Source organism: Anabrus simplex, chromosome 1, assembly GCF_040414725.1.
Source record: "Anabrus simplex isolate iqAnaSimp1 chromosome 1, ASM4041472v1, whole genome shotgun sequence".
NCBI classification, from domain to species: Eukaryota; Metazoa; Arthropoda; class Insecta; order Orthoptera; family Tettigoniidae; genus Anabrus; species Anabrus simplex.
This window is the reverse complement of record NC_090265.1, coordinates 326,419,062-326,522,284: the sequence shown is the minus strand read 5'-3', so window position 1 is coordinate 326,522,284 and position 103,223 is coordinate 326,419,062. Positions and strand designations below refer to the sequence as shown.

Below are 103,223 nucleotides of genomic sequence, written 5' to 3'. Positions count from 1 at the left end.
CATTATTCGAACTTGAGACGGGGAAAGATGTGCTTTGCTACATATGCAATCACCATTACACACAAGTGGAACGTGTAATCTAAAATGCCCGAGTTTGCTCCCATTCTTTTGATACGGGTGATGGGCAACGCTCTCGAGACCGATTCTCGGGTGCTGTGAGCTGTGCGACATCCCAGAAACTACGAGCGTAAGCTTCATAGTATATCATCTGCAGTTTTCATATGGAAATGCGTGTAACGATAAATTTTGTCAGAAGCCTAGGAAAGCACTGCATGTTCAACTATGAGCTCAATACCATTAATGAAGGTAAAAACAGAATGTCAGTATCTTAAGTTGTTCACAAGTTATTTCAGGTGGACTTCTTAGCTGAATAACCCGTATAATTTGTTAACAACTGTAGATAGGATGTACATCTGCCTGGATAACTCACAATCATTGTTGATAGGGTAGCTTCTTGTGTTGCAGACTGGACCGGAGGTATTCTGTGACAGTTCTTCTTCGTTTATATCAATGTTATAATAAATTCGATCTAACTCCATACATTCAATATATTTACTGTTTAAACTCAATAACAACATGTAATCGTGATAGATTACAGACTTGGTCAACAACAATTCACTTCTTCTTATTCTTGGAGAAAGTTATGGACTCTCTATTACTTGCACAACTTTTAGTGATACCTGGGCTCCCTAGTGCTGAGCAATGTGCTGGATCATCCCAGAAGTATTTCTGCCGACATACTTTACTTCTTTTGAACAACCAACACAGCGGGCTGTGCTGTGCGACATCTCTTCAAAATAACCAATATCCACGACTTACGTGGCTCATCAGTTGTGGCGTACAACTAGGCAGTTACACATTGCACCGTCACATATCGAAGTACCTAATTATGACGCAAATACTCTTGACAATGTAAAGAATTATTTCCTTTGTCACCAAAATATCGGTAAACGCAAACAGTGGTCATATGATATTGAATGTGGGGTCTAATAACGATGTATACCTAGCTGTCGAAAGAATTATTGGAGCAAACTCAAGCCTTTTAGATTACACATTCCACTAATGCGTAATGGTGGTTGCGTATGCAGCCAGACGCATCTTGCCTTGTCTCGAGTTTGAATAATGCACGCCTCTAGTATCTAGGTACGTGTACCTACAGTAGCCGTCAGTTTCTGTACTTAGCCTATTCATTCGTGTACCAGCATGCATATCCTTTATAATTATGTTACACTGCGTCAAAATAGACCTCGGATGGAAATGAACGCCCTTGTCTCTTGTCGACCCACATTTACGGAATGGTGATGGCTATTCGCATACTTGGCACAAACAGCATTCACCTCCAACTACCCGTAAGCCCAATATAAATGGTCCATTATTTTTCAGCTAACTCATTCCTGGTTGCCAGCGTTTTGCCTCCATGTGCTAGGTTGGGCTCATCAGTTGGTGCCTAGCACACCTAACAAGACGCATGGCTAGTTCATACCGTGGAGGCGACTGTGTAGGCTACTTGGAGCCACCGGCAGTGCCAATGCAGTATGAAACACACTGTCTCATTACCAATAACTGATGCCTGCTTGACCATCAGATGATATAGATGTTGATTCCCATAGGGGATCTGAAATATTTGTCCCAAATGAGTAAATGGTATTATAAATTATAATATAATAAAATATAATAATATAATTATAAATAATGATATTATAAATTACTCATTCGGGACAAATATTTCAGATTCTGTATGGGAATCAACATCTATATTACCTGTAAGCCTACGACACGCTGCTCGCCACACAATTAGTGATGGGACATTTGATTCATTTTACTGAACATTAGTCACCGCTCCTACTGCATCTGTGTAGTATGTACTGGTAAAGCCCCATTCACAATGCAAACGTAACGGAACGTAACGTAAACTTAAAATTAGTGTTAACTTAGAAGTTTGCGGCCAAGTTATCTAATGAAACCATTCACAATGCGCTGATGTAAACTTAACTGTGAGTCCGTAAAATTAAGAGACTGCAAACTCCAAGCCCTTGCAGTTAATTTTACGTTAAGTTTAAGAACCAACCAATCAGAGCAGATGTAAACATTGTATTTTGTGTGTGATACGAGTTCTTTCGACGAAACACTTGTAATTCTCTTTCAAAATAATATTTGTGTGTATGTATGATAAAAGGAAAAAGAATTACAAAGATGCTGTACCGAAAGAGAATACGTGGAAATAAATATGCTGTAGCAATGAAATCTGACGGTAAATGGTGGGAGACAAGCGCGCAGCACTGGCGACCGGGCGAGTGACAATCCCTGTCATAAATAAAACCAGATAAAACAGTGTCCCTGTATATTTCTTAACATTATGACAGACTATTAGTTTACGAAAACAATATCTACCAAACATCTCATTGGGGTATGATAGATAGGGGCACAGATGTCAGTAAAGGAGACCTTACATTTCTTTTTATTAGATAGGGGAAGCAAATCGTAAGAAAGGCAAACAGTTCAGGTTTCATCCGCATGTACAAAACGAACTGATGAGGGTCCATTTCTTACAATAGATTACCAAAATTGCCCTGATGAATTCCGCTATCACGTTGTTTGATTCCATCGAGGTATTGAAATCTAAAACTGTGAGATAGTCCAAAACCTGACTTTCGTGCTAAATAACATGGCAGTGTTTTGATTGGCTGCTGTGTACTCTGTACGTTAATGTTACGTTCCTCCATTATGAATACCACAAATTTTACATTAATTTTACGGTTACGTTACGTTAAGTTTATGGTTACATTTGCATTGTGAAAGGGGCCTAAGACAGCAGCAACAGCATTCAGTGCTTGCAGCTGCCATCTGATCTTCATACTATGAACTCCTTTCTTAGAAAAAAATGCTAGTCACTTTAATACATCGAAGGTTTCCGGCAACGCAGGATGGGAAAGGTCTAGGATTCGGAAGGTAGCCTTAATTAAGGTACAGTCCCAGCATTTCCTGGTGTGAAAATGGGGAAACTACGGAAAACCATATTAACGACTGCCGACGGTGGGATTCTAACCCACCATCCCCCGAATGCAAGCGCATAGCTACGCGATACTAACCGCACGTCCAACTCGCTCAGTCATTTTTGAAAAAAATGTATTTTTCTATCAGCTGAGGATTTTTTTAAATCGTCATATTTTGTATAGGCTACCCGAGATGTACAGTAGCCCGCTGGTTTTCTGATTCAACATACTGTTGGTTAAGTTATTGCATCAGTCGGCTCACTTACTCTCCACATATGATTGAAGTCTTGTGCAACGGCGTGACATATGAACTGAGAGAATACTAAGCCGTTCTTCCCCATGTAAAACAGGTACTCATGAGTGGTCATGAGCATGACTCATAGTCATAGGGCAGGCTAGAGTCGAGTTTAATTATCAAACATCAACTACGTTATAATACTAAGATTCATTAAACTAATAAATAATATAACCTAATAGCCTACCTACTTACTAGCTACTTCAGAATTATGTTTTGACTACCTTTTTAACACTGCAAGTAAATTCATCTATTATTTAAACCTCCCTGTAAGCAGAAGATGGTGAATGCAAGTGGGTATTATTTTCAAATGAGCTGAGCTCAAGAGTCCATTATAGCATACGATTCTTTCAGTGTACCATGGCTCTGTATGTATTGCTTCAGAGGAAGTTCGGCTCCCCGCCAATGTCCAGTGTACCGATAATGAACTGTGTGTGTGTGTCTTGCTGATCTGCGACTGCGTACGATTGTTTCGGTGTGCCATGGCTCACTGTATGTCTCGCTGCAGTGGAAGCTCGGCTCTCTGCCAGTGTCCAGTGTGCCGATAAGGAGCCGTGTGTTATTTTGTGTCTCAATGAGCCGTGCTCATTCACGGTTCTTTCGATGTGCCACGATTCACTGTCTCGCTGCAGCGGAAGCTCGGCTTCCAGTCATCGTCCAGTGAGTGCGCCACTCAGCACTGTCCGCTGGGAGAAAGCTGAATCGTGTGCCATGAGCTTGCAGTTCCTGTGAATCCATTTACTCCGACACTTGAATGAATCAATACACTGCTCGAATCGTGCATTCAGTAGCTAACACTACACACAATGCGGGGACAATGCTCTCGAGATCCCTCTAAATTTCTTGCGAGGAATAGTGCCTGCGCTAGTCTCGAGAAATTTCGAGATCTCACCTCAGACTGGCAATCGCTAGCTCATAGTTGAACACGCAGTATTTTTCTAGGCTTTTGACAAAATTTATCGGCACACACGTTTCCATGTGAGAATGCTGACGGTATGCTATGAAACTTAAGCTCGTAGTTACCGGGACTTTGCACAGATCGCAACACTGGAGAATCAGTCTCGGGAGCATTGTCCATCACTACCCTATCAAAGGAATTGGAGCACACTCTAGCATTTTAGATGATACGTTCCACTCAAGCGCAATGGTGGTTGCATATGCAGCAAGGCACATCCTGCCCCATCTCACGTTCAAATAATGCACGCCTCTAGTATCCAGGTAGGTGTACATCCTATCTACAGCTATTCATAAATTATAGTGTTATTCGGCTAAGATGTCCACCTCAAATAATTCTTCAGCCATATAAGATACCGACATTCTGTTTTCACTTTCGTTAATGACACGAACAGGTTCATCATACAGATCACAGCACAGGAGAATCTGTCTCAATTGAGGGCATTAATTTTATATAGTTTATATAGTGCATTAGTTTTATATATTACTTTTATATAGAAGATTATGCAGGAGGTTTTTTTTTTCTTTCTGGCACTTTAACCTGAGGTGCTGCACAACTGAACTGGAGAAATGCTCTTTGTTCCCGAGTGACAGGGACAGAGTGCACGGATAGGCAGCACAAGGCATCATTAGCGGCATGCACATGGAAGGATTGTTTAGTTCACGAGTGAAGTTTTTAAGTACACATTACGATCAGTGGCGAAGCGTGAACTAAGTAAGTGGGTAAACAGAGATTTCTTTTATTTAAACTGTTTTAATCATATTATTATATGGAATTTTGTTTTCGACACATACATCTGTATTCAGTATTATATTAACGACTCTGAAAATAAGACTAAATAGGCCGCGGGAGTTGTCAAATAACAACATACTTTTAGAACAAAAATAGCAATATATTTCATTGTTATGTAGATTTAATAAGAGAAATAAGAAATAAATAGTTGTTTGTACAAGTCACCTTAAACAATATTCTTGTAAATGATTTTAATCCGCCTGTCCTTCATTTCGGCAAATATATCTATTACTCTCGTCTTGAAGTCAGGCGTCTTGCTAAGATTCCACAGAAATTTCTTCTCTATAGCTAGAGTTCCCAAGTTAGACAGTCTCTGGTTGGTCATCCAATTCCTTAAATACGTTTTCATTTGAATGCACTCGTAGCACGTTCACTAGAAACTGACTTAACGGAATATACAACATCAAGTTAAGCAAATTTTTCCGTATGTGTACTCTGGAGTACCTTATTAAGACTGGAAGCGAATAGTTATTGGGGTTATAATACCGCAAGAACCTCTTTTTCAATTATTTAATTTTTAACGCAACAAACATTGGCGGGCAAGAAAATGCACGTACTTTAAGGGTTTTGATGCTGTCATTCATTTATTAGGTGTAAGTTTACTATACTTCGTATTTAAATATTATTAATTTATTTTTAGACATGTCTTATAATAAGGTAAATTAATAACATTAAAAGCATGTCTAAGATGGTAGCCAATAAGAGCACCTTTCTTCTTCTTCTTCTTCTTTTATGACCACATAGGATCACTTTAGTCAGTCCGTCGTTCAGGTCTCTTTGAAGGGATTGTTCGGGCTTTGCGGTCCTCCCAGTACTTCTTCAGACGCTCCGATCTTCGTGCCCTTTCCTCAGTTGAAAATGTGCGTGTTGTTGGTTTGTTTTGTGTAAGGGTAAAGCGGAGGTTTGTATTCTTGAGTTTTGTATTCAATTTTATCTTATTTTTGGTGTCTTCTGTTGTAAGGCCTATTTCCTTCAGATCCTCTCTTACTTCTCTGATCCATTTACATCCTGTTGTGGTATTTTTTGAGACGAGATTGTGTTGTACTAGTTGTTTCAGAAGTCTCGAGTCCTGCATCCTCATGATATGTCCAAAGAATCCCAGTCTCCTCTTACGCATAGTATCTGTAATGGGTTCTAGCTCTTTGTACACGACTTTGTTAGGTATTAACCGCCACTGTCCATCTTTCTGATATTTTTTGTTGATACAGGTTCTTCCAATCCTCCTTTCAATTTTCTGAAGTCTGTCAGTCTTTGATTGTTTATTCAGGTAAAAGAGTGTTTCTGCTGCATATGTAGCTTCCGGTTTTATAACTGTGTTGTAGTGTTTTATTTTTGTATTTATTGATAGACATTTCTTTTTGTAGATATCCCATGTTAATTTTTGTGCTTTAGCTAATCTATTTGTTCTTACTTGGATTGAGATTTTTTCATTTAAGTTATGTGTTATTACTTCTCCAAGATATTTAAACTGAGTTACTATTTTGATTTTATTACCATTTATGGTGACTTCTTTTAGCTGTGTTGGTTTTTGGGGCATAATTTCTGTTTTTTCAAATGATATTTTGAGGCCAATTTTATTTGCAATGTTTTGAAGTTCTGATATCTGGGTTTTTGCTTCTTTTATGTCCACTGCTAGTAATGCTAAATCGTCAGCAAAACCCAGGCAATTTGTTTTGATTTTTCGGCCAATCTTTATTTTGGGGGGACATTTTCTAAACCATTCCCTCATTACCATTTCTAGAGCACAGTTAAATAATAGTGGTGAGAGCCCATCTCCCTGCCGTAGTCCAGTTTTAATTTCAAATGTCTCTGATGTTTCACCCCTAAACTTCACTTTTGACTTGGTATTGGTGAGAGTCAATTTTATCATGTTTATTAATTTGGGGTGTAGTCCAAGGTGTCTTAAAATTTTAAACAGAGATTCTCTATGGATGCAATCATAAGCTTTCTTGAAATCTACAAATGTTATCACCATATCTCTGTTTCTTCTCCTGTTATAGTCCTTTATAAGAGAGATCCAAATACTAGCCAATGAGAGCAGGAAGAGACGCTGGTAAGTCTGTCTACTGGGCGGAGACATCTCGCTATAGGAAAGTCTTAGTTCCACAGTCAGCACCTTCAGATAGCATTAGTGTTGCTCTATCTGAAAGCTTTGAAAATCAACGGGAAAATACACAGAATGGACAGCGTCTACTTTCGCCTATGTGCTTTGTGTAACTAATGCAAGCCTTAACATTGCCGAAGCGAGACGAAAATAAGTAAAGTGGGGAATAGTAATGTCACGAATCTGGAAATATTTAATGTTCTAAAAAGTAATTGAATTAACTAGACAATATTTCTTTCACAAAATGTTAAGGGTACACGCTGTCTACCCTGTCTCCCTTGACGCTTCGCCCCCGATTATGATTTCATCTTCAAGACCCCATGTGGCAATTATGAGCAACGAAAATCTTTTTTTTTCAATGTAAATTATATTAACTACATCGTAGAAAATTTATTCAGAAATGAATTAATTTACACATTCCATTTCCATCAACTATCTTGTTTATTGTATCAACCTACTACTGCAACAATCAATGTAATCAATCATTTTCTTGATCATGCTAATCTTACAATTTAGAATTTTAACTTGTCACAATATTAAGCAGAAAGAACAAGTCACTTAACTAATTCCATTCATTTCATATCCGCGTGTATGAACTCTGAGAAGAATGCAATGCCTCCAGTGTACAAGCCCGTTATGTTTCTAAACTTAATATTAGAAGATATATAAAGGCTACCCTAATGGGTGAAATATGGAACGAGCCCACTCAATATCGAAGAATAATACACATTACTAGTGCGAGTTGTATTCATGTGCTCAAACTGCATTTGCCATCAGTATGGCAGCATACAGTACTTAACTGATTTCTAGTAAAGATGTTTGTTAAGAAATTTTACAATAGGACTGGCCACAAATTTCTATGTTGTGGGGAACTTTGAAACAGAAAATTTACCAGAACAATCCCTGTACTCTTGAAGCTTTGGAGAATTAAATCTGAACACAGACGCATGAAAGTTCAGGAGGCAGAGATTAGTGTGTTCCATGCTGCTACAGCTTACCAGAAAGTCCAATAGGTTATGGGCAATCTCTTCCTCTGATATCCTCTGCGCAGAGCATTAACTTTTTGTTGTCTCCCTGTAGAGCCAGGGCAAATCTCCTTAGGAAGGATAAAACAAAGCAATCCAATTACTGTTGTGTTCTTTGGTAGGTCATCTTGAAACCAGGGGAGGTACGTTACTTTCTATACATAGGACAGGAAGTTGTTGGACATGTGAAGAGGGGACAAATATTCTTATAGAACAGGATTGTATTATCACAACTATGGAAGTTCAATTTTATTGCAAGAAGATTTATTATTCAACTTTCTATACAATGCAAGCAATGCAATTTTTTACCTCCAAAATATCTATTGAGATCAGTTTGTTTTGTAAAACATAGGAGGGGCAACTTGTTGCAGACATTTCAAGAGGGGGAAAAAAAAAAAAAAAATCGCAGAATATTTAGTAATCGCAATTACAAAAGTTTCATTTCATTGTATCAAAATTCATTACAGTACTCTTTACACAATGCAAGCCAAATACAATCTTGTATGTGGAGGAAGCAATATCTACTGCGAGATAGCCCTTTGTCTCCTTCCTGCCTGAATTCGAGCAGGAGCCCCAGTCTCTGTCACAGTAATTTCACGTTCTTCTGGTGGTGGCAATGGCTGTAACAAAGTTGCAATTACAATGACAGTGAGACAAATTTTTATATATATATTCGTTAAGTCCTGATAATATAAATATAACTGCACTACTTCACAAAAATTTTGTAATTATCTCACAAGACCATTTTGCTTGAATTCCTGACAGCACCTGTTCTGGCTAAATGGCATGATGCCTGGCTGGAATTTTTTTTTATTTTTTTATTTTTTTAAAAATTTTTTGCTGCAAGATTAGAGTCCCAGGAGTATTGAACTTTGAGAAGTAATAATAAAGTGCAGAAAAATTTACAATATACAAAAGAATAAACCGACAACTCGTTAATTTGTAATCTGAATATCAATCACATTATATATATATATATATATATATATATATATATATATATATTGAAAAATTGGAACGAGAGGAACATTTAAAGGGAACTAAAGGAAGTAGAAAGTGCAAGGAGCATGGCCAGTCAGTGCAGGAAAAAGTGGCCATTAGTGAATCCCAGACAGACAAGGTATACAGTGAACCAAATTTGACTTGGTCTGAAGTAGTGGAGAAGAACAAGCATAACTGGAGTCATACATATCAAGATGTAAATGTGGTTAGGTCTATGTTAAGATGAAAACTTGTGGGAAGAGGGAACAAAACAAAAGAACAGGCATTCAGCAAATCTTGCTTACTTTCTGCCCTTGCAGAGATGGTCTCTCAATGGCCTCTTCCAGTTTTCAGCCCCTGATGAGGTTATAGATGCTTCTGGCAATGGGTACTATGAGGGATGGAGGAAAAAAAAAAAAAATGATAAATGGAAGAAGGAAGTTGTGGGCTTGGGCTTCTTTGTGTGTTAAAAGAACTTCTGTACTGGTGTAGGAATGTGACTAAACATGCATTTATGTGAGAAACTAAATCCATGTAAGAGATATGGCTGGTGATAGGAAGGGAAAAGATCAGAATACAGAATTAGAAGGAACAAGGTTGATTATACACAACCAATTCACTGTTTAATGGATTTGCAAAACTAATTTCCCACAAATATATAGGAAAGAGTATTTTAAGTCTAATGTTAATTTTAAGAATACTGTACAGAATATTGACGTTTACCTTCTTTGGAGCCTCAATAATGAGAATGCCATCAGAGGAGAGATTAGATGTTATTGCATCCTTATCAACAGTTCGTGGGAGATAATAGCGACGCTCAAATTCACGAGCAATCTGGCCATGTTCGTCAGGTCTCTCTTCATGCTTTCCTTGTACCACTACATTGTTGCCAACAAGTTTAACATGGATCTCCTCTGGTTTAAACTGCTCCACATCTAAATAGATCTGAAAATAAAACAAAGGATGTCAGAAATTGTTCTGAATAGGACTACCAAATTTATTTTGAGCTATTGTGCACTTACTTTAAAAGTATCTTTGTTATTTTCAACACGGGAGAAACCACTCTGCCTAGCACTTTGTCTGCGCCAGGGTCTGACATACCGCTGGCGACGTGGCAATACTTGTGAAGACTGCAGAAGATCATCTTCGAAGACACCTAATCCAAAGTTCTGGTTGAACAAGGAACTTGAACGTTCATTGAGGAATTCCAGACTGTCAAATATATTCATCACATAAGGGAGAAGAGACATCTGTGAAGAAAATTCACATTATTTAATCAAATACAAGGAAGATAAAATGGTCATTCAGCAGTATTAACTCCATTGGTATTAAAAAGAAAATCCAGAGACCTTGGCTATTCAATACTGTGAACATTTATTAAATAATAGTCTGTCTACCACACATAAACAGGTTTTGTCCACATTAAGACAAGCTTCTTCCCTGGGTTATTTAATAAATCTGAATGCTATATTTTACAATTTTTATAGCTGGGATAGTGGAGCCTAATTTAATGGAATGATTTTATTAATTCAGTTATATATTTTCAAAAGTTTAAAACATGATTACCATTTGCCTTTCAATGCCGACATTGAATTATTAATTCATTTAATAAAAACTATATAAAAAAAGAATCGTTTCCTTAAGAAGCTGTTGATGAAAGCAAAGCATGAACAATACAATGTCATGAAAAAGATTCACTATAATCAAACAAACTTTTACGAAAATATTGACAATGGATGAATGACCATCTAACTGCATTTATTGTCATTGCACAGGTGGCAGATTTCTCTAGTAACACCAAACCCCATGGCACTACAGCCCTTGGTCTATCAAGCAACTGCTGCTCAGCCCAAAGGCCTGCAGATTACGAGGTGTTGTATGGTTAGTACAACCAATCCTGTCGGCTGTTAGTCTTTGCTTTCTAGACCGGGGCCGCTATCTCAGTCAGATAGCTCTTCAATTCTAATCATGTAGGCTGAGTGGACCTCGAACCAGCTCTCAGGTCCAGGTAAAATTTCATGACCTGACCGGGAATTTAACTTGGAACCTCCAGGTAAGAGGCAGGCACGCTACCCCTACACCACAGGGCCGGCCTAATAATACCAATACTAACAATGATTAGTCATTAATCAGTTGTTGAACGATTTGAAACAAGTTTGAAGTCTACGAGATCTCTCCTATAATTTAACATTTGCCCTGATTTTGTTCTCCAATTCTAATCATCTTGGTTTTATGATTTTTCCTTCTTGGGAAAAGAAAAACTCCACTGAAGGTGATCTATTTACTGTCTACCTAAACTACACTCCAACAGTTTTAAGCATTTGAGCACCTGACTTTCCTCCACGAGAACGAAGTGGCATGTTCTGAGAAATCTGGATGGCGTGGAATGGCGACAGACTTAAGGTATGCGTTTTAGAAGTAGGAAGGACTGTATGAAGATAAATTTGGAATTCAAGAGGACAAATATTCTGCTATAGCAAGGAGAGTCAGGGACCGGAATAATTTACGAAGGGAGATGTTTATAAGTTGCCAACGTTTTTGAAGTTGTTTAGACTAGGGAAGTAACCAACAGGGAATCTCCCACTGCCCTAAATGCAGACCAGTGGTGATGGAGTCTTAGACCAAGCCTAAACCTGTATTACAAAATGTATAAATAACTGGTTAGTGTCAGAAGGGAGTACAGGGTGCAATGATCAACAACCTGCCATTTTAGTTTTGATAGAGATCAAGGCTATTTGATATTTTGAAATACATTTTAATGAATTTAGGTATATATTCACAAAAGGGACTTTTTAAAATTTTATACACGCATTTCAACAATACAACACATTTTAAAGGCAACTGTGCATGTAACTCAATTACTGAAGAACAATATGCGACTCGTTGCAGGTAAAAGGACCTCACGTCTGGAATGGAAACTTTTTAGCAGAGCCAAAATAAAGTGGGGTGTAAAAATAGCATTTCTGCGTTTTCTCTTGTCCTACCTGTAAGTCTTTAATATAAAGAAGTTACACAGCTGTTTGAAGTCTTCATGAAAACAGTTTCCTTAATAGCAACAAATAATCTTTCCAGTTTTCGAAGGATTGATATATCAGATATCGCTGAGATAAGCTAATGTCAAAGTAAAACACTGCCATAGCTTTCACATTTTCATCTTCCATGTTGCAACACAAGTCTTCGGTATTCTGTCATACGGCTTGTCTAGATCTGCGAAACAAACATAACTGCGTTTCCTTACAGCCCTTTTCAAATACTGGGTGCATATTGAAAAATCCAATCTTGATAGCCCCTTTGTGGTTTAAAAACCATGATTTTCATCGAAATTACTCAACTACTGATTGCACTCTTCCGAAATGTCAGCGAGCACCTTGCCTGGTATACTGATCAAGGAAATGCCTCTAGTTGTTGTAATTGTCTCGTTTCCTTGTTTATACACAGGTGCAACTGCTTTTTTTTTGTAATCAGAAAGTACCTTACTGAACTTTCTATGCTAAACTTGTAAGTCATTCTATTTCACCATTCGAGGTCTAATTTAACCTATTCCTGCTGCTGTATGACAATGGAGTTAATTTACCAATCCTTTCTACTACATCAAGCACGATTTCAGCAACACCATTGTCCTTCTCCCCACAAGCTTGGTTGTTCGCAATGTCACCAGGAAGGTTTCCTTTTACATCGAGATTTTCAAAATATTCTTTTGACCTGTCCAGCGATTCCCTGGGATTTATTAAGAGTTCACCCGAGTCATCCAAAACTATTTATCCCCCCCCTTCCTCTCGACCCTTTGCACGATTATTACCATCCAGAAAGGTTTTCCGTCTGAGCTAGCCTTTGTAGGATCCAACAATTATTTGTTTCTCCTCTGTTTTTTTGATCTACATGCAATTCCCGTGTGCATTAGTTTTTGTTTGAAGACATTTCCGATATGCCATCCTTTTAAGTTGGCAAGTTAACCTCATTTCATTCCACCAAGATGTTTGTTTTTCCTCCCAACTGAACACAATTGCTCCCAGAAATTCCTTTGCCTTTTTAACTGTAGAATCCCTATATGCCACTATTTTCTTTCTATATTCCGAACCTGCTCATCGTCTCCGACAAATAATATCCATGTACTTTTGTCCAATTTCCTCGTCTGAAGGTTTTTGCCCTTCCTTGTCTGCTTAGAGGTACTTAGTTCACCACTTGTCTCCTCCAGTCCCATATCCCAACTCTTGCATTGAAGTCACTATACCATGCTGAAAATAATCTATTGTCGCGGCCACGAAATTAGGCGGGTCAGAGAAATTACGCTGTCGCCAAGGTTATGTAGCAACTGGCGAAGAAATGTCTAACTAAACACATCATTTCGGAGCGGAGGCAAGTTGTTCTCTCTCAAGCTCCTGATGTTACTTCATACGATGTTTCGAGACAAATTATACTACAAGCTTCAGAAAAGACTGCCGATTCCAGTAGTATAACTATTTTCCATATAAACTATTTTAAATAATTATGAAAAATAAAATCTTGAACGAGTAAGTTTAAATCCGTAGAATAATTTATTGAAAATTTCAATAAGCGGCCAAGTTTTTATTTCTTCAGCCAATAAAATCTTGTCTGCAAGAAAAAAAAAATTCGCCTGACTTATATTTTTTATCTGAAACATATTTCCGCGAGTCTTGTAATTTTCCTGGAAAATGTCCCAGAAAGCAATCATGTAAATGTCGCTAGCCGAGGCAGTTCGGGCTGCGCGCACCAGGACAGGCTGCAGAACCCCGTAAATACTTGCGGATTACATATTAATCCGTACCAGTTTTATTACATTATAAATATTTAAATACTGTATATTGTACCGAGTAATATAGGAAAAGAACTACTTTAAAGAATAGGTTTACATTAATTTACAATGAAGTAAGAATCGGTTTCTGGCTTCAAGGCAGTCTTAGTCACTGTCATCACTCATCTCACTATCTGTCGAGTCGTCTTTTACACTGATGATGAATGGCTCCTTTCTTTCGTCCCTTACTATCTCCTTGGCCCAATCGTTTGTTTGAACATCTTCCGCGCGATTGAAGCACTTTTCCCAATCTGCAGCAGTCACACGGTCGATGGCTTCTGACGCGAGTTTTTCTACGACCTTTATTTTTAATGTCTTGTTCCTCTGCCACTTCTCTTGACTTGAGCCCAAATCAATTCACATTCACTATCCATCTTTAAATGCACCTACGATGCGAGCTCAACAGCTGCTTGACAGGGAATGACTCGGGTAAGGTGGCCTGGATCGGATGGGCTTCAGTTTGACAGCACTGCACGATGAGCGTTTCCAATCCGTGCCCGGGGGTAAGCGACTCTCGACCATCTGTCGCTTTGCCGTTCCTTTTTCCTCACCCGCCTAATTTGGTGGCCGCGACAATAGTTACAGCACTGGTGTAGCCAGGAGGGGTGGGGGGGTGGCAGGGCCCCACCAAAAGATCTGAAACTAGAGCGAGGATCAGCCGTTGTTTTACGTACTGTACGAACAAATTAAGAACTTACACGGAAATGTTGATGTAGCGACAACGGATTTCCAAGCAAGGCTCAGTAGGGCCATACATAATTTTCCATACCTGTACTGCTCGAAAGAGCTTGAATGGAAGGAAAGTACTTAGCATTGTGATGTGCAGGGATATTCCTGTGTAGAAGTCCCAGTATTTGGAATATACCCACGCATTGACAAGTGTCAAAAGATATGAAGGGCAACTAGCAAGAGATTAGCCTGTAGGGCGCCGTGTCGTGACCGAGAGAATGGGGGCCAACAGTTGCAAGCTTACAACATTGTGCCATCCTTTGTTTAAACTCTGTTCCTGGAAACAATGTCACGTGGTCACAATTGTCAGGTTGTACTGTGCTTGAGAGATGTGCTGTACTTAACTTGCAGTGTTGGGAAGACCGATGGGATTGTGAGCTGCACGTTAGTTCATTTTGTGCCATATTAGTGACATCTGAGGATAGACCATTTTGTCATAAAGAAGGCAAAACTATGTACATCCTTGGTAAGTTATGAGGAGTATTGTATTCTAACAGGAGCATTAGCATGTAGTAGCAAGATATGATCGTGGATGTGTGCGCAAGTTCTGTAGGTAGGCCTGTGTTTTGTCAGATGCCTAGGGATTGGAACTGTAAATAGCATGATTAAAAGTGTGGATAACCATTTTGTAACTCGCGGGCATAACCGCTCAGGTCCAATGGTTCTATGTTCTCATCGAGACGGCTGAGGTTTAGATCGCACTCGATGCATGCAAAAATTTTTGAAACTGGAAGGCGATGTTCTGGAGTCTACTTAAAACCATAGATCTCGTTGCTAATGATTACAAGATTTAAAATCCCCATGAGCCCTAAGCTTTCTTTTGGCATTTGAAGGTGCTGAAATATGTCAGCCTCGTGTCGGTAAATGTACTGGCACGTAAAATAACTTCTGCGGGACAAAATTTCAGCATGTTGGCGTCTCCCAAAAATCTTAAAAGAGTAGTTAGTGGGACGTAAAGTAAACCTTATTACTACATTCTTTGGGCTTACCTCGTACCTTAAATAGTGGATTCAGTGGCGTACACAGTGGGTGTGGTATAAATCCAGGCCAGTAGCGTGGATAAGACTACCTCGAGAGAGGGATGTGAAAAGGAAGCTGGTCCTGCCGAGTGTGGTGACGAACCTTCAGTAAACAGTGGTGGTTTCGATTGTTACGATGGATATATCAATCAAAATCACAGCTGCTGTACCGTTAACAAAAGCGGCTGCATTATCGATACTGATCACAAAATGAATAAAATTGTTCTTTTGTGAGGAAATAGTCTTCATTAGTGTTCTTAACACGTTGGCTGCCAGAGTGGTACATTGTACCGCCGAGCGAGTGTCTCATGTTGCCATGGCGGTACAAAGTACTGCTGACAGGTGTTGCTATACGACTTTCCCTGCCGGGCCAGCGAACCGCTGAGGTGTTTAATTCGCTGTGGTAGCGTACTGATATGGCCTCCGAGAAAATCCTGGCATGTTTAGTTTCCAAAATATAGTCTTATTTTTTATTAATGCAACCTCTATTGACAATATGCATTTGTCCAATCAGTTCAGCCATGCTTTTAGGTGTGCTGGGTTAGCTAACTTGCAAGCAAGATTTTGGAGATCGTGGGTTTGAATCCTACTATCGGGAAACCTGGTTATGGTTTCCTGCAATTTCCCATTTTCATCCCAAGCTCATGGTTACCTAATCAATAGGCCACACTGATTCGTTGTGAATTGTTTCACCCATACCCGAGCCGATTTCTATGGTTATTTCAATAAATATAGCGTAAATACGAGAGAATTTGCAGTTTCTAAATTGAAAACATTCATTGACAATGTCCGGCTCCATGGCTAAATGGTTAGTGTGCTGGCGTTTCGTCACATTGGTCCCAGGTTCGATTCCTGGCAGGGTCAGGAATTTAAACCATAATTGGTTAATTCCCCTGGCATGGGGACTGGGTGTATGCGTCGCCTACATCACCATTTCACCCTCATCACGACGCGCAGGTCACCTACGGGTGTCAAATCAAAAGACCTGCACCTGGCGAGCCAAAGTCCTCGGACACATCCCGAGCACTAAAAGCCATACGCCATTCCATTGACAACATAGCAACATTTTATATTCCCATTGAGCATTGGTAAGGAGTAAACAGGAAATATATTCTAAATTTAATTTGGTGAAGAGTGTTGTGTTGCAAAACTTAATAGATCAGCTTGACACGGACACTACTTACCAGAATTCTCATATGGAAGGGCTAGCGTCGTTATCTTCCGAGTTCGAGAAGAAAATGGTTTGATTTTTATAATTAACCTCTCCGTTCACTGGCAAAATAACTTAGAAATATCTTGCAAGTGTTTCACACATACCCTACTGTAAAACAATGAGTGCCTTGCGATTTTAGTCCTAAGCACTAATAAAGAAATTGTGGCACGCTCTTATCTAGCTTCTAGTACTGCTAGATTGTACCGCTATGGCCACCTAGGCAAAACCATGCAGTGAACTTTTCTGTGGGGCCACAGCGGTATCTCGGGGTGCTGGGAACTTATCGTATTTCGTACGTACATTGAACACTTTAGTGAAATACCATTTCGAATTTTGCTTTACTGCTTATTTACTAAATGCATAGAAAAAAAAAAATGCATCTGGCAAGTGGGATATTTGCTATGTGCCCTGGCAGTCAACATGTTAAAAAGGAACCACTTTGGTCTATGCTTTGGTGATTTTATTCCAGGAACTACAGCATCTGTTTAAGAGAAGCTTCTCCACCCTGAAGAGGCTGAAGACATTTGAGGAGGAAAAAATTGAAACTGCGTATGGCTTCTAGTGCCGGGAATGTCCAAGGACAAGTTCGGCTTGCCAGATGCAGGTCTTGATTTGCGACCTGCGCGTCGTGATGAGGATGAAATGAAGACGCACATCCAGCCCCTGTGCCAACGAAATTAATTATGGTTAAAATTCCCGACCCTGCCGGGAATCTAACTTGGGACCCCTGTGACCGAAGGCCAGCATGCTAACCATTTAGCCATGGAGCCGGACTTGAGGAGTAAAACCGGTGAGGAAAGGCTGACTGCTCTTCCACTCATGGCAGTACATAGAGAAATTAAAATGCGGCTATTGGTGATCAAAATCTGGATATCGATGAGGTTGTGAAACGTTATGGACATAGTCTTCGAACACTATCTCTTTCTTAGAGACACTGCTTGTTTGTAAACAATGTACTGATATACAGGGTGTAAGGGTAGGAGTATAAATTTCTTGTAGCAGTCAAGAAACATGGTACAAACCAATATACCATCGTATTTTTGTAACCTGCAAAATTTATTTTCGGGAACAAAGGGACAGTTTTGGGAGTAGGCAAATGGCTTGATCACGATAGTAAACAGGTTCAGTGTCCCCTCACTACCTGCGCTCCCCCCCTCTGTTGTGTAACACGTAATTGCAAGACAAAAAGATGGCTGGATGTAGTGCCCAAGTGAGAAAGTCATTAGGCGGGGGCAGGGCGGATAATCAAACTTGAAATTACATACCTGATAAAAGAGTACCCGGAAGCTGCAATATTGACACTCAACCATTGATCATGCGCAAGTAATTAGAGGATAAAATATAAAAACTGCACAGATGTATATTAACGTCACAAAACTAACTTTATACTACCATATTCTGTATCCAAGGCTTGCGAGTGAAAGTAATAGGACGAGGTAAACCCTAACTAGCATACGTTGCTACATTTTTCTTAACCAAGTAAGAAAATATCTATACCCATACCCCTTACATCATATATATAGGGTGCGTTTCTTCGCCGCATTCTTCGTATAAAATGTTACTTCTTTATAGCTTATCACATGACCATTATTACAATAAAATTATTGTATGTATTCTAGACCAGAATATTGCACCTTTACTCAAAGTATTCTCGCATTCATTTCACCTGCATTCCAAGTATACGAAAGGCTGTAGTTATGCTGGGGGGAGACTGTCCAAAGAGTCCCGACACCCGAAGATTTTTAACAAATATACTTTTACTAAGCCTGTATATTAATAGTTTCTGCAATCTGTACGAATCCACCACTCTTACCAAGAACCAAGGACACATTTCCTTATAAGGTATTCCATACCACAGAAACTCTGAAAAAGTCTGGACACCCACCAAAATAAAATTCTGGATGAAGACCTACCGTAATGCTCCCTCCTCCGAAGTGAAATCCTGGCTATGCTACAGAGTTACAGTACTGTACTGTACTCTACTCATGAAGCCCACGCATAAATAAAAATAAAATGCGTTTTTAAGACTTACACGATTTTAAGTTTTGTCAAGCATCTTCATTTAATACTAACCATACAGAAGTATAATATAACAACTTTTGCATTTGCGTAATGTTATTCAAATAGAAAACCAATTTCTGTTGCGAATTATTCTTCAAGTTTGACCATCACAAAATAATTGTTCCAAAGATGTGCATAAGGTATGGATGCTTGTTGCTCGTTTAGAAGAAACTTCGGTAAGGAGGAGGTTAAAATTTCATATAAAAGAGTTATCTGTACATAACTCAAAATTTAAAAAGAATTCCATTTCTATACCGGTTGAATCCACAGTAACGATGATTGATTTTTAAAAAATTTTCCATACTGTGTTCAAGTCTTACACGCATCACGAGAAAACGGCTGAAGAGAATTTAATGAAAAACTGGTACATGAAGTCCAAGTCGTTACAATCTAGGCCATATGTACTCTTATCCACGTTGAATGAAACTACAGTTTAGGGGGGGAGACCTATGATTTAATTCTCTAATATTGATGTTAATAGTCCTATTGAAAAATAACAAGTAACCAAAGTTACGTAATGCCGGTATTAAATTTGTGATTATTTCTGTCCTATATATTTTACTGTACTGGCTATGATGACAGATTCAAGAATTTGGATTTCTATTGCCAGTCCATATCAGCGCCGAGTCACGAGAAAAATGGGTAAACCGATAGATTTTAATGAAAATAGGTATGTTAAGTGAAGGAAATAAGGAACTACAGTCTACGCTATAAATAGTTTTATAAGACGCCCTAATAAAACAGAGTCTGAAGAAAAATGTGAAGGCCCACAATACTGAAAACTCGAAATTGATCAACAATAACATTATATTGACCATTGTCATGAGCTTTATGGTTTCTGCTGCCACTCATTCCCGATGGATGGCATTACTGCTGCGTAATGAGTACAGTGGTACCGAGTATAACAGCCTGCCTGAATATTAGCGGGGAGCAGCTGGGAAGTTACACAACTGTTCTTTAGCACGCTATTCCTCCGGTTCATAAGTTTTCCGATACTATAACACACTGGTTCATCATAGCATTCCAGGTATTCGTTCCCTACTCTGAGGCACTGATTAGAATGAGCAGTGTGCACATTTAATGGCAGAGGAGTGTTCACGGCTGTGTGGCCTGGTCATTCTAGCACTGGAACTTTGGACTGTTCGATTGGCATAGTAGTACTGTTTGTTAAAAGTGAGAAAATACGCAGTTTTTCATTTGATCGAGTACTTTATATGATAAAAACCAATTACTCTTAATCCCTACATTCCCAACGACGTCACTGTAATGACGTATGTTGACTTCAGTTGGGAAAACCCGCAAAGACGGTCTTTCCGAGAATTCCGTAGCAAAGCACAGGTATGGTAGGTACATCAGGTAGTACCTCATAAATCATGTACAGGTACTCTATAAATGTAGATTATATGTATGCTGTTATGCAGCCAATGTAGGCCTACTGTAGTACCCGATTACATCTACACATTCTGTTTGCGCCTACTTAAATAAGCAAGCTATACTGCTGTCTATTAATATTGTTTAAAATCAATCTCACGCCCACACTCCAAGAAAGTGCAACACTTATGTTAAACATGCCGAAAATTACCGTTATTTTTGGCATGTGTGTATTTTATAGCAAGTTTAGATCTACATAAAATTTGCGAGTGTAATGTACTGTAATGTTAGAATATGTAGGCTACCGATAACCCGCAAAATAACCAACTACTGTATGTACAGTTCGTTAAGTTACTACTGCTATTTTATAGGATTAAAAAAAACACCCCACCATTTCTTAAATTTCGGAATCCAAGTATACTGATAAATGTACTACAAACTGGACAAAAATTGGAATTTTTAGTTTTGTAATTAATCGAAATTTGTACCGGTATTTCAACACTTGAAACAGGGCAATAGACAGTTTTACCAGTGGCGTATGCTGCTATCAAGACGTGGGCTACCACCAAACTTTAGGTTACTCCTTTTTGATAGTTGGTTTAGTGAACGTCCCTGCCACTGCCAATACTCAAGACCTGATCAGTGGAAATGGTAGCTGCTTCAGGTTTGACAAATTAAAGTTCGGCTTCACGGCCAAAGGGGGCAGAAAGTTTGCGTTGGGTCCGATAGTCTCGGTTCAATTCTCAGAATCAACTTCCTCGTACTCTTAATTCCCCTTGCTTCGGAACTGGGTGTTTATATGTTCATTGAGCGATGATGAAGACTTTCTAGAGGCTATGTACCACATCATATCATCAAATGAACATGTGGAACTTTACAGCGTTACAAGCGGTCGTATATGTCGTTCACTGGTTTATTACCCTTCTCGGTAGATCAGTGGTGGTGTCTGACCCATGATCATGGGTTCGATTCTAAACAAAAGAGAGTACTAAACTTTAAAAATAACATTTTATTTTAGCAGATTTATGCATAAAAAGAAAACGGTATTACTCCTATAACAGCAGACATTGCAGCGTCTTGCTACAAGGATATAGAAGTAGATGGGAGTGAAATACCAGCACTTATGCTTATAATTAAGAAGTATGAGGCGAGGAAGTAAATGTGATAACTAATAAATAATAACTAAGGAATGCACAGTTGCTCCCGCCCCCCTCCCCCCGCTCCCTTCCCACCCTGGGAAACACGAGCGACGTTTTTCCTCATGGCTTTCAAGTTTTTTTTTTTTTTTTTTTTTTTTTTTTTTTTTTTTAAATTGAACAATGTGTTAGATGCTTACATTGCAGTGTGTTATATAATTTCCATCGTCTCATTTGATGTCTAGGCTTCACCGATTGCCTTGGTAGCACTCAGTATAGTATACGCCACTGAGTTTTACTCCTTTATACGAGGCTAATGAAGAGCCAAGAAAAATATTTTTAGGAAGGAATAGTACTGAAGTTTAAAGAATGATTACTAAAAAGATAGAGCAAGATGTTTTTATAATTTTTTGAAAACAATTAGTCCGTATACCTTGCAAAAAAACACAAACCCGTCATATTCTAAGTTTGCACAGTCTCCAACAGGTTAAATTCAGTTACCGTATCTTATTTCGTAGATGTCCGATTTCATTACAGTTTAATGATTTGAATTTAATTTTCAAAAAACTCATGTGCGCGGTTTAAATTGAAGTTCATTTCGAAGAAGAGCTTAAACCCCCATGACAACAGACCCCCCCACCCCCATCTCATTTCGGTATGGCCACAGCGAAAGCTAATTCATAAGATTTCCAATTTTTGTAGCATTAACGCTAAGATTTATCCCTATCAGGTTTCATGGCTACACGGAAACATTTTGCTATTATAGCCTACGTATTATGGAACACTTAAAGCAAAGGTTTGGTTATAGTTCAATATTGCGTAAATCTATAACCAGAATTACTGTATATTATTAACAGCGTCACAAGTCAATAAGAGTCCACGTCTACGCCGTACTTACTTTCGAATTCAAATGAATACTCTTCCACTCGCACAATTGCTCACTGATGTCTCGACGAGTTCGACTACACCACCCTCAATGTTCGGCCGTTTGGTTTACAATAGTATTCTGGGAAGGAATGGTCGTATTTATATAACCCTCCCCTATTTCGTTGCATTTCTGGAACATTTTTCATTTCGTTCCCCTCCTGCGTCAGTTTTCATTCATCTTAGATTGTTCTAGAAGGCAGCAAAGGAGAGGAATATGCTCTTGCCGCATTATGTAGTGCGAGACTTTATAGCTTGAGAGAGGTAGTGAAATTGTGGCATTGTGCATGTTTGAAACTTTAAAAAAAAAAAGAGCTTTCTACCGGGTTTTGCTGTGTTCTTCCGATTCCGCTGGGTCTATAAAGGTGTGGTGTATTGCGATTATCAGCATTGGCAAACGTTGTGCAACAGATCGTAACTTCCGACCCATTAGCAGGACGTTTCTTTTAGTGACATTTGGAAATGTTTTTTCACGCTAGATAAATGCTCTAGAGCAGACGAATAGGTTTTGAATTAACAGAATCGTAGGTTCATTGGATTTTTTTAAAACTGTAAGAGGCGCAATTAAAGGTGCTATATTAGTTTAGGCGCCCATTGACGTGATTGTACCAAGGAGTATGTGAATTGTACCACGTACCGGATATTTATTATATATAGCAGTAACGCGTACCGTTATTTAAAAAAAAAAAAAATCGAAGAGTAACGTACTATAGAAAGCCAACTGAGTTATGAGACAGAAAGTGTTGGACCAATAAGAACATTAAGTAGGTATCATGGGGAAACTTCACATGATGAGCACTTATTCTCTTCGATAATGAGGTAGTACCAGTAGAAAGCAAACGTAGTATTTAGGTTTTGGTACCGGTACTTAGAATGTTGAAAAAAATGAGGTACTGTACCATAAAAACTTTCCATGATGAGGTTTTGTCAACTTTTTATTTAAATATCAAGTGTTTGAGCATGAAAATAAATACCCTACTACTTCTTATGATCTTCATTGCTTCTCTGATGATGATGCTTATTGTTTAAACGGTCCTAACATCTAGGTCATTGGCTCCTGCTTCTCTGGACACTAAAATAGTATATGAATTTTTACCTAGCAAGTATTTCATAAAGATTATGATAGACTAAAGGATATAATTGACTTAATGGGGGCAAGCGGAATGGCACGTTTTTACGGTTAGGCCAAAGAGAATAAGTTAGGCCCTACGGGTGACGAGTGTTCGATCCCACCGTCGGCTGTCCTGAGTGGTTTCCCATTTTTACTCCAGGCAAATTCCAGGATAGTTCAAATTCAATCTTCTTACCCCATTTAATTCATTTTCATTTAATCTTCACAAGCTCCTCAACTGAAGTTGGCGGCAGGAAGGGCATCGTGCCGTAAAAGCATGCATAAAATTTCAATTCGTCTCGTCCCCGGCCTCGTTTCAGAAAACGGGACTGAGGGGTTGTCCTATAGGATGGGAGAGTTTGTATTTTTGTGGTGAAGATTGTAATAACGGAATTTGATTTTAAGGTTACTGCAGTAGCCTATATCTTGACGAAATTAAAATCATACTACTGTATTTATTGTATCCTCATTCATCTGTTTGTTGGCCGAATAATTTGTAAGTAAATGAAGACAACAGTTATAACACCAAAGAAGAGTACCTACCAATAAAAGCAAATATTAAATTTATTTTATTTTGGTCTTAGGCTTTGTAATTTTTATGTTGGAAGGAATCTAATTTGAACCATTAAAACTTGTTTCTGGTCTTGTATATTTTTGTGCTTTACTTTTAGTATCAAAACTGCAAAACATTTAATATTTTATTTCCAAAAAACTTGGCCAGTGCAAGATTTTTGTTAATCCTCAAACACGCGCGTATTGGGTGGAATTCCACCTCAGGTCATTTTATTTCCTAGTGAAATGTATAAATAACTTTCCTGTGCTCTCTCCGCTCTTGTACCTTTCTGGCTGGATCCCCGCAGAAAGTCATTCTTACATAATCTATCTTAAAATCTCCAATTAATACAGTAATGCATATTTTACAATACAATGATATGTGGGGTGGAAAGCAGCCTCACGTGTGTGTCTGCGTCCTAAGATCTGGCGCGTGTGCTTGAGGGTTAAAGTAAATACAGGTTCAAACACCCCTTCCACCAACCACCAATGGTATTATTAAATGTTGATACAGTACCATTGTAGTTTCCATATTTTTCACTTAATGCTGATGTAGAGTATATTAACACTGTCCTTGTCTATTTTAAGCGAGTTTTCTACTTCGCTGTTCATGTTCGTATTGCAGATGTATTACTGTCCTGTTCTGAGAGGTGGACATCATGGATATTACAACAGGAGCAAATTGCAACCTCTCTTTCATCAGCCCCTTGATCATGGACTCTCAGGTGATTATTTTCGACCATCGTGCTCAACATTGTTGCCCCACTCTACAATGTATCACAGACCTTGGAGACACCACACCATTCATCACAGTGTCATCTCAGAAAAAAATGGTTTCATTGTAAGTCTTCTGTGTATGGTAATATGAAGATAATTTTTCTCTATTACTTTTGGTGTTATTTCACAACTCCTGTACAGTGTTCAAGGGTGTAAAGGTGTATTGTTAAGTACAGTTTTAAAGTATAAGCAATGTGTTTTGGTGTTACAATAATTTTAAACTTTTTTTTTTTGTGTGTGATCATAATTGAATTGATAGTAATTGTAACTGTATTACTTCAAAGCTAACAGAGGTCTCTGAGTGATGATCTACATGTATGGATATTACCTAAATGAAAGAGAAAACTTGAGTCGGAACAAATTCTGTGGAGTTCAATCTTTCTATGAATGTCTCAACTAGAATCAGAAACATGGTTAGTCATTGAAAGTAAGATTGACAGTAGAGCGAATGCGATGTATTGTAGCCTACTGTATTTCTGTAACAGAAGGTGTGATATTTCTTGGACGTCATAAATAACAACTTCCAGTGCACTGGCCATCTTGCAGTTTTATCAACTTCTATTTGTACTACATGTCCGAATATTGTAGTAGACTTTTGCACATGTGTGGACAGTATGTGCCACGGCCAAAGAAAAAAGCCTCTTAAAGAGAGTGTCTACTGTAAGGGGCCACTGTTCTCATGACAGATTGGTCTGGATGTGTAAAGATAGGCTGTGAAGCATAATATAGTTTCCTTTACAGGTTGCTTTTAGGTTTTATTATGGGTGGATTGGTAGGTAACTGAATGTACAGTATTTGTCTTGATTGCTGGGAATGACTTCATATCTGCTTATCTCGGCCAATGGAAATGTTTTATCTTGGCCAGTGGAAATGTTAGTGGCTGCTTGAGCAATGGAGAATGGTGTATGCTACATTTAATTAGGTTATAAAAGTACTTCTGGGGGCTGGGAGGTGGATCCCTGGCTCTCGTAGTGAACACATATCTCATCTATAAGGTATTCCACGTAAGTTTTGCATCACTTCTACTCCATTAGAATGTTATAGAACGTAGTAAAATTGTTTTTTTTCTTATATCTGAATTGGAAACACTATTCAAGCTAAGGATGGTGGCTGACAGTCTGATAATGTCTCCTCCTATAAGTTTGGTTAATGTTCTGCTTTTGTTGTCGGCCAACATTCTGTACTATAGCGGATAACATGAGTCGTGATGGCAAGTGATGCCTGTTGTAATTTACCACTTCATCAAGCACAACAAGGATACAGTGTGTTCATTGATATAAAAAAAAAACACACAGTAGGATAAACATAATGACAGGTTAGTTTCAGAAGAGAAATAAAAAGTAAACAGAAAAAATTGTCATGTATTTCTTATCAATACTTATGATATTCAACAGAGTTATACATGTTGTTTAATCATTATCCACACTTTGTCAATGTTCCTCGGCAAAAGAATTTTGGAGATTTTAATTCAATTTTTTAATGTCTTGGAACCCAAATTTAGCTTTAGTTAATGATTAATCAGCATGTGCAATTCTGTCAAACATTGTATGCAGTTTGTACATCCAGATAGTGAAGAGGCATCAAGTCTGCTAGTCAGTCCTGTTTAAACTATAAATATGCTTTCTGTGTTGTCTGAATTCATATTTTATTCTTAAACAACCTTTAAACAAGAAACTTATCTTGTATCTCATCTCTCCTCTGGAACTGCCTCCTTCTCAGATGTCACTTAAATTTGAAGTGAATGTTAAACAGGGTGATTTATATGAACTACTGTACGCGCACTTTTTAGTGATAGATTTTTGTACGGGGTTGAGGAGTAAGGAGGGAGCACTGCCGGTTCCGGTAATGCTGCCAACTGAATGGAAATGAAATCTGAATTGAATCTATAATATGATCTATCGATATGAATTTTCTAAACCTTTATTATCTTACGCCAACAACTGTCACACACACACAATATATAATACTATAGCATTTCTCAATGCGAAACGTGTTCCTAGCATGAATTCTATAGTTTGGCTTTGCTGTGTAAACAACAGTACAAGTACGTAAAGTGTATGCCAGATGTCGCACAGCGATCGTAAGCGTTTCTTAGTTTGTGTTTCTAAGGTTGCCAATACGAATCTCGAAGATAACTGAAGTCGACCGATTCAGCACTAGGGTGTAAATCTATTGCTAAAAAGTGTGCAGATAGTAGGTGGTTTTCAAAACAACTATTTCTGCCTGATAGGAAGATGCAGCTGCTTTCTAAATGTGAAGAAGCTCTGGGAGTTTTGCTTATCAACATTTGCCAACAATATGCAAGTTACTCTTTATTTGGCATCAGTTGTTATCAGACTTTGATTTGTTCCTGGCTTGCTTGTTGTTTTACTGTACATTCCTTCAAGATGCAGAACATATTGCCTCAGCGCATGTTTTTACTGATAAGTTACCGGATTATGAAGTCCATCCTAACCATGTAAAGGGCGTTCAGGAGATAGTATGTTCCTGGCTACTGAGCTTCCGTAACTTGGAGGGTCAGACAGTTCAGTGGATAATCTACCCCACCTGCGTCCAAGTTGGAGTGAATATAATCCCGGTAGCATCTCGGGGGGGGGGGAAGGGCAATATTCTATTTATTCATCGTAGGTTCCGAGAAAGATCTCCTTCCAGTCCTCTAAGTATCACTCAATAAATAATTCTTTTCGGTGGACATCTCCATTCGACATTCAATATCAATGAATATGTGACCTTAACTCTACATATCCTATCTTATGTAAATAATAAATCCAACTTATCATACTAATTTATTAGCATGCTGATCTGAAGAAAAGTTAAATTCTGATAATCTCGAGAACAGAACAATGTACTTCTAGACTAAGTAAAAAAAATCATTTCTGGCGATCAACTGTGATACCATCTTTCTTATTTACATTATTTTTCTCTGGCAATGACTCATATTTGAAATCGGATTTTCTTTAGGATATAAACTTACCAATCCAATACGGAACATCATGACATTGAATTATATGCCATCTTGTAGCATCTAAATCGCAATTCGACTCCTCTGTCGGGAAAAATTAAGTTTAACGTTATGAATAAGATGCCCTACTGAAAATATAATTCATGTAGTTTGGTTAGTTTTCATCTAACTTCATATTTGACCATCCTGACATTCCTACACAAAACCTCCACTTTATTATATGGGAATTGTCATAATTGGAGCCCTATCATGTCCATTTTTATTATCTCATATATATATATATATATATAGTGTTTGGGTCTTTACTAGTGACTTTGTTTTAATTGTGAGATTTGAGCTATTTGAAAAGTTTCCTTCATATGGCCAAAATTTTGTGCTATACGTCCAAAAATGTCATTAGAAATGACATATTCCTATATTTCTCCTATATATTCAAATTAATCTGAGGTTAGCAAATATAAACAAGCTAAATCTATACATTAATCAACTAGTATAGTAAACGAATGTATGTGCCAAACAGTTATAGTATCAATCAATTATAGTCTAACCTCATTTCATATTCTGCCGTGCCATTCATTTGAATTAGTTCAATATCTCAATCTACAGATCGTTTGGGAAAGAAAGACCCTAAATACGTCGATTACTCTTATTATATATCCTTACATTCTCACCATTATGCATGCCGAGTCTAACAACTACTCATATGTCACTATGTGTTTCAAATTGACATAAAATCAGCTGGTCTCTTGCTAATACACTCTTCTCAAAATGAGCGTAACCCTATAATAGTTATCCAATTCGATCCTCTATATATATATCATACAACTTCTTACATATAACCTCTCGAAATATAAACACTTAAATCTCGATATTTCCACTAATACACAATTCAAATCTCTCTTCTTAGCCATCATTTTTCTCATTTCATTATTCTTCCTTATAACATCTCATTTATTACGATAATCTCCCTCGACGATATTACTTCTGCAATATTCACATAATTCAGGTAGGATTCATCTCTTTAATTCTTATAGGCGTGGCCATGTTTGTCAATATAATTGCCTCCTAGAGCTCATCTACGTCTTATATAACATGCATTCTTTCCGATGTTTTCCGAATCATAACTGAATAGCCTTCCCAAGTAGATTGGTATCATGTATCGATATGTAATATAGTCGCTAAAAGCATCAACATAACCATATCACTTCACATGTCAATATACATATCAATTAAAATAAATAATATTTGTGGTTTTTATGACCAAGATCTGCTATTGATGGTTAGAATTTGGCACATTGAATAAATCTGACTGAGAATTTTGTTGAAAGAAAATATTTCTGGTGATCAACTGTGATACCATCTTTCTTATTTACATTATTTTTCTCTGGCAATGACTCATATTTGAAATTGGATTTTCTTTAGGATATAAACTTACCAATCCAATACGGAACATCATGACATAAGTTTCTTGTTTAAAGGTATTTATATCAGGGGCTGGATGAGAAGGTCCTATTCTTCTAGATGGCTTATAGTGTGTCCACCCATGAGACTTACAAGCATGGTCTTTAGGACACCAATGTCTGTATCAGTGGTAGTATAAAGTAATGTTATTCAGAAGTTAATGGCGCTGTTTTGTTCAATGTGTACCTGTGGAAACCAGTTGTAATCTTGATTTACACCGTGACTTGTAATAGGAAAATATATTTGACAAACTTGAAATTGGCTGAGGGAGACATAGACGAAATAGAACTGTGGAACACACTGCCCAGTAGATGTTTGTAGGCTGTCAGTATGGATCAAATGTGTATACCCAGAATAGATGTCTGGAAAAAGAAAAGAAAGGAAGAGAATCAAATTGTTGTCCATGAAGGGGGGGGGGGGGGGGGGGGGGGCACGCTGGGGGTTTCAAATTTTTCGCTTAGCATAAGAACGCAGTCGTATATCTTTATCCAAAGCAATAACGTTTAAACGTTTCCTGAAAGTCCTCATATTTAACCCCCTCCACCCCCCCAAATCAAGATGGCAGCACAATCTGCCAGACAAGAGAGAAAATAGAAATTTTGCAAAATTATAGCTTTTAGCCTGTAACCAAGAGAGAAATTTCAGTGTGTTCAATTTTTAACATTTTATCCCCCAAAAATATTGAAATATGGAGGCAATTATGACGGTGCAGACCTCAGTTTCTAGGTACAGTGAAACCTCGGAATGCGAGTAACTTGGTCTAAGAGTGTTTTGCAAGATGAGCAAACATTTTAAATAACTTGCAACTTGATAAGCGAGTGAGGTTCCGCAATACGAGCGTCACGTGTGCCTAGGTTCCCCCCCCCTCCGTGCCTTTGTTGAATGGATGGAGGAGGTCTTTGGTCCTGTGGTGAAGAAATACCTTTCAGAAAATAATCTGCCGCTCAAAGTCTTGCTGTTTATGTACAATGCTCCAGCTCATCCTCCAGGCCTTAAAGCCTTGAGGACGACTTACTGGAGGAATTCAAGTTCGTTAAGGTTAAGTTCCTTCCTCCCAACACTACTTCACTACTCCAGCCTATGGATCAGCAAGTCATTTCGATCTTCAAGAAGCTATACACCAATGCACTATTTCAGCGATGCTTCAAAGTGACCAAAGGAGCAAACCTTACCCTCCGAGAGTTTGGGAGAAATCATTTCCCCATCGTGAACTGCCTGAAGATCATCAATAAAGCCTGGGATGGAGTCACAAAGAGAACTCTCACTTCCGCTTGTGGAAAGCTGTGGCCTGACTGTGTTCTTGGACGTTACTTTGAGGGGATTGTTGGTGAAAATGAGCCACCGATTGTTGAAGAAATTGTGTCCTTAGGGAAGACTATGGGGTTGGAGGTGAACGACGTGGACAATCGAGAGCTGGTGGAAGAACATAGCCAGGAACTGTCCACCACCGAACTGATGGACTTGCGTCACAAACAACAGGAGGAGGTTATGGTGGAGATCTCGCGCGGGGAAGAGGAGGAGGAAAAGTCAGTGGAATCTCTCACTTCAACTGAGATTCGGGAGAAGTGCAAAATGTGGGAAACGGTGCAAAATTTTGTAGAAAAACACCACCCGAATAAGGCAGTAGCAGTATGAGCGACGAATCAATTTAATGACAATGCAGTGTCACATTTTCTTGAAATCCTAAAAAAAGAGGCAAAAGCAACAGTCATTGGACAGGTTCCTCGTTAAAGTTGCTCGAAAAGGAAGTAATTCCAGAAGAGCCAGCAGATAGCAGTGATTCCGTTAGTGAAATTCGTGTTACACAGTAACTCTTCTCATGTAATCTCTTGTCTCCCTCACATCAACAACACCTACGATAGGTAAAGTGCAGTTTAATTTGTTATAAGTTATATTTTGTTTCAGAAATGGTATGCGAATAAATATTTTGTGCTGTGGACGAATCATCTGCGTTTCAATTGTTTCTTATGGGAAAACTTGCTTTGATATAAGAGTGCTTTGGATTACAAGCATGTTTCCGGAACGAATTATGCTCGCAATCCAAGGTTCCACTGTATTTGGTTGTTAATGGGTAAGTTGTATCACAAAACGGATGGCAGAATCTCCATTCAGTTTGGAATGACCTTCAGCTTTAGTTCTATGGCCTTCCGTCATATCTCTATCTGTTATATTTTAATTTGCCTGTATTTCTTTTTGCTAATTGCTTTACATCGCACTGACATGGACAGACAGGTCTTATGGCAACGATGGGACAGGAAAGGCCTAGGAATGGGAAGGAAGCAGCCGTGGCCTTAATTAAGGTACAGCCTCAGCATTTGCCTGGTGTAAAAATGGGAGACCACGGAAAACCATCTTCAGGGCTGCCGACAATGGGGTTCGAACCCACTATCTCCCGGATGCAAGCTCACAGTTGCGCGCTCCTAACTGCACGGCCAACTCGCCTGGTGCCTGTATTTCTTGATTGTATGTACATTTTGTACTTTTTAGATGTACATTTCATAGTTTGACACACTTAGGGTGGCGTGCACCAACCAAGAGTGAGTTCTACTTCCGTAGTAAAGTACTCTTGAAGTCAGCATTCGGTGACTTCCATACAAGAGTAAATTACTTCCAAAGAATTTTAGTCCCTTCAGATACTCCTGGACTAAATTACTACAAGAGTAAAATGTTGAAGAGCACCATCTTGTAGCATATTACTAAAGAAGTAAATAATGCACGAATATAGGTTAGAATTTACTCTCGCGTCGTGCATGGAGTAACCTAAGTTTGTTGACTAATGATATCGTGCCGTGTATGAGGGGGGAAAACGTTTCAAACGTGTTTATGGGTTACTTAGATTATATTGACGATCTCGGCGCAGACAACGATGGGAAATGTAATAGTGCGTAGGCCTACAGTGCATGAAAGGCGAGAGCTGTGTAAAGTGCATACAGAGAGTTTCAGGAATGTTTTTGGTCTTTGGAGGAAGGAATCCTTTACTTTCCTTCTAAATCTACTTGGAGATCACTTACAGCTGAATTCCTGTCTTAATTTTGTTGTATCTCTCAAATTACAGTTGCTGTGTGCCCTACGAGTGTTTCGTACCGGAACATTTCAGTACAGTTGCCGGTGATCTAATTAACATTTACCGCACAACTGCTGGCCTTATCTTTCATTGCGTGGTTAAAGCCCTAGTTGAGGCTAAGAGGGAGGTACGCCTGCAAATGATGATTGTTCCAAAAATAAAAGGATAGGCCTATTCTTCATGTTGGCAGGTTTCCACACATCGTGGGTGCAATTGACTGTGACGGCACGCATATTCCCATTTTTTGCCCTCTCGGTGACAACGGTAAACTTTTCAGAAATCGGAAGAGGTATTTTTTTTTTTCAATTTGCTGTACGTCGCACCGGCACAGATAGGTCGTATTGCAATGATAGGGTAGGAAGGGCCTAGGGATTAAGACCTAGGGATTGGGAAGCGGCCGTGGCCTTAAGGTACAGCCCCAGCATTTGCCTGGTGTGAAAATGGGAAACCACGGAAAACCATCTTCAGGGCTGCCGACAGTAGGGTTCGAACCTACTATCTCCCGAATACTGGATACTGGCCGCACTTAAGCGACTGCAGCTGTCGAGCTCGGTCTTCAACTCTCCGACATTACTTCGGGAGTAAATAACTCCCGTAGCAATTTACTTCTGTACTATGGACTTCTTTTGTAAACGCTACTTCCGTAGTAATTTACTCCAAGATGGTGCACGCCACCCTTATAGTAGAGATAGGATCATCAAATTTGGCACAACATTGGACCGCCCAGTTACAATGTGTGTGCCAAATGCTATGTTACTAGCTGTCACGTAAGTATTGGAAAATTAATACAGTGTGAAAACTGTACCCAAATTACACCCTAATCAATGTTTCTAACTCAGTCTAATCCATAAATAGATGAGATAGGTGAAAGTCGTAGGATTAACAGTGTAGATCGTTAAAAGAGGAGTCTTATGGTGCAATCCGTTTGTCCATATGACGTATCTTTAAACAGCATTTAATCTGTAAATTAAGTTCTGCAGTATTGTAAATGTGCATATACTTTCGTATATCGATGTATGTATATGTTCATTGAAGTCGATTTGTAGCGATCTAGAAAGGAGTTGTCTGCCATTTTAAATAATCATTTACAAATCGATTGCGACTCAGTAGGACAATAGGAGGGGTGTCTGAAATTGTAATAAATTTTCCCCACATCGACTTTGACTGGCAGTGTGACTCGGGACCTTCTCCAACTTTTGTGTATCTGGCATTAGTAAGGAGAGCCTACCATTTTAATGAATAATTCTCTTCTCATTTTGACGCATGCAGTTTTGTTCAGAACTCCTCTACCCAATTGTATCTGGCAGTAGGTAAGTGTGCCTGCCATTATGAACAAATTTACTCATCTAAATTGTGACTGGCATTAAGTAAAGTGGCCTGCTATTGTAATTGAAACTTGAGTGCGACTGGCATAAGGAAAAGGGGCCTTTCATCATAATAACAGCACAACTCAATTTGGACTGGCAGTAGGGAAGGTTCCTGCTATTACAATGAAAACTCGACTGGAATATGTCTGCAAGTAGAAAAGGGGCCTGCCATTGTAATAAAATCTCCCCAAATCGATTGTGACTGGCAGTAGGTAAGGGGACCTGCCATTATAACAAACTTCCCAAGTCTTATAAATGGCAGAAGACAAGCGAGCCTGCCGTTATCACAACTCTGCAACTCGCACATTACATTGGAAACAATGTATGGGGACCTCCCCATACTGTTTCTCGTATAACGCTAAGTACAGGCAATTTTTAAAAATCTTATTCACTGCATGTACAGAAATTTATTTCGATATCTGCATACAATGTAGAATATCGTAGCGAAGTATGGGTACAATTGTTAGTGTCAAATAAAATGTTAGTTTTCAGAAATTGATTATAATTAGGCTTAAAATATTGTTCTAAATGAATGAAACCATTTGAGAATATTGAGCAGAGTACCTTTCTCTGCGACCTTTAAGATGTCCATATTTCTGTTGGAGGGTTTGGAGAGAGCAAGGTAATGCCAGACAAGTCCTGCACGCACTGCCTGTTTCAGCGCATCCCAGGCACGTTCAATGGGATTCACATGTGAAGACACTGCAGGCCGGTCCATCCAGTGGATGTGGGCCTCCCTTAGGAAGAGATTCACAAGACTGGAACAGTTGTTAAGGTTTTTAAATATTGGAATCTGTGTTCTAATGTGAATGTGTAGCTGAAGATGTCCTTGAAATACAGACAAAACATGTTCTATGTTTGCATAAGTGCATATTCCTTTTTCTAACTGTGCAAATATGCAATACAGTATTGAAAAGGTCGAGCGCGCTCGAAAAATGTTATAACATCAATAAACAAAGCACATTGAAGTTAGACACTTCAAAACACATGAAAAATTCTTGAATGGTGAATTGGAACTGAAACACGTCGATGGGAAGAATGAACCAGCTGACTTGTTGAGGAAGCCCCTTGAATGTGTTTGATTTATTCTACTTCGTGAGAAGATTTTAATGCAGAAAAATATACCAGTGTTAACTGGCAGTGTTGCCATCTAACAGTGGCAAGAAGAAACATTTAACGTAGTCTTGTATTCATCCTCTTTAAAAAAAAATAAAATAAAAGAAAATGGTAATTCAGTTAGCATTTGAGATTTATTATTTGAATGTAACAAAAGTTTTCTAATGTAAATTAGTATTTTATTGTTCAATGAAGACTTCATATCCAGTGCAACAAAATATCAGAATAATAACGTTGGCATCAAAGAGAAGAAATGTGTGCAGAAAATTGGTTTTGAAAAGACTTTCATCCCTCAATTAGTCACGCCCGGTCTTACGAAATATACACTTCTTATTTTTTCACCAAACAAAAAATGCATACATGATTAGTACAATTGATAGCAATGACTAAATGTACTTAGACGTTGTGTTCATGTGCGCTCATGCATGCTTGTATGCATGCATACCCTTTTCTTGACCTGACACATATTGCTTTGATTACATATCTGGTTCCCATGGTTGGATCTTATATTCACATCAGCAGGCCCCATGCAGTAGGGGTAGCATGCGTGCCTCTCACGTGGAGGCCCAGGGTTTGATTCCTGACCAGTTCTGGTATATTTACCTGGATCTGAGGGCTGGTTCAAGGTCCAATCAGCCTATGTAATTGCAATTGAGGAGCTATAGGATGGTGAGATGGCAGCCCAGTCTTGAAAGCAAAGAATAACGGTTGAGAGGACTTGTCACGCTGACCACATGACACCTTGCAACCTTCAGACTGAGAAGTGGTCATTTGGTAGGCGTAGGCCATCAGGAGTGTTGGATTATATTCCTTATTTTTTTTTATAATATAAAAGGACTATCGTATTCCTCTGTCAAAAGTGCACATTTAAAAAAATGTATCCTCCTTGCAAATGTACTTTCATCAGTTCATTCTGCTGCTAGGTTCAGGAACTGCATCTTCCAGGTGCACCTGTGGCTTTGATGATTTTTGGCTGTCAGAAATGCTGTCAAGCGGGCAGACTTGGTTACCAAGTGAAGCTTTCGACTGTAGCTCTAGAATTAGAACATTAGGCAGTACTGTACGAAACTTACGTCGAGATGTTATGAAAAAGTGTAAAAACACTAAAAAACAGAATCGCACTCCATTTTTGCAATGGTAACAGCAGTAAATTTGGCAGCTGCGTCTAGTCATAAATGGAAGTCTTGACCATGTTACTGAAGTACTGCAGTATACACACACCTTTGCTATGATATAAAACTTCCATGGTTTAAACTCTGCACGAGTAAAAAAGGGATAGTACAATCTATAATGATAAAAGGATTTGTGTGGGTGCATGCGATGCCCAGCCAAATCTATGGCACGCGGTGATCAGAAATTTTTAATATAGGTGTATTCCTAGACGATCTCTCAACTGTTCTAAAACATCCTCTATTTCCACGCTCGATAACACGCACTTCCGTGTAGACTCCATCTCCACTCACGACATTGTAGAGTTTCAATAATTTTCTTTCTTTCGTTTTGGACTGAGTGACTCAGTCTGGTATTTGGAGGTGCTCAAATGTGTTGGCCTCGTGTCAGATTTATTTGCTTGTAACAACTCCTGTGGGACAAAATTCCAGCAGTTCGGCATCTCCGAAAACCATCAGTGGGGCGTAAAGCGAGTAACATTAATTTATTCTGAGGAAGCCTGTTTAGTTATTTTTATTGGAGTAAATTAGAATCAATATACAAATTAACTTTTGTTATATAGGTTGTAGTGAATTCAGGAAATAATTATTGTTCTAAGCATGTCCTTGTGCTTGACTTAGTAGATAGCTTTGGATTGAGTAATTGTTAATACCTTTGCCCTTTAGGTATGTTCACTCATATTTATTCCAAAGTGATTGTTATTTTATAAATATCCTTTTACATTTTCTTAAGTTAGGTGGGATTGTGTTCCTACATTGTTTAAATTTATCTTCTTGCCATAATTTTGAAATTCTTTAAATTTTAGAGGGTAGCGTGCACCATCTTGTAGTAAATTACTCCAGAAGTAGCGTTACTACAGAAGTAAATTACTACGGGAGTTATTTACTCTGGAAGTAATGTCGGGAGAGTTGAAGTACAATGTACTCTTTTAGTTACTACTATAGAAGTAGCGTTTGTTACTCATGGAGTGTAGTGTTTGTGTGTTTTTCTTAAAGAAATCTAAGTAGACAAGGTTATGTGTGATAGGAACCGGTAGGAGGGGGGGGGGGGGGTGGCGGCGGAGGTAAGTGAAAAAGATATATGCTTGTTAGGCCACTAGAGATAATGAAGATCTTTGCAAAGGATATAGTGTAAGAAACACGACATAAAGATGCTGGATAAGAAATTCATGGAAAGCTGTGACAGAAGAATTCACTGCTTCGAGTGATGGAAAACACAGTGAAGAGCAAGTTAAAAATTCTGTGGAAGAACTTAAAAGCAAACGCTAAAAAAAGGTAGAAAGTCATGGACGTGCAGGTTTAAAACTGATGGTATTGTCTTCATACAGATTGCCTATATCCACAGCAAAATTGTTTCCTCATTTTCACACCAGGCAAATGCTGGGTCTGTACCTTAAGGCTACGGCCGCTTCCTTCCCACTCCTAGGCCTATCCTACCCTATCGTCGCCATAAGACCTATCTGTGTCGGTGCAACATTAAGCAAATTGTAAAAATATATATATGATGTAGATGTTGATTCCCATAGGGAATCGGAAACAATTGTTCCGAATGAGTAAATTTATAATACCAATATAAATGGTCCGTTATTGGACATTATAATTTTTCCAGCTAACTCATTCCTGGTTGCCAGCGTTTCGCCCCCGTGTGCTAGGCTGGGCTCATTAGTTGGTACCTAGCACACCTACCAAGACGCTGGATAGTGCATACCGTGGAGGCCACTGCGTAGGCTAATTGTAGCCACCGGCAGTGCCAATGCACTATGAGAGACATTGTCTCATTATCAAAAATTGATGCCTGCTTGGCCATCAGATGATGTAGATGTTGATTCCCATAGGGAATCAGAAATAATTGTTCTGAATGAGTAAATTTATAATACCAATATAAATGGTCCGTTATTGGACATTATAATTTTTCCAGCTAACTCATTCCTGGTTGCCAGCGTTTTGCCCCCGTGTGCTAGGCTGGGCTCATCAGTAGATACCTAGCACACCTACCAAGACGCTGGATAGTGCATACCGTGGAGGCCACTGCGTAGGCTAATTGTAGCCACCGGCAGTGCCAATGCACTATGAGAGACATTGTCTCATTATCAAAAATTGATGCCTGCTTGGCCATCAGATGATGTAGATGTTGATTCCCATAGGGAATCAGAAATAATTGTTCTGAATGAGTAAATTTATAATACCACTTGGCCATCAGATGATGTAGATGTTGATTCCCATAGGGAATCAGAAATAATTGTTCTGAATGAGTAAATTTATAATACCAATATAAATGGTCCGTTATTGGACATTATAATTTTTCCAGCTAACTCATTCCTGGTTGCCAGCGTTTTGCCCCCGTGTGCTAGGCTGGGCTCATCAGTAGATACCTAGCACACCTACCAAGATGCTGGATAGTGCATACCGTGGAGGCCACTGCGTAGGCTAATTGTAGCCACCGGCAGTGCCAATGCACTATGAGAGACATTGTCTCATTATCAAAAATTGATGCCTGCTTGGCCATCAGATGATGTAGATGTTGATTCCCATAGGGAATCAGAAATAATTGTTCCGAATGAGTAAATTTATAATACCAATATAAATGGTCCGTTATTGGACATTATAAATTTTCCAGCTAACTCATTCCTGGTTGGCAGCGTTTTGCCCCCGTGTGCTAGGCTGGGCTCATCAGTAGATACCTAGCACACCTACCAAGACGCTGGATAGTGCATACCGTGGAGGCTACTGCGTAGGCTAATTGTATCCACCGGCAGTGCCAATGCACTATGAGAGACATTGTCTCATTATCAAAAATTGATGCCTGCTTGGCCATCAGATGATGTAGATGTTGATTCCCATAGGGAATCAGAAATAATTGTTCCAAATGAGTTTATAATACCAATATAAATGGTCCGTTATTGGATATTATAAATTTTCCAGCTAACTCATTCCTGGTTGCCAGCGTTTCGCCCCCGTGTGCTAGGCTGGGTTCATCAGTTGGTACCTAGCACACCTACCAAGACGCTGGGTAGTGCATACCGTGGAGGCCACTGCGTAGGCTAATTGTAGCCACCGGCAGTGCCAATGCACTATGAGAGACATTGTCTCATTATCAAAAATTGATGCCTGCTTGGCCATCAGATGATGTAGATGTTGATTCCATAGGGAATCAGAAATAATTGTTCCGAATGAGTAAATTTATAATACCAATATAAATGGTACGTTATTGGACACAACATCTACATCATCTGATGGCCAAGCAGGCATCAATTTTTGTTAATGAGACAATGTCTCTCATAGTGCATTGGCACTGCCGGTGGCTACAATTAGCCTACGCAGTGGCCTCCACGGTATGCACTATCCAGCGTCTTGGTAGGTGTGCTAGGTACCAACTGATGAGCCCAGCCTAGCACACGGGGGCGAAACGCAGGCAACCAGGAATGAGTTAGCTGGAAAATTTATAATGTCCAATAACGGACCATTTATATTGGTATTATAAATTTACTCATTCGGAACAATTATTTCTGATTCCCTATGGAATCAACATCTACATCATCTGATGGCCAAGCAGGCATCAATTTTCGATAATGAGACAATGTCTCTCATAGTGCATTGGCACTGCCGGTGGCTGCAATTAGCCTACGCAGTGGCCTCCACAGTATGCACTATTCAGCGTCTTGGTAGGTGTGCTAGGTACCAACTGATGAGCCCAGCCTAGCACACGGGGGCGAAACGCAGGCAACCAGGAATGAGTTAGCTGGAAAATTTATAATGTCCAATAACGGACCATTTATATTGGTATTATAAAATATATATAAAAAATACCCCTTCCGTTTTCTGAAAAGTTCACCGTTGTTACCGGGGGTAGGGCAAAAATGGAAATATGCGTGCAGTCAATTGCACCCACAATGTGTGGTAACCTGCCAACATTTAGAACTACTAATACAAACCAATCCATATTCTTTAACCATAATAAAGTTAATTACGGCAAAAATCGTTATTTGGGATGGGGAGTATATAGACCAAAGTGTTCACAGTGTGATTATTCGTATGTTGGATAGACTGGAAGGAGCTTTATGACAAGATATATGGAAGATGTTAACGCAGAAAAACATAAGAAATACTCAGCGATGAGTTTACATATGAGGGAGACTGGCCACCGATCTTAATCTATAGAGAAAGATCTAACAATAATTAGGAATATAGGAAAAGGGAGAATAATAAACGAGCTATAGAGCATCCAAAGTTAAGAAAAGACTACAGGCCTTATGGGCCTGCTGCCTTCCACTGTTGCCATACTCGCTCACTCACCGCAGCTTAGACACTGCTTGTGAAATACAGTGATGACATAAAATGATACATTGCTTGGTACAGCTGTTGCAAGAAGAATAATGATAATAATATAAATGCCAGATTATCTCCAGCCATTAATGAAATTAGTCATGAAATTTCATTTTGCCATAATGTTTCTAAGGATAACAGCCCCCTGACTGTATCATTCGAAATAGAGTAGGAGTTTGAACATGTAGGGATGTGAACTAAATAATAATAATACGCGTGTCCTGAAACCAAAATTATTGTCTTGTTTTCTATATCTGAGAAAGTTTCATGATCGTTATTGCTTTAAGGGAGTGCAGTGCTGAGTCTATTAGTCCCCAGAAACATTCCACTATTAAGGCAAATACTGTGTGGTTACAACACAGGAAGCTGACGGCGAGATATCTCTATCTTGCTGCTGTATCCTTCAGCTCACTTAAGATCAATTTACTCGTGACAACAGATGCAAGGGCTTTATGGTTATCACAAAATGCAATAACTTAAATATTCTTCTGCAACATAAAATCCAGAATGCTGAATGACCTATTCGTATGATTTCTTAAAATCAGGTAGTTCGGGGTTGGTGTTTACGGAGGTGAGGAATGTGTTCAGAGTTAGCGGTTCATCTCTAAAATAGAATTTATGAACAATGCGCTGTATTCCACTTCTGACAAAATCATTGTATTTAATGAGTCTGGAATTACTGCGAATCAACTTTTTTCTTTCCCGCTTCTTGCTGGGACGCTGGAGTGGCCCTTCGCTGGCTTTCCTTATTTTGAAGACGGAAGACCTCGAAACTCCTAAAAATTTTGCGGCTTCATCTACTACCCAGCTTACACTCTGTCCTGGATGTTTTGTTTTTAAATGTGAAAATGTATTAAGCTTCATTTGCCGTTCCTTTCTCCTGACAACTTCGCTTCTCCATTTGACATCAAATATGTTTGTAGGAAGTCCGCCTAGTCAATACTATTTATTATTTACCTTTCACCTTAACATCTAGTACATGTTTCGAGAATATTTATGCATTATCTTCCTCAGCTAGTGGATTAAAACTCAGTATACATGTTTCACATGTTCAGCCATAATTTAAATGTATCATTCGCTGATTGGTTACATAAAGTAGTAAACAGACAAAAACAATACACGATACACACAACCAAAAACAATTCAATACACGAAAAACGAAACACAATATATTTATAACAAAACACTATGCCCGCCAGAAAGACGATCACTTCAATCTGCCGAATATCTCCCTTACGTAAGCAATCACTGTAATGAATGACACGCAAAACCGGAAACGTGCCGCGCTGACCTCACCCATGATGATTCGCAGTAGTTAAGCTGAGTTATTACACATTTTGACTATACACACTTCTGCACTACACGCTGAAATGTGGTGCGCGATGCGACAAGCATGGCCGGCTGTTCTGTGTACTGAACCGCATATACAGTATTTAAAAGGATAAACTCAGATATCAAAATGATTCTATGTCTTCTTCAGTATTGTATGGCACAACCAATGCTTGTTTCATAAGAAAAATGATACATTTTGATAGGAATTCATTATAATTCTCATATACATGTAGAACTAAAGTGGGTAACACCAATAGAAGAAAAAGCCCATACGACCTGTAGTCTTTTCTTAAAGCTGGATGTTCTATAGAAAGTATATATATTTAGATCAGACGTCTAATGAAGATCAGAATCTTAATGATGTCACGAACATTAAAGGTATATTACATGAGCTAACACCTAGATTATTAGAAACGGTTAGTTTAGATAAAGACAGGATCCCTAATATATTTCATTCTTTACACTCTAAGGCTCCTACCATCTCCCCGAGTAGTAGGCCCGCTTCCATCAAACTCGATAACTCCGCCCCTTCGCCAGCCTCAACACAGTTAGCTCCACCCATCCCCTACTTCACTCCACGCTCCTCCCCCCCCTCCCGGTGTTCACTACCGCTTCTGCCGCACAGATACATAGAAACGATCAACAGAAGAGTGATTGCTGATGCAATGGAAGGTCGTGCATAACTGTTCAGAACAAACACGCAAGTCCTCTCTCTAATATTGTCAAATAGAAGACCTCTTTTTGTTTTACTACATTTTTAAAAACTTTCTTTCCTTCTCCTTACAGAGAACGGCTAGTCCAGTAGACCATAAAATGCCCTTGGCAGGGTGCCCTACACACAAATATCCCTGCATGATGTTTCACATTTCTCATGATCGTATTTCGAGGCTTCAGTTTCCACATTATTCCTTTGAGTGTCTAACTACCTTCAAAATTTAATGACATAAACTGTAACCTTGACAACGTCTTTTGACACATATTTTTCAGTGTTTGTGATATTGCTTGTTAATATGTATATACATACTATTGCCTTGGAGAAATAGCTGACAATTTAATGAACCATTTTATTAGAACTTCAAATTTTATACAAGATGATGATCTAGTTTTAATCTCAGACTACATTATTTTAGAATGACCATTGACATATCATGATTTTATCAAATATAATCCATTTCACAATAAGAATGTATGAACCGATATTTTAGATAAGGTTACAAGACTAATTTTCTAGCTTCTTTTTTTAGTACCTAAGTGTAATATTTTAAGATGCCCTTAAATAGGGTGAAACATGTCCTGAAAGTAGTAAATGATTATATGTAACCACATATAAGTGGGCAAAAAGTATTGAATAGGTGGATTAATAAATACTTTCATTTGATTTTAAGTTATAAGTGGTATGTTCCAAGCTGTCAGTGGAGAGATGGTGTGGAATGACATCAGTAGACAAATAAGTTTGAGTGGTGTCTTTAAAAGTAGGAAAGATCACAATATGAAGATAAAGTTGGAATTCAAGAGGACAAATATTCATTTATAGGAAGGGGAGTTAGGGATTGGAATAACTTACTGAGGGAGATGTTCAATAAATTTCCAATTTCTTTGCAATCATTTAAGAAAAGGCTAGGAAAACAGATAGGGAATCTGCCACCTGGGCGACTGCCCTAAATGCAGATCAGTAGTGATTGATAGTGATTGATTGATAATCATATTCTGTTGATTTTCTGTGCATACTAAAATCAAGAAAGTGAGAAAATTTTTTTCCTTTTGCATGGTATGTGGGTGTGATATTAATATTGCACATGGTGGAAGAAAGGATTTAAGTGACGAGTTCGTTTTTGGCATTCAGACTCGAACATAGTGAATGATCTCCAGGATACAGATAAATCCCTTTTCTTTTCACCAGTGAGAAACTATTTTTGTACTGCCTGTGACATCATCAGCAAGTTTCCACTCAAGGATGATGTATTAAAGTATGCTCAAGTTGCTAGGTTAGACAAAATTGGAGATGCACAGTTTTCTTCCATTTTTTTTTCTTTTTTCCTTTCTTGGAAAAGTTTCCTATCATGTTATGCAAGGAAGAGAATGAATAAGCTTCAGAGGCAGTTCACAGCTCTTTCGGTAGATGACACTTCGGTTGCAAATCAAGATGCTGCAAGTGATTCCAGTTGGGCACAAATATCAAGAGTTTGCCAAATTTCTAGAGTAATGCTCGCTTCTCACCATACCCCATAGCAATGCAGAATGTGAACGTGTTTTCAGCCTTGTGAAGAAAAATAGAACAGAGTTCAGATCATTCATGTCCAATGAATTTCTGTAGTCTATTTTTATTTTATTTTGTTCTGGTCCCTGTTATGTCAAAACATTTTCTCAAGACCTTTTGCAGGAAGCTAAAAAGGCCACAACTATGACTTTAAAATCAAACCACCGGGCGAGTTGGCCGTGCGCATAGAGGCGCGCGGCTGTGAGCTTGCATCCGGGAGATAGTAGGTTCGAATGCCACTATCGGCAGCCCTGAAGATGGTTTTCCGTGGTTTCCCATTTTCACACCAGGCAAATGCTGGGGCTGTACCTTAATTAAGGCCACGGCCGCTTCCTTCCAACTCCTAGGCCTTTCCTATCCCATCGTCGCCATAAGACCTATCTGTGTCGGTGCGACGTAAAGCCCCTAGCAAAAAAAAAAATCAAACTAGCATGTGATTTGCAGTGTGTATTATATAATTTCTTGCCTGTATTACGTTAAACAAGTGTTACTGTGTTCAGGCTTTTTTCAGTTATCGCATATCTGCTTAATTTGTCAAGGAAGTCCTGTCATGTATGCTCCAAACTAATATTCACCATGCCTGCTGCTGTTTAACATGGATTTTTTCTTGATTGTTATGTTCATCTACAAATTATTGGCCTATGATATAAGTAGATATGATTTCATTGAAGTATCCAGTTTAAAGCATGAATTATTGTATTTTGTAGCTCAGAAGTATTATTTTCGTCAAGCCAGGGTATAAATGATAAAGATGTTGATTCCCGTAGGGAACTAGAGAAATTTGTTCCGAATGAGTAAATTAATACCAATATAGTTGGTCCGTTTATTGGACACTATAAATTTTGTAGCTAACTCATTCCTGGTTGCCAGCATTTCGTCCCAGTGTGCTAAGTCGGGCTCATCAGTTGGTAAATAGCACACCTACCAAGACGCGTTTTGGGCGAATCTATGGTGTGATTCAATAGTGAATCAACACAAGTGAGATCGGGGTAAGTTGCAGGAACTCTGTAGCGAAAAGATGCTATACTGTTGTCCATCTAGTAGCATTGTATGGAACAGAGTGCTGGTGTATGACCATAGCTGTGGAGCATTGTCTCCACGATATGCAGATGTGTATGGTTTGCTGAACAGTAGGCACCTCTCTCCTGGACCACATATGGATTGACCTTCTCAGACAGAAAGTAGTTTGATATGGCTGTTATCGATGAGAAAATTCATGAAAGATTGGATACGATAATGCAACAACGTCTTGTACATTTGGTAGATGTGAATGTCTTGAAAGCTATGTAAAAATGAGCACAGTGGCTATCACAGTTCTAAAGAGTGGACGTTGCATCTACAGAACGATGTCAGGAAGAAGAAAGATGTTGTTGTTGTTTACTCACTTTGTATAAATGTGACTTTGATTTTGATACCATTGATAAGATATTGAGAAGATATCATTATTGCATTTTGCCTTTGTTTTTAATGGTCCTTAGGACTGAAATTGTACAGCAACGTGAAATAAGACTAATCTATATTATCATGGAGCAAAATTAAATATTTTTGTTGCTTTAAAGACATGTACATTCCATGTTTCAGGTACATTTAGATGTTCAGCAGTTCAAGCCAAACGAAATTGTTGTGAAAGTGATGAATAGATGCGTGGTGGTTGAGGCACAGCATGAACAACGGGAAGACGAACATGGTTTGGTTTCTCGTCACTTCAGACGTCGTTTCAGCATTCCAGATGATGTAGATCCTCATATGGTGATGGCAACTCTGTCATCAGATGGAATTCTTAGTATTGGAGCTCCAAAAAAAGTGAAGAAGGTAGGTTTTAACAAAGAAAGAGAATATTAAAGATTAGAGATATTGAATTATAGTTCACGATACAGGAATATAATTGAGAAAATATAAGTAGGAAGTTATATTCACTTCTAAGAAGGAACTGATAGGCATTAAAAAAAATACTGTAAAGTAATGCAAAATGTGTACTGAATGAAAACGGACATTCCAAGTACACGGAATTAGGAAGAGAGGTACCTATTATTTAGACTGAATTCCTTGGTCTTTCATTGTGCTGAAAAGTGGTTCCACAGTATAAAAATCACGAGTACATAGAGAAGTAAGCATAAAAGAGGAAACTGTCTGACAGTCAAACAGTTCGTTAATGCTTGTTTATTAATGTTACGGGGATACCCGTGGAGCAGAAAGAGGTTAAAGGTGCCGGGGTGAATGGGTCTATCTACAGTATCAAGAATTGAATTAAAATTGTAAAAGGTTATATTTTTCTTTTAGAACTTCAAAGTTAACAATGTTTCACTGAGTGAACACCATAATATAGCGGGTACAATGACAAACTAGAAACAAGACAAGAAAGATCCAAATTTTAGTGATTTTTACAAATCCTGGGCTTCAAGCCCCTCGCTTCACAATTTCTGAGCTCCCAGCTCAAATTTACAAAGCGCACAAATTTATTCAAGGGCAGAAGTCCCCTAATTCATGGAGCACTTGCTCCCCAAATACAATTTCTAGCCTTCTAGAGGCACTCTTTACAATTACAAAATTTGAAAATGAGTTAACAGGCTCTCGGTTCCATACTGCCTACTCAAGGCAACATTACATCAATCTCGGGTCTCTCAAACCACCATTTACAAATGGAACTTATTTTTTCAGGGGTATTAAATACCCAACCTACTGGGCCTTCGTGGAATAAGAATAACAGGTTAAATTAATGGCCCAAACACAAAATGAATGGAGGCGCCCTTGCACTCCTAGATATGAACACAAAAAAAAAACCTAAGGGGCTCTAGGCCGATGAAACAGGGGCTATTCCCAAACTACTGAGGTGACTCTTATAGAAATTACTTTAACATGTTACAGGCAGAAAACTGCTACAAAACTGAAGTCACCTCAAACCAAGATGAAGGGTAGCTCGAGAGGGTGCATCACTCTCTATCGCCGATTTACAGTTACAGATTTTATGAAAATTTTACATTAGCCGGCAGATGATTTACATTTTCGAAAAGTAGGTTACATAGTTAAAGATTCGGACCTTTCCCTCGGATTAAACTGTGGAGGTCGCAAGAAAGAATAAAGTTATGTGGCCATTACCTTGAAGATGTTCTAGCTGCCGACGGAAGAGGTCCCCCGCCTCCTGCTTAACACACACACTCAGATAGATATTGATCAGTTGGCCAAGAAAAGTGAAAATCCACAGTTTATAAACCCTCAGGGAAGGTTCGAGATCATTCAAGTCTAAACTAGCCATACCCTTTCAATTTTATTGGATGAATTCAAAGTAAGTCAGAATCGAACAAGAAGCCTGTGATAGGTTGAAAATTAATTACAGAAATTAGGGATTGGCTAGATTCAAAACTGGTGGAAAGAAAAAGGAAATATTGCCAACCCAAAAATAAATGAACATCAATCAGTTACAAAAACCTAGAAATACAAAACTTCTTTAAATTATAGTTCTTTCACTGTGCACCAGAGGGCATGATCATACATTTTTTGTGGTGTCATCTGTAGAAAATTGTCCAAACTTCTTGATGTAGAGCAAACAAGACAAGGAGAAATTCAGTCACAATAACAAAATTACTCAATATTTTAGTGGTGACATCTTCTGATTAAAGTTCTAAGCTCCTGTTTTAGTTTCGACTATGTTCGATAGAGGATTTCAATAAGACACTTATTTTGAATGCGCAGCGTTGAGGTGTATCTCCCGGTACAATTAACATTGATCTTTTAATAAGTTGAGTAACCTTAACTTGGTTGTCGTACAGTTTTCTGAAACTGTTTATTGGAATTCAGGAAAGAATAAGTATCTTGCGGTCATTTAAATGAAATCGGACACCATTGTAATACTATATTTCCTTGCATATTAGACTCCCTTCCCTTTTCCCCGCTTTTATAGCCGCAAAAGATTGGGTGGGGGAGTGTCCCAGATGCAATAGCCTCTCATTTTGTCCAGTGACTTTGGGTGTAAAGAATTATAAATTGTACATGAATGTATTCTACACTATTCTTTAACAAATTTGTGATTGTATTCTGGTTCTTACTGGCTACCATAGGTCGAAGGCAGCCTTTCTAAATTAAAAAAAATAAAGACAACACAACTTAGATGAGATGGGGGTAAGTTGCAGGAACTCTGTAGCCAAAATGTCAACCTATCTGAAATCTAAGACCTGCTGTACTGTTGTCCATCTAGTAGCATTGTATGGAACAGAGTGCTGGTGTATGACCAAATTTGTTGTAATGATATTTTCTGTCCCTTGAAAATTCCTGTGTTAAACTGTGTATTATCCTTCAGTTACAGCAAGAATCCTATCACTGATACATTTGTTATTACGAGCAATTAAGTGTGGGTTCGTTTTTTCCATTATAGATATTTATGTACTCCAGCGATTATACTGAATGCGAATGATTGTCTTCGGTATAGTTTTCATGGTATTTGCACTAGTGAGCTCTCTCGTCGACATTCAAACTTGAAGGGTATGTCGGAGTCGATCAGTAATACTCGTTGAGTGGTGATCTGTAAACCCAGTTTGTAAATGAAAGAATATAAATGCATAAAAAATGTGCCTAATAGCACTTAACACTTCAGAAATAGAGGTTGAAATAAACGACCGCTTAATTTAAAGTTATTTACTGTATTAAAATTAAGAACGTGATATACCTCAAAATATGGCGCAGACTGGATGACTCATTTTAGAGGTTAGTTTATTCAGTAAAACCTTGTTTTGACGTTTCTGCAGGGGACAAGGAAAGTAATGTGTTATGCGAGAAAACGTATGATTGAATACACGAATCAGAACTATCCCATAGGGATATGTAAATACTTGATATGTTTTTTTCCAAGATGCTTGTATTTGTATGTTGTATATGTAGGGATATAGTGAAAGATACAGGCTATCTACCGTTTCTAAAGATGAGAGTATTAAAAGCCGTGAAAAGAACAAATACAAAAATCTTTCCCGCTAGTGCTTATTAAGTACTGGTAACTACATTGTATTAGGTGTGTAAAACACCAGACAACAAATATAAAAACATTTGCACTGGGGTCCATAAAAGTACCAGCGCATTACATAGGTGGTTTGAAAAGTTCTCGGAATGTACTAGAATTAAGTATCTTACCTCGGTGGAACTGCTTTTATTTTTCAACATAGTCTCCCTGTAGACTAATGCATTTGGTCCAGCGATGTTCCAATGCCTTGATCCCATCTCGAAAATGAGATTCCTCCAGGCCTGCAAAATACCTCTCCAATTCGGCTGTCAGTTCTTCCCTTGTAGAAAATCTCTGTCCACCGAGGAAAATTTTCAGCTTGGGGAATAGATGAAAGTCTGATGGTGCCAAATCAGGTGAATAAGGTGGATATGGCAACAATTTGTACCCCAGTTCATGAAGTTTGGCCATGCAATAACACTTGCATGCGGCGGAGCGTTGTCCTGATGAAAGATGACCTTTTTCCTTGCCAAACCAGGCCTTGTTTCGCGTATCTTTTCCTGTAGTTGGTCTAGGTGGTTTGCATAGTATTGCCCCGTAATTGTTTGGCCAGTAGGAAGATAATCTATCAGCAGAATGCCTTTTGCATCCCAGAAAACTGAGGCCATGACCTTTCCGGCCGAACGCACTGCCTTTGCTTTCTTTGGTGGTGGTGAATCAGCATGTTTCCACTGCTTTGACTGCGGTTTTGTCTGGAGTATAGTAGTGGACCCAAGTTTCATCTGTAGTCACAAACCGTCGCAAAAAATCTTGTTGGTTGCACTGAAAACAGGCCAGACTTTGTTCGGACATTTCCAATCTGGTGCGTTTATTGTCCAATGTCAAGAGCCGCGGCACCCATCTTGCGGATAATTTTTTCATACCCAATTCTTCGGTTAAAATATAATATACCTGTTCAGAAGACATCCCTACAGCTTCAGCAATCTCCCGCACTTTCAGTCGACGATCCTCCATGACCATTTTATGCACTTTTGCAATAAATTCTGGGATCGTAACACTTTTTGGCCGTCCACTGCGCAGATCATCCAAGCTCTCCCGACCAAATTTAAACTCGCTGGTCCACTTGGCAACAGTTGAAAATGAAGGAGCAGAGTCCCCCATGTATTCTGAAAGTCGGCATGAATTTCCTTTGCTTTCATACCTTTCTTTACAAAGTATTTAATCACTGCTCGAATCTCGGTTTTTTCCATTGTCGCAAATTCCTACGCGGCAACGACGAGTCATCACTACCACACTCCTGCAGCTAGAGCACTGACGCGCCACGTGTTCACTCACAAAGGATGTGTGATTATTACGCGGGAACCTCGTTGCTCTAGCACTGACATCTAGCGATGATTCTGAGAACTTTTCAAACCGTCCTCGTATTTGCAGATCACTCTAATACAAATGTCAGCTGGAGCCTTATATTTCAGACCAGGGGGTTATTAATGTTTCTGATCACACTCTTCAATTATGAATAATTATTTGAAGGTTAATCTCGGCCATGTGCGAGAGGATTACTTCGACCATCATCTCGAATGCGACAACATAATGTTATAATATGCGTACAATATTGTGAATATTGTGTGAATAAAAAAATCACAATATTGTAAGCATATTATAGCAAATAGTTACATGCAACATAATGTTATTCGCTTTACGTCCCACTGACTATTTTTACGGTTTTTGGAAATGCCGAGGTACCAGAATTTAGTCCCGCAGGAGTTCTTTTACATGCTAGTAAATCTACAGACATGAGGCTGATGTATTTGAGCACCTTCAAATACCACCGGACTGAGCCAGGATCAAATCTGCCAAGTTGTGGTCAGAAGACTTCTGAGCCACTCAGCCCGGCAAATGCGACACCACTTCGATCTATTGGATCAGCTCTATTCAAAACTCGAAGGTGCTAGTTTCAACGTACGCGCCACCGTTGAAAGATGTGGATGCCTGTCCACTTCCTTGATTTTAATTTGGTCTTCATTAGTAAACAATATCACGACTTTTTCAATATCCATAATGGGTCCACACAATATGACCACGCTAGTCAACTTCACATGATTATGTTCTTAACCCGTACGTGGGCTATCATGCGACAAATATTTTGTACCCTTCACTGTATAACCCAACACAATAAATTTCTAACTTTTGAATGGAATGAGACATACAAACAGGCTTTCTGGTTATTCAGCAATATTAATGAAAACTGGAGAGTGAAACTCAACTTTCGTGAGGCTAACGGCTTGCTCCCTGAAGTTGTAATTTACCCTTCCAAAGTTCAGGACTTCAAGGCCAATTCTCGTTTTCGCGAAAGACCCTAATGTGTTGGAAATCACGTTCCTTTCACAAGGGATGACAAAGAACATTTTCAGGGCTAGGAAAAATGTGATTGTGCAGAGCGGTAATAGTGAAAATTAGTGACTCGATGAGCGAGGTATTTTTATATAGATTTAATACATGAATCACTACTTTGGATTTATGGCGTGCTAAGCGAGAAATTGTCTTTGAGTGAAATCCCTAACGAGATTTCACTGTATTTTCTTGCATGTGGGTAAGTATGGAAAGACTATACCAGTGTAAATACCGTATATAGTGAAAATGTTATCATTACTTTACTGGCACTTGAAATATGTTTTCATTATGCATATAAGGTTAAGTTAGGTTAGATTATGCAATTTGAATAAGGAAATCAAAACGTTTGTCACAAACCCACTGGAGTGATGCTAGACATTTTTCAGAAAGAAATTGAACATACGGGTTCACATTTCTCGGAATTAGAAGATAACTAACGAGTAAGTCGCAGTATGGAAATCTGTGAAAATTCAAGTTTTGAACAAACTTATTGCCGTTTCATACCAATTTTAATGTGTGTGGGTTTCCCCCCTGACTTTTACAAAAAATCTGATAATGACAATCTGTTACGAGTACATTTTTCACTGTTATGAATTATATCCCTGTAATGGGCTTACGCTGTATATAGTAAATATAGTCAGTTTTAATTACTCTTACATCACAGATCTTAATGGCCAGTTATTTGTCTGTCAGTTGAGCAATAGCCCTATCACATGGTAATCCTGATCACTGCTTTCATTTTATGGGGGGCGGATCAAATATAAGAGGGAAATGAAAATTACTTTTTAAAATTTATTGCATCAACCAGACACTTTATTTTTGAAGTGTATTTCATGCTTGTTCACATCAGGGTTGACCTAAACAGTTGTAAATGAGAGACCGCATTTGTTTAGGTTAGGTATGCTGTCTCTTAGTGCCAGAAGTTGCACGACAATAAAAATAAACAAATAACAGGAAAGCTTGTAGCATTTTTTGATATCTAAAGGTGTGAAGATAATAGGCAGATTGCAGAAATAGTATTTAGATGATGTTTAAGGTTAAAAAATGTCTAAGTATGGCTGCAGCATTGCAAAGACATTATTTATCACTTAGATACTGTCTAAAGCCAATGTTCAAGAAGCCATGTATAAACACTGCCGAGAACACTGTTTAACCTGAAAATAGGAGCAAATCACAGTCATTGGTTGTTTGCTATGAAGCATGAAAATTATATCTCAATGTTGAGACAGTTCAGGAGAGAATTGTTAGTCAGATGGCCTCCTGTACATCGCCTGTTGCAAGATCGGAGCAATCCTTTTGAAATGTACTGTGAGGCACAATTTAAAACACTATTTCACTTTTCAAAGAAAATTGTAAGGGAATTGTTGCACGACGTGTGAGATTTTCTCGAGCATGACACAAGGGGTAGCCTGCCACCCTGCAGCTCCTTCTGAATTTACGATTCTGGGCAACAGATGCATTTTATACTATGAGTGGTAGTATGGTAAATGTCAGTGCAGCGATTGTGTGCCGGACTGTGAATTGTGTTGTGATTGCCATCAATTGTTTGAGAAGATGATTTATAAACTTACCTAACAATGTTGAGCTACCTGTCAAGAATGATTTTGCTGTCCTTTCCAGATAAATAGGCCTCATCTTTCTGTGAATGTGAAATCATCTCTGTAATGTGTATAATGTGTGAGCTCGTAAGTGTTGCTCATTTACACTGTGGAAAAGATTATTATTATTACAATAGTAGCTCAATAATTCAAAATTAGTTACTTAAAAATCCCACCTTAATTTGAAGAGGCTCCTGTTCCCAGAAAAATGAGCTACGGTCTTGCACGTTATTTAAAGTGTTTGGTTAGAAATATGAATAATTTGTAATTCGAAGAACAATGTCGGTCCCATTTTTTTAAACCAAGATTCAGACGTTTAATTCAAAATTGCTTTTACATTAAAAAAATTAGTATTTTATGGAGTAATTTCAATATTTCTCTGCGTCACGACAGAAAGCATCTTCCGGAACATACAGGGATAGCTTTTGGCGCTTGCACTTGCTTTGGTGGGCTTCATAGTTGCTAAGTTAGTGAAATCGTATTTCTTTTGTATTTCAGTCAATACTGATCTGCATTAGGGCAGTCACCCAGATGACAGATTCCCTATCTGTTGTTTTCCTAGCCTTTTCTTCAGTGATTTCAAAGGAATAGGAAATTTATTGAACATTGCCCTTGGTAAGTTACTCCAATCCCTCCTGAATATTTGCCCCAATTTGTCCTCTTTGAATTCCAACCTTATCTTCACATTGTGATCTTGTCTACTTTTAAAGACACCACCCAAGCTTATTTGTCTACTGATGTCATTCCACGCCATCTCTTCGCTGACAGCTCGGAACATACCGCTTATGGTAAAGATATTGATTCCCATGGGGAATCTGAAATATTTGCTCTGAATACCAATATAGTTGGTCCGTTATTGGACATTATAAATTTTCCAGCTAACCCGTTCCTGGTTGCCAGTGTTTTGCCCCAGTGTGCTTAGTTGGGCTCATCAGTTGGTAAATAGCACACACCTACAAAGACGCATGGCTAGTGCATACCGTGGAGGCCGATGCGTAGGCTACTTTGAGCCACCAGCAGAAAACAAAGGTCCAATAATGCTGCCTTGAGGACTTCTCCCGTTAATTATTACAGGGTCAGATAAAGCTTTACCTACTCTAATTCTCTAAGATCGATTTTCTAGAAATACAGCCACTCATTCAGTCGCTTTTGTCTATGCCAATTGCTCCCATTTTTGCCAGTAGTCTCCCATGATCCACCCTATCAAATGCTTTAGACAGGTCAATCACGATACAGTCTATTTGATCTCCAGAATCCAAGATATCTGCTATATCTTGCTAGAATCCTACAAGTTGAGCTTCAGTGGAATAACTTTTCCTAAACCCAAACTGCCTTCTATCAATCCAATTATTAATTTTGCAAATATGTCTAATATAATCTGAAAGAATGCTTTCCCACAGCTTACATGCAATGCATGTCAAACTTGCTGGCCTGTAATTTTCAGCTTTATGTCTATCACCCTTTCCTTTATACACAGGGGCTACTGTAGCAACTCTTCATTCAGTTGATATAGCTTATTCATGCAAATAATAATCAAATAAGTACTTCAGATATGGTACTATATCCCAACCAATTGTCTTTAGTATGTCCCCTGAAACCTTATCAATTCCAGCTTTTTTCTAGTTTTGAATTTTTGTATCTTATTGTAAATGTTATCATATGTAACTTTTAATACATTTATGTATTAGTCACCTCTATCTGGACATTATCCTTGTAACCAACAGTCTTTACATACTACTGACTGAATACTTCTGCCTTTTGAAGATCCTCACATACACACTCCCATTGTTCATTAATGATTTCTGGAATGTCCTTCTTGGAACTTGTTTCTGCCTTGAAGTATACATACCTTCCCATTTTTCACTAAAATTTGTATGACTGACAATTATGCTTGCCATCATGTTATCCTTAGGTGACTTGTTAGCTGGATTCAGTTTCCTAGTATGTTCCTTCAGTTTCTCCTTACTTCCACAGCTATTTCTAACTCTATTTCTTTCCAGTCTGCACATCCGTAGTCTCTTTATCTCTCTCTTAATAAGGTGGGTTTTTACCATTCCTCAACACCTGTAAAGTTACAAACCTGTTTTCACATTGCTCAACAATTGCTTTAAACCCATCCCAGAGCTGTTTACATTTTTATTTACCGTTTTCCACTTATCATTTTTGCTATTTAAAAATTCCCTGATGCCTGCTTTATCAGCCATATGGTACTGTCTAATAGTCCTACTTTTAAGACCTTCCTATCGTTTTTATTTTTAACTGCGACAAAAAGAACTTCATGATTACAAATAGCATCTATTACTTGAGTGTCTCGATAGAGCTCATCTGGTTTTACCAGCGCCACGTCCAGGATATTCTTCCCTCTAGTTGGCCAGCTGATTCTGAAAGTGAGGGAACCATCACATATTAACTTATTTGCTATTTGTTACCTTCCCAATTGACATTTGGTAAATTCAGATCTCCCGCTACAATCACACTCCTTTCCATATAGTTTTCCACATAGCTGATTATCTTATCACATAATTCTGAATCGGCATCAGTGCTACCCTTTCTCGGCCTGTACACTCCAAAGACATCAAGTTGCTTATCTTTAGAAATGAGCCTTATACCCAGAATTTCATGTTTGTCATCTTTAATTTTTTCGTAGCTTACAAATTCTTTCATCAGAACGGATACTCGCTCTCGCATCATTCCTATCCTATATCAGCAATACACACTCCAGTTTGGTGAGAAAATTTCTGCATCCATTATATCATTTCTCAGCCATGATTCATCTCCTATTATAATATCTGGTAAGTATATATCTATTAAATTACTTAATTCTATTCCTTTCTTTACAATACTCCTACACTTCTACACTAACATTTTTATGTCATCTCTACTCGACTTTCAGATCCCTATACCCTTATCACTGCTCCCTATATTAATGATGATAATATTATTCGTTTTACGTCCCACTGACTACCTACTTTTACGGTTTTTTGAGACGCCGAGGTGCTGGAAGCGAGTCCCGCAGGAGTTTCTACATGCCAGTAAATCTACCGACACAAGGCTGTCTTATTTGAGCACCTTCAAATACCACTAGACTGAGCCAGGATCGAACCTGCCAAGATGGGGTCAGAAGCCTCAACCCTCTGAGCCACTCAGCCCAGCCCACTGCTCCCTAGACCACCACGTTTCCCTTAATGTACCTCCCTATGACCCTTCCAAACAAATTTCCTAACTTATACGTACCAGTGCGGTTTAAGTGTAGGCCATCTGAGCGCAGATCTGTATCTCCTATCCACACATTAGGATCTAGATATGTCGCTCCCAGTTTCCCACATACCCACTCTATAGTCTCTTTTAAATCGCCCAACATCTTCCTGTCGGTATCCCTCCTACACAGTATTCCACTGATAACAATCTCCGCTTTCTTAAACTTCACCCGTGTGGGATTTACCAGATCCCACACATCCCCAACTATGTTGGTACTTATACCTGCCTGCCTTACGTTGTTGGTACCAACGTGAAACACTACCATCTTCTCATTTCCCTTATTCTCTTTTACTTTCCTCAACTGCCTCAACATAATTCCTGCAACACTACCCTGGTTCCCTTTCCTCCACACACTTTCCCCACATGTCTAACAATGGAATCCCTTGTAGTGATCCTAAGGATTCCGCAGGCTAGGGACTGGGTTCGGGTTTTATCGGGAGCTATTTTTAAACAATAACAAGACCAACTTTAATACAGAATTCCCTTCACTTGTATTATCTTAAATAGGCACACACTGTACATTTACAAAATATACAATTAAGAATCTTGAAATCTTTGTAAAAGTACAATTATAGCTCTCTCCAAGTCCTTGACTATCCAGTTCATTTACACTCTGCAATACAAGATCAAATCCTGCAAAACTTGGTAATTATCTTGTGATTGAAGACTTCTTCTTCCATCTGCGTGAGACTTCTCTACTTCTCTGTGCCCGAGTCACCGTTGTCACCTTGTGCGGTGTGATGTTTGGTTAAAAGCGAACGTGCAGCTCCAGGACTCGGACTCTGTCGTCAATCAGAATAGCCTATCTCCCAACAGTTCTGACTACAAGGTTAAGTTACCCATAGGATAGGCACACCATATTACTCAGCCATCCTAGCACACAGTTCGATGTTCATTTCCAGTCTTTAGGCTCACAGCCACGACAAGTAACTTAGTCGTTGTGGCTCTGTCTTTCTATAGCAACCTGCTATCTATGCTGTACACAGTGATGCCTTCACTGCCTCGCGTAACCCTTTAAAATTTCTGGACTGATTCTCTCAGTGGCACGCGGTTACATACTACTTGTTACGCGGCTTACTGCCACACATGTAACCTACAAATTCTGTACTGTTCTGGCTCACAGCCACACGCACACACTGCTTGCACGGAAGCTGGCTATATTCTCCCTGTTCTGTCCAAGTACTCTTCCCTATAACCTCTGTTCGAAGCCTCTCAATGTTTTTGCCTCTTCTTCTCCAGGAGTATGCCTTTTTTAAGTCTGATTGGTTCATGTGTTCCTCCCACTAACTGATGGGGGGAGTGTCATGGAATCTACTCGAACGACTGGCTTCTTACTGCACCAGCGAATCTCGCAATACTTCCTTCTAGAAACACTTTCAGAACTTTCTATTGCGTTTTCTGTTTTACACTGGCGTTGTTGTCGGCTTTTTCACAAGATTACACCTGCACTAACTTTGCAATGCACCAGCTTGCTTCAAGTAAAACTTGTATGAACTCTTATGCCTTGAATACACTTAATAAAATTATCACTCAAACATATGAAACACTATAACGTCTTGCCACTGTTACACGATCATATAAACTCTAGATAGGGCCGATTACCTTAGATGTTAGGCCCCTTTAAACAACAAGCATCATCATAATCATAATCATCAACCTCTAGATCGATACTCAATATCCTTAGTCTCAGAGGTCGCGGATTCGGGCGTTGCTAGTGTCCGTTTGCTCGGCAAAGAGACATGAAAGGGGGCGCATCGCGACACGCGGTCGTGACACCCCCATGACCAGAGCCTCAACCCTACCCACTGCATTTGATCCCCTCCCCTCTTGATCAGTGCTATATTTCCTGACAGCTGCAGAAGCTACTTCCTCTTCCCTTTTCTCCCTCCCATGACCCTGTTCCACCTGTCTTTTCTTATCCTCTACTCGATATTTCCCTTCCCTATCTTTTCCCTTCGTCCTACTTCCACACTTCTCTGCACAGTTCCCAGATCCTAATGTTCCCTCTGTCATTCTACCTGCAATGACTCGTACCGATTTCTCACAGACACCTGTCTTAAATTCTGATCCTGAATAGAGCCCTTAGCCTGCAGTCTCCTTCCCCTTGGAACATTAGACCACCTGTCTTCTACAATTCCCCCCTTTCCTTCCCATCCCTGTTTTACACCTACTGTATCTTGTACATCGAGGGACGCCTACCTTCCTTCCAGTCTTCTGAGAGAATCCTAATTATCTTCCTCAAATTGTCCAACTCCTCGCTCATACTCTTTAATGCCTGTCCACACCCACAGTTCCTACACTTGTACTCCTTAGCCACTCTTTTCGGAAAAGGAAAGGAAAAATAAAATTATGTGCAATAAAATAAAAATGAAAGGAAATATTGTCTAGAATAGTACACAAAAATCATGTGACAATAAGGTAATTAATATACCACTACAATACTACGTAGTTGTACTCTATTTTTATCCTACAACACCCTAACCGGGATACACAAGAATTACACAATTCTAAACTGCAGTTTAGCCTATCTTAATTACAATAGAATTGTAGTAAGAGAGTTTCTACGGATACCTCTACTATAGTACACAAATATTTGACAATAATAGAATAATCATGCTAATTTGTATTAAGATATTACTCGTATACTACGGTACACTACAATAACTTTAAACTACGTTCAGATGCATCCTAATTACGGTATGTTACTACTCATACTAAGCACAATCAGAAATGAAAATTGCAAGTTTGAAATTTGCAACTACTATTCAGAGATTACCAACAAAGCTAAATGCATAGACTGATTATTATTAGTACTATTTCCTTATTATGCTCTAAGAGATACACACGAAAGATACACTCACAAAGATGCACACGAATTTAGCAGGCAAGATACGGTACTACTAAATATACCGTATCCACACTACAATTCTCAAATGAAATGTGGTTATATGATTTTTACTGCTGCTGGATTACTGTTATTGTCCCTACTACGCCGGACTGAGAATAAGTGTCCTTAAATGCTGAACAATAAGAGGTTGTCTACAATAATTTCTCTCAAAACTACGCTGGGGACTTGAACTGTAATATTATCGGAATATAAGGATTTTATTAAGTTTTACTTGATGACTAAACGAAGGTGCAAAGTACAAAGAATGCCAGGAACTTAGACTAAAATTTATCAGAATACAGTAATCAGCTGATTTTTGTCTTTGTTTTCACAACTACCGTGTGCATGTACTCTTTGATCTCGTCGGAATGCAGCAAAAATATCGTGTATTTTCTTTAACTTCTTTTTAAATCTAATTTTATAGGCATACCGTAAAGTGGGGTAACTTTGGCCATACAGGGTAACTTTGGCCACTGACGAATAGCAACAATTATTTTCTCCTGCCTCCTATATTGAAAAAGATGAACCACTTGCAACAACTAAAATATACATACAATAGAATGCTCTATCAACACTCGATATTCCAGAGAACATTGGCGGGCTCATTTTTGAGTCAATCATTTTTTTTCGCAGCCCCGACTATTGTCTTGTCTGGTAACAGCAGAAAACAAACAGTTCTCTAGCCCCAGCATTCAGTTTTCTATTCCAGTGGTTTATGGTATCAAAATGTAAGTATGTCTGGTAAGTGATCAACCCAATTTGATGCACTTTATTAAAATAGGTTTTCAGGAAATAGTTTTGTGATAAAAGTTGTCCTCTTCCGGGGTAACTTTGGCCATGCCAAGAACAGTTGTCCTCTTCCGGGGTAAATTTGGCCATGCCAAGAACATACAGGAAAATATTACGCGGTGGCGGGTATTGTAATTACAATCCTGTTTACTTCAAGAATGCTTTAGAAGGGATTAATAAAGCCACAATAACAATACACAGGGAAGTTTATCCTGACAGGGAGGGGAAAGACGGATCCCATTTTCAATGATAAATAGACATCAGTTGACATGGATGATACACATTTAAGAACCTGATTGACGGCCCAGATATTTTCTTATTCAGGAGACAGTGCATTATGAGAACCGTCTACAAAATTGCGTCTTTTACGATCTCCTTTTCTCTCCATACAATTGGGCTTTATGATTTTCGTACTTTTTATTTATTTTCTTTTGTATCATTACAAATATTTTTGCAATGCAATGGGTATTTTGTAATATCATACAATGCTTGTACGCTTAGGCCAAATAAAATAGTTTATTCTTTGTGGAAAACGTGAGTTTGATCACTATACTTCTGTTTCACCACAAATCATTTAAATTTGTTTGTGATTGTTGATACTGGGCATTCTCCAGGTTTTTATAAAACCTTTACAGTGGCCAAAGTAACACTACACTGAAGAAAACTTAGTTTCTTGCATTATTTTTATGGCGGCTGAAGTTACCCCAAAACATGGAACTCCGGCCACTATTTTGATAATCGTAATTCATTACTGAATAACAATTAGAATTATGTTCATATTTAGAAATGAAGAACAAACATGGAAGAACTTATATTTTTCAGAAAATTGGAGGGAATATTTCACATTTTAATTTTAAAAAATATACAAGAAAGCAGCCGAAGTTACCCCGTTTTACAGTATCGTGTTATGTAATTGTATAAATTATTACCTTCTTGATAGTTTGAACAAATATCTATACGAAGTACTGGATAAGCTGCAGAAGTTACAACTCCTTGTGATAATCTGCCTTTGTAAGTATTATACCAACGAACTTACAGATGTTAAAAATATTTCTTTTCAAAAATTTAATATTAATACCTAAAAGTATTTTCTAAACTTAAATTCGAAACAAGGTACACCTAGCTCTAGCCCACATAACCTAGAAAATGTAATCTGCTGAACACCACCTGAACTACTTGTTATAAAATTCAAGTAAATATCACTACTCCCAATTTCTGCTAACAAGCACTAAACACCAATATATAAACAGCACTAAATGGATCACACACATACAAAATTAAACAATCTGTTTATCACTACTTTATCACTACAATAATGCAAGAGTACTCTCAATAGCCAACCATTCAGAAATGCATCCAAAAAAATTGCACTTTCTAATTTCACTTAACACATTGATGACGGAGCTCGATAGCTGCAGTCGCTTAAGTGCGGCCAGTATCCAGTAATTCGGGAGATAGTGGGTTCGAACCCCACTGTCGGCAGCCCTGAAGATGATTTTCCGTGGTTTCCCATTTTCACACCAGGCAAATGCTGGGGCTGTACCTTAAGGCCACGGCTGCTGCTGCTGCTGCTGCTGCTGCTGCTTCTTTCGCAGTCCTACCACTTTCCTATCCCATCGTCGCCATAAGACCTATCTCTGTCGGTGCGACATAAAGCCAATAGTAGCATCTATGACGGGCGCCGAACGGAGGCTGCTATCCCATGCAGACCGGATAGTTTAAGCCTCCAAGAAAGCAATTACTCTGCTGCATTAAAACTACTGTAACTCGAAATGTATTCAAGATATCGGCCTCAAACTTGGAACATGTACTCACTAGGTTGCTTCGTAATCTGTACGTTGTGATACATTTCAAGGCAGTATCGTTTGTGGCTCCATTCAGTAGTCTTTCTTAACACAGTGTAGTAAGAATGCCGTATTTTTGCCACTCTTATACTCGTTGTTTTTAAGTATGCAAGGATTTCTCTTTATGGCTACTCCCTGTTTAGTGTTAGCCGTTAATCATTAGAAATATCTAATTCACTGTCACTAGGTACCTATAATAAGTGGTCTCTACATAATTAGTCATAATTATCGGTAGCCATCGGCAACTGAATTTGCAATACCAATATAAATGGTCCATTATTGGACATTATAAATTTTCCAGCTAACTCATTCCTGGTTGCCAGTGTTTCGCCCTCGTGTGCTAGGTTGGGCTCGTTGGCAACCAGGAATGAGTTAGCTGGAAAATTTATAATGTCCAATAACGGACCATTTATATTGGCATTATAAATTTACTCATTCAAGACAAATATTTCAGATTCCCTATGGGAATCAACATCTATATCAACTGAATTTGCTGCGCCATGTTGACATCTCCATGGGTGTTCCAGGGAATAGCTCTATATATCCGACATTATTTTGTTACATACATGCAGGTTTAAGGAAAGAAAGATTCTGCAATAATTTATATTCCATGACTATACCGTTTGGAACTCATAATGTTGCCCACAATTTAATCAGTAATCAAGAAAATACAAGGTGCATAAAAGCAAATTCTCGTAGCCCATCACCTACTGTCGACTGGAAACTACGCAAATTCTCAGGGCTCATCACCTATGTGTAGGGACTTGAAAGATTAGCATCTCTGTTTCAAAATTACCATCTATTTTTTCAAAAATTAGCATCTATTTACAAAGTTAAAATAATCATATGGTGTTATTAATTTTAACGATCCCAAGTTTATGAAGTGTAATTATTGTCCTTGGTTCACACACAATACAAATTCATTGTTCAAACAAAAGCATTGTCAGTACTTTGGCATTGCTTTTTTTCAAATTGCACCGTCTGTAACCACTGTGTTTTAATGAGACAACACACGCTCGCTATCTACATTGTTCGTTTGAGTCCACAACAACTCAAGACTATTTAGCAAATATGCTGAACTCTGAACTGCAGTTAATGAAAGCATGACATCACATTTTTCATTTTCTTTCACCTGGGTTTGAATTGCATGTTTCAGAGAACAGTAATCAGACCAGATATCATTTCATGAGAGATCTGTTACTCCAAACAATTTCTCAGGCTCATCTAATTTATCAGTGTTATTCAAAATTATATTTTTTGGATACAAAGCTTGAGAAATTGACACAAAATGCTTATGGTTGTGGTCTTTAGCTTTCAGTGTCCTTGCTTGCACTGTGAAGAATGACTTTGACAAATGTCTCTACATGCAGCTTGCTGTAGAGGAGTGAGCTTAATCGAAGCATCATTAGTTGCCGCAGAAAAATTCCCCTCACAAATTAAGGTAAAACTGGCGTCAAAGAGATGAGAGGTATGTTTCAGGGACCCTTCACGCTCAGTTAGGTCAACCAATCCAGGTGCGGGATCTGTGACAAAAACCATGTGAGAGTGAAGCCTATTCACTTCTTGGTCACTCAGATCAGTCAGGTACTTAATACCACAGTTGTTGATGTCTTTCATGTCAGACATCTTGAAAACTGTAACATCAGTAAAGTAAGCACTCAAATAGAAGACAGCCTGAAACCAGCTATTCCATCGGGTTATGAGAGGTGCAGGAAAAACTTTGCTTCTTTTGAAACACCATACTTTGATGTTAAGAATTGTAAATAATTATATTTTCGCTTTCTTGTGTTCAAAAATACAGACTTCACCATCGCACCCACATGATTTAAATCTGTCATATCACTGCGACCCCACTATTGCCAACCAAGCTTACCTAATGTGCCCAGCACTGTACATGCATTAAATGATCCCCTATGACCACACTTAATGTTTCACAACACTGGGTCATGTACGGGGCACTGACTCGATCCGGCTGGGACTTGGAATATGATAAAAACACAACGGCCCATCCTATCTGTAGTTTCATCACAGAGTATGTTGATGTTCTGCCCCCCTAGGGCCTCTGCTGTTCTTTTCTGGTGGTCAGATGAAACTTCTAGAAAGGAAGAAAGACCTGAAATCATAACAAAATAATTTAAAATTACTGGATCAATTGGGTACGGGTAAGATAGTTCGATATGGAAATCACACTCGAATTCGGTATCCTTCAATTTTGCGCGTGGTTTCGATGCCGTAATACCTAAACCGTACCTGATCAATGAAATCGAAACTTGCCCGGTAAATATACTTCACGTAGAGTTCTCACACATGGCAGCTTTTCATTTGAAAACTCAGTAATTCAGGCTCTTAGCTGTTTGCTTTCCATCTTTTCCTGAGGTATATTGGCTTTGGCTAATACTTCAGCTGTGCGTTTCGAGAAGTTATCTCCGGAAACTTTTCATCGTTTACAACTATCTAACTGTGTAAGCACAGAAGATTGCTTTCTTTGAGACATACTAGCAGCAGGGGTTGACTTCTATTACTGCATCGCTTGCCCACATGTTTTTCAGATTTAACATGTTTCATAATGCTATCTTTTTTCTCCCACCCAACTCGGCAATGACAATAGTTGCAAAACACTGTCGCTGAATCTGTAGCATATAAACCATTCTTTGCACATTGCTGAACCTTTTCGTGCGCAGATTTTGTCGTGCGCCCCATAACCTAAACGATCGCTGGACTTTCTACTTTTCACTAGTTTCAATTTTGAACGACAGGAAAACAACGCTGCGTCTATCTTGTTATTTCCATGACACTCTATTTACATTTTGATAATAATCGATACATATCTTATTCCCCTTGCTATTCCCATTGTAAATATTGATTAATGTCAGCAAGCAGCAATCGATCGGCTACATTTCTTCATCGATCAGAGCGGTCGAAAGATTTATGCATCATATTTTGAGTATTTCTGACGATTTTGCCGAAATATGTTTTTGCAAGTAAAATAGCACATTTTTGCCGAATTTGCACCAGTCACATATTCATACGAATTTCGCATTTTGGGTCAAAGTTCACATTTTGTTGCACTTCTATTTATGCGTAAAAATGATTTTATTCCACATTAGAATTACCGTAGGCTTGGATTCAGTACAAGATTAAAAATTTGCATTTATTGCACATTTATTTATGTGGCACATCAGATAATGAATCTGCATATAAATTTTGAAATGGTTTATCATCATATAGGGCACATTGCCATTGGCACGCCATCCTGTACAATGATTCTTGGAGCATAAGAACACCCGTGTATATACAAAGTTTCCATGGCTACAAAGATCGTACAATAAAAAAATACATAGATACTAAAATCTACGATCCCTCTACACCATGGCATGATTGAAAGTAGTTAAAATTATAGCCAACAGATAGCACAACACACGATACCCGTGTGTGAAAAGAGATCTCCGGGGCCCGTCAACAACTGCTGGCCACAGTACTACGGAGATCTCCGGGGCCGGTCATCAGTGTGTTAAGTTTTAGTGTATAGTTACGTATTTTGTAGTTATATCCTTTTAGGTTCTGTGTTTTAGTTTGTTAGTTAAGTTATTTTAGTTTAGGATACCTATGTTTGTTTTTATGTTGTGAGATGACTAAGCATCTGAATTCTTCCAAGACACTGAGCGAGAAGAAAAAAATCATAAGGGAGGTTGACAAAGGGTTAAAAAATAAACTGAAGCACGCAAAGATTTTGGAATCCCTCTGTCCATGTTTCCAATATTTAAGAAAATCTTGACGGGAGCATAGAAGCTCAAGAAATGCGTGGTTTAAATGTGCATTCAAGGAGCTATTTAGATTTAAGTGGAATTGATAGAGTGGTTTTTGGCATTTTCGAGTGACCAGTATCCCTGTTTATGGTGAGGTTATTAAGAGGAATGCGAATGAACTGGCGTTAATAATGGGACTGGAGTTTTGTTCAAACGAGTGGCTTCAGTTTTTTAAGGAATGCCACAATATCACGTAGCAGGCAGTGTGCGGGGAAGTAGAATCCGCGAACATGGCGATGCAGACAGTTGGTGAAAAAAGCCTGGCTTGTATAATCAATCTGTTCACACCGAACAATATTGTCAATGCCGATGAAACTCCATTAAAGGAGAGAAGTGCCATGGGAGAAATGCATACAACGATGGGGTCACTGTACTTCTGCTGACGGAAGCGAGAGACTCCCTCCCTTTGTCATGGGAAAGTTCAATAAGCCACAGTTATTTAAGGGCGTTGAGCACTTTCTGTGCAAGTAACAGGCATCTAAATATGCAAACAGTACAGTAATCCAATTAATAAAGCGTTTGCACAGGGGAGCCTGCATAAATTTCTAGTCTTTGAATCGTGTTTTTCTTCTTTCTTTCTTTCTTTCTTTCTTTCTTTCTTTCTCTCACTTCAGTGTGTCTAGTGTGCTTTTAGTTGCTAAGTTTGAGTAAAATTGTAGTTCACATAGGTTATGTTTGCCAGCGAGTTATCCAAATGCATTCTTTTAATAGTGTAAATGCACATTGTTGGATTCATTTCCCAAATAGCTTTTTTTTTTTTTTCATGGCATTTGCAAGGTGAATCAAGGTTATTGCATGCATTAATAGGTCTTAGAATATTTTGTGATGCGGCAAGGGCAGGCGTTTCTAATTTAAGATTTGAAGTTTTAGTGTACTAGGTGTATGCATAAGTTTATGCCTGCTTTTGTTGTAAAGAAAACTCATAATTCTCAAGGGAAATTCATTTTTTGTTCATTCATAATATTCGCCATCTGCTTCTACAGACTTCGCCCATCATTCAGATAAGTTATGAATATCATGCCAGGAAAACTGCTAGTTTTTTGCAGCAAACCCTTTGTTGAGCCTTCCAACTTCCTTGTAATTGCTGAAGTGCTGCTCTGTGAGCGCGTGCCCCATTGATGCGAAGAGGTGATGGATGGCACCAGATTGGATGTATGATGGGTATGGAAGGATGTCCCATCCAAGCGATTTCAAGGAGTCTTTCACTGGTTTTACTGTTCGAGACGGCGCATTGTCGTGTAACGAAATTACTTTGCCATGTCTTTTGGCCCATTCCAGTCGTCTTTCGATCAATGCATGATTTAAATTAGTCACTTGTTGGCAAGCAGACACATCAGGAGCACCAAGCACGAGACTAGCACCCTGAACGCTAGCCCTCCAGCTGTTACCTACCAGCTCTATGGTACATTAGTACCCCACGTCGCCACACAGTGCTCACACGACCAGACAGCCATCGCGAGCCCCTGCTCAGCCTGCCAGTCAATCACGAGGCAGGATCAAGTCCACGCAACAAATAGCAATTCGTCAGACTCTCAGTACGGTCACCAGTTCGGTTCTCATCATTGCGAGATCAGTATACCTGACCCGACCGTGACTTACTGAGTAGCAAATACGAAGCCGGTTCTCTCTTTGAATTCGACCTTTCCAGTGTTTCAAATAACACACAAGTAAAACCCATTTGACTCCACTCACCCAGTTGAAACCACCCTAGTTGACTGAGTAGCGAGGACTAACATTTCCAGACCATATATATACATTAAAAAAATATTTTATTTTACTGCCACCTATTCAATACAATTCAGAATGTTAGCATATGAGTTAAAACATTGTTAAAATACAAGTTGAGACATGTTTTGCCCCTTTTTATGGGGCATCCTCAGTCAGTATCAAAACCTCAATTTTACCAGGTACCTGGTTAAAAATTATTCTAAAATAAGTTGTAAAATGACATATGTTAAAGCAAAGTTTACAGTTCATCACAATGTTTCTAAATTAATTAAAACTGTAATATGATAATGAATACTTTTATAAAAATTCACTTGTAAAAGGAGGTGTCGTGTGATTAAAAATAACAGTATTGATGGCTTGAAGCCGTAGTCGATATTTGATATGGATGAAGATTTACATGTTAATACAAATACATGTTAATTCAGCCCGCAGGCTGGTCTGATCCTCGACAGTTCCACCAAAGGCTATTGTAGACAGCCTAGGGAAATGAGTGAGGTTGTTGTCCCTAAAGATTTCTTGAAGTTAGAAATCAAATATTAGAACTTAAAAATAAAATAAAAAACAAAGAGCTTATTGTCGCTAAAGCTGATAAGGGCAACGTAACTGTTATCATGCATAAAGCAGATTACATCCTAAAAAACAAACTTTTTAAATGATGACTCTCTTTCTATTATTAAAAAAAGACCCAACTCAGTCGTTACAGAAGCAATTGAAACAAACACTGAAGAAAGCTTTTCCTCTTTAACGAATTTGAGAAGTAAAAATTAACATGAAGCCTGGCCTACCAACCGCTAAAGCGGTGCCAATAATCCACGGGGCCATTGTCCCCATTAGGCCAATTATAAATTGCAGACCTAGCCCCCGTTATAAACTGGTGCAGTATATCCAAAAATTCCTAAAACAACATTACAGATTCACTTCAAATAAATCCATAAAGAATTCTGTAGAATTGATTAAAGAATTGAGTAAATTTCGATTACAGGATCACCACTCAATACTTTCTTTTGATATAGTAAACATGTTTCCAAACATCAAAACTAATAAATTGCTTCCTATCATTGTCAAGAATTTGAAGAAATATAGTCACCTAAGCAATTTTGAAATCGAAGACTTTATGGCGATTTTAAAATTGCTGGCCAATAACTATTTAACTTTTGATCAGATCATTTATAAACAGGATGGCCTTGCAATGGGGTCACTGGCCTCGGGGATTTTGGCAGAAATTTATTAATTTTTTTAGAAGATACGCAAATAATTAATGACAAATTTAAGAATGTTTTATTTTGGTCCAGGTACGTAGACGATGCTTTTGTTATTCTGGATGAACGCATAACTGACGCCTCTACCACTCTCAATGATCTTAACAATAGATACTGATATAAAATATACTTTGGAATCTGAAATAGAAAAATCCATTAATTATATAGACCCACTACATTCATAGAAAGTTGTCAGAAATGTTATTGTATTGGTCTATATTGCATTTGACTAGAAACTCAATGTTATCCTTAAAAACTCTTATTTTTGGCATTATATTTGTAGCATGTAGAGCAAATATGGAATAAGTATTTTGTTTCATTGATGTCAAGATATACTGTATTGCTTGGAACTTACAGAAATTTATGTTCCAAGATTCAGGACAATTTGAACCCAAGTGTAATCTGAATGACACTGAGAGATTAGAATATAAGCAGGAGTTTTGATGAAAGATCACATTAAAAATCAGCACATCAGAAACACTTATATGAAGGAGACAGTTTGAGGGGAAGGTTCAGTGCGAGCGGGTAACCCGTGACCTTCATAAGTCTGGGATACGAAGAAGGTCTAAGAACAGCTGGGCCTATAACAGATGAGGCTATAACCATTACGTAATGGATCCGTTAATGTTGAAACACAAGCAGCTACCAACAACGAAGTGCAACTGTATTCTGCTAACCCTAGAGGATCCATACCCAGGATGTCATTAATAAAGTACATTGACAGGGCAAGGAAGAAGACGTATAGAAATCTATGCTAGCAGCAGTAAATTGGCTTATTTCAAGTGAATAATAAGTTTGCAGATTGAAATGTCAGTTCTATTATCTGAGGGTCCGGAAGAAATGGAAATCCTTTAAGTTGTTGTGTGCAAATGAAGGGATGTGTATTTAAATGAATATAAACATCCCGTCCCTGAGCCTGAGGAATTAACTAACCATACACAGTTAGATTCCTGGCCCGGCCAGAAATTGAACCCAGGACCCTTTGAACCGAAGGTCGCTATATTGACCATTTGGCCAAGGAGCTGGACAATTTTTCTTCAGTTGTAACAAATTTCCTGTATGATGATAGATAACTGTTGTTGGAATTAAAAAAAGGCAAAAAAATAAACATACAAACAAAAAGAAAACAAACCAAGAGCTTTCCAGTGTTAACAAAAACTAAGACTTTACAACCTCAGTAAAGTTTTGAAGGAACTCCACTGTGGTATTGTATTGAAAAAGAAGAAGTAATAATTTGTGTTCGTTCTCTCAATCGGCTACAAAGTAGGTGGTGGTGGTGGTGGTGGTGGTGGTGGTGGTGATGATGATGCTTTTGCTTGGCCCAGTGGACTGCACTAACCCTTATTCTCTCCTGCCAGGCGTTTTCAATGCCAGTCTATCTTGGGTCTTCATGTTGTCCATCACTCCACCTTCTGCTTGGTCTGCTTGATGGTCTCTTCCTGCAGGAGACAAAATCCATCAGTTTCACAGTCTATTTATGTGAATTCATTTGTAAGACTTGGCCTGCCCATATGGGAACACAAGGAAACCTAAAGTGACATTCTACTACACACCATAGTCTGGAATAGACATGTGGCAACTTACTCATAGGATGTCCCAAGTAGAACCAAATGATGGCCATGAGTTATGCTAGTCATTTTCCACACCCAACTTGGATACCATGGTCTGCAACTGCTTACTGAAGCTTTTGGTTGTGAGCTAGTAGAGGATTACTTGTATGTCTAGTGTCGATTATGAACCTAAAAATGGATATCCCAAGAACTGAGGAAGCACCACAATGCACAAATGTGACCCTAGTGGTAAGAGGCAAAAAGCTACTGCTGTGGCTGTTTCAAGAACAGAAATACAGGGCGGAGAATGTTGATTTTATGAATGTGAAATAACTCGCAATATTTATGAAATTTATTTACTGGTCTATGTAATTCATATTCTCTCCATATTTAGAAGAAAATGGATAACTGCTACCCTATGGAACAATTCTTTTCTTGTATAATTAGTTGACAGTTAATGTTCGTTTGTTTGTTTCTTTGGATATAGTTATTTCATTATTTTTCAAATACAGTATAATTCTTTGTTTACACAAGTTTTAATTGAGTAGCCTATTGAAGTAAGGGTTGCTAAAAAAATATGTATACACATTTTAATAGAGAATGGCTTTTGTATTATATTACAATCCTCTAAAGTGAAAAGTTACAACACACAAACAGTTTGTTAGTGCAGTTACAGTGAGAGCTCATACTGCAAACCATCAGTTTCCAAACACTTCTGAGTACAATGTGCAACACACAGTGACATATTCCGGAGTTGTGAAAGGGATTGTTGCACAAGCAGTTACAATATCACGTCGCAGTTATGTTAGTGTGTGTGGCTTCATACACTATGTTCTTGAGTCCCCAACAAGTAAAAATCGGGGAGGGGGAGGGGGGGGGCTATTAAGTTGGGGCTCCTTTGTCCTATTTGAGCTGGTAGAGTGTCATCAAGATAGTTGCAAACGTTTCTGTGAAAGTGGGCTGGGGGACCTCCTTTTTTGGAAGTAAAATGGATCAGCACCAAACACAGCACAAGTGGATGATACAATTGTCCAGCATCTCCAAGTAAGCCTGACCAGTAACTGTACCTTTGGAAAAAAACAGTCCAATCAGTCTCCTGATGGTAGCCTGCACCAGACATTGAGTTCTGCAACATTCACTGCTTCTCTAGCATAATCACGAGGGTTTTCTGGGGTTCAGTGCACACAATTTTTCTGGTTAACCATGCGTGAGATGTGTTCAAGTAGGAGGAAGGGAAAAGGTAGGAAAGGGAAATGTAGAGTAGGAGATAGAAAAAGATAGGTGGAACAGGGTCATGGGAGGAGGACAGGGAGGAGGAATTAGCTTCTACAGCTATCAGGAAAGATAAGGCTGATCAGTAGGGGACGGGATCAAATGAGGTGGGTAGGATTGAGGCTCTGGTCATGGGGGATTCCATCGTTAGACATGTGGGGAAAGTGTGTAGAGGAAAGGGAACCAGGGTAGTGTTATCCAGGAATTAGGTTGAGGTAGATATTGAGAAAAGTAGCGAAGGGGGGGGGGGGGGGGGAGGAGAAGGTGGTAGTGTTTCACATTGGTACCAACAACGTAAGGCAAGCTGGTATAAGTACCAACATAGTTGGTGACTTATGGGATCTGTTAAATGCAGCACGGGTGCAGTTTAAGGAAGCGGAGATTATCAGTGGAATACTGTGTAGGAGGGATACGGACTGGAGGGTGATTGGGGATTTAAATGAGACTATGGAGTGGGTATGTGGGAAACTGGGAATGAAATTTCTAGATCCTAATGGGTGGGTAGGAGATAGGGATCTGCACTCAGATGGCCTTCACTTAAACCGCAGTGGTACGTATAAGTTAGGAAATTTGTTTGGAAGGGTAACAGGAAGGTACATTCAGGGAAACAGGGTTGTCTAGGGAGCGGTGATAAGGATACAGAGATCTGGAAGTCAAGTAGGGATGACATAAAAATGTTAGTGTTGAACTATAGAAGTATTGTAAAGAAAGGAATAGAATTAAGTAATTTAAGATATATATTTACCAGATATTGTAATAGGAGTTGAATCATGGCTGAGAAATGATATAACGGATGCAGAAATTTTCTCATGGAACTGGAGTGTGTATCGTAGATAAGATAGGAATGGTGGGAGGGGGAGTATTTACAGGTAATAGGCAACTTGATGTCTTTGGAGTGTACAGACCCGGAAAGGGTAGCGCTGACATGGATTCAGCATTGATGAGCATTCTGTCGATGCCCTGAATAACCCTCTCTAACCTCAACAACATAGACCCTGATATCAAATTCACACTGGATTCAGAAAGTAATGCTGCCATCAATTTTTCAGATATAATGATCACCAGACTCCCTTCTTCATTCTTGTATAAAATATACAGAAAATCTATCCATACAGTCTCAAAAATAAAACAAGATTCCATGCATCCCTATTCCCACAAATGTGCTACATACAATAGCTTAGTTGATCGCGCGTTCACCAAGCTCGATAACTGCAGTCGCTTAAGTGCGGGAGATAGTGGGTTCAAGCCCCACTGTCGGCAGCCCTGAAGATGGTTTTCCGTGGTTTCCCACTTTCACAGAGGCAAATGCTGGGGCTGTACTTCAATTAAGGCCACGCCCACTTCCTTTCAATTCCTAGGCCTTTCCTATCCCATCGTCGCCATAAGATTTATCTGCGTCAGTGCGATGTAAAAAAAAAAAAATATATATATATAGATCGGGTGTTAAAAATTCCAATGTCAACAGCAGACCTAAATGAAGAACTTAATACTATACATGCGATAGCCAGGTTTAATGGTTATTATAAGTTTCATCGAACGTATTATCAACAAATTCAGACATCGCTCTAAATCTAACTTGTGTTGAGTCATCAGTCCGTAGACTGGTTTGATGCAGCACTCCATGTCACCCTATCCTGTGCTAACCTTTTCATTTCTACTTAATTGCTGCATCCTACATCTGCTCTAATCTGCTTGTCATATTCATACCTTGGTCTACCCCTGCCGTTCTTACCACCTACACTTCCTTCAAAAACCAACTGAACAAGTCCTGGGTGTCTTAAGATGTGTCCCATCATTCTATCTCTTCTTCTCGTCAAATTTAGCCAAATTCATCTCCTCGCCAATTCGATTCAGTATCTCTTAATTTGTGATTCGATCTATCCATCTCACCTTCAGCATTCTTCTGTAACACCACATTTCAAAAGCTTCTATTCTATTTCTTTCTGAGCTAGTTATCATCCATGTTCCACTTCCATACAATGCCACGTTCCACACGAAAGTCCTCAAAAACATCTTTCTAATTCCTATATCAATGTTCGAAGTGAGAAAATTTCTTTCCTTAAGAAAGCTCTTCCTTGCTTATGCTAATCTGCATTTTATGTCCTCCTTACTTCTGCTATCGTTACTTATTTTACTACCCAAGTAACAATATTCATCTACTTCCTTTAAGATTTCATTTCCTAATTTAATATTTCCTGCATCACCTGCCTTCGTTCGACTGCACTCCATTACTTTTATTACCCAAGACTTGGTCCATACCGTTCAGCAGCTTCTCGATCTGCAGTCTCAGATAAAATAACAATATCATCGGCAAATCTCAAGGTTTTGATTTCCTCTCCTTGGATTGTGATTCTCTTTCCAAATTCCTCTTTGATTTTCTTTACTGCCTGTTCTATGTAAACACTGAAAAGGAGGGGGGGAACAAACTGCAGCCTTGCCTCACTCCTTTCTGGATTGCTGCTTCTTTTTCAAAGCCCTCGATTCTTATCACTGCAGACTGATTTTTATACAGATTGTAGATAATTCTTCATTCTCGGTATCTGATCCCAATCACCTTCAGAATCTTAAATAGCTTGGTCCAATCAACATTATCGAATGCCCTTTCTAGATCTACGAATGCCATGTACGTGGGCTTGTCCTTCTTGATTCGATCCTCTAAGATCAGACAAAGTCAGGATTGCTTCACGTGTTCCTACATTTCTTCTGAAGCCAAATTGATCTTCTCCCAACTCAGCTTCAACTTGTTTTTCCATTCTTCTGTAAACAATAGTGTTAAAATTTTGCAGGCATGAGATACTAAACTAATGGTGCGATAGTTTTCACACCTGTCAGCGCCGGCTTTCTTGGAAATAGGTATAACAATATTCTGCCGAAAATCGGATGGGACTTCTCCTGTCTCATACATCTTGCACAGTAAATGGAATAACCTTACCATGCTGGTTTCTCCTAAGGCAGTTAGTAATTCACAGGGAATGTCATCAATTCCAGCTGCCTTGTTCCTATTTAGGTCACTCACAGCTCTCTCAAACTCTGACCTCAAAATTGGGTCTCATTTCATCAGCATCAACAGCCTCTTCTTGTTCCAGAACCAAATTATCTACATCTTCACCTTGATACAACTGTCGGATATGTTCCTGCCATCTTTCTGCTTTGTCTTCTTTCCCTAGAAGTGGCTTTCCATCTGAGCTCTTAGTATTCATACACCTAGATTTCCTTTCTCGAAAGGTTTTCTTGATTTTCCTGTATCTACCTTTCCTAGGACCATGCAACCTTCCGACATCCTTGCACTTCTCCTTCAGCTAGTCTTCCTTAGCTACCTTGTACTTTCTATCCACTTCATTCCTTAATCGCCTGTATTCTTTTCTGCCCTCCATTTCTAGCATTCTTGTATTTTTGTCATTCATCAATCAGGTCTAGTATCTCCTGAGTTATCCATTGATTCTTAGTTGATCTTTTCTTCCTTCCTAACATTTCTTCAACAGCCCTGCTGACTTCATTTTTCATGAGTATCCGCACTTCCTCTATTGTTTCCTTCAGCCCTTTCATTTAGTCCTTTTGCAACATGTTCCTTGAAACAATCCCTCAAACTCTTTTCTTTCAACTTGTCTAGATCCCATCTTTTTGCATTATTTCCTTTCTTCTATTTCTTCAGCTTCAGATGGCATTTCGTGACCAACAAGTTGTGGTCAGAGTCCACGTCTGCTCCTGGGAAAGTTTTGCAATCCAACACCTCGTTTCTGAATCTCTGCCTAATCGTAATGAAGTCTGTTTGATATCTTCCAGTGTCTCCAGGTCTCGTCCACGTATAAAGCTGTCGTTTGTGGTGTTTGAATCAAGTATTGGCAAGGACTAGTTTATGATTAGCGCAGAATTCAACCAGCAGACTTCCTCTTTCATTCCTTTGTCCCAATTCGAATTCTCCTACTGCATTACCTTCTCTTCCTTGGCCTACCACTGCATTCCAGTCTCCCATCACAATTAGATTCTTGTCACCTTTTACATATTGTATTAAATCTTCTATCTCTTCATATGTTCTTTCGATTTCCTTATCTGCTGAGCTAGTAGGCATATAGACCTGCACTGTTGTGGTGGGCATTGGTTTGGTGTCAATCTGGACGACAATAATTCTTTCATTATGCTGGTCATAGCTTACCTGCTGCCCTATTTTCTTATTCATTATTAAACCAACTTCTGCATTTCCTCGGTTTGATTTTCTGTTGATAATTCTTCCTGCCAACGTACTTCACTTATACCAACTACATCTAACTTTAGTCTATCCATCTCCCTTTTAGATTCTCTAATCTACCACAATGATTCAAACTTCTAACATTCCATGTTCCGACTCCCAGAATGTCAGTACCGGTATACATCTTCCTGATGATCGCCCCCTCTCGTGTAGTCCCCACCCGGAGATCAGAATGGGGAACTAGTTTACCTCCGGAATATTTTACCCGGGAGGAAGCCATCATCAGTACATTATTCATACAGAGAGAGCTGCATGTCCTCGGGAGTTAGTTACGGCTGCAGTTTCCCATTGCTTTCATCCGTGTAGCAGTATCAACACAGCTAAGCCATGTTGAGTGTTATTACAAGGCCATATCAGTCAATCCAGTCTGCCGCTCTTGCAACTTCCGAAAGGCTGCTACCCGCCTTTTGATGAACCATTCTTTAGTCTGGTCTCTCATTCAATCAATCAAAATATCTACGTCAATATTGCTCTCCGCACAAACAACAGAAATATGGATATTCTCCACAATTCCAACCTGGTCAACAAATCGGACCCTTTTACTAAGTCAGGAGTTTACAGGTTTCAGTGCAGCGACTGTAACAGTTCATATATAGGCCAAACTGGCAGGGGTTTAAGATTAGATATGCCGAACATCTCAATGCAATTAAATAGAATAGGTTTTCTGCAGTTGGTCAGCACATACAAGATTATAAACATAAATTTAATGGATTAGATCAAGATTTAACAGTATTAGACACACTGAGCAAAGGCCCCCTACTAGATATCATCGAATCGTTACATACATCTAGACCAATACTTAAATCCTAATCTCAACTTGAATGACATTTCTGAAAAGCCCATTATTTTATTTGATTCTCTTATTTCAGTTCTCAGCAGTGTTAAACTCCCTAAAAACAGCTTGTTTTTTCAGATTATACGTCACATGTTATCACATTATCCTTCCCTACCACGCCCACCTGACTCCGCCCCCTCCATCGCCCCTCCTCCCCCCTTTCCTGACCCATTTCCCCCCCTATGCTTCTAGCAAACTCTAGCACTTCCTCCTTGCCGCTCTTCACGCATACATCAGTTCGTTAGAGGCGAGTCTCCTCCTTAACTTTATAGTGTTTAGCCCTATTTCCAATATCTCATTTTAACTCTTAACTTTCTTTTCATACTTCAGGTTCCAAAGTGAATTGAGAACTTTCTGGCCATATGTATCTACTTTCTCTTTCCCTGCAATATGATCCACTTCTTTGAGTACCTCATAAATGATGGCTTCTTTTTCTGAGTTGATGTTACAAGCCACTATCAAACTTATTTATGTTACTATATTATCAATACTCTGTGGGAGGACTGCATACTATGTCAGTTTTTGGATGTCCATGTTTTATTTTCACCTAGTGTTTAGCAGTGCTACGCTTGACTTTTTAACCATTCCAAAGTGATCAAGTCTTTAAACATTTGTTAATATCTTCACTTTTATTTTATACTTTGACCAACCAGCACATAACTTGTTTATATTCTTTTAACCCTTTGGGGTCCAATTGATTTTCTACCTGCATCCTGCACAGGTCCAATTTGACATTAGGCAAATATGGGAAGGAAGTACTCACATAAGTAAAAAGGTGAATTTTTACATTAATAATACGAACTTCAAATTTATTTATTATCAGTCAAGTTAACCACATTATCAGCAATATTTTTTCAAAGTATGGTACTTCCGGAAGCATTTGTTCGGGTGTAGTCCTGGGTTCCCTGGACAGGTCTCACAAAAAATGTCTCCTTTCTGCCCCCTTTCACTTTCCTGTCGGAACACACGGCACAGTCCTTGGTTTTTTTTTGTCCTGACGAGCATCTATGATGTGTAGCTTCCCGTTCAGTCGAAGTTCTTCGTCACAGCTGCTCCGTCGGCCGCGTTTACGGGCATTTTTGTTCCTAACGTCCCCAAAAAGCCCCATAATAACTCGGTCCCTGAAAGTCTTGTGATTCACCTCGGGCTTATTTTCTGCCTTTTGTTGCAAGTTATATAGGTGAAAACTGTTCACCAAAGCTACCTACAACACCCAGAAGTACAATTTGTATCCCATAGCACTGTTGTGAGAATACTTGGAAAAAATACGGTCACCTTCTTCATAAACTTTCCATTCGTCACCCACTACATCAGCGCTTTCGCCACTATCTTCCATGTCATTTTCCTCCTCACTCGAAATATCATACTCAGATTCAGGAATACTAATGTCACCATCAGAATCCGTCAACAAATCATCGTCAATATCGCCACTATCACATAACTGTTCGTAAATATCATCAGGCTCCATGCCGCGGCTGGTGGACGCCATGTTGATAACGAAAGTAAACACAGCTGTGACGCTGTGACAGTGAGGAACTATCTCCAAAGAAATCACAATTCAGCTTAAAGGAATGAACAGCAGATGGCAGAAGGCAAGAGAGAAATGCCAAGGCTGTATACTGCGTAAAGCTCGGCGTCATTTCTGCTCGAGCATACGAAATATATAACCTTAAAGTTGTGTCGGACTGAGTCCGACATTGGACCCCAAAGGGTTAAGCATTGTATTTTTACCTCCTCCTATTAATGTCGCTTATTACTAACGGTCTGTTATGTGTACTACATACTTGTATATCTTTGTTCATACGACCTGTTTCAGCTGATGGTGTCCATAGGCACCGAAACCGGTACTGAATAAAAAATGTTGTGATCATATTAACATATTAATGTATTGAAAAAAGGTAGATCAATCAAATTCCCGTCTATTGTATGTTTTCCCGGATGTAAGCTCACAGATGCGCGCCCCTAACCGCACGACCAACTCGCCCGGTCGAGCCGCTTGTCTGAATATTGGTGGGAAGTAGCTGAGGAGTTCAATAACTTTCTTCTTTCTGGTTCATAAATTTTCTGATACTACTGATACACACTGGTTCATCATAGCATTCGAACTATTCAATCCCTACTCTGTGTCACTGATAGGAATGTGCAGTGTGTACACTTACATAATGGCAGGGGTGTGTTCACAGCTATCTGCAGCCTGGTCATTCCAGCACTGGAACTTTGGACTGTTAGATCAGCACCGTAGTACTGTTCGTTAAAAGTGAGAAAATGTGCGGTTTTTCATTTGATAGAGTATTTTGTATCATAATATTGCTTTTAATTGCTACGTTCCTACCGACGTTGTTGTAATGACTTATGTTGACTTCAGTTAGAAAACCACTAAGACAGTTTTTCTGAGAATTCCATAGCAAAGCACTGGTACAATAGCTAGTGTGAACTATAATAATGGAAATGGTCACAAATTTAAATATTTGTTGGAGAGGTCATCGAAGGCGAGTGTAATGATGTGGAAATATTTAGTCGTCATGATAACAAATTAACTGGCAATGGTGGTATTTCTTGTTGTGATTGCTTTTATAAGCTTTAAAAATGTGTACTGATTAGCCCCTATTGATCTAGATAATGAAGGTAACCGTCAAAAGGAGACATGAAAGATGGAGAATGAGGTAAGAAGTAATCATAACTGGAGTGAATTGAAACACTTGAATGCCCTAATATTGACACACCAGTATCCTAAGCCCACAAAATGTATAAACAGTGTTGTACTGCCCAACTAATGTTTTTAGTCGGGTGTGCTGTGTATCTTCTGCTGTTATTCATCACTGCTAGATGGTTTTATCTCCATAGTATAACTGTTAAGTGTTATTAGCTGCTGTCCTCGGAGGCCTGGATTTAATTTGTGGTGCTACCAGAGATTTAAGAAAGACAGAAGGGCTGGTGTATCGTTAAAATGGCACATGCAGCTCGCCTCCATTGTGTCTCGAAAGAGCTGCACCACTTTGGGATGAGGATACAAGTTTACTAATTTCTAGATGGTATTTATTACTTTTGGAATTACAAAAACCATAAACAATCAATGATTGGTACAATGCAGCAAGTTTGTTTCAATGAGAGAAATTCTCTCTTCCTAGACTGAAATGTGCAAGACAGATGTGCTGATAAATATAAACTTTTGTGAAAAGCATAATGAACCTTCTGTATATTGAGACATTGTTTCTGTTGTGTTTTAGGCTGTCCAACCCTCTGGTAATGAACGTGTTGTCTCTCTTATCTTGACTAATGCTCCTGCTGCAACACATGAAAATGTGGAGACTATAAAAGATGATATCAAGACAGATACTGTGGAGAGAATGGACCAGTAAATTGAAGATATCTGCTTGAGTTTGCAGCTAAATACAGTTTTTAAAATCTGAATGTGTATAATTTGTTGTTGCAAATGTAGAATACTACATATGCAAGTTCCTTAAAGTTTTTCTTTGATTCATTTCAAGGTCTGAGTATGTAATTTGTTGTCCAGCTCCTTGGCTTAATGGTCATTGTTTTGGCATTTGGTTCCGAGGGCTCTCTGTTCGATTCCGGGCTGAACTGATGGGACTTAAACTGCATATGGTTAATTGCTCTGATATGGGGAGTAGGTGCTTGTTTGCCTTAATACATTTCTGTTCACCTACCTACAACACTACACCATCAACCACCATGATGAAACATGCAATAGGGAGTAGGGTTAGCATCAGGAAGGGTATCCGGCCATAAAATTAGACCAAATCCACGTCAGTTGCAGACTCCAAGAAATAGGAGAAAGTCCATGAAAGTGAAGTGTGTAATTTGTTAAACAAAGGCAGATTACAAGCAACTTAGTTTGTGCTTACACTAATTAAATATGTAGTGCTTGCAACATCCCATTGTAGTATTTGCTTTATGATTGAGTCTCTACCTTGCAGAGTTACCCTTCTCTAGTTTTCTTCCAGGTTGACAATGAATATAACTGCTGCTACTGTATAGGAATTTAGCACATGTTAAATTTCAAAGAGCCGGCCCCGCGGTGTAGGGGTAGCGTGCCTGCCTCTTACCCGGAGGCCCCGGGTTCGATTCCCAGCCAGGTCAGGGATTTTTACCTGCATCTGAGGGCTGGTTCGATGTCCACTCAGCCTACATGATTACAATTGAGAAGCTATCTGACGGTGAAACGGTGGCCTCGGCCTAGAAAGACAAGAATAACAGTCAAGAGGATTCGTCATGCTGACCACATGACGCCTCGTAATCTGCAGGCCTTCAGGCTGAGCAGCGGTCGCTTGGTAGGCCAAGGTCCTTCATGGGCTGTAGTGCCATGGGGTTTGGAAATTTCAGAGTATTCTAAGAATAACATTTAAACAACATGGGATTCCTCTTGTTTACAGAATTGAATCTGCTGTGTTTAGAAGCAGTCTTATTCCTTATTTTAATGGCCAAGGTAAACTTCTGTAAGAGAGATTGGAGTTCCAAGTTATCGAATTTGCACTGTTAAACAAGTTCAGAATTGGTGCTTAGAATTCCAGAAACCTTATTTACAGTTGCTGTGAATGGAACAGCACAATTTATTTCTCGGTTGTGTACTTTACAGAGGGCACTATGTAAGCTTTACCATACAAAACTTCAAATGCATATTATGTTTTTGATAGAATGTCTGTCCTCACACTGTCTCCCAGAACAAGAACATTTTATCTTGTCAATTACATTGGAATTAAAGAAATGTTTTTGTATGATCTATGGGATTTAAATTTTGTTGTTCATTAAGAATGTTCCTTCTTTCAGAAAGTTTTCTATAACTGACACTGATCCATGTGTCAAACTGTACAACATTTTGATTCATTATTATAGGTTCAACAACATACCACTCTTCACAGAAGACAGTAGTGAGGAACATAAAGTGCCTACTATCACTGAATAATGGTTGCGAAGTATTCATTCACAAGCTTCTCTCTCTCTCTCTCTCTCTCTCTTTCTCTTTCTCTGTCCCTCTCTCTTATGTCAACGTTTTTTTTAAAAAAGATTCAATATTTCTTTTCACTGTCATTTCAGTACAAGGTAGCATTCAGATAAGACACGCGGAAGTATTCAATATGCTTTATCTAACCATATACTGTATTAAGCATAGGGCTTGTTTTCCCTGGCTTCAGTACAAACATGGAAAACTATTACTGCTACTTATTCTTATCCCAGTTACTTGGCATTGGACTTAGATGTGGATTAAGCCCAGTTTTATGGGCAGATGCCCTTCCTGCCATCTATTCTATGTGTAGGGATGTACTCATTGTGTCTTTCTCTGGGGTTTGGTAGTGTGATGTGTTGTATTAAATGTACTGTAAATAAGTGAGAGGAATCTCAGACGTGGTTAAAATGCCTGATCCAGCTAGGAATCAAATCCATGTCCTTGTGAACCACATGCCACCTTGCTGACCATTCAGGCAAGGAGCTGGATGTGAAATTTTTTAACATCAACCCTAAAATATATTAATCCTTCACTTTCTAGAACGGGTTTCAAACTTTTAAGGGCGGAGGGCCACATTGGAAACCTAAGGCATGGTCTGGGCTGGACTTTAATAATAGGCCAAATTTAGAAAAATTCTGAAAATAGAACAGAGCAGAATAGACCAGAGTTCAATTGAAACAAAGGTTTAATAATTTTAGTTGCTTAAAACAATATTTTACAATTGCATAAAAAAGTTAAATTAATAATAAACTGTTATACCCAGGACAATTGTATTGTAAAAATCAGTACTCAGCAATGTCAGTTTGAGTTAATACAGTATTTGACAAATGCCAAATGGTAAAAAAAAAAAAAAGACACATTGAAACTGAAATTAATAATGCATTCAGAACAAAACTTCAAAAAGTAGAATGTGGTGGTATTACTGTGGTCAGTCAGCTGCATCTACCACAGCTCCAGCTCTGTTGTTGCTAATCTCATAAGGTGGAGCAAGGAAGAATTTGTAAGTAACTTCTTTACTGATTTTTAATGAATTATGTAGAGAGAGGAAAAAAAAACCTCTTTCACATATGTACGTGCTTTCAAACATTGGAGTCACATTTAGCCAAAATTGTTTTAAAGTTGGGATTTTTTGCTGGATAGCAGTTTTTAAAAAATGTTATCCTTTTTCTGGTCTGGTCCATATCCAAAGGTCTTACTTGTGGAGAGAACATTAATATTCAGTTGCAAGAACCTAAATTCCCAGCAATCTACTGTACTTCCAAGGATACTTTCCTGGAAATTTCTTTGAAGTGCAGCACTGCACACCAGCCAGTACCACCACCAAGAGAATAATGGACAACTAAAACCACCTCCTACACCAATGGAAATAGACATAATTTTTTTTGTATTAATGGTATGTTTGATTTCCTAAAATTTATGACTGAGGAGTTTGAGATTTGTAATGGATCTACAGTCATTTTTATAATAGTTAAGACCTAATGCTGATATTTATAAAGGCTATTTTCCTCCAAATTTTGGATTTAATTTTTTTAAATCAGTTAAATATGTATTCTATTTGGATCAATTGAATACATAAAAACAGGAAATAATATTAAAGAATGATCAAAAAGTGTCCATCTAAAAATTTTAAAATATGGCACTACACTACAGTGGTGAAACCGGAATGCCTATATGCAAGTAAACACCTGGTACTAAACCATAAATTTGATAAACTTCAGGTACTAGAAAGGAGAATCATGAGAAAAATCTTAGGCCCTGTGAAAACAGAAGTATGGAAATTAAGATCTAATGATGAAATACACAGGAACATAGAAAGCATAACAGAAACCATAAGAAAAAGGAGATTGCAATTTTTTGGACATATTTACAGAATGGATGATTCCAGATTAACAAAAAGGATTTTTCAAGAACCTTTGGTACAGAAAGGCAACAACTAGGTGGATTCAAGAAGTAATGAAAGATTTAGAAAGAAATAATATGAGAACAAGAAACTATGGACAGAGAGATTTTTAGAAAGAGGGTAGCGAGTATGGGAAGATTCCAAGGAATATTGAACAAGAAACTTGGTACGAAGTGGTCAGAGGACAGAAAGAAGCAGCATAGTGAAAGGATGAAAGAATATTGGAAGGAGCAGAAGGGAAAACAAAGTATGAAGAATTGACTTGAAATTGGCACGTGGTCCTTAGCAGGCCTCATCGGAATGAAGAGAGTGAATTAGTTCTCAGTTGAGTCTGTAATGAATACATACAGTATGTACATGCATGCATACATCTTCATTATAGACTATTATGCCTTTCAGCATTCAGTCTGGAATCCTCTGTGAATTTACTAACCACTGCCACAATCCTCTTTTTCTAACTAGTTCTGTGGCTTTAAAAGTAACAGGCTTTAACAGCTTCATTTTTGTTAAAAACCCATGTTAACTTCAAGGGAATGCCTAGGAACAACTGTGTGTGTGAGGATGGGGAAAAAGCAAACATCTTGGTGAAATGAAGAAGTGAGAATAGCTCATAAATTTAAAGGAAGGTATATTAGAAATGGCTCCATAAACAAGGACTGATGCAGACGGGGAATACATTAACAGAGCAAAACAGAGTTGCTGAATCCAAGAAGTCGTGGAAAGATTTTGGTAATAACCTGGAAAGGCAAGGTCAAGCAGCAGGGGAAACTTTTCCCTTGTTTCTACTACAGCATCTCTGTATGCCACCCTTTCTCTTTGTATATGTTGAACCTGCTTACTATCCATTGCTTGGAACTTTTCACTTATATCCATGTACTTATAATTTCCTTGTCTTTTCTACCCTTATTCATCTGAAGACTGATTTCACTTTCTCTATCGTAGGCTTAGAGATACACATCAATTAGTGGTCTGCATCATGGAAAAATCCCTGGAAAAGTTCTGCATCCTAACAGATTTTCTGAATTCCGAGTCTGTTAAAATATAGTCTATTGTGGATCTGTGGCCCCTACCCTCCCACATGTAGTGGTGAATAGCCTTATGCTTCAAGACTATTTGTAACTGCTAATCCCATGCTAGCACTGACGTCCAGCAAACACTTCCTATTCTTATTAGCTTCCATATCTTCCCCATATTTACAAATCACCCCTTCATATCCTTCAGTTCTATTTCCAACTCTCGCATTGAAATCGCCCATTAGCACATCCTATCCTTGCTGTTGACCCTGATTACGATGTCACTCAAAGCTTCATAGAACTTCATCCTCATTGCACCCTTACATGGTGAATAGACTGAGACAATTCTTGTCCTAATTCCTCCAACTGCCAATTCTACTTGCATCGTACGCTCATTTATGTGCCTAACAAACTATGCTGCATGTGACAGTATTCCCGATGAACAGTCCTTCCAATCTGCCCTTCCCTTTGTAACACCTGTCAAGTACACTTTATAAACTCCTATCTTTTCCTAATTATCTTCCCTCACCTGAATATGATTAATTCCAAACACATCCAAATGCATCCTTTTTGCTCACTCAGCCAGTTCTACTATCTTCCATAAACCCCATTAATATTGATAGCTCCCTTTCAAATTCCATTTCATACACCAAGTTGTTTCCAAGGAGTCCCTTGCCTGTCAAACGAGAGTGGGGCTCCGTTACTCCCATAGGTCTGAGGCTTGCTTAAAATGTTCTGAGCGTGCTCAGTGAAATTGCTGTGAAGCAGAATGCTAGCCTTACTTACACATAGTCTCAGTGAGGATCTCTCTTCTAACGGGTTAGGAACCATTGGTGGATTGTCGAGTCCTAGCCGCCTGAGCACAAGGAGGGCCACGTCTCGGAATATGTCAGATGTGCTCACTCCCATTTCGTACCAACTGGTATCCTGAGTCTCAGGACCACTTACTAGACCACTCAGCTGTTACCTGTGGTTCATGAACTAGGACGTGACTACAGTAAACCACACCATGAAGGCAAATTGAAAGTAATCCTTTCTCCAGCGAGCTATGAAACTTTTTTCATATTCCTTGAAATATATTTTTATAAAAGTTTTTGCGGGTATCATAATGTGACCTTGCATGTCTAATGCAGCCTGCAGCCACCAGTTGGAAATCCCTGTTCTAGAAGCTTTAACATGAATATTCTCAATAAATGGATATAATTCTAATCACATGCATCATTCAGAAGAAACTTTTCTAACTGTAATATTGGTAACGATCAATCACCATTGATCTGAATGTAGATTGTCATCCTGGAGGCAAATTCCCTATTAATTATTTACCTAGTCTTTTCCTAAATCTCCCTTGGTAAATTATTCCATTCCCTAACTACCCTTTCTATAAAAAGAGTATTGCCCCAATTCATCCTCTTGAATTTCTACCTCCTACTTTAAAAATATTCGTTTAAGCTTAATCGTCTACTAGTATTTCTTATGCAGTTTTTCCAGTGACAGCTCGGAATATACCACTTAGCTGAGTCTTCCCAGCTCAGTCTGCAACATTTTTGTATCTACTCTTTTTGATATAACCTTCAAGTCTTTCGAAGCATGAATTGTAAAAGAACACATAAAAATAGAATGACATGTTTCATTATATACAAGAACATCCTCAGTTTCTATCAAATTGCTTTCAAACATGCAGACATATTGATAGCATTATTCAAGATGCTATTTCTTATTAAGAAAGGATCTAGGGACAGGTATGTTACAATGTGGTAATTGTTATATTTCGTGTTTTGACACTCAGGAAAAACTTAAAATGTTAGGCGTATATGTTGTAACAGTAAAAATTATTACGCCGGCTAGCAGTGCATGAGACTTGAGACAGGGAGTGTCCAGTCTCTATCTGAATCGTTTCAGAAGAGAGGGTAGCAAGAAATAAGTGTAATCGAGTTTTTCTAAGTTTGTTGAAGAGTTTATTCATAAAGTAAAGGTCAAAATTCAACATCACCTCATTACAGTAGTTACAGTAAGTGTCTCTCCTTGGGTTTGGCTGGAACTGGTACACTGCGGGTTTGCAATGTTCATTTACAGTTGCACCATCTTCCGAGAAGGTCTGGAATATCTCGAATATCTGGAAGTTCTTGAATTTCTGAAATATGATACAGATGTTGATTCCCATAGGGAATCTAAAATATTTGTCCTGAATGAGTGAATTTATAATACCAATATAAATGTTCCGTTAGCTGGAAAATTTATAATGTCCAATAAGGGACAATTTATATTGTTATTTCTGGAATATCTCGAATTTCCAGAAGATCTCGATGATTTAGGAGCACTTGTAGAAATGGGAATGGCACTGCACTAGTGTTCGAACGAACTTGTAAGGTATTCGATCTCTGCACAAACAAAGTTATTATTATTATTATTATTATTATTATTATTAACGATTTCAAGCAGATCACAGGTAACGATAGACTGTCCCTAAAGTCTGATCAAACTTGATAATGATATACTGTCAATGATGTGGAAGTTAACACAGTCAGTAAAATGAGAAATCAAATTGAACTTGTAATGTTAATTGAGATTGAATCTGTGATGTATCAGCCACTTAAGAAAGAAAATAAACAGGTCACTTTATCACAGTCAAATATGAATAATGTTGGCTGAATAATAATGCAGAAAATAAAGTATTTCACTTTTTTTTCACTTTCAAGTTCACACAGTTCTATTCTGAATTGATCCTTGAAATGAAACTGTAACTAAAGAATCTTATTCTGTGAATTTAGTTCCGTTCACCATTAAATAATGTTGGACCGAGCTCGATAGCTGCAGTCGCTTAAGTGCGGCCAGTATTCGGGAGATAGTGGGTTCGAACCCCACTGTCGGCAGCTCTGAAGATGGTTTTCTGTGGTTTCCCATTTTCACACCAGGCAAATGCTGGGGCTGTACCTTAGTTAAGGCCACGGCCGCTTCCTTCCCAGTTCTAGGCCTTTCCTGTCCCATCGTCGCCATAAAACCTATCTGTGTCTGCGCGACGTAAAGCCAATAGAAAAAAAATGTTGGAATGAAAACACTGTTTTTTCTAGAACTGTCATGAGTTCGACACAAGTCCTATCTTAATAATTAATAATTGTCTTATGTGTGTTAACTACACCAGTTGATTTAATCACAGATTTGAGACTTTCAAGCAAGACTCTGATCACTTGGAAAAAAATCTAAGTTAGTTGGCACTCAATTAATTGTCAGTAACTTGGCAAAGTAAACGTACAGTTCGAAGAAATATTCTATCACCTTGGTAAATTTAAATACTAAATTATGTACAGTTTGACATTCCACTGTCAGAAAAGTTCTAACAATTGTTAAATTTAAATACTGAATTATGTACAAGTCGAACTGTTGAGTTTACAACTCGCTGCATTATGGGTATGACCTCGACCCACTTCCAATGCTGTATCCCACAGTAGTCTACAAAATCTTGCGATTTCCCACATTATCCTTTCAGTAGGGTTAGCCTCAGGATGACGTGTTGAGTTCATGATGTGCTTAATGTTCATTGGGTACCATGATCCGTAAGTAAGTACTCCGGTTTACCCATTTCCGGAATAATATTCCGCTTAATCGTGCGGATGATATCATTAGCATTTGCTTTCTGTATGGGGAGTAGCATTGTATATTTAGAGAATACATCTACCACGACGATGATGTGTCGGTTGTTGCGGGTTGCGTTGGGCAAGGGGCCGTACAGGTCCAAAGTCAGTATTTCCTCATGTCTCTCTGGATTTGGTTTGATCCATTGGCAAACGTCGCAAGTGTGGATGATATCTCTGACATCTCGCCTCATGTACTCCCATACAAAGTTCTCTCTAATGAGCGCAGTCACGTTACCAGTGCCGGCATGTCCGGATAGGGAATGACATTGCCACACAATGTCTAGTCTGAGCCTGGGGGGAGCGTGAATCCTGCGCTTACTCTTGGCGGGATCTAGATACTTATAAGCCCATCATGAAAACAAACAGATCGTGCAAGACGTGAGATCCGATCATAGTCATCATCGACGGGAATCGAATCCTTGAAGAATCGAAGAAGTTCGCGTATCTTTGCATCTCGTGCTTGAGCTTGTGGTAAATACCGGAGTTTTCGAAGGAACTCTTCATCTTCCCTGTTTAAGACCTCAATTGGATGAACAGTAACAACGTCAACTGGGTTGCGGCTTCAATCAATCAATACTGATCTGCATTTAGGGCAGTCGCCCAGGTGGCAGATTCCCTATCTGTTGCTTTCCTAGCCTTTTCCGAAATGATTTCAAAGAAATTGGAAATTTATTGAACATCTCCCTTGGTAAGTTATTCCAATCCCTAACTCCCCTTCCTATAAATGCATATTTGCCCCAGTTTGTCCTCTTGAATTCCAACTTTATCTTCATATTGTGATCTTTCCTACTTTTATAGACGCCATTCAAACCTATTCGTCTACTAATGTCATTCCACGCCATTGCAAGGATGTTTCTTTTCAACGTCGATGAACCACTGTGATATTGAATTGTTGGATAAAGGGTGCCCAACGCGTTACCCTATCACTGGTAATATCAGAAGAGATAATGAAGGTAAGTGCCTTATGATCGGTATAAATGATCACAGGGTAGCCGTAGACTATCTTCTTCCAATAGAGTAGGGATTGTACAATGGCAAGTGCTTCGGGCTCCATTATTGTATACGACCTCTCATGCGGTCTCAGTTTTCGACTCATAAAGGAAATGAATATCCTAACATCAGGTTCTTCTGGATTGACTTGGTAGAAAGCTGCACCCACTCCCACGGAGTGCATTCAATGCAGAACGGCCATTCAAAATTCGGATAGGCTAGTTGTACACTATCCCGGAGCATTAACTTGGTCTTGCAATATGCTTCGTCACATGCTTCTGACCATTTCCAGCGATTGTTTTTCTATAATATTAATTGCAATGGTGCTACTGTTTCCGTGTAGTTGGGGCAGTGTTGTGAGAAGAATTGACACAACCCTAAGAACTGTCATATGTGCTTTATCTTGGTTGGTTTAAGAAAGTCTAAAATACTGCTGATTTTGGCCGGATTAGGCTTAATCCCATCTCCACTGATGATATGACCCAAGAACACCACCTCAGTCTTATGCATGTTGATCTTGAAGTTCTTTCCTCGTAGTTCTCATAATACAGTATTGACATCCTCAGTATGTTTCTCAAGTGACTCTGAAGCTACGAGAATATCATCACCATAAATGGTGGCAATGTCTGAACTCCGAACGGAAGTCTGTTAAAGGCGTATGTAATATTTTCCAAGATAGACCCAGTAAATTTCCAGCTATCTTCTTCCAACCAAAATATGGAAATATAATATATCCATCGCAGAGAAAAGTTTCATTCCTCTAAACTTCCTAATGACGTCTCGAAGTACAGGTGGGCGGTCGTATTCTAACACTAGACCCTCATTTAATGCACGCGCATCGAGACATAGGCGCAAACTGCCATTTAGTTTCCTTACAATAGCCAGAGGGTTTAAATAAGTAGTAATACACTTAGAAATAATGCCGTCATTTTCCATCTGCCGGATTACAGTCCTAGCTTCTTCCTGGTACTTTTCTGGGACAGGATAAGGTCGTTTTCTATACGATGAAGTATCCCTGGTATTGGAAATTCTCAATTACACCAGGCTTGTCATTGAAGACGTCTGAATATTCTTTAAGCAATGTCTGGGTCGCCTCTGCGACCTGAGAATTGAACTCTGGGCTTTCAGTTACACTGATAGAAAATACGAAGTCAGAACTACCCAAGTCGAACTCATCTTCAATAATGGGCGCTTCCTGACCCTCGACTGATTCCTCTTCATCGGGTCTACCCTCTTTATCGACAAGGAGAATCGCTCTTATTGCCTTCGGAATTAATTATAGGGGCATCCAGACCCTGGCACTTCATATCTTCACTATTCAACAGCTGGAACTCTACAGAGTTAACATTCAAATACTTAAAGGTATTGGCAGGATAGTAAAAAAACACCGCCATATTTGACCAGAAAATCAGACCCCATAACAATGTTAAAGTTCATCTGTGTGATTACTAGAAATTCGTGTTCAAAGTATACACCTTCAATTTCAACTGTTAAGAATGCCTGTGTCTTACACTTGATGAATTTGTCAGTTGCAATCCCTTTAACCTAAGTTGAGCGACTGGCATTAAGAGCACATCCTCTGTCTTTAATTCGTCAATCAATCTGTCGGAGACTAGTGAAGCTTGAGCTCCGGAATCGACTAAGGCAGTTATAATGAGATGGCTTGGCTTGACATTAATGACGGAGACTACGTTGTATTCTGGGGTTGACAATTGTAGGATCTTCGTACAGTAGTTCATCACCATCTAGGTGCCAATAGTTGATTTTCGTGATGCAAAAGATCTCTTCTCCACATCGGTTTTCAGGCAATCTTATTGCTGGGAAATTGAAGTTTTTTAAACTGCGCCCTTTGATTAAAGATTTGGCTCAGACGTCTCATTCCGTCTGCAAATATTTTCTTGATACTCCAGTGAAGCAGCGGCTGGTAATCCTTCGTCCTGATTCTTACGCTGGATGTATTCACGAGTGTCCCTCCACCTTTCTATTTCGGCCCTTTGAGTACCTCGGTCTGGGTCAGCTGATTCAGTGGGATATTTCCAAGTTTGATCATAGGGTGTTCTACCCTCAAATATACGTCTTCGAAATCTTCGCAAACGAGAAGGTGGATCTCTTCTCTGTTCCATTTCCGCACGAGGTCAGGGTTCGATCGCGGCTACGACTTTATTTCCTCATGATTATTTGTGACATCCTTCGGTTTGTTAGTTGCATTCTGCGTGTGAGCAGTGTCAAATCTCGTCAGAACGTCGTCAAGCTGTTCTAAGTTCTGAACATTAGCTGCTACGAGAATCCCTTGAACGTGTGCAGGAAATTTAAGTGTCACTACCTGAATTACAATTCATGCTCGGGTAGAGGCGTCTCGAAAAACTGCATCTTCTTTAATTGGGAAATTAAAAATCAGAATAACGTGAGGAATTAATTGCCGTGTTGTATTTTCTTGAATATTATTGCAGGTTGATTAAATGCTGAGTTTCCGAGTTCCAGAATCTTTTCAGTAATGCATCTTTAAAGTCATCGTACGTCTTAATATTGAGTTTGAACGCTGTGTACCATGTTAGCGCTCTTCCTTCTAGAAATCGGGAAGCTATTTGTAATTTGCAATCAGATCTAACTTGATTTTCCAAAAATTATTCGTCGAGATAAAGGAGAAATTCCTTCGCGGTATATTCCCCTTTCCCAGAGAACTTCGCAGGTTTGTCATCTGACATTCGTATGACGGGAGAAATGTTAGGATTTTCTCTGCTAGTACTTTGAAAATTTGGCACTGATCTGTCCTTTTTAATTTGATAAATTTTGCTACTAAATGTCTCAATTTTACCTTGAAGTTCTACTTTAATGGTCCTTGACCTGACCACTAATTGAAACTTCTACATCCTGAACTATTTTTTTGAGGTCTTGTTTGACTTCGGCAACATCGCGGCGTATGCGGGTGATCTGCGTGTGCGCGCTATCTAGTTGGGATCTATCATACTTGTCGGTTTCTTCCTGTTTAGTTTTTAACAAGTCGACTTCGCTAGTTAACTTGTGAATACCATTCTTAAAAGATTCGCGAATATTATCTTGTATTGAAGCGATCATAGCTTGTGCTTTAGAAAGATGTCCATGCGATTCTTGAAATTCTGTTTTTAACTCCCTACTTGCTCAATTAATTGTTGCGAAGTAGGAAAGGCAGTCTTTAAATCTGCAACTACTTGTCGATTTATGTCCTCTTTTACTGCGTCTAAATCGCGAGTAAGGCGTTCATTGATTTCGGAAAACTGGGAATTTAATTTTGGCATTGGTTTAAGAAAATATTTTCTCAGTCTCCGAACCAGCTTTAGCAAGTCTATGCTCAAGATTCGTATTTACTTCAGAAAACTTGGCATTTATATTTTCTGTCATCTGAGTAATACAAATTTCAAGATGGGTACGGTATTGGTTTCAGTATTTAGCTCCCTGAGTTGTTGTACTAGCTTCTGAAGCGGTATTGGACTCGTTAATACGCGCATTCATGTCACCTATTAGAGCTTCCCAATTAATGCCAAGTTGATTAGTGGCCGCGTTAGACTCATTTACGCGGGCTTCTAAATTAACGCCAAGTTGATTAGTAGCAGCATTGGCTTCATTAATACGCGCCTCCAAATTAATATTAGATTCCGTATTTCTTTCATTCAAGCTAATTTTTAGAGCTTCTATGGCTGCTAATATGTTTTCCATTTTGAAAATGTATATTTGACAAAAAATATGATAAACAAGCAATTATCAAGCACTTATTAAATTTGTATCACCATTAATGTTCAATGGTAGGCAGTTTGTAAAAAAACATCAGACACTGGCAAATATTTCAGCATACAACATCAAAGATCAAGACACCGAGCTCGATAGCTGCAGTCGCTTAAGTGCGGCCAGGTTCCAGTAATCGGGAGATATGTGAGCTTGCATCCGGGAGATAGTAGGTTCGAATCCCACTATCGGCAGCCCTGAAGATGGTTTTCCGTGGTTTCCCATTTTCACACCAGGCAAATGCTGGGGCTGTACCTTAATTAAGGCCACGGCTGCTTCCTTCCACTTCCTAGGCCTTTCCTATCCCATCGTCGCCAAAAGACATCTGTGTCAGTGCGACGTAAAGCAGGTAGCAAAGATCAAGGCAGTCTAATTACATCACTTTGAAGAAATTACTTTTGGAGTTCACTATTCCTTAAATTACCAAGTATCACTTCTAAATAAATTATACTAAGTTCCAAAATGTGCGTGTTGATTTCAAAATTTACTCTGATTAAATGACACATGATCAATGTTGATATTTTTATCACTGCACTTAAGTTAACATGATCTGAAATGATTCATTAATATTTCTTTGCTTCAGTTCAAATTGTCTGTAAGGTCTACTTATACACTTATTATATTTATCCAGATCAAGTCCTGAAAGTCTGAGATTCATTTAATACTTACGTGTCTATTATAAAGATTCCGATCGAGCCCTTACACGTCTTGGGCGCCATTTATACTTCATCTCTATGTATCAGCAAACATTATTACGTCGCCTAGCAATGCATGAGACTTGACATAGGGAGTGTCCGGTCTCTGTCCGAATCGTTACAGAAGAGAGGGTAGCAAGAAATAAGTATAATAGTTTTTCGAAGTTTGTTGAAGAGTTTATTCATAAAGTAAAAGTCAAAATTCAACATCACCTCATTACAGTAGTTACAGTAAGTGTGTCTCCTTAGGTTCGGCTGGAACTGGTACACTGCTGGTTTACAATGTTTATTTACAGTTGCACCATCTTCCGAGGAGGTTTGGAATATCTCGAATTTCTAGATCTCGATGATTTAGGAGCACTTATAGAAATGGGAATGACACTGCACTAGTGTTCGAACGAACTCCTAAGGTATTTGATCTCTGCACAAACAAAGTTATTATTATTATTATTATTATTATTATTATTATTATTATTATTATTATCGATTTCAAACAGATCACAGGTAACGATAGACTGTCTCTAAAGTCTGATCAAACTTGATGATTGTGATATGTCACTGACGTCGAATCTAACACAGTCAATAAAATAAGAAATCAAATTGAACTCGTAATGTTAATTAAGATTGAATCTGTGATGTATCACCCACTTAAGAAAGAAAATAAACAGGTCACTTTATCACAGTCAAATAAGATACTTTATTTTCTGCGTCACTAATAATTAATAAGTATTTCACTTGTTATCACCTTCAAGTCCACACAGTTTTATTCCGAATTGATCCTTGAAATAAACTGTAACTAAAGAATCTCATTCTGTCAATTTAGTTCCGTTCACCATTAAATAATGTTGGAATGAAAACACTGTTTTTTCTAGAAATGTCCTGAGTTCGACACAAGTCCTATCCTAATAATTAATAAGTATCTTATACACGTTAACTACACCAGTTCATTTAATCATAGATTTGATACTAAGTTCTACCAAGACTGATCTTTTGAAAAAAATCTAAGTTCGTTGGCACTGTTAGACTCAATTATGTCAATAACTTGGTAAAGTAAATGTACAGTTCGAAGAAATATTCCATCATCTTGGTAAATTTAAATACTAAATTATGTACAGTTTGACGTTCCAATGTCAGAAAAGTTCTAACACTTGTTAAATTTAAATACTGAATTATGTACAAGTCGATATTTCACTGTTAGAAAAGTTTTATCACTTTTAGAATTCAAATACTGAGTTATGTTAAATCATTTTGACAAGAAAACTTAGTTTAACGTTTCACTGTCATACAAATTCTTTCACCTCATGAAATTCAAACACCAAATTATGTTCTAGTGCTTGGCAAAGTAGAACCGTACTCGTGAGAAAAAAATATAAGTTTGAACCACACTGTTCATATAAATAATTAATCACTTGAAATGTACACGTCTTGTAGTGAAACTTTTATTATCACACGCAACACGATGCTGAAATATCTTAAGTCTGATCGAAGCGTTGAAGGGTTCGAGTTCCATAACGCGGACTTAAAACTTGCGTCGAGGTCGAACTGGAGACTTACATTACGGCGGCGGAGAATGACCAACAGCCGACCGACCGGCCTCGACTGTAGCACAAAGTAGACTGGTTTAACAAACGAAATGCCTGCCTTTTTATACAGGATCTCAGAGAATTGAGGCTATTTTATCTCATTCAATATATCTCTTAATATTTGACATATTTCTTCATACATCGGGGGACGCCATCTCGGACCATCATTCCTGGTACAATGTATTTGTTGAGCAAATCAACTACTTCCTGCAAATACAGGTTGCCACAATTGACAAAGTGTATCTTATCAAGATGCAGCATAAATTTTTATCTCCCGGATGCAAGCTCACAGCTGCGCGTAGAGGCGCGCGGCTGTGAGCTTGCATCCGGGAGATAGTAGGTTCGAATCCCACTATCGGCAGCCCTGAAGATGGTTTTCCGTGGTTTCCCATTTCCACACCAGGCAAATGCTGGGGCTGTACCTTAATTAAGGCCACGGACGCTTCCTTCCAACTCCTAGGCCTTTCCTATCCCATCGTCGCCATAAGACCTATCTGTGTCGGTGCGACGTAAAGCCCCTAGCAAAAAAAAAAAAATCTTACTGAAATATACAGATTGAATCATCTAAAACTTGAACCCCAAATGTTTCTGGGGGCTAAAACCTCTGCGGGCTATCCTCATTTTGAGGCATTTTGTCTGAATAAGATCAACTGCACTCCAGTACAAATCATACTTATATTTTAAGTTTTGTAGGACGTATTTCTCTAGTTGTTCATATAACTTTTAAAATGTTTTTGTAACTTTCAACTTCACAAATTGTTTTTTAGAATTGTTTAAAATTGTAGATCCATTTTTATGATCGTCTTTAATTTTTTGAGTTCTTGACAAACTATTTATTTATGTTTTGATCAATACTCACTGTATTTGTCTTCGTGTAGCGTCTAGGTGGAGGAAGGATTTATAATTAAAAATGTTGTATTCCTAAACAAGATTTTATGTTGGTCTGCACTTTGTCCATGTCTACAGGTTGTAGTCAAGGGAGTAATTAGCCATCACATGTCAAAATAATTAATTCTGTTTCCTGCGCATAACCTAGTGATGGGCAATGCTCTCGGTCGAGACTGACGTCACAGATCTCGAGACTCTCGCGAGAATCTCGAGACCAGTTCTCCTGTACTGCGAGCTGTGCGAAGTCCCAGTAACCACGAGTGTAAGCTTGATTGTATATCATCAGCAGTTCTCATATGTAAACGTGTGTGCCGATACATTTTGTCAAAAGCCTAGAAAAGTACTCCATGTTGAACTATGAGCTAGTGATGGGCAGTCTGGGATGAGGTCTCGAGATTTCCAAAGTTTTCTTGAGACTAGCGCAGGCACTACTTCTCGCGAGAAATTTCAAAATATCTCGAGTGCGTTTTCATCGCATTGTGTGGCGAGAAGCGTGTTGTAGTCCTACAGGTACACGGAGCTGAATGTTGTTTATGCCGAGTATGTGAATAGCAAACCACGCGTCTTCTCCATTCCGTAAATGCGTGTCAACAAGCGACTAGGCCGTTCGTTTCTACCGGTGTCTATTGTGACGCAGTATAACATAATTATAAAGGATACGCATTCTGACTTTGTATTCAGCAGCAAGTACACGAATGAGCAGGCTATGTACAGAAACTGACGGCTTCTGTAGGTACACCTACCCACCTTGGTTACTAAAGACGTGCATTACTCGAGGCGAGGCGAGATGCGCCTTGCTGCATATGCAACCGCCATTACGCATGAATGAAACGTGTAATTCACAATGCCTGAGTTTGCCCAAATTATTTCGACATGTAGGTGTCATCATCAAACCCTACATTCAATATCATAATTCCACTGCTTGCGTTTACCAATATTTTGGTGACACAGGAAGTAATTCCTTAATATGTTATAGAGTATACGCGTCGTAATTAGGTACTTCGGTATATGACGGTTCAATTGTGTCGAAGTGTACGTGACAATTTTAAGATGATGTTCAAAACACAACGTAAGTCGTGGACGTGGGTTATTTTGAAGAGGTGCCACATAGCACAGTCCGTTGTGTCGTTTATTCAAAGGAAGTAAAATACGTCAGCAAAAATTTTTGTGGGATGATCCGGCACGGAAACTCGCATAATATCGCTGAAAGTAGTGATGGGTAGTCTAAGACGAGGTCTCGTGATTTCTCGAGACTAGCGCAGGCACTATTCCTCGCGAGAAATGTCGAGAGATCTCGAGAGCGTTGTCCCCGCATTGTACAGCGAGCAGCGTGTCGTAGGCTCACAGGTAGGCGGAGATGAATGTTGTTTGTGCGGAGTAGGCGAGTAGCCAACCACGAGCGTTCTCCATTCCGTAAATGCGTGTCAGCAAGCGACTAGACCGTTCATTTTTACAGAGGTCTGTTATAAAGGATACACATACTGGCATTGTATGCAGCGGCAAGTACACGAATGAATAGGCTAAGTACAGAAACTGGCGGCTACTTTACGACCTACATTGTTACCACTAAATTTATTAGACCCCACATTCAATACTCATTTGACCAGTGCTTGTATGTACCGACATAACGGCTACGAAGGAAAGAATTCCTTGAAATATTGTAGAGTGTTCGCGTCATAATCAGATACTTCGGCATATGACTGCGCAATATGTATTTGGTTTAATTTTCGCGATACCTTTCAGACTATGTCCGAAATGCAACGTAAGTCGTGGAATTGTTATTATTTTGAAGAGACGCCACATAGCACAGTTCGCTGTGTTGTTTGTTCCAAAGAACTGAAATACGTCGGAAGAAATACTTCTGGCATGTTTCGGCACTTAAAAACACATAACATCTCAGCGAGCAGGTAGAGAAACATGTTCGTAATGAAGTAGCTGCCGCAGCGCAGGTTTTCTTGACCACCGACATGTAGACATCGATGAACTTTGAATCGTACAATGACCGTAACAAGTCTCGACAATGAATGGGCCATGCAGAGTATACCGCTCGGAACATTTCGATTTCGCCAGAGACACACAGCGTTGAATATTAGTGAAGCACTGGATAATGTAATTACAGATTGGGGGATAGGTGAAAAAGTAAAATCAGTTGTTACGGACAAAGCTGCCAACATGACAGCTGCTATGAAATTAGTCCTTAGCGGAGGTGAGGATGTGCAACACGGATCATGCATGGCGCGCACGCTTAACGTAGCTATAAAGACAGTTCTTGTGAGCAATGAATTGTTATCAGCCGTACAGGAAAAAGCGAGAAAAATAGTCTCACACTTCAAGTTCAGCTGCACTGCTAAGGATAAACTAACGGAGACAAAAAAACTTGAAAAATCTGAACACAAGCTCATTCAGGAGGTGGAAACGCGTTGGAATAGTACGTTTCACATGTTTAGGAGGCTGCAGGAGCAGCCTGTATGACAGCTCTCCGTGCAAGCATTGAATGTCTGTCGCAGGAAGAATAGACTTACAGCCATTTGAACACATTACCACAGAGATGTCAACAGAACAGCATATTTCGATATCTAAAGTTATACCTATCAACAGGCAACTTCGTTTGGCGCTGTCAAGGGGAGGCGGGAAAACAGAGGCAGTGCGGCAATTCGAGAGTGATTTTCGGGAATCCGTAAGTATAAAGCTAGGTGACCCTGAAACCTATCCCCCATTCGCCACCGCGACCATTCTGGACCCTCGTTTCAAAACATTGCCATTCACGGACGAACATCATGCGACAAGCGCAGTGGAGTGTTTGACGGCACAGTGTACGGATTTTGCTGACCAATACATCGAGTCGTGTATCAGATACCTCAATCAGTGAGCAATGCACACCACTGGCGTAACCAGCGGGGGGGGGGGGGGGGGGGCAGCAGGGCCGCCACCCAAAAAAAGTTTCCTGAAACTAGAGCGAGGGTCAGCCGTTGTTTCACGTACGGTACGAACAACTTGAAAACTACGCCGAAATGTTAAAATAACGTAGCGACAAAGAATCTACTAGCAAGGCTCAATAGGGCCATGCATAATTATCCATATTTGTACTGCATGAATGAAAGGAAAACACTTAGGATTGTGATGCGCGGAGATATTTCCCTGTAGAAGCCTCAGTATTGGGAATGTAACCGTGTGTTGACAAATGTCAAGACATGGGGAAAAGGCCAATTAGCAAGGGATTATTCAGTAGGGGACCGGAACGTGACCACCGAGATAACGGGAGCCACGGCCAGAAACAGTTGCAAGCTTACAACATCGCGTCAGCTTTTGTACATCCGTTCCAGGAAACAACAATGTCCTAGGGATCCTCGGGTTGTACCGTTGTTGAAAGATGTGCTGTGTTTAAGTTGCAGCGTTGGGAAGATTGTGACAGGATTTTGAGCTGCACGTTAGTTCCCATTTTGTGCCATGTTTCGAAGAGGGACCATTTTATCACTGAGAAGCCAAAACTGTGTGCATCCTCGGTAAGTTATGAAAAGAGTTTTTTTTTGTTCAAACAGTAGCAAGACAATCGCGGATGCGTGCCTAAGCTCAATAGGTAGGTCTATACAGTATGTACCAATTCTATTCGTACGGGCTGTTTGCTTTAGTACTTCAACGCACTGCCACAAAATACTAAACTGAAAAGGATTTTATTCACTGAACATATATTCAACAAAGCCTTCATAAAACATATAGCTACTGTATCCGTTTGAAATCATGTTAAGAAAACATACAGCTTCTAATAAAAAAAAGCCCGCCCAAAGTCTTGTATCTTTCCTATTCGTACAAGCAAATCGAACTCTTGACATAAACAAAAAAACGGGATCCTGGAACATGTTAGTATCTAGTGGAATGTTCCATAGCCTTTATAACTGCCTGACATCGTCGCCGCATATAATACACTAATTTCTTGCAAATATCGGGCTGATTTTCTGCCATTCCTGAAGAATCACACTTTTAAGTTCCTCCTTCGTAGCACACGTTGCCTACGGAGATTCCTCTTCAACGTAGCCCGAAGATATTGGATGGGATTTAAATCCGGAGACTGGGGAGGTGTTCTAAGCCGCTTAGGAATGTTCCTGATCAACCATGTCTTATTAATATCAGCAGTGTGTTTTGAGTCATAATCATGCTGGGACATATAAACAGAAGGCATCCCCATTTCTTCGGCACTCTGATTCACGTTTTTCCTCAGGATTGCATTATAGCCCTCCTTGTTCATTATTCCGTCAATGAAATATATTTTACCCACACCTCTGGCCGACATACAGCCCCAAAGCATTATATAGTGATGGGCAACGCTCTCGCTCGAGACTCTCGAGACTGACGGCGCAGATCTCGAGACTCTCGCGAGAATCCCGAAACCGATCCTCCTATAGCGCAAGCTGTGTGACGTACCAGTAACTACGACTGTAAACTTGATAGTATATCATTGGCAGTTATTGCGTGAAATAACGTTCTCTTATGACAACGTGTGAGCCAACACATTTTGTCAAAAGCCTGGAAAAGTACTGCATGTTCAACTATGAACCCCTTAATACCATAACTAAAGTGGAAACAGAATGTCAGTATCTTAAACTGTTCACGACTTATTTGGGGTGGACATCTTAGGTGAATAACAATGCATAATTTGTGAACAACTGTAGATAGGATGTACACCTACTTGGATACTAGAGGCGTGCATGATTCGAGCCTGAGACGGGGAAGATATGCTTTGCTACATACACAACCCCCATTACACACGAGTGGAACGTGTAACAGGGGTGATGGGCAACGCTCTCGAGACCGATTCTCGTGTGCTGCGAGCTTTGTGACGTCCCAGTAACTACGAGTGTAAGCTTGATAGTTATCATCAGCAGTTCTCACATGGAAACGTGTGTGACGATAAATTTTGTCAAAATCCTATGAAAGCACTCCATGTTGAACTATGAGCTCCTTACCATTAACGAAAGTGAACTGTTCACGAGTTATGTCAGGTGGACATCTTAGCTGAATAACCCGTATAATTGGTTAATATAATTGTTATTAGGATGTAATCCTACCAGGATGCCTCACAATCGTTGTCGGCAGCGTAGTTTCTTGTGATTCAGACCGGGCAGGAGGTGTTCTGTAACGATTCCACTTCATTGATATTAAGCGTTTGTAAGTGCCGGATCATCCCAGAAGTATTTCTGCCGATGTATTTTACTTCTTTTGAATAAGCAACACAGTGGACTGTGCTATGGGATGACATCTCTTAAAAATAACCGACATCCACGACTTACGTTGCGTTTCAGACATCGTCTTCAAGTTGTCCCGTACAATTCGACACAGTTCACATTGCACCGTCATATATCGAAGTACCTACCTAATTATGACGCGAATACTCTATAACAATTTAGATTGCACATTCTACTCATGCGTAATGGTGGTTGCATATGCAGCAAGACGCATCTTTCCTCGTTTCGAGTTCGAATAATGCACGCCTCTAGTATCCAGTTAAGTGTACCTACCGTATCCGTCAGGTTCTGTACTTAAACCACTCATTCGTGTACCTACCAGTGCATACAATGCCCGAATACGTATCCTTTATAATTATGTTATGCCGGTATTTCGTCAAAATATACCTCGGTATACATGAACGACCTAGTCGCTTGTTGACACGTATTTACGAAAATGAGAAGGCCCGTGGTTGGCTATTCGCATATTCGGAACAAACAATATTCAGCTCCGACTTCCTGCAGGCCTACGACACGCTGCTCTCCGCACATTGTGGGGACAACGCTCTTGAGATTTCTCGAAATTTCTCGCGAGAAATAATGCCTGCGCTAGTCTCGAGAAATCCCGAGAAATCTGGAGACCTCGTCTCAGACTGCCCATCACTAGCATTACAGACCCACCACCGTATTTTACAGCTAGAAGTGTATTCGCCACATCATTGTCCGTATCAATTTTTCTCCATATTCTGTGGATGCCATCTGACCCAAATAGGTTTATTTTTGTCTCATCAGACCAGAAAACATCATTCCAGAATTAATTCTCCTTATTTATGTGCTCCTTAGCGAATGTCAGTTTAAGCCGTCTGTTTTTTCTACTTACACATGGCCTTTTCCGAGGGATTCTTCCATAGTACCCATGCCGATACAGGATCCGACGGATGGTGGAGTTGATGATCTTCTTTCCAGTTCGTTCCTCCGTGAGTTGTCCCAATAATGGTGCACTTAATTTGGAATCTGACTTTATCAGTCAAACAACAAACCGTTCTTCCCTTTCAGTTAAACACTTTCTCCTGGGTTTCCTTGGCGTGTTCTTAACAGTGCCTTTGTATTTACATTTATCAACCACATATTGCACCGTAGAATGTGTTCTATTAACCAGCTGTCTAATCTTTCGTAATTAAAATCCTATAGGTGCCAGTTTAAGTATAGTGTTCTTAAGCTCCGTACTTAACTCTGCACTCCTGCCCATGTCCACCACAGATACACTAGGAAGGAGAGTAACGTATTTGACCAGTCGTATGCCGTCACTGAGACTTTTCCGTGCGTCGCAAACAAACAGCGGGCATCATCCTGTCCACCTGTAGGAATACATCTGGTACACGCATTTGTCGATGGCGGCACATTCATATCAAATATTCTTGCCTGTATGGAGATAAGTATGGTTTTCACTAACGAATTATCATTGACAAACAATGTTTTACCCGTAAAATACGCGTTATTTCAATTTTTCAATCGTTAATGTGAATATATGAGACTTCATAAGAAATTGAAGCCTGTACGAATAACAGAGATACATACTGTATATTTTGTCAAATGGCCGGGGACTGATTGGAACCTCAAATGGCACCATCAAAAGTGCAGGTAAATATTTTGTAATTGGCGGGCGTGATAACTCAGTTCCAATGGTTCTATCTTCTCATCAGGACGGTCCAGGCTTGAATCGCAGTCGATGCACGAAATATTTTTAAAATGGGAAGGCACGTTCTATTGATACCGATTCTACTTAAAACACAGATCTCGTCCCTTGCCTTTCTTTATACTTTTGAGCCATAACCGCGTCATTTATGGTTTTGTATTTTGAGTGTCCAACCATTATTCGGGATTACCTTGTACCTTAAATGGTGAGTGGATGCAGTGAGGCGTACCCACAAAATAAGTCCAGGACAGTAGCGTGGATACAACTTTTCCTTGGAAGGGGTTGTGAAAAGATTTTTTATTTTTCATTTAAAATTTGCTTTACGTCGCACCGTAGGTCTTATGCCGACGATGGAAAAGGAAAGGGCTAAGAGTGAGAAGGAAGCGGCCGTGGCCTTAATTAAGGTATAGCCCCAAGCATTTTCCTGGTGTGAAAGTGGGAAACCACGGAAAACCATCTTTAGGGCTGCCGACAGTGGGGTTTGAACCTACTATCTCCCGGGATGACTGAGGCAATGAGTACTAGAACTCCCTTCCTCCAGTCACCCGCAATAGCATGTACCCCATAGCGTGTACAGAGCACTAAATATA

At 39.0% G+C, this 103,223-nt stretch overlaps 2 protein-coding genes across 2 annotated transcripts; one reads left to right on the top strand and one right to left on the bottom strand.

Moving 5' to 3' along the window:
- Nucleotides 1–8,426: 8,426 nt before the first annotated feature.
- LOC136865736 (protein lethal(2)essential for life) lies at nt 8,427–22,498 on the bottom strand. The gene is made up of 4 exons (XM_067142428.2): nt 22,386–22,498; nt 10,168–10,395; nt 9,869–10,090; nt 8,427–8,784 (listed from the first exon to the last, which is right to left on the bottom strand). Exons 2-4 carry the CDS (start codon nt 10,393–10,395, stop codon nt 8,686–8,688), a joined length of 549 nt encoding a protein of 182 aa, XP_066998529.2. The 5' UTR covers nt 22,386–22,498; the 3' UTR covers nt 8,427–8,685.
- Nucleotides 22,499–22,746: 248 nt separating this feature from the next.
- Nucleotides 22,747–81,245, top strand: LOC136865768 (protein lethal(2)essential for life-like). Its single transcript, XM_068226306.1, has 4 exons — nt 22,747–22,766; nt 24,700–24,915; nt 45,484–45,714; nt 79,520–81,245. The coding sequence occupies exons 2-4, from the start codon at nt 24,700–24,702 to the stop codon at nt 79,649–79,651; spliced, it is 579 nt and encodes a 192-aa protein (XP_068082407.1). The 5' UTR covers nt 22,747–22,766; the 3' UTR covers nt 79,652–81,245.
- Nucleotides 81,246–103,223: the final 21,978 nt, after the last annotated feature.

Coding starts and splice junctions, on each gene's coding strand:
- LOC136865736 (XM_067142428.2), bottom strand. CDS start 10,395: ATGTCTCTTCTCCCTTATGTGATGAATATATTTGACAGTCTGGAATTC. Junction 10,091..10,167: donor ATAACAAAGATACTTTTAAA/GTAAGTGCACAA, acceptor TTTTATTTTCAG/ATCTATTTAGATGTGGAGCA. Junction 8,785..9,868: donor TTATTGAGGCTCCAAAGAAG/GTAAACGTCAAT, acceptor ACTTTGTTACAG/CCATTGCCACCACCAGAAGA.
- LOC136865768 (XM_068226306.1), top strand. CDS start 24,700: ATGTATTACTGTCCTGTTCTGAGAGGTGGACATCATGGATATTACAAC. Junction 24,916..45,483: donor CAGAAAAAAATGGTTTCATT/GTAAGTCTTCTG, acceptor TCCATGTTTCAG/GTACATTTAGATGTTCAGCA. Junction 45,715..79,519: donor CTCCAAAAAAAGTGAAGAAG/GTAGGTTTTAAC, acceptor GTTGTGTTTTAG/GCTGTCCAACCCTCTGGTAA.